This window comes from Heterodontus francisci, chromosome 39 (genome assembly GCF_036365525.1).
Source record: "Heterodontus francisci isolate sHetFra1 chromosome 39, sHetFra1.hap1, whole genome shotgun sequence".
Lineage (NCBI taxonomy): Eukaryota > Metazoa > Chordata > Chondrichthyes > Heterodontiformes > Heterodontidae > Heterodontus > Heterodontus francisci.
Genome location: NC_090409.1, coordinates 37,084,520 through 37,215,470, shown reverse-complemented (window position 1 = coordinate 37,215,470; position 130,951 = coordinate 37,084,520). Strand labels below are relative to the sequence as shown.

Sequence of the window (130,951 nt, the reverse complement as noted above, 5' to 3'; positions counted from 1 at the left end):
TCAGAGAGGGGAGAGAGAGGGGAGAGAGATGGAGGACACAGAGAGGAGAGAGAGAGGGGAGAGAGATGGACACCGAGAGGAGAGAGAGAGGGGAGAGAGATGGACACAGAGAGGATGAGAGAGCAGGGGAGAGAGATGGTCACAGAGAGGAGAGAGAGAGGGGAGAGAGATGGACACAGAGAGGAGAGAGAGAGGGAGAGAGAGATGGACACAGAGAGGAGAGAGAGGGAGAGAGAGATGGACACAGAGAGGAGAGAGAGAGGGAGAGAGAGAGAGATCGGACACAGAGAGGGAGAGAGAGAGGGAGAGAGATGGACACAGAGAGGAGAGAGGAGAGGGGAGAGAGATGGACACAGAGAGGGGAGAGAGAGGGGAGAGAGATGGACACAGAGAGGAGAGAGAGAGGGAGAGAGATGGACACAGAGAGGAGAGAGAGAGGGAGAGAGAGATGGACACAGAGAGGAGAGAGAGAGGGGAGAGAGATGGACACAGAGAGGGAGAGAGAGAGGAGAGAGAGATGGACACAGAGAGGAGAGAGAGAGGGAGAGAGATGGACACAGAGAGGAGAGAGAGGGGAGAGAGAGAGATGGACACAGAGAGGAGAGAGAGAGGGGAGAGAGATGGACACAGAGAGAGGAGAGAGAGGGGTGAGAGATGGACACAGAGAGGAGAGAGAGGGGAGAGAGATGGACACAGAGAGGAGAGAGAGAGAGGGAGAGAGATGGACACAGAGAGGAGAGAGAGAGGGAGAGAGATGGACACAGAGAGGAGAGAGAGAGAGGGGTGAGAGATGGACACAGAGAGGAGAGAGAGAGAGGGGAGAGAGATGGACACAGAGAGGAGAGAGAGAGGGGAGAGAGATGGACACAGAGAGGAGAGAGAGAGGGGAGAGAGATGGACACAGAGAGGAGAGAGAGAGGGGAGAGAGATGGACACAGAGAGGAGAGAGAGAGAGGGGAGAGAGATGGACACAGAGAGGAGAGAGAGGGGAGAGAGATGGACACAGAGAGGGAGAGAGAGGGGAGAGAGATGGACACAGAGAGGAGAGAGAGGGGAGAGAGATGGACACAGAGAGGAGAGAGAGGGGAGAGAGATGGACACAGAGAGGAGAGAGAGGGGAGAGAGAGATGGACACAGAGAGGAGAGAGAGGGGAGAGAGATGGACACAGAGAGGAGAGAGAGGGGAGAGAGATGGACACAGAGAGGAGAGAGAGGGGAGAGAGATGGACACAGAGAGAGAGAGAGGGGAGAGAGATGGACACAGAGAGGAGAGAGAGGGGAGAGAGATGGACACAGAGAGGAGAGAGAGAGGGAGAGAGATGGACACAGAGATGGAGAGAGAGGGGAGAGAGATGGACACAGAGAGGGGAGAGAGAGGGGAGAGAGATGGACACAGAGAGGAGAGAGAGGGGAGAGAGATGGACACAGAGAGGAGAGAGAGAGGGGAGAGAGATGGACACAGAGAGGAGAGAGAGAGGAGTGAGAGATGGACACAGAGAGGGGAGAGAGAGGGGAGAGAGATGGACACAGAGAGAGGAGAGAGAGGGGTGAGAGATGGACACAGAGAGGAGAGAGAGAGGGGAGAGAGATGGACACAGAGAGGAGAGAGAGAGGGGAGAGAGATGGACACAGAGAGGAGAGAGAGAGGGGAGAGAGATGGACACAGAGAGGAGAGAGAGAGGAGTGAGAGATGGACACAGAGAGGGAGAGAGAGGGGTGAGAGATGGACACAGAGAGGAGAGAGAGAGGGGTGAGAGATGGACACAGAGAGGAGAGAGAGAGGGGAGAGAGATGGACACAGAGAGGAGAGAGAGAGGGGTTAGAGATGGACACAGAGAGGAGAGAGAGAGGGGTTAGAGATGGACACAGAGAGGGGAGAGAGAGGGGTTAGAGATGGACACAGAGAGGAGAGAGAGAGGGGTTAGAGATGGACACAGAGAGAGGAGAGAGAGGGGTGAGAGATGGACACAGAGAGGAGAGAGAGAGGGGAGAGAGATGGACACAGAGAGGAGAGAGAGAGGGGTGAGAGATGGACACAGAGAGGAGAGAGAGAGGGGAGAGAGATGGACACAGAGAGGAGAGAGAGAGGGGAGAGAGATGGACACAGAGAGGAGAGAGAGAGGAGTGAGAGATGGACACAGAGAGGAGAGAGAGAGGGAGAGAGATGGACACAGAGAGGAGAGAGAGAGGGGAGAGAGATGGACACAGAGAGGAGAGAGAGAGGAGAGAGATGGACACAGAGAGGAGAGAGAGAGGGGAGAGAGATGGACACAGAGAGGAGAGAGAGAGGGGTGAGAGATGGACACAGAGAGGAGAGAGAGAGGGGTGAGAGATGGACACAGAGAGGGGAGAGAGAGGGGAGAGAGATGGACACAGAGAGGAGAGAGAGAGGGGAGAGAGATGGACACAGAGAGGAGAGAGAGAGGAGTGAGAGATGGACACAGAGAGGGGAGAGAGAGGGGAGAGAGATGGACACAGAGAGGAGAGAGAGAGGGGAGAGAGATGGACACAGAGAGGAGAGAGAGAGGGGTGAGAGATGGACACAGAGAGGAGAGAGAGAGGGGAGAGAGATGGACACAGAGAGGAGAGAGAGAGGGGTTAGAGATGGACACAGAGAGGAGAGAGAGAGGGGTTAGAGATGGACACAGAGAGAGGAGAGAGAGGGGTGAGAGATGGACACAGAGAGGAGAGAGAGAGGGGAGAGAGATGGACACAGAGAGGAGAGAGAGAGGGGTGAGAGATGGACACAGAGAGGAGAGAGAGAGGGGAGAGAGATGGACACAGAGAGGAGAGAGAGAGGGGAGAGAGATGGACACAGAGAGGAGAGAGAGAGGAGTGAGAGATGGACACAGAGAGGGGAGAGAGAGGGGAGAGAGATGGACACAGAGAGGAGAGAGAGAGGGGAGAGAGATGGACACAGAGAGGAGAGAGAGAGGAGTGAGAGATGGACACAGAGAGGGGAGAGAGGGGAGAGAGATGGACACAGAGAGGAGAGAGAGAGGGGAGAGAGATGGACACAGAGAGGAGAGAGAGAGGGGTTAGAGATGGACACAGAGAGAGGAGAGAGGGGAGAGAGATGGACACAGAGAGAGGAGAGAGAGGGGTGAGAGATGGACACAGAGAGGAGAGAGAGAGGAGTGAGAGATGGACACAGAGAGGGGAGAGAGGGGAGAGAGATGGACACAGAGAGGAGAGAGAGAGGGGAGAGAGATGGACACAGAGAGGAGAGAGAGAGGGGTTAGAGATGGACACAGAGAGAGGAGAGAGAGGGGTGAGAGATGGACACAGAGTGGAGAGAGAGAGGAGTGAGAGATGGACACAGAGAGGAGAGAGAGGAGTGAGAGATGGACACATAGAGGAGAGAGAGAGGGGTGAGAGGTGGACACAGAGAGGAGAGAGAGAGGGGAGAGAGATGGACACAGAGAGGGGAGAGAGGGGAGAGAGATGGACACAGAGAGGGGATAGGGATTGCCGCAGAGAAGGGGGGAGAGAGAGAAAGAGGAGAGAGAAAGTGATCAAGATCACTCCTGGCAGATGAACATTTATCCAGATTCTCTGCATCGCTCCATCAAGTGTATGAGCAGACATTGTTTAAGTGTGTTCTCAAAAACAATGCCTGGTGTCTCACCAAATCGGGATGAAGGTGATTTAAATCTCACCGTGTTTTGGTGGCATTAGATCGGCTCTAGACGTTTATCGACAGATTAATTGCCCCTGTGTCCAGGCACGAGCCAATAATTGTATCAAACCTCCTTGGTGAAACATGTTAATACCTGTCTCTGACTACAACACTGATGATATTTCAGAAGCTGTGGAACACCTGAGATTGGGGAAGGTCCTCGATACACACAGCCGTCCTCTTTCTAAATCCAAGCTGACTCTGCCAACTCGGTAATTACCGCGGCCGGGATCCTCAGGTTTACCCAGGGTTGAAGTACTGGTTCTGTAGTTGTGTTGCGTGCAAGGCGCAAACGGCAGTATAACTACAATCTGAGTAATGTTGGCTTTCTGAAGGAATACACACTTGAGACGTCGGTGCGAATGGAGATTAGATTTTAATTCCGCGATTCTGCGGTTTGGAAGCGACACTAAATATAAACGATACATGGAGGGAAAGTACAGATTGGACATGTTTAATAATTCAGTTACATTTTGATCACAACTCAGAGAGAGTCAGTTGCATATTGCACAGTTCAATCAATAAAGGAGAGCTCGGATTAGGAATCTATAAACATATAAAATCCGACAAACAGACCGAGATTGAAGCTTTTTTGAAATGTAGGGCTCCATTTAGAGTTGATTTTCTGAAGCTTTTTGTCAATATTGGAACATGTTCTTCAATCGATTGGCGAACTGTTTGTATAAATACCTGGAATTAAATATATTACATCAATCAGAGTTGTTTTAGATTCTCCAATTGTACAAGGCAAAAGGAAGCCTGGTCAAACTGCACAGTGGCTTAATCAGATCTCACACGGAGTATTCAGTTCCCCTCCAGTCACCGAGAGACAAGGAGATGTTGAACTGCAGTAGCCAACGCAGAGATGCCTCAAGAGACGAGGTCCTCAGTGTTGGGTTATGAGGAGGGACCGGTGCAAAAAGAGGAGGCTGAGAAAAGAGAGGGTCTTATGGAGGGGAGTAAGCTAGTGACTTGTATGGATGAGGAAGGTCCAACATTCCCCCCCCCAAAAAACGGGGTTAGATACAGAGTGAAGCTCCCTCTACACTGTCCACATCAAACACTCCCAGGACAGGTACAGCACGGGGGTTAGATACAGAGTGAAGCTCCCTCTACACTGTCCACATCAAACACTCCAAGGACAGGTACAGCATGGGGGTTAGATACAGAGTAAAGCTCCCTCGACACCGTCCCCATCAAACACTCCCAGGACAGGTACAGCACTGGGATTGGCTCGGCAATTTGGAGCATTTCCTGCCAGCAATCAGGGGGAGCAGCTGCACCTGTGCTGCAGCAACTGCAGAGTGGAGAGAGGAAACTGCAGCAACTGGGGAGAGAGACTGGAGAAAGGTGAATACAGAGTGGATGGAAACCATCAAGGAAGGCTGCAATTGTTCTGGAGAGGTGGGTGTCAGGGCACCTGAAAGACTCTAAGTTTGAACTGTTTGGGGGAGGGAGAAGAGGCCTGAAGACTCAGGGGTGGGGCAGCCAAATCCAGTAGAGGCCCCTGTATTTGTATTGGTGCTTGCACACAGGGAGCTCCCTCCCCACCCCAACTGCCTGCTCGGGACAGCTGGAGTTGCCCGGGTGAAGACTGTCTTGTTAAAATCAGAAGAGGAGAGTACCGGGTGGCTCCAGCCGTCCCGGGCGAAGAAGCCTCCCCCAACTGGAAGACAACAAACAGTTTTGGACTAATTGTTATAAAGGTGCTCCAACTGGCAGTTGGATCAAACATCCTTTTCAGCCTTTCTCTCCCTTCCTCCACTCAGTCGCCTCAGTCACCTATCCTCCCCTTTTCCTTTACCATCCTACCCCATCCTCCTCTACTCCCACTCCACTTTGTTTAAAGTTTGCTTTTTTGTAAATTGTGTAAATTTGTTTTGTTTCTTGGGGGTGGACGTAGCTCTTAGACCCCATGGCAAGCCCTCCTTCGCCGGTGGCGGGGCCTTCCCGTACATATGCTGCTGCGGCTGCTGCAGCTGCACCTGTTGCCCCGTCACCGTTTGCTTTATTAACATCGAAGCATGGGGTCAAGAGCTACGTCCACCCGAACGTGACTATAGATGCATGTGTGAAAGCAATGGCCGAGGTTGTCGGCCCTTCGGCCATTGTTGCAGCCTCTAAAATGTACGGGAAGGCAGTGTTATTCCTGAAGACCGAGCAGGCGGTGTCCCTGGCTCTGAGCAAGGGGCTCACCGTGGGCGGGACCTTTCTGCCAGTGGACCCCCTGGAGGCCACTGCGCAAAGGCTCATTTTATCCAATGTCCCACCCTTCATCCCTGGTGAGCTCCTCCTTCCCCACCTGCACCATCTGGGGGAGGTAAAGACGGGGCTCACCCCAGTCCCGCTCGGTCTTCGGGAGAACAGCCTCCGACACCTGTACTCCTTCCGCCGCCAGTTATTCATGCAGCTGGCGCGGGAGGAGGTGACAGAGGGCCACTTTAATGTAGAATTCCAGGGGACGGCCTACCGCGTCTTCTGGACCTTGGACGGGTTGCGGTGCCATGTCTGTAAGGGGGTGGGGCATGTTCGTAAGAACTGCCCCAACCTCCCGGCTGCCAACTCCAACTCGGCGGCCCAGGGTGGCGACGCTGCACCTCCTCCCACCCCCCCTACACCTCCACCAGATACCATTCAGTCGGTACCGGAGGCTGTGGTTTTCACGGCCTCTGGCAGGGAGTGGGGTGACCGTCCAAGTGGAAGGAAGGCGCGGAGGAGAAATAAACATCGAGAGGCACGTCCCCTGGACACCGTGACACTACCCGGGTCTGAGCTCAGCACAAAGCACGATCTCGGGAAGTCAACTTGCCCCAGGGCTGGGCTCAGGCCCAGGGTGAATAAAAAAAAGGAGAGTGTGGAGGTGGAGGCCTCTGATGATATGGAGGTCTCTGAGCCTCTGCGCCCTGGTGGGAAAAAGAGGAGAAGGCACCCCTCCACAGAGGTAATGAGGGGCCCTGAGGCGCAGGGCCCATCTGTTGGAGGGGAGATGTCTCCTGTCTCGGGTCCCCAGGTTTCCCCTACCGCCACCACCAAGGCTATAAAGTCCGGGCAGGAGTTCCCTATTCCTCAGGATGGAGGGGAGGGGAAGGCCCCGGTACATGAGGCCCCTCCTGAAGGAGTAAGTGGGGCCCTGCTTGTGGTGGGGGAGCCTGGGGACTCCGCCCATTCTGCCACTGCTACTGGGTCGGGTACTCTGAGTGAAGGGGAGGGTGAGGCCCCAGAGGGTCGGCCCTCCCAGCCGGAGTCTACCACCAATCTAGAGACACCCGACCCCGTTATAACCGAGAATGCTGCCCCATCTGCTGGGCCTGTGGGTGCTGGCGGAGCGGGAGATGGCCTCCTCTCTCTGCCTCCAGTCTCGGCTCCAGCTGGTTTTCCGGAGTCGGGAACTTCTATCTCCCCTGGACCACTCATTGGCCTGGGGACGGAGGTGGAGGGGGGGTCCTGATCCGCTGGCGCCCACAGGCTCCAGTTTCACAGTAGAACCCAGAGAGGACTCCTCCGCCATCGATCCTGGGGGTGGGATCGTGACGGAGGCAGGTCCAGCTGGCGCGGCCAGGACGTCCGCCCCACAGTGTGTGGTGGATGTGTCAGCCGCTGGCGGTGACGACCCGGAGGAGGATGGGGATTCAGTGGGGGGCACGGAGGATGATCTTGATTCCATCGCCAGTGAGGTGGTGGAGTCCCTCGTGCCTCCCACCGAATCTCCTCTCATCCCCACGGCGGAACTCCGGGATTTCCTCGCGGTTTGCAGGGGCTGCCGCAATAAAGTTCAGCTGGCCCTCGACCGCTGGTCGAATCTGGCGCTGATCATCCAGTCCGTCCGTGCTGCCCTGAAGATAACGGGCAAGCGCGCGGGCGTGAAACTGGTTGAGAGGCACCAGTTTAATGTGTTCCTCAATGGGTTGCTGGGGGAGTGGAAGGCCAGGTGCACTTCCACTCCCTCCTCACAGTGAGGTGTTGGTGACGGGTTTTAAGTACCTTTGACATGAAGATAACCATAGCCAGCCTCAACATCAACGGCAGCAGGGGGTCTCACCGCAGATTTCACAATCTCTCAGTCCTCAGGGAAGGGAGATACGCGGTGAGCTTTCTGCAGGAAACCCACACCGTTCCGGGAGACGAAGCCACCTGGCTCCTGGAGTGGCAGGGTGGGGTCTACATGAGTCACCTCACCCCTATTTCTAGTGGGGTGGCTATCTTGTTGGCCCCGACTTTTCAGCCGGAGATCTTGGGGGTCAAGGAGCTAGTGCCGGGCCGCTTGCTCCACCTCGCCGTTCGCCTGGGGAGCGTGCCGCTCCACTTTGTGAACGTGTACGCGCCCAGGCCCGGCGCGTTGCAAGCGCGCTTCTTTGAAGAAATGTCCGCTCTCTTGAACTCCATCGATAGCGGCGAGTGCATCATCCTCGGGGGGGATTTTAACTGCACCCTCGAGGTGGGAGATCGCTCCGGTCCCCATCGCGGCCAAGCGTCGGTGGAGAAGTTGAGGGGACTGATCAGCTCCCTTAACTTGGTGGACGTCTGGCGGAATCTCCATCCCGACTCCAGCACCTTCACGTGGAAGTCTGGAGGAGGAGGGTCGCGAATCGACCGCCTCTACATTTCGCAGGCGTACGTCTCCCGCGTCTCGGCGGCCTCCATGCGGCTGGTGCCGTGCTCGGACCACCGCCTGGTGTGGGTGGAGTTCACTCCGCTCCACATGCAGGCGGGGTCCGCGTACTGGCACTTTAACAACCGGCTGCTGGAGGACGAGCGATTTCGGGACTCGTTCTGTCGATTCTGGGCCGACTGGAGAAGGAAGCAGGGGGGCTTCCCCCCCTTGAGGCTATGGTGGGATGTGGGCAAGACTCACATCGCGTCTTCTGTCAGGAGTACGCGAAGGGGTTGACCAAGAGGCGGGAGGCCGAGATCGGGCGCCTAGAGAGGGAGGTGCTCGACTTGGAGTCCCGCCTCGGTCATGCCGTCGCGGACCCGGCCCTGTGGCAGGCGTACAAAGAGAAGAAGGGCGCGCTGAGGGACCTGCAGCTCATAGGGTCCCGAGGCGCGTACGTGAGGTCGCGGATCCAGATCCTGGAAGATTTGGACCGCGCCTCACCCTTCTTCTACTCGCTGGAAAAATGGCGGGGGGTCCGTAAGCAGCTCGTCGAGCTGCTGGCCGACGACGGATCCTCCATCACAGATCCGGAGGGAATGGGCCTCCTGGTCCGGACTTATTACAGTGCGTTGTTCTCTCCGGATCCGTCCAGCGAGGATGCGCGCAGAGTTTTGTGGAAGGACCTGCCGCAGGTCAGCCCGGAGGGCGCCGAAGGATTGGAGGCTCCGCTCACGTTGGCGGAGCTGACCGGCGCCCTCCACCAGCTCTCAAGGGGCAAATCCCCAGGGCTGGATGGGTTGACCGTGGAGTTCCTCAGGGCGTTCTGGGACGTCCTGGGGGACGATTACGCGCGGGTCCTGGGGGAAAGCCTGGCGACCGGGGAGATGCCCCTCTCGTGGCGCAGGGCAGTCATCGTCCTGCTGCCGAAGAAGGGCGATCTCCACCTGCTTAAAAACTGGCGTCCGGTCTCCCTCCTCAGCACGGATTATAAGATCTTTGCCCGGGCTATGTCTACCCGCCAGGGCTCCGTGCTGGCCCACATGATCCACCCCGACCAGTCCTACACGGTCCCGGGCCGGTCCATCCAAGACAACATCCACCTGGTCCGGGACCTGATCCATCTTTCCCAGAGGACTGGTCAGTCGGTCGCCTTTCTCTCCCTCGATCAGGAGAAGGCGTTCGACAGGGTGGATCACGAATACCTTTTCGGGACTCTGCACGCTTTCGGACTTGGGCCGCATTTCGTGGCCCGGGTCCGACTTTTATACGCCGCCGCAGAGTGTCTCGTCAAAGTTAACGGGTCCTTGACGGCGCCCCTTCGATTTGGGAGAGGAGTGCGTCAGGGATGCCCCATGTCCGGCCAATTGTATACCATCTGCGTGGAGCCCTTCCTGTGCCTGCTTCGCAGGAGGTTGACGGGATTGGCTCTGCGCGAGCCGGCCATGCGGGTCGTCCTCTCGGCTTACGCCGACGACGTGCTCCTCGCAATCACAGATCCCGTTGACTTGCGGAGGATGCGCGACTGCCAGCAGACCTTTTCTTCCGCGTCCTCCGCGAGGATCAATTGGGAGAAATGTTCCGGACTCCTGGTGGGTCAGTGGCGGATGGACTCCCTGCCGGAGGAGATGACACCTTTTGCGTGGAGCACCACGCACCTCCTCTATCTGGGAGTCCACCTTAGCCCCGCTGAGGAAGCCTGGCCGGCAAACTGGCAGGAGTTGGAGGCGAAAGTCACCGCTCGGCTGGGGCGCTGGACAGGACTGCTCCGAGTGCTTTCCTGCAGGGGCCGAGCGCTGGTCATAAACCAACTGGTGGCCACCATGCTGTGGTACCGGTTGGTCACTTTGGCCCCGCCCCCTGTATTTGCCACCAAGATCCAGAAGAAACTCGTCGATTTCTTCTGGGGCAAGAGGAAACACTGGGTCTCTGCCGCGGTCCTGAGTCTCCCGATTGAGGAGGGCGGTCAGTCGCTGGTGTGCGTCCGCACCCAGGCTGCGACTCTCCGCCTTCGGACCCTGCAGAGATACCTGTACGTCGAGCGTCCTCTCAGATGGTGTGCGCTGGCGGCGTATTTTTCTGCCGGTGTCACTGCCTTCAAGACGACACGCAGCTCCCGGTGGAGTCCGTTAGCCGCGCCTCTCTGAGGGAGTTGCCTGTCTTTTACCGGGATCTATTCCGAGTCTGGAACATGGTCGCCTCCAGTCAGGGCGCTCCCCCGCCAGCGGAGGAGAGCGCCTCGGCTGTCCGGGCGGCTGACTCCGGGGACGGTCCGGCGGGCGGAGGAGTAGCCGAAACCCCCGGGACGCCCCTCACTGCGGGTGGCGAGGGGGCTCGGGAGTGCGGAGCGATCCCGGCCGAGCTGACCCCCGCTCGGCCGGAACTGCTCATCGGACCCAGGCCCCGAAACCCTCCTCGGGAGCCGGTCCTGCACAACCCGAGCCGCCTCTCGGAAATGCCCTCCGTGCCATTCCAATCGGCGCGGAGGGGTTTCCTGTACGGGCTGCTCCTGCACACTCTCCACTTCCTCGCCCTCGTCAGCCGGCCGGACACGCCCTGGCGGTCCGCGTTGCCATCTGGCGGCGAGGGGAAACCCCGATGGAGGTCTCTCTACGCGGGAGTCTTCCCCCTTTACATCGGGGACTTGGGATGGAGGGTGCTGCACAGAGCAGTCCCGTGCAATAGACTTTTAAGTAGGTTCACGGACTCCCAGGCCACCTGTACTTTCTGCGGCCTGGACGAGTCCGTGTTCCACATTTATATGGAGTGTGCGAGGTTGCAGCCCCTATTTGAGTATCTGAAGGGGCTGCTCCTCAAATTCTGGCTGCACTTCAGTCCCACGCTCCTGATCTTTGGGCACCCGGAGCGGAGGGGCTTGGGCCGGGAGGAGGATCTCCTCGTCGGTCCGCTCCTGGGCCTGGCCAAGGTGGCAATTCACAGGTCCAGGTTGCGGGCCGTTGGGGGTTCTGTCCTCCCCGATTGCCTGCCCCTCTTCCACGGTTACGTTCGCGCCCGGGTGGCCCTGGAGAAGGAGCATGCGGTGTCCGCCGGTACGCTTGAGGCCTTCCGCGACCGGTGGGCACCGCAGGGACTGGAGTGCATCGTCGACGCCGAGAATGGCATTTTAATTTGAGTTTTTGTTTATTTCTGTTTTTAATAAAGTTATTTTAAAAATATAAGTGTGTATATAAAGGGGGCCTGAGGCATAAAGGCCCCCTCGACATAAAAAAAAAGAAAAAATAAAGAAAAAGAAAAAGAAAACGGGGGTTAGATACAGAGTAAAGCTCCCTCTACACTGTCCCCCATCAAACACTCCCAGGACAGGTACAGTACGGGGGTTAGATACAGAGTAAAGCTCCCTCTACACTGTCCCCCATCAAACACTCCCAGGACAGGTACAGTACGGGGTTAGATACAGAGTAAAGCTCCCTCTACACTGTCCCCCATCAGACACTCCCAGGACAGGTACAGTACGGGGTGGAGAGAGAGACGTGCATCCCCTTAATCTGGGACGATCATGAGTCCAGATTTCCGACGGCAAAGGTCAGGCTCTAAACCAACTCTTAACGTCGAATTGCAAACTCTTTCCAGCACGGAAACAGGCCATTTGGCCCATCTGCTCCGTGCTGGTGTTCCTGCCCCATACGAGCCTCCTCCCACCTCCCTCTCCATCTCACCCCATCACCATATCCCTCTATTCCTTTCTCCCTCGTGTTTATCCAGCTTCCCCTTAAATACATCGATACTATTCACCTCAACCACTCCCTGTGGGAGCGAGTTCCACATTCTCACCACTCTCTGGGGAAAGACGTTTCTCCGGAATTCCCCATTGGATTTCTTACTGACTAGTTCTGGGCCCCACACCTAAGGAAGGAGATATTTTCCTTGGAGGCAGTGCAGTGTAGATTTACCAGAATGATACCGGGACACCAAGGGTTAAGTCACGAGGAGAGATTCCACAAACTCGGGTCGTATTCCCTGGAATTTAGAAGGTTTCAGGGGTGATTTGATCGAAGATTTTGGGAGATGAAGGGGGAACTGACAGGGTCGATGGAGAGAAACTATTCCCGCTGGTCGGGGAGTCTCGGACGAGGGGGCCGAGTCTAAAAATTCGAGCCAGACCTTTTCAGGAGTGAAATTCGGAAACACTTCCACACGCAAAGGGCGGGAGAAGTTTGAGAAATTCTCTTCCACAAACGGGAATCGATGTCTGGATCAATTGTTAATTTTAAATCTGAGATTGATCGATTTTTGTTCACCGAAGGTATTAAGGGATATGGGGCAAAGGCGGGAAGATGGAGTTAGATCACAGATCAGGCATGATCTCATAGAATGACAGAACAGGCTGGAGGGGCTGAATGGCCTCCCCCCGTTCCGATGATCCTATGTTTTGTGACCATTAAAAACAGGACTGATTCCACTGATACAGCCAGTGCACAGAGAGAGCTTTGAGGGGAATAGCCAATAATCTCACATACTCAAGATTCCTTTGAATATTCGGGTCGTTCATTAATGATGTGAGGAATTTCTTGATCCTGGTGAGCACGTCCTGGCTTCCACTTCGCAGGATGTCCAGATTAAATTCAGCGGGAGGATTCACCTTCTGCTGATAGGCCGAAACATGTACTGGAGGAAGATATAAATTTAATTCAACTACAAACATCCACTTTCCTTCAGCAACAATCTGAACTGGAGTGCTCAGCAATATAATCCTCCCTCCCTCTCATTGTCCCTCACTCCACCATCTCTCAGTCTATCCTCTCTCACTCTATTTTCTCTCTCACTCCATCCTCTCTCACTCCACCATCGCTCAGTCTATTCTCTCTCACTCTCTCTATTTTTTCTCTCTCACTCCATCCTCTTTCTCACACCGTGCTCAATTTTCTCCCTTTATTCTCTCTCATTTCTCGATCCACCTCTATTCTCGGAGTTCCTTCACTCTCGATGCTCTGTTCAATCGAGGCTCAGCGTGACCGTGTGATGTTTAATGAATTGCTTGTCCAATACTCTCCCCAGGTCTCCCACAGAGCCAGTACTGAGGGAGTGCTGCACTGTCAAGAGGGTCAGTACTGAGGGAGTGCTGCACTGTCAAGAGGGTCAGTACTGAGGGAGTGCTGCACTGTCAAGAGGGTCAGTACTGAGGGAGTGCTGCACTGTCAAGAGGGTCAGTACTGAGGGAGTGCTGCACTGTCCGAGGGTCAGTACTGAGGGAGTGCTGCACTGTCAAGAGGGTCAGTACTGAGGGAGTGCTGCACTGTCCGAGGGTCAGTACTGAGGGAGTGCTGCACTGTCAAGAGGGTCAGTACTGAGGGAGTGCTGCACTGTCGGAGGGTCAGTACTGAGGGACTGTTGCAGTGTCGGAGGGTCAGTACTGAGGGAGTGTTGCAGTGTCGGAGGGTCAGTACTGAGGGAGTGCCGCACTGTCGGAGGGTCAGTCCTGAGGGAGTGCTGCACTGTCGGAGGATCAGTACTGAGGGAGTGCTGCACTGTCGGAGGGTCAGTACTAAGGGAGTGCTGCACTGTCGGAGGGTCAGTACTGAGGGAGTGCTGCACTGTCGGAGGGTCAGTACTGAGGGAGTGCTGCACTGTCCCAGGATCAGTACTGAGGGAGTGCTGCACTGTCGAAGGGTCAGTACTGAGGGAGTGCTGCACTGTCGGAGGGTCAGTACTGAGGGAGTGCTGCACTGTCGGAGGGTCAGTACTGAGGGAGTGCTGCACTGTCGGAGGGTCAGTACTGAGGGAATGCTGCACTGTAGGAGGTGCCGTCTTTCAGATGAAATTTTAAACCGAGGCCCCCGTCTGCCCTCTCAGGTGGGTGTAAAAGATCCCACGGCCACTATTTGGAAGAAGAGCAGGGGGGGAGTTCTCCCCGGTGTCCTGGGGACAATATTTATCCCTCAACCAACATCACTTAAAAAAAAAAAGATGATCTGGGTCATTATCACATTACTGTTTGTGGGATCTTGCTGTGTGCAAATTACCATCACCAAATCCCCCTCTATCAACATCCTGGGGGTTACCATTGACCAGAAACTGAACTGGAGTAGCCATATAAATACCGTGACTACAAGAGCAGGTCAGAGGTTAGGAATCCTGCGGTGAGTAACTCACCTCCTGACTCCCCAAAGCCTGTTCACCATCTACAAGGTACAAGTCAGGAGTGTGATGGAATACTCTCCACTTGCCTGGATGGGTGCAGCTCCAACAACACTCAAGAAGCTCGACACCATCCAGGACAAAGCAGCCCGCTTGATTGGCACCCCATCCATAAACATTCACTCCCTCCACCACTGACGCACAGTGGCAGCAGTGTGTACCATCTACAAGATGCACTGCAGCAACTCACCAAGACTCCTTAGACAGCACCTTCCAAACCCACGACCTCTACCACCTAGTGGGAATCTCTTCCCGTTCTTTCCAAACACTTACCCATGAGGGCAGCCAGGAATATGCTGAGGACGACCATTGTCACCACGGAGACCCGCATTTTCGTGAAGGAGATGTGCTTTCACCTGTAGGTGGGAAGGAACGCAGAAAAGCGTGATGTTCTCCCGTCTTTCCGCCCATGTGCAATTCTCTCCGGCTCTCTTATCCCGCCTTCCCTGGGAAAGTAAGCTGGGCTAAGTGTCCAGCTCTAGCTCTCTGCCTCAGAAGGCTGATGGTTCAAGTCCCACTCCAGACACTTGAGCCCACAACCTAGGCTGCAGTTACTGCAGGGGTGCTGCACTGTCAGAGGTGCGGCATCTGAGATAGCGTGACAGCAATCCGCACAGAGGAAGGCGGAGGGAATTGGAGCATTTGACGCCTCAACTTCTGGCACTACGACCCAAATCACAGAGAAGAAGGAGAGGTTTTCTTTTGTATTCCGTTAACCAAATGAATTGCATGCATTTATATAGCGCCTTTAACATCCTAAAATGTCCCAGGATGCTTCGCAGGAGCGTCTATCAAACAGAATTTGACACTGAGACACGCAAAGAGAGCAGGACTCTGGTGCAAGTTAGGACACGGGGGCAGCAGAGTTTTTCATAAGCTCGAGAAGATACGAGCCAAATCTCTTAAATAAGGAAACATATAAATGGTACATACAGAAATCTTCAGTCCTTAATCCCAAACAGAAAACACTTACCAAGACAGAGACAAACACTTCCAGTAATCCTGTCTTCACTGTGTCTCTGAAGCAGTTTTCCCTTTTTATTTAGGTTTCTGGTACCGCAGTGAATCACAGCCCACGCTATTAAAGGCTTTCTTTAATTGGAGAAATTACGCTGCAGGCAGAGTCTGGCTTAATGCCTTGTGGGTTTTTTCACACTACGCAGTGTCTGCGTGGCACCAGGGCAAGGCATCGTGTTTCAGTGCCTGAGGCTAAGCCGCCCAGTGTCACTGCTGTCTTGCAACATCTGGTGCAGGAGGCATCAAGGTTAAAAACTGCTGGATGGGGTGGAAGGGGGAAATAAGGAGCTACAAGCTTATCTTTGAGATCATGGGATCAGAGGAGATAGGAGCAGGAGTGGGCCATTCGGCCCATCGAGCCTGCTCCACCATTCATGGTTGATCATCTACCCCTACGCCATTTGCTCCCACTATCTCCATATCCCTCGACGTTGTTTGTGTTTATAAATCCTGCTCCATGGTTGGAGTTTTCACAGCGCTCTGGGGGGGGATAGCACAGTAGAACACGAAGATAGACTGGAAGCTCATGGGGGGGTTTACAGGGACAGTAACAGAGTGGGTACAAAATCGGCTGAGGGACAGAAAGCGGTGGTGGCAAACGGCTGTGCTTCATCCTCGTTCGGTCCCAGCTGGAGTACTGAGTTCAGTTCTGGGGGCTGCACTTTAGGAAATACGCGAAGGCATTGGAGAGAGTACGGGAAAGGTTCCAGGGATAAGGAATTTCAGTTATGAAGATAGATTGGAGAAGTTAGGACTGTTTTCCTTGGAGAAGAGAAGGCTGAGAGGTGATTTGATCGAGGTGTTCAAAATCATGAGAGGTCTGGACAGAGTAGATAAAGAGAAACTGTTCCCACTGGTGAAAGGATGGAGAACGAGAGGGCACAGATTTAAAGTATTTGGTAAGAGAAGCAGAAGTGACATGAGAAAAAACTTTTTCACGCAGCGAGTGGTTATGGTCTGGAATGCGCCGCCTGAGAACGTGGTGGAGGCAGGTTCAACTGAAGCATTCAGAAGGGAATTAGACAGTTATATGGAAAGGAAGAATGTGCAGGGTTACGGGGAGAAGGCAGGGGAATGGGACTGAGGGAGTTGCTCTTTTGGAGAGCCGGTGCAGACACGATGGGCTGAATGGCCTCCTTCTGCCCTGTAACAGCTCTGTGATTTAGAAGTATATAGAGCTGTTCCCCAGCGAACAGTGTCAGACCTGTTTGAAATGCATTAATAACCTACACTTTGGTTTACGTGGCATAATTTCAAAGTTTGCAGATGACACAAAACCCAGAAATGTAGTGAACAATGAGGGGAGTGAGGAGGGGAGTGGGGTGGGTGGTGGGGGGGGGTGACAGAATTCAGGACACAGACAGCCTGGTGAAATGGGCTGATAGATGGAAGATGCAGTTTAATGGAGAGACATGTGAATTGTTGCATTTTGGAGGCAATATAAATTAAATGGTGCAATTTTTAAACAGGGTGTGGATCAGAGAGACTGGTGGGTGTATGAAACGGCTGCTAAAAAGGCAGACATGATCCTTGGCTTTATAAATAGAGGCGTAGAGCATAAAAACAAGAAAGTTATGTTAACCCTTTATAAACCACCAGTTAGGTCACAGCAGGAGAATTGCACCCAACCCTGTTGCCACATAGTTTAAGAAGGACGTCGAGGTCTTGGAGAGGGTTCGGAGGGAGACTTACTGGAATGGTCCCAGGGATGAGGGACTTCAGTTAATGTGGAGAGACTGGGAGAAGCTGGGATTGTTCTCCTTAGAGCAGAGAAGGTTAAGGGGGAGATTTAATCGAGGCGTTCAAAATCATGAGGGGGTTTTGATGGAGTAAATGAGGAGAAACTGTTCCCAGTGGCAGGAGGGTCGGTAACCAGAGGGACACAGATTGAGGATAATCGGTAAAAGAACCAGAGGGGGGGAGATGAGGAGAATTTTTTTGACGCAGTGAGTTGTTGTGATCTGGAACGCGCTGCCTGAAAGGGCGGTGGAAGCAGATTCAATAGTAACTTTCAAAAGGGGAATTGGAGAAATACTGGAAGGGGAAAAATTTGCAGGGGGATGGGGAAACGAGCAGGGGGGGGGAGAGTGGGGACTAACTGGATCGATCTTTCAAAGAGCCAGCACAGGGACGATGGGCTGAATGGACACCTTCTGTTCTGTAAGGTTCTTTAATTCTATAACTGTGCCCCGACATCCAGTGGAGTTTTTTAGCCAGACTATTTACTCTGTCTCATGGAAAGTATCAAACAGGGTTGTCCAAACTTTTCTCGTGAGGGCCGACGTTACAATTTTTGTCATAGGGAACTGGGGAGACAATTTTGGAAAGATAAAGGCATTAAAAATTTATCTTACCGTTAATCAAAACGGCAACAAATGTGCATTTTTGTGAAGAAGCTTTAAATGAGAAGATTAATTTATTGACTTACTTTCTGGTCACTATGTTGGACACTGATTTAGTGAAATACCTGGCATTTTTTGCTTGCAGAAGTAGTCAATGTTTGCCTGCACATTGTTGTAGTGATGCAGAGTATTCCGGATAGATGCACATTTGTTAAGAGTGATCTCGCTCTCTCTCTCTCTCTCTCTCTCTCTGTTTTTCCCTGTGCTCCGCACTCTCTGTGTCGTTCCCCCCTCCCTGTGTTACCCTCGCACTCTGTGTCCCCCCTTTTTCTGTCCCCCCTCTTACGCTCTCGATCCCCCCTTTTCTCTCTCTCTTTGTCTCTCTCTCACTGTTTCCCCTGAGCACCCCCCCCCCATCTCTTTCTCTCTCTCTCTTTGTTTCTCTCTCTCTCTCTCGTCCCTCTCTCTCTGTCCCTCTGTCTCTATCTGTCTCTCTCTCTCTCTCTCTCCATCTCTTTCTCTCTGTCTCTCTCTGCCTCTCTCTCTGGCCCCTCTCTCTTTCTCTCTGTCTCTATTTGTCGCTCTCTCTCTCTGGCCCTACTCTCTCTGTTTTTGTTTCCCCCTTCTCTCTGTCTCTCTCTCTCTGCCTCTCTGCCTCTGTCTCTCTCTCTCTCTCTGTTTCTCGCTCTCTCTCTCTGCACCCCCAACTCTGTTTCTGTTCCCCATCCCTCTCTCCATCTCTCTCTCTCTGCCTCTGTTCCCCCTCTCTCTCCCCCTCTGACAGATGCAGGGAGTGGGAAAACTTAGCAAAGCAGCTTTGTGCTTGGTCAGTATTTTCATGAAAAAAAACGCACTGTCAGTTTCACAGCTGACAGGTGCTGGGAGTGGCAATAGCGGTTTCCCAACTTTGGATAGATTTAGAGATTTCACATGGCCTTTTATAAAAAATGTCGAACCTGCCAGAACACCCCCAAACAGTCCAAAGTTCAGAAACCGCTGATCCCACTCCCAGCTGTGAAACTGACAGTGCGATTTTTCAAACAGCCGGTCAGAAAGAAGAAGGCAATGGGAAATATCAATGAAATTCATCTGCGGGCTTGATGGAAACCTTCAGCGGGTCAGATCCTAGCCCACTGGCCAGATGTTGGACAGCCCTGATACAAAACAATTCATCATCCCTCAAACAGTGCAGCACTCCCTCAGTACTGACCCTCCGACAGTGCAGCACTCCCTCAGTACTGACCCTCCGACAGTGCAGCACTCCCTCAGTACTGACCCTCCGACAGTGCAGCACTCCCTCAGTAATGACACTCAGACAGTGCAGCACTCCCTCAGTACTGACCCTCGGACAGTGCAGCACTCCCTCAGTACTGACCCTCTGACAGTGCAGCACTCCCTCAGTAATGGCACTCAGACAGTGCAGCACTCCCTCAGTACTGACACTCCGACAGTGCAGCACTCCCTCAGTAATGACACTCAGACCGTGCAGCACTCACTCCGTAATAACACTCAGACAGTGCAGCACTCCCTCAGTACTGACCCTCCGACAGTGCAGCACTCCCTCAGTAATGACACTCAGACCGTGCAGCACCCACTCAGTAATGACACTCAGACAGTGCAGCACTCCCTCAGTAATGACACTCAGACAGTGCAGCACTCCCTCAGTACTGACCCTCTGACAGTGCAGCACTCCCTCAGTACTGACCCTCCGACAGTGCAGCACTCCCTCAGTAATGACACTCAGACCGTGCAGCACCCACTCAGTAATGACACTCAGACCGTGCAGCACCCACTCAGTAATGACACTCAGACCGTGCAGCACTCCCTCAGTACTGACCCTCCGACAGTGCAGCACTCCCTCAGTACTGACACTCCGACAGTGCAGCACTCCCTCAGTAATGACACTCAGACCGTGCAGCACTCACTCCGTAATAACACTCAGACAGTGCAGCACTCCCTCAGTACTGACCCTCCGACAGTGCAGCACTCCCTCAGTAATGACACTCAGACCGTGCAGCACCCACTCAGTAATGACACTCAGACAGTGCAGCACTCCCTCAGTAATGACACTCAGACAGTGCAGCACTCCCTCAGTACTGACCCTCTGACAGTGCAGCACTCCCTCAGTACTGACCCTCCGACAGTGCAGCACTCCCTCAGTAATGACACTCAGACCGTGCAGCACCCACTCAGTAATGACACTCAGACCGTGCAGCACCCACTCAGTAATGACACTCAGACCGTGCAGCACTCCCTCAGTACTGACCCTCCGACAGTGCAGCACTCCCTCAGTACTGACCCTCCGACAGTGCAGCACTCCCTCAGTACTGACCCTCGGACAGTGCAGCACTCCCTCAGTACTGACCCTCTGACAGTGCAGCACTCCCTCAGTAATGGCACTCAGACAGTGCAGCACTCCCTCAGTACTGACACTCCGACAGTGCAGCACTCCCTCAGTACTGACACTCCGACAGTGCAGCACTCCCTCAGTAATGACACTCAGACAGTGCAGCACTCCCTCAGTACTGACCCTCCGACAGTGCAGCACTCCCTCAGTAATGACACTCAGACCGTGCAGCACCCACTCAGTAATGACACTCAGACAGTGCAGCACTCCCTCAGTAATGACACTCAGACAGTGCAGCACTCCCTCAGTACTGACCCTCTGACAGTGCAGCACTCCCTCAGTACTGACCCTCCGACAGTGCAGCACTCCCTCAGTAATGACACTCAGACCGTGCAGCACCCACTCAGTAATGACACTCAGACCGTGCAGCACCCACTCAGCAATGACACTCAGACAGTGCAGCACTCCCTCAGTACTGACCCTCCGACAGTGCAGCACTCCCTCAGTACTGACCCTCCGACAGTGCAGCACTCCCTCAGTACTGACCCTCTGACAGTGCAGCACTCCCTCAGTACTGACCCTCCGACAGTGCAGCACTCCCTCAGTACTGACCCTCCGACAGTGCAGCACTCCCTCAGTACTGACCCTCTGACAGTGCAGCACTCCCTCAGTACTGACCCTCCGACAGTGCAGCACTCCCTCAGTACTGACCCTCTGACAGTGCAGCACTCCCTCAGTACTGACCCTCTGACAGTGCAGCACTCCCTCAGTACTGACCCTCCGACAGTGCAGCACTCCCTCAGTACTGACCCTCTGACAGTGCAGCACTCCCTCAGTACTCCACTGACACTGTCAGCCTGGATTCGGTTTTTCAGACTTTGGAGTCGGATTTTGAACCTGGGAAGTTTTTGACTCAGAGGGCTGTGTGCAATGCAATGAGCTGCAGCAGACACCAGTTGCCCTGAGGGGAACTGGAGGGTTATTTTAATTATTGGCGTGTGCTGTCAATGATCCATAATTTAAAACCGAGAGTGAATTTCAGGTAAGGGGTGGTGCAGCAGATCTTCACCGGAACCTAACCACGAGATAGTTATGATGTGAAATTGAGAGATAATGTAGGGAGGCTTGGCTCGTTGTCCCTCGAGTGTGGATGATTAAGGGTGTGATCTAATCGAGTGGGTTTGAAGATGATTAAAGGATTCAATCGGGTCGATAGAGAGAAACTATTTCCTCTGGTCGGGGGGAGAGTCCAGAACAAGGGGGCAGAAACTTAAAATCAGAGCCAGGCCGTTCAGGGGTGATGTCAGGAAGCATTTCTTCACACAAAGGGGAGTGGGAATCTGGAACTCTCTTCCCCAAAAAGCTGTCGAGGCTGGAGGGGGGGTTAATTGGAAATTTAACAACAGAGATGGGTAGACCTTTTTGTTGGGGAAGGGGATTAACGATCAAGGTGGGGAGGTGGAGTTAATATGCAGATCAGCCGTGGTCTGATCGAAGGGCAGAATGGGCTCGGGGGGGCCGAATGGCCTCATCCTGTTCCTTTCTGGAGGGATGAAATCACTGGTGTGCAGTGTGAGAGCCACCTGTGTCGGGGGATCCTTTGTTATCTCGGCTGATGGTGGTTAGAAAGTGAACATTTAATCTTTAATTTCGATGTGCGTTCGATTGATCCTTGGTCTGTTGACCCAATTCTGGGAATTGCAGATATCGAAGGACCCAGCACCTACTCCTGACAGTGGGACGCCCCCTGCTTTTGTCTCAGTCCTGTCCGAATATAAACACACCTGGACCAATGCATTCTCTTCCCACTCCCCTCTGTTCATCTCTTCAGGATTGCAACAACTTCCATTTATATAGCAACCTTAATGGATAGAACGTCCCAAGGTGCTGTAAAGGAAGGATTATGAATGAAATTTTGACCCCGAGCCACATCAGGAGATAGTACGGTCAGGCGACAAAGAGGTCAGTTTTTAAAGAGAGTCAGAAAGGAGGAGGGAGAAAGAGGCGGAGAGGTTTAGGGAGGGAATTCCAGAGTTTAGGGACCCAAGCAGCTGAAGGCACGGCCGCCAATGGTGGAGCGATGGGAATCGGGGGATGGGCAACAGGCTGGAATTGGAGGAGCGCAGAGATCTCAGACGGTTGTAGTGGCTGGAGGAGGTTACAGAGATCGGGAGGGTGTTAGGGGCTGGAGGAGGTTACAGAGATAAGGAGGGTTGTAGGGGCTGGAGGAGGTTACAGAGATAGGGAGGGTTGTCAGGGCTGGAGGAGGTTACAGAGATAGGGAGGGTTGTAGCGGCTGGAGGAGGTTACAGAGATAGGAAGGGTTGTAGGGTCTGGAGGAGGTTACAGAGATAGGGAGGGTTGTAGGGGCTGGAGAAGGTTACAGAGATAGGGAGGGTTGCAGTGGCTGAAGGAGGTTACAGAGATAGGGAGGGTTGAAGTGGCAGGAGGAGATTGCGCAGATAGGGAGAGTTGTAGGGGCGAGAGGAGGTTACAGAGATAGGGAGGGTTGAAAGGTCTGGAGGAGGTTTCAGCGATAGGGAGGGTTGTCGGGGCTGGAGGAGGTTTCAGCGATAGGGAGGGTTGTTGGGGCTGGAGGAGGTTACAGAGATAGGGAGGGTTGTAGGGGCTGGAGGAGGTTTCAGCGATAGGGAGGGTTGTCGGGGCTGCAGGAGGTTACAGAGATAGGGAGGGTTGTAGGGGCTGGAGGAGGTTACAGAGATAGGGAGGGTTGTAGGGGCTGGAGGAGATTACAGAGATAGGGAGGGTTGTCGGGGCTGGAGGAGGTTTCAGCGATAGGGAGGGTTGTTGGGGCTGGAGGAGGTTACAGAAATAGGGAGGGTTGTAGGGGCTGGAGGAGGTTTCAGCGATAGGGAGGGTTGTCGGGGCTGCAGGAGGTTACAGAGATAGGGAGGGTTGTAGGGGCTGGAGGAGGTTACAGAGATAGGGAGGGTTGTAGGGGCTGGAGGAGGTTACAGAGATAGGGAGGGTTGTCAGGGCTGGAGGAGGTTACACAGATAGGGAGGATTGCAGCAGCTGGAGGAGGTGACAGAGATAGGGAGGGTTGTAGGGTCTGGAGGAAGTTACAGAGATGGGGAGGGTTGTAGGGGCTGGAGGAGATTACACAGATAGGGAGGGTTGTAGTGGCTGGAGGAGGTTACAGAGATAGGGAGGGTTGTAGGGGTTGGAGGAGATTACACAGATAGGGAGAGTTGTAGGGGCGAGAGGAGGTTACAGAGATAGGGAGGGTTGTAAGGTCTGGAGGAGGTTACAGAGATAGGGAGGGTTTATAGTGGCAGGAGGAGGTTACAGAGATAGAGAGGGTTGTAGGGGCTGGAGGAGGTTACAGAGATAGGGAGGGTTGTAGTGGCTGGAGGAGGTTACAAAGATAGGGAGGGGTGTAGGGGCTGGAGGAGGTTACAGAGATAGGGAGGGTTGCAGTGGCTGGAGGAGGTTAAAGACATAGGGAGGGTTGTAGTGGCTGGAGGAGGTGGCAGAGACAGGAAGGGGTGTAGGGGCTGGAGGAGGTTACAGAGATAGGGCCAGTTGTCGGGGCAGGAGGAGGTTACAGAGATAGGGAGACTTGTAGGGGCTGGAGGAGGTTACAGAGATAGAGAGGGTTGTAGGGGCTGGAGGAGGTTACAGAGATAGGGAGGCTTGTAGTGGCTGGAGGAGGTTACAGAGATAGGGAGGGTTGTAGTGGCTGGAGGAAGTTACAGAGATAGGGAGGGTTGTAGGTGCTGGAGGAGGTTACAGAGATAGGGAGGGTTTGTAGTGTCTGGAGGAGGTTACAGAGATTGGGAGGGATGTAGGGGCTGGAGGAGGTTAGAGATAGGGAGGGTTGTAGGGGCTGGAGGAGGTTGCAGAGATAAGGACGGTTTAGGCGCTGGAGGAGGTTACAGAGATTGGGACGGATGTAGGGGCTGGAGGAGGTTTGAGATAGGGAGGGTTGTCCTGTCTGGAGGAGGTTACAGAAATAGGGAGGGTTTGTAGTGGCTGAAGGAGGTTACAGAGATAGGGAGGGTTGTAGGGGCGGGAGGAAGTTACAGAGATAGGGAGTGTTGTCGGGGCTGGAGGAGGTTACAGAGATAGGGAGGGTTGTAGGGGCGGGATGAAGTTACAGAGATCGGGAGGGTTGTCGGGGCTGGAGGAGGTTACAGAGATAGGGAGGGTTGTCGGGGCTGGAGGAGGTTACAGAGATAGGGAGGATTGTCGGGGCTGGAGAAGGTTACAGAGATAGGGAGGGTTGTAGGAGCTGGAGGAGGTTACAGAGACCGTGAGGGTTGTAGGGGATGGAGGAGGTTACAGAGATAGGGAGGGTTGTCGGGGCTGGAGGAGGTTACAGAGATAGGGAGGGTTGTCGGGGCTGGAGGAGGTTACAGAGATAGGGAGGGTTGTCGGGGCTGGAGGAGGTTACAGAGATAGGGAGGGTTGTAGTGGCTGGAGGAGGTTACAGAGATAGGGAGGGTTGTAGTGGCTGGAGGAGGTTACAGAGATAGGGAGGGTTGTAGTGGCTGGAGGAGGTTACAGAGATAGGGAGGGTTGTAGTGGCTGGAGGAGGTGGCAGAGACAGGAAGGGGTGTAGGGGCTGGAGGAGGTTACAGAGATAGGGAGGGTTGTATGGGCTGGAGGAGGTTACAGAGATAGGGAGGGTTGTAGGGGCGGGAGGAGGTTACAGAGGTAGGGAGGGTTGTAGGGGCGGGAGGAGGTTACAGAGATCGTGAGGGTTGTAGGGGCTGGAGGAGGTTACAGAGATAGGGAGGGTTGTAGGGGCAGGAGGAGGTTACAGAGATAGGGAGAGTTGTAGTGGCGGGAGGAGGTTAAAGACATAGGGAGGGTTGTCGGGGCTGGAGGAGGTTACAGAGATAGGGAGGGTTGTAGGGGCGGGAGGAGGTTACAGAGGTAGGGAGGGTTGTAGGGGCGGGAGGAGTTTACAGAGGTAGGGAGGGTTGTAGGGGCGGGAGGAGGTTACAGAGATAGGGAGGGTTGTAGGGGCGTGAGGAGGTTACAGAGATAGGGAGGGTTGTAGTGGCTGGAGGAGGTGGCAGAGACAGGAAGGGGTGTAGGGGCTGGAGGAGGTTACAGAGATAGGGAGGGTTGTATGGGCTGGAGGAGGTTACAGAGATAGGGAGAGTTGTAGTGGCGGGAGGAGGTTAAAGACATAGGGAGGGTTGTAGGGGCGGGAGGAGGTTACAGAGATAGGGAGGGTTGTAGGGGCGTGAGGAGGTTACAGAGATAGGGAGGGTTGTAGGGGCGGGAGGAGGTTACAGAGGTAGGGAGGGTTGTAGGGGCGGGAGGAGTTTACAGAGGTAGGGAGGGTTGTAGGGGCGGGAGGAGGTTACAGAGGTAGGGAGGGTTGTAGGGGCGGGAGGAGGTTACAGAGATAGGGAGGGTTGTAGGGGCAGGAGGAGGTTACAGAGATAGGGATGGTTGTCAGTTGGAGGTTGCTAACAGGACTTTCATCTCCACGTCAATCCGAGAGACAGTGATTTGAGCCAAACTTGCTTTATTTGAAGATTTGTTTAACGTGCTGCTGACACGTGCTCAGAACAGAGAGTTACACAGGTACCGCTGGGAATTAAAGCACTTTTCCACCACATGAGGCATCACAGTTCCACCCGTCTGTATTGGGTTAGGAGAGATTACATTCGGGAACACAATGCAGCCAATAAAGTTGCCTCTTGCTGTGCGGTGGGAGTGGACGAATCTCATTCGCTGCTTCAAGCTCTAAAGGCACTCCCACATAAACTTCCTTCCTCCTCCAATTTTAACAGATCTGTCATCCTATTCACTTTGAACAGTGTGAGCACGATGCAGCAGATCATGTGGTCGGCCGTTCCCGGTCTCGGCTTAATTTCACCGTGTAACATGAGATGTGTTGCCAGTCTTTGCGGGGTCAGAGGTCAGGGGGCGATGCTCAGGCTGGTCTGAAGACGGCACTGGTTCATTCCTGGAGCACCTCTTTGAGTACTTTCTCTGCTTTACTCCATATGTCCCTGTATTCATCAAAGAGAAGCAAAGTTGTGTTAGCGAAAACTCTTGGGTTTAAAGGGATCAAAGGATATGGGGAGAAAGCCAGAACAGTTTACTGAGCTGGATGATCAGCCATGATCATAAAGAATGGCGGAGCATGCTCGAAGGGCCGAATGGCCTACTCCTGCTGCTCGTTTCTACGTTAGCACATTGGTACAAGTCTCCTCTTGGGCTTATTTTCCAGCTGCCAGTCAGGGCACTACAAGTCCCGCCCAGAATGGCGATGATTGGATAATTTACCCATCAATCAGGCCTGGAAACTGTACCACTGTGATTGGGATTGCATTTACACACATAGTTTGGATTGTGTAACTTCCTCCGCTCGGTATTTTACTGGAGAAATCACCCTGCCTTGATTGAGGGACTTTGCTGTAGTTTCAGTCATGAGTTATTTTTGCTGTAGTTCATCGAAACTCTTTAGAAATAGACTCTGTAGACAGTGAGAGAGGGAGGGAAGGAAATAGACAGTATAAGAGACAGTGAGAGAGAGGGCAGAGTGAGAGAAAGAGAGAAAAAGATGGAGGGACAGTGAGAGGGAGACAGAGACAGTAGACAGTGAGTGACTCAGTCAATAGGGAGAGAGGGGAGAGTGAAAGGGGAGAGACAGAGACAGTGAGAGAGAGAGCGAGAGAGACTGTGAGGGAGAGGGAGAGACAGAGAGAGAGAGATAGTAAGAGAAGGAGGGGAGAGAGAGACAGTAGAGAGTAAGTGATCGAGAACGAGAATGAGAGGGAGTGAGAGAGGAGAGAGCGAGAGAGGGGGGAGAGAGAGAGAGACAGTGTGTGAGAGAGAGACAGAGAGAGACAAGGGAGAGAAAGACAGTAGAGAGAGAGGGTAAATCATTGAGAGAAAGAATGAGAGTGAGTGAGACATAGGAAAGCGAGAGAGAGAGAGACAGATAAGAGAGTGACAGAAAGAGAGAGAGGCAGACAGTAAGAGAGCGGGTGAGAGAGACAGTGAGGGGAGAGGGAAAGAGACAGTGGGAGAGTCAGTGAGAAAGTGAGAGAGAGAAAGAGAGAAAGAGATTGAGTGAGGGAGAGAGAGAGAGGATGAGAAAGAGAGACAGTAAAGGAGAGAGAAATGAAAGCAGGAGAGAGAGAGAGAGAGATACACAATGGAGAAGAGGACAGTGAGAGAGAGGATAAAGAGAGACCATACGGGAGAGAGAGAGAGAGACAGAGTGGTGGAGGGAGGCAGTGAGAAAGGGAGAGAGAGAGAGATGTTTGGAGAGTCAGAGGCAGTGGAAGAGAGGGAATGAGTGTGAGAAAGGGGTAGAGAGAGAGAGAGAGAGTAAGGAGCAATCTCGATTCTAAACTCTCAGTTTGAGTCTCTGTGACTGTGTCCCCCACACTCTCCCTCTCCTCTGCAGTCTTTCTGTCAAAGACACATTATAAAACAAGCCTCTCACTTGGCAACGTGTTTGAGTTTCTCTTTGTTGCTGTCATTCAGTAGTTCCAGGACAATGCCAATTGCCTGGTCTGCCAATCTCTTGCCGTTCTCTGTCAACTTCTCCAAGAAAATCAGCGTGGCATCACTCTCAGGCGGAGGCTGGTGATCTGATTCTTGCTGCTGGGAGACGGTTTCTATAGCAACACAAGTGCACATGGTCAATACTCAGTAATAGTCCAGGTTACAACACGATTCACATCCTCTACAGCTTCCTTACGCATTACTGGGTCCTGTAACGAGCCCAACACACGCCAGGAATTCCTACGGGAAGAGGAGACGACCATTCGGCCCCTCGAGCCTGTTCCTCCATTCAATCAGACCATGACTGACCTGCATCTCACCTTCATCTCCCCGCCTTGGTTGTGTAACCCTAACCCTTCCCCAATAAAAATCCATCAATCTCAGTTTGCAAGTTTCCACTTGACACCACCCCCGCCCCCCCACACTCCGGCCTCGACCGCTTTTCAGGGGAGAGAGTTCCAGATCCCCACTCCCCTTTGTGTGAAGAAGTGCTTCCTGACATCACCCCTGAACGGCCTGAATCCAGTTTTAAGGTTCTGCCCCCTTGTTCTGGACTCTTCCCACCCCCCCCCCCACCCCCCACCAGAGGAAATAGTTTCTATCGAACCTATTGAATCCTTTAATCACCTTAAGCCCCTCGATTAGATCAACCCCTTAATCATCTACACTCAAGGGACTACAGGCCCAGTCTGTGTAACCTGCCCTCGCCGTTTAACCCTTTCAGCCCCGGGCTCGGTCTGGCGAATCTGGGCTGCACCCCGCCTCCAAGGACAGTATATCCTTCCTGAGGTACAGGCCCCAGAACTGAACACGGGGACTCCAGAGGGAGTCTTACCAAAGTTCTGGACAACTTCATCTTTCGGCTGTTAAAAGAAGCAAGAGAGGAAATAGCAGAGGGTCTGACCATCATTTTCCAGTCCTCACTGGATACAGGTGTGGTGCCAGAAGACTGGAGAATTGCTTCACCTTGTACCTCTGTTTTAAAAGGGAGCGAAGGATAGACCGAATAATTACAGGCCAGTCAGTCTAACCTCAGTAGTGGACAAATTATTGGAATCTATTCTGAGAGACAGGATAAACAGTCACTTAGAAAGGCACAGGTTAATCAAGGATAGTCAGCATGGATTTGTTAAGGGAAGATCTTGTTTGACCAACTTGATCAAATTTTTTTGAAGAAGTAACAAGGAAGGTAAATGTGGGTAGTGTAGTTGATGTGATCTACATGGATTTTAGCAAGGCTTTTGACAAGGTCCCACATGGCAGACTAGTTGTAAACAGTATTCCTGCTGTGTGGTGAACATTAATAGTGAGCGGCCGTACATGGAGTTATGAATGAAGATTCAATGATTTTGTGTCTTGATCTGTCGTGGGTGATTTTTATTCCAAGTGGACACTAACCTGAGACGATAACCAGAGCGAGGAGAGAGATGGAAAGAGCAACGATTTGGAGTTTCATCGCTGCAGGTGTTCTTCCGCTATCGATCTGAACCTAAGAACACAAGAACATCAGAAACAGGAGCAGGAGGAGGCCATTCGGCCCATCGAGCCTGCTACCCCATTCAATAAGATCATGGCTGCTCTTCTACCTCAACTCCATTTTCCCGCCCTATCCCTCGATCTCCCTCAGCGCCCAAAAATCTCTCGATCTCGGTCTTGAATATACTCAATGACTGATCATCCACAGCTCTCTGGGGTAGAGAATTCCAGAGATTCACAACCCTCCGAGTGAAGACATTTCTCCTCATCTCAATCCCCAATGGCCGAGCCCTTACCCTGAGACTGGAACCGCACCCCCGCCCCCTAGTTCTAGACTCTCCAGTCCGGGGGGCTGGGGGGGGGAAACAGTCTCTCAGCTTCTAACCTGATCTGAAAAGCTAACAAAATGCAGGGACGTTCAACCTTGAGATGCTGCCCAACATGTTCCTTTGTGGCTACAAGAGCAGGTCAGAGGCTAGGAATCCTGCAGTGAGTAACTCACCTCCTGACTCCCCAAAGCCTGTCCACCATCTACAAGGCACAAGTCAGGAGTGTGATGGAATACTCTCCACTTGCCTGGATGGGTGCAGCTCCAACAACACTCAAGAAACTCAACACCATCCAGGACAAAGCAGCCCGCTTGATCAGCACCCCATCTACAAACATTCACTCCCTCCACCACCGACACACAGTGGCAGCAGTGTGTACCATCTACAAGATGCACTGCAGAAACCTGTCCAATAATGGTCTGATTCTGACCCCCTGCCTTTGAGCTTATGAAGCCCCCCAAGGTTGAGCAGCACATTTCCACCTGCAATGGACGCTGGCGATTGGCTGTCTGGTAAATGAGGTGGTGGTTGCGGGGGTGGGGGGGTGGGGAGGGGTGTTGTTCATGGCTCCCACTCCCCTTGCCAGATCTTCCGGAATGTTCTAAGGAAAAGGGGGAGCTGAGAAGCAAGGTGTCAGGAGGCTGTGTCTCCCTTGTGTGTCACACGGCTCAGTACAGGGAATCGGAGCATGACAAGGAATGAGGCGAAAGAGAGAAAGAGAAAGAAGTTAAGAATGAGAAAGAGGAAAGAGAGAAGTACAGACAGAATGAGACAAATGGAGAGAAAGAACAAAGAGAAAGAGAAACAAAGAGAGATAAGAGATGAAGAGAGAGAGAAAGAGAGCAAAAAGGAGAGAGGAAGAATGAAAGAGAGGAAGAGAGAGGGAGAGAGGAAGAAAGAGAGAGAGGAAGAGAGAGACAGCGAGAAAGAGAGAAAGAGATAGAGAGGGAGAAAGAGAGAGGGAGTGAGATAGAGAGAGAGAATCCTCGAGAGAAAGAGAGATAAAAGAGATAAAGGGACAGAGAGAGAGATAGAGCGATAGAAAAACGAGAAAGAGGGTGAAAGAGAGGGGATGAGATGGAGAGAGAAAACTAGAGAGAAAGAGCGAGAGAGATAAAGAAAGGGAGAGAGAGAAAGAAGGAGCGAGGAAGCGATAACGAGGCAGAGAGAAAGACGAAGAGTGAGAAAGAGAGAGGAAGAAAGAAAGAGAGAGAGGAAAAGAGACAGAGACGGAGAAAGAGAGAGAGAATGAGATGGAGAGAGAAAACTGGAGCGAAATAGAAAGGGAGAGAGAGAGAGAGACAGAGAGAGAGAGAGACAGAGAGAGAGAGAGTCAGAGAGAGAGATAGAGAGAGTCAGAGAGAGAGAGAGAGTCAGACAGAGAAAGAGAGAGTCAGACAGAGAGAGAGAGACAGAGAGAGAGAGACAGAGAGACAGACAGACAGAGAGAGGCAGACAGAGAAAGAGAGACAAAGAGAGACAGAGAAAGAGAGAGGGATAGAGAGAGAGAAAAGAGATAAAGAGGGAGAGAGTGAGACAGCGAGAAAGAGAGAGAGAAAGAGAGAGAGAAAGACAGAATGAAGTAGTCAGTAGAGAAGGGCGAGATTGCTAACAGAGAACCGGTGCTGCCTCCTAGTGGCTGTGAATAAATGAGTCCGATCAATACCGATTCCTGAATCTTGGACTGTTGGAACAATCCAGAACATTCTCTCTGGTGAAGTATCTCAGGAATGGAATGGTTTCAGAATCAGACAAGGTCACTCACCTGTGAGCTGCAGAAATGTGCTGGTGTTTTCAGTGAAGCAGAATAGAACGTTCAAACTTTCCAGTCTGCCTTTAAAAACAATCCGAGGGAGAATAATGACCTTGAATTGAATATAATTGTGTGAGAGGCACCGCCTTGCTCCTGACTGAGGGAATTAACTCGGCACTTACATTGCTCAAATAGAGTGTGTCACAACATGTTTCCAGAAGCAAACTTCATTCTGCACTGCGTTAATTGTAGCCCTCACTTAAGTCAGACTTTAGAGGCTCCAGCCACATAGGGGGAATCCCCCTCCCCAGGGAATAGATCCCACATGACAGATTGTGCCCTTTGGTCCTCCAACATCTCTATTAGGGTGAGTGGGGAGCACTCCTGGCTGTAAAGTCAAAAAGTCACAGGTTAAAGCCACCCTCCAAACACCAGAGACTCACATTCCACTCCAACACTCCTACTCCCAGTGCTGAGGGAGTGCTGCACTGTCGGAGGGTCAGTACTGAGGGAGTGCTGCACTGTCGGAGGGTCAGTACTGAGGGAGTGCTGCACTGCCTGAGGGTCAGTACTGAGGGAGTGCTGCACTGTCAGAGGGTCAGTACTGAGGGAGTGCTGCACTGTCAGAGGGGCAGTACTGAGGGAGTGCTGCACTGTCAGAGGGGCAGAACTGAGGGAGTGCTGCACTGTCTGAGGGTCAGTACTGAGGGAGTGCTGCACTGTCTGAGGGTCAGTACTGAGGAAGTGCTGCACTGTCGGAAGGTCAGTACTGAGGGAGTGCTGCACTGTCTGAGGGTCAGTACTGAGGAAGTGCTGCACTGTCGGAGGGTCAGTACTGAGGGAGTGCTGCACTGTCTGAGGGTCAGTACTGAGGAAGTGCTGCACTGTCGGAAGGTCAGTACTGAGGGAGTGCTGCACTGTCGGAGGGTCAGTACTGAGGGAGTGCTGTCTAAGGAGCCTTGGTGCATTGCTGCAGTGCATCTTGGACACTCAATGGCATTACCATCACTGAATCCCCCACTATCAACATCCTAGGGGTTACCATTGACCAGAAACTGAACTGGAGTAACCACATAAATACCGTGGCTACAAGAGCAGGTCAGAGGTTAGGAATCCTGCGGCGAGTAACTCACCTCCTGACTCCCCAAAGCCTGTCCACCATCTACAAGGCACAAGTCAGGAGTGTGATGGAATACTCTCCACTTGCCTGGATGGGTGCAGCTCCAACAACACTCAAGAAGCTCGACACCATCCAGGACAAAGCAGCCCGCTTGATTGACACCCCATCTACAAACATTCACTCCCTCCACCACCGACGCACAGTAGCAGCAGTGTGTACCTTGAATGTCAAGGGGAGATGGTTAGATTCTCTCTTGTTGGAGATGGTCATTGCCTGGCACTTGTGTGGCGCGAATGTTACTCGCCACTTATCAGCCCAAGCCTGGATATTGTCCAAGTCTTGCTGCATTTCTACATGGACTGCTTCAGTATCTGAGGAGTCGCGAATGGTGCTGAACATTGTGCAATCATCAGCGAACATCCCCACTTCTGACCTTATGATTGAAGGAAGGTCATTGATGAAGCAGCTGAAGATGGTTGGGCCGAGGACACTACCCTGAGGAACTCCTGCAGTGATGTCCTGGAGCTCAGATGATTGACCTCCAACACACACAACCATCTTCCTTTGCGCTAAGTATGACTCCAACCAGCGGAGGGTTTTCCCCCTGATTCCCATTGACCTCAGTTTTGCTCGGGCTCCTTGATGCCAGACTTGGTCAAATGCTGCCTTGATGTCAAGGGCAGTCACTCTCACCTCACCTCTTGAGTTCAGCTCTTTTGTCCATGTTTGAACCAAGGCTGTAATGAGGTCAGGAGTTGAGTGGCCCTGGCGGAACCCAAACTGAGCGTCACTGAGCAGGTTATTGCTGAGCAAGTGCTGCTTGAGGGCACTGTTGATGACACCTTCCATCACTTTACTGATGATTGAGAGTAGACTGATGGGGTGGTAATTGGCCGGGTTGGACTTGTCCTGCTTTTTCTGTACAGGACATACCTGAGCGATTTTCCACATTGCAGGGTAGAAGCCTGTGTTGTAGCTGTACTGGAACAGCTTGGCTCGGGGCGCGGCAAGTTCTGGAGCACAGGTCTTCAGTACTATTGCTGGAATATTGTCAGGGCCCAGAGCCTTTGCAGTATCCAGTGCCTTCAGTCAAAGAACAAAGAACAGTACAGCACAAGAACAGGCCATTCGGCCCTCCAAGCCTGTACCGATCTTGATGCCTGTCTAAACTAAAACCTTCTGCACTTCCGGGGACCATATCCCTCTATTCCCATCCTATTCAAGTCATTTCTTGATATCTCGTGGAGTGAATCGAATTGGCTGAAGTCTGGCATCTGTGATGCTGGGGACTTCAGGAGGAGGCCGAGATTGATCATCAACTTGGCACTTCTGGCTGAAGATTGTTGCAAATGCTTCAGCCTTATCTTTCGCACTGATGTGCTGGGCTCCCCCATCATTGAGGATGGGGATATTTGTGGAGCCACCTCCTCCAGTTAGTTGTTTAATTGTCCACCACCATTCACGGCTGGATGAGGCAGGACTGCAGAGCTTCGATCTGATCCGTTGGTTATGGGATCGCTTAGCTCTGTCTATCGCATGCTGCTTACGCAGTTTGGCATGCAAGTAGTCCTGGGTTGTAGCTTCACCAGGTTGACACCTCATTTTGAGGTATGCCTGGTGCTGCTCCTGGCACGCCCTCCTGCACTCTTCATTGAACCAGGGTTGGTCTCCTGGCTTGATGGTAATGGTAGAGTGGGGGATATGCCGGGCCATGAGGTTACAGATTGTGGTTGAGTACAATTCTGCTGCTGCTGATGGCCCACAGCGCCTCATGGATGCCCAGTTTTGCATTGCTAGATCTGTTAGAAATCTATCCCATTTCGCACGGTGATAGTGCCATACAACACGAAGGATGGTATCCTCAATGTGAAGGCGGGACTTCATCTCCACAAGAATTGTGTGGTGGTCACTCCTACCAATACAGTCATGGACAGATGCATCTGCAACAGGCAGAGGTAATGTATGTTTTTCCCTCGTGTTGGTTCCCCCACCACCTGCCGCAGACCCAGTCTGGCAGTTATGTCCTTTAGGACTCGGCCAGCTCGGTCAGTAGTGGTGCTACCGAGCCACTCTTGGTGATGGACATTGAAGTCCCCCACCTAGAGTACATTTTGTGCCCTTGCCACCCTCAGTGCTTCCTCCAAGTGGTGTTCAACATGGAGGAGTACTGACTCATCAGCTGAGGGAGGGCAGTAGGTGGTAATCAGTAGGAGGTTACATTGCCCATGTTTGACCTGATGCCCGGAAACCTCATGGGGTCTGGAGTCAATGTTGAGGACTCCCAGGGCAATCCCTCCCTACTGTATACCACTGTGCCACCACCTCCAGTGGGTCTGTCCTGCCGGTGGGACTGGACATACCCGGGGATGGTGATGGCAGTGTCTGGGACATTGTCTGTCAGGTATGATTCCGTGAGTCTGACTATGTCAGGCTGTTGCTTGACTAGTCTGTGGGACAGCTCTCCCAACTTTGGCACAAGCCCCCAGATGTTAGTAAGGAGGACTTTGCAGGGTCGACAGAGCTGGGTTTGTCGTTATCGTTTCCGGTGCCCTAGTCGATGCCGGGTGATCTGGCTCCTTAGGAATATAGGAGCAGGAGTAGGCCATTCAGCCCATCGAGCCTGTCCCGCCATTCAATATGATCATGGCTGTTCATCCACTTGGGCCCCAGCTGTTCTTCCCACACTATCCCCATATCCCTTTATGTCATTTGTATTTAGAAATCTGTCAATCTCTGCTTTAAACATACTCAATGACTGAGCTTCCATAGCCCTCTGGGGTAGAGAATTCCAAAGATTCACAACCCTCTGAGTAAAGACATTTCTCCTCATCTCGGTCCTAACTGGCTTCCCCCTTATTTTGAAATTGTGTCCCCTGGTTCTAGACTCCCCAATCAGGGGGAACATCCTGGTTGTATCTACCCTGTTTATCCCTTTCAGTATTTTGTAGGTTTCAATGAGATCCCCTCTCATTCTTCGAAACTCTAGAGAATACAGGCCCAGTTTCCCCAATCTCTCTTCATAGGACAGTCCCACCATCCCGGGAACAAGTCTGGTGAACCTTCATTGCAGTCCCTCCACGGCAATAATATCCTTCCTAAGGTAAGGGGATCAAAACTGCACACAGTACTCCAAGTGCGGTCTAACCAAGGTTCTATACAATTGAAGCAAGACTTCACTACTCCTGTACTCAAATCCTCTTGTGATAAAGACTAACATATCATTAGCCTTCCTAATTGCTTGCTGCACCTGCATGTTAGCTTTCAGTGTCTTATTGACAAGGACACCCAGGTCCCTTTGTACATCGACACTTTCTAATCTCTTACCATTTAAGAAATACTCTGCACATCTGTTCCTCCCACCAAAGTGGATAACCTCACATTTTTCCACATTATATTCCATCTGCCACGTTCTTGCCCACTCACTAATTCTGTCCAAATCCCCTTGAAGCCGCTTTGCATCTTCCTCATACTACACATTCCCACCTAGTTTTGTGTCATCCGCGAACTTGGAAATATTACATTTGGTCCCCACATCCAAATCATTGATATATATTGTGAACAGCTGGGGCCGAAGTACTGATCCCTGCGGTACCCCACTAGTCACAGCCTACCAATGCGAGAATGACCCGTTTATTCCGACTCTCTGCTTTCTTCCTGTTAACCAATCCTTAATCCATGCCAGTATATTACCTCCTATCCCATGTGCTTTAATTGTGCTAACCAACCTCCTGTGGGGGACTTTATCAAAAGCCTTTTGAAAATCCAAGTATACCATGTCCACCGACTCCCCTTTATCAATTCTCTTAGTAACATCCTCAAAAAACTCCAACAGGTTCATCAAACATGATTTCCCATTTATAAATCCACGTTGACTCTGCCCAATCTGATCATTATTATCCAAGTGTCCATTTATCACATCCTTCAGAACAGATTCTAGCATTTTCTCAATGACTGATGTAAGACTAACAGGTCTGTAATTCCCTGTTTTCTCTCTCCCTCCCTTCTTAAATAGTGGGGTGACATTTGCGACCTTCCAATCTGCAGGAATCGCTCCCGAATCTATAGAATTTGGGAAGATGATCACCAATGCATCCACTATCTCCATAGCTACCTCTTTCAACACTCTGGGATGTAGAACATCAGGTCCTGGGGACTTATCAACCTTCAGCTCCATTAATTTCTCCAATACAACCTTCTTACTAATACTAATTTCCTTCAATTCCTCATTCCCCCGAATCCCTTGGATCTCTAATTCTGGGAGATTTCTTGTATCTTCCTCAGTGAAGACAGACACAGAGTTATCATTTAGCTTCTCTGCCAGTTCTCTATTCCCCATTATAAATTCTCCTGACTCTGCCTGTAATGGACCCACATTTATCTTAACAAAACGTTTCCTTTTGACATACCTATAGAAGCTTTTACAGTCCATTTTTATGTTTTTTGCTAGTTTACATTCATATTCTATTCTCCCTTTCTTTATCAGTTTCTTGGTCCTCTTTTGCTGCATTCTAAAATCCTCCCAATCCTCAGGTTTACTACTATTTCTGGCAACTGATACAAGATTTTATTCCTCATTGACTTGGTATTGGTTAGGTACAGCTGAGTGTCTTGCGAGGCCATTTCAGAGGGCATAAAGAGTTCATCACATTGCTGTGGGTCTGGAGTCACATGTAGGCCAGACCAGGTAAGGACAGCAGATTTCCTTCCCTAAAGCACATTAGTGAACCGGATGTTTTATGACAACAATCGACAATGGTTTCATGACCATTATTAGACCAGCTTTTAATTCCAGAATTATTAATTGTCATGAATACATCCCATAAACAGGTTCCATGATTCATTGATGTGTCACTGAGAGCAGCAGAGCGTGATGTTGTGAGGTTCAGTTTCCTGTATGTTGACGAGGACAGTGTAGAGGGAGTTTACTCTGTATCGAACCCTGTTTTTTTTTCTTTTTTTAAAACCAGATAAATAAACAAAAAACTCAAATTAAAATGCCATTCTCGGCGTCGACGATGCACTCCAGTCCCTGCGGTGCCCACCGGTCGCGGAAGGCCTCAAGCGTACCGGCGGACACCGCATGCTCCTTCTCCAGGGACACCCGGGCGCGAACGTAACCGCGGGAAGAGGGGCAGGCAACCGGGGAGGACGGACCCCCCGACGGCCCGCAACCTGGACCTGTGAATTGCCACCTTGGCCAGGCCCAGGAGCAGACCGACGAGGAGATCCTCCTCCCGGCCCAAGCCCCTCCGCACCGGGTGCCCAAAGATCAGGAGCGTGGGACTGAAGTGCAGCCAGAATTTGAGGAGCAGCCCCTTCAGATACTCAAATAGGGGCTGCAACCTCGCACACTCCATATAAACGTGGAACACGGACTCGTCCAGGCCGCAGAAAGTACAGGAGGCCTGGGAGTCCGTGAACCTACTTAAAAGCCTAATGCACGGGATGCTCTGTGCAGCACCCTCCACCCTAGGTCCCCGATGTAAAGGGGGAAGTCTCCCGCGTAGAGAGACCTCCATCGGGGTTTCCCCTCGCCACCAGATGGCAACGCGGACCGCCAGGGCGTGTCCGGCCAGCTGATGAGGGCGAGGAAGTGGAGAGTGTGCAGGAGCAGCCCGTACAGGAAACCCCTCCGCGCCGATTGGAATGGCACGGAGGGCATTTCCGAGAGGCGGCTCGGGTTGTGCAGGACCGGCTCCCGAGGAGGATTTCGGGGCCTGGGTCCGATGAGCAGTTCCGGCCGAGCGGGAGTCAGCTCGGCCGGGATCGCTCCGCACTCCCGAGTCCCCTCGCCACCGGCAGTGAGGGGCGTCCCGGGCGTTTCGGCTACTCCTCCGCCCGCCGGACCATCCCCGGAGTCGGCCGCCCGGACAGCCGAGGCGCTCTTCTCCGCCGGCGGGGGAGCGTCCTGACTGGAGGCGACCATGTTCCAGAGTCGGAATAGATCCCAGTAAAAGACGGGCAACTCCCTCAGAGAGGTGCGGCTAACGGTCTCTGCCGGGAGCTGTGTGTCGTCTTGAAAGCAGTGACACTAGCAGAAAAAATACGTCGCCAGCGCACACCATCTGGGAGGACGCTCGACGTACAGGTATCTCTGCAGGGTCCGAAGGCGGAGAGACGCAGCCTGGGTGCGGACGCACACCAGCGACTGACCGCCCTCCTCAATCGGGAGACTCAGGACCGCGGCAGAGACCCAGTGTTTCCTCTTGCCCCAGAAGAAATCAACAAGTTTCTTCTGGATCTTGGTGGTGAATGCAGGGGACGGGGCCAGAGTGACCAACCGGTACCACAACATGGAGGCCACCAGTTGGTTTATGACCAGCGCTCGGCCCCTGTAGGAAAGCACTCGGAGCAGTCCTGTCCAACGCCCCAGCCGAGCGGTGACATTCGCCTCCAACTCCTGCCAGTTTGCCGGCCAGGCTTCCTCAGCGGGGCTAAGGTGGACTCCCAGATAGAGGAGGTGCGCGGTGCTCCACGCAAAAGGTGTCATCTCCTCCGGCAGGGAGTCCACCCGCCACTGACCAACCAGGAGCCCGGAACATTTCTCCCAATTGATCCTCGCGGAGGACGCAGCAGAAAAGGTCTGCTGGCAGTCGCGCATCCTCTGCAAGTCAACGGGATCTGTGACCGCGAGGAGCACGTCGTCGGCGTAAGCCAAGAGGACGACCCGCATGGCCGGCTCGTGCAGAGCCAATCCCGTCAACCTCCTGTGAAGCAGGCACAGGAAGGGCTCCACGCAGATGGTGTACAATTGGCCGGACATGGGGCATCCCTGACGCACTCCTCTCCCAAAGCGAAGGGGTGCTGTCAAGGACCCGCTAACCTTGACTAGACACTCTGCAGTGGCATATAAAAGTCGGACCCGGGCCACGAAATGCGGCCCAAGTCCGAAAGCGCGCAGAGTCCCGAAAAGGTATTCGTGATCCACCCTGTCCAACGCCTTCTCCTGATCGAGGGAGAGAAAGGCGACCGACTGACCAGTCCTCTGGGAAAGATGGATCAGGTCCTGGACCAGGTGGATGTTGTCCTGGATGGACCGGCCCGGGACCGTGTAGGACTGGTCGGGGTGGATCATGTGGGCCAGCACGGAGCCCAGGTGGGTAGACATAGCCCGGGCAAAGATCTTATAATCCGTGCTGAGGAGGGAGACCGGACACCAGTTTTTAAGCAGGCGGAGATCGCCCCTCTTCGGCAGCAGGACGATAACCACCCTGTGCCACGAGAGGGGCATCTCTTCGGTCGCCAGGCTTTCCCCCAGCACCCGCGCGTAATCGTCCCCCAGGACGTCCCAGAATGCCCTGAGGAACTCTACGGTCAACCCATCCAGCCCTGGGGATTTGCCCCTTGAGAGCTGGTGGAGGGCGCCAGTCAGCTCCGCCAACGTGAGCGGAGCCTCCAATCCTTCGGCGCCCTCCGGGCTGACCTGCGGCAGGTCCTCCCACAAAACTCTGCGCGCATCCTCGCTGGACGGATCCGGAGAGAACAACGCAATAAGTATGGACCAGGAGGCCCATTCCCTCCGGATCTGTGATGGAGAATCCGTCGTCGGCCAGCAGCTCGACGAGCTGCTTACGGACCACCCGCCATTTTTCCAGCGAGTGGAAGAAGGGTGAGCGCGGTCCAAATCTTCCAGGATCTGGATCCGCGACCTCACGTACGCACCTCGGGACCCTATGAGCTGCAGGTCCCTCAGCGCGCCCTTCTTCTCTTTGTACGCCTGCCACAGAGCCGGGTCCGCGACGGCATGACCGAGGCGGGACTCCATGTCGAGCACCTCCCTCTCAAGGCGCCCGATCTCGGTTTCCCGCCTTTTGGTCGACCCCTTCGCGTACTCCTGATAGAAGACGCGGATGTGAGTCTTGCCCACATCCCACCATAGCCTCAAGGAGGGGAAGCCCCCCTGCTTCCTTCTCCAGTCGGCCCAGAATCGACAGAACGAGTCCCGAAATCGCTCGTCCTCCAGCAGCCGGTTGTTAAAGTGCCAGTACGCGGACCCCGCCCGCGTGCGGAGCGGAGTGAACTCCGCCCACACCAGGCGGTGGTCCAAGCACGGCACCAGCCGCATGGAGGCCGCCGAGACGCGGGAGCCGTATGCCTGCGAAAAGTAGAGGCGGTCGATTCAGGACCCTCCTCCTCCAGACTTCCACGTGAAGGTGCTGGAGTCGGGATGGAGATTCCGCCAGACGTCCACCAAGTTAAGGGAGCTGATCAGTCCCCTCAACTTCTCCACCGACGCTTGGCCGCGCTGGGGACCGGAGCGATCCCCCACCTCGAGGGTGCAGTTAAAATCCCCCCCGAGGATGATGCACTCGCCGCTATCGATGGGGCTCAAGAGAGCGGACACTTCTTCAAAGAAGCACGCTTGCAACGCGCCGGGCCTGGGCGCGTACACGTTCACAAAGTGGAGCGGCACGCTACCCAGGCGAACGGCGAGGTGGAGCAAGCGGCCCGGCACTAGCTCCTTGACCCCCAAGATCTCCGGCTGAAAAGTCGGGGCCAACAAGATAGCCACCCCACTAGAAATAGGGGTGAGGTGACTCATGTAGACCCCACCCTGCCACTCCAGGAGCCAGGTGGCTTCGTCTCCCAGAACGGTGTGGGTTTCCTGCAGAAAGCTCACCGCGTATCTCCCTTCCCTGAGGACTGAGAGATTGTGAAATCTGCGGTGAGACCCCCTGCTGCCGTTGATGTTGAGGCTGGCTATGGTTATCTTCATGTCAAAGGTACTTAAAACCTGTCACCAACAGCTCACTGTGAGGAGGGAGTGGAAGTGCACCTGGCCCTCCACTCCCCCAGCAACCCATTGAGGAACACATTAAAACGGCGCCTCTCAACCAGTTTCACGTCCGCGCGCTTGCCCGCTTTCTTCAGGGCGGCACGGACGGACTGTATGATCAGCGCCAGATTCGACCAACGACCGAGGGCCAACTGAACTTTATTGCGGCAACCCCTGCAAACCGCGAGGAAATCCCGGAGTTCCGCTGTGGGGATGAGAGGAGACTCGGTCGGAGGCACGAGGGACTCCACCACCTCACTGGCGATGGTATCAAGGTCATCTTCCGTGCCCCGCACCGAATCCCCATCCTCCTCCGGGTCGTCACCGCCAGCGGCCGACACATCCACCACACACTGTGGGGCGGACGTCCCGGCCGCGCCAGCTGGTCCCGCCTCCGTCACGATCCCACCCCCAGGATCGATGGCGGAGGAGTCCTCTCTGGATTCGAAGATGGAACTGGAGCCTGTGGGTGCCAGCAGCCCAGGACCCCCCTCCACCTCCGTCCCCAGGCCAATGAGTGGTCCAGGGGAGATGGAAGTTCCAACTCTGGAAATCCAGCCGGAGCCGAGACCGGAGGTGGAGAGAGGAGGCCATCTCCCGCTCCGCCAGCACCCACAGGTCCAGCAGATGGGGCAGCATTTTCGGTTATAACTGGGTCGGGTGTCTCCTGGTTGGTGGTGGACTCCGGCTGGGAGGGCTGAACCTTTGGGGACTCGCCCTCCTCTCCACTCAGGGCACTTGACCCAGTGGCAGAATGGGAGGCTTCCCCAGAAGCGTCCCCAGACTCCCCCACCACAAGTAGGGCTTCACTTGCTCCCACAGGAGGGGCTGCATGTACAGGGACCTCCCCTTCCCCTCCATCCTGAGGTAGGGGGAACCCGAAACAGGAGACAGCTCCCCTCCAACAGATGGGCCCTGCACCCCAGGGCCCTGTGTGACCTCTGTGGAGGGGTGCCTTCTCCTCTTTTTCCCGCTAGGGCGCAGAGGCTCAGAGACTCCCTGTCATCAGAGGCCTCCACCTCCGCACCCTCCTTTTTTTTAGTTACTCTGGGCCTGAGCCCAGCCCTGGGACAGGTGGATTCCCTGGGAGCGGGCCTTGGGCTGAGCCCAGGCTCAGGTTGTGTCACGGAGTCCAGGGGACGAGCCTCTCGGTGTTTACTATTCCTCGCGCCTTCCTTCCACTCGGACGGGCACTCCCCTACCCGCCAGAGGCTGTGAAAACCACAGCATCCGGAACCGACTGAGCGGTGTCTGTTGGATGTGTGGGGGGAGTGGGAGGAGGTGCAGTGACGCCACCTTGGGCCGCTGAGGTGGAGCTGGCGGCCGGGAGGTTGGGGCAGCTCTTACGAACATGCCCCACCCCCTTGCAGACGTGGCACCGCGCCCCGTCCGAGGTCCAGAAGACGCGGTAGGCCGTCCCCTGGAACTCCACACTGAAGTGGCCCTCCAAGACCTCCTCCTGCGCCAGCTGCATGAATAGCTGGCGGCGGAAGGAGTAGACATGTCATAGGCTGTGCTGCTTGGGTCCACCGGCAGGAAAGTCCCACCCACAGTGAGCCCTTTATTCAGGGCCAGGGACACGGCCCGCTCGGTCTTCAGGAAGAACACAGCCTTCCCGTACATTTTTGAGGCTGCCACAATGGCCGAGGGGCCGACAACCTCGGCCATTGCCTTTACGCAGGCCTCTATAGACATATTGGGGTGGGGATAGCTCTTTACCCCATGGCTTGAAGTAATCAATTTAAAAGGTGACGGGGTCACACGGGCGGCCACAGAGGCTACAGCCGCATAGGTATGAGAAGGCCCCGCCACCGGTGATGATGGGCTTGCCATGGCTCAAGAGCCAAACCCACCCCCAAATTGCAGGTAAGCAAGCAAACAAACAAGCAAAGAAACCAACGAGGAGGTTTGGGGAGAGGCTGAGGGAAAACAGGAAATGGGAAAGACAGGCTGCAAGCGATGACTTTGCTTTTTTGTCTCCTTAAAAGGTGGTACTCTGAGCACTGTAACACTTCTGGTCTTCTGGTCTTCCGGTCTTCTGGTTGTGGGAGGGGTCTTCTCCTGGGTCAGCTGAAAGCTGCCCAGGCTGTAGTTCGATCCTTATGTCTCTGTAGCCAGGCAGCTTCAGCTGACTCAGGCTGCGCAATTAGGGTGGGGAGGGAGCTTCCTTGTGTATTCAGTGTTTGATGAGGACAGTGTAGAGGGAGCTTTACTCTGCATCTAACCCCGTTTTTTTTTTAAGGTGACCTTTATACCCCAGGCCCCTTTTATATATTTTTTATGTCGAGGGGGCCTTTATTCCTCAGGCCCCCTTTATATACACACTTATATTTTTAAAATAACTTTATTAAAACCAGATAAATAAACAAAAAACTCAAATTAAAATGCCATTCTCGGCGTCGACAATGCACTCCAGTCCCTGCGGTGCCCACCGGTCGCGGAAGGCCTCAAGCGTACCGGCGGACACCGCATGCTCCTTTTCCAGGGACACCCGGGCGCGAACGTAACCGCGGAAGAGGGGCAGGCAATCGGGGAGGACGGACCCCCCGACGGCCCGCAACCTGGACCTGTGAATTGCCACCTTGGCCAGGCCCAGGAGCAGACCGATGAGGAGATCCTCCTCCCGGCCCAAGCCCCTCCGCACTGGGTGCCCAAAGATCAGGAGCATGGGACTGAAGTGCAGCCAGAATTTGAGGAGCAGCCCCTTCAGATACTCAAATAGGGGCTGCAACCTCGCACACTCCATATAAATGTGGAACATGGACTCGTCCAGGCCGCAGAAAGTACTGGTGGCCTGGGAGTCCGTGAACCTACTTAAAAGCCTATTGCACGGGACTGCTCTGTGCCGCACCCTCCACCCCAGATCCCCGATGTAAAGGGGGAAGACTCCCGCGTAGAGAGACCTCCATCGGGGTTTCCCCTCGCCGCCAAATGGCAACGCGGACCACCAGGGCGTGTCTGGCCGGCTGACGAGGGCGAGGAAGTGGAGAGTGTGCAGGAGCAGCACGTACAGGAAACCCCTCCGCGCCGATTGGAATGGCACGGAGGGCATTTCCGAGAGGCGGCTCGGGTTGTGCAGGACCGGCTCCCGAGGAGGGTTTCGGGGCCTGGGTCCGATGAGCAGTTCCAGCCGAGCGGGAGTCAGCTCGGCCGGGATCGCTCCGCACTCCCGAGCCCCCTCGCCACCCGCAGTGAGGGGCGTCCCGGGCGTTTCGGCTACTCCTCCGCCCGCCGGACCGTCCCCGGAGTCGGCCGCCCGGACAACCGAGGTGCTCTCCTCCGCCGGCGGGGGAGTGCCCCGACTGGAGGCGACCATGTTCCAGACTCGGAATAGATCGAATAGATTAGGGCGGCACAGTGGCGCAGTGGTTAGCACCGCCGCCTCACAGCTCCAGCGACCCGGGTTCAATTCTGGGCACTGCCTGTGTGGAGTTTGCAAGTTCTCCCTGTGTCTGCTTGGGTTTCTCCGGGTGCTCCGGTTTCCTCCCACAAGCCAAAAGACTTGCAGGTTGGTAGGTAAATTGGCCATTATAAATTGCCCCTAGTATAGGTAGGTGGTAGGGAAATGTAGGGATAGGTGGGGATGTGGTAGGAATATGGGATTAGTGTAGGATTAGTATAAATGGGTGGTTGATGGTCGGCACAGACTCGGTGGGCCGAAGGGCCTGTTTCAGTGCTGTATCACTAAACTAAAGATCCCGGTAAAAGACAGGCAACTCCCTCAGAGAGGCGCGGCTAACGGACTCCACCGGGAGCTGCGTGTCGTCTTGAAGGCAGTGACACTGGCGGAAGAAATACGTCGCCAGCGCACACCATCTGGGAGGACGCTCGACGTACAGGTATCTCTGCAGGGTCCGAAGGCGGAGAGTCGCAGCCTGGGTGCGGACGCACACCAGCGACTGACCGCCCTCCTCGATCGGGAGACTCAGGACCGCGGCAGAGACCCAGTGTTTCCTCTTGCCCCAGAAGAAATCGACGAGTTTCTTCTGGATCTTGGTGGCAAATACAGGGGGCGGGGCCAAAGTGACCAACCGGTACCACAGCATGGAGGCCACCAGTTGGTTTATGACCAACGCTCGGCCCCTGTAGGAAAGCACTCGGAGCAGTCCTGTCTAGCGCCCCAGCCGAGCGGTGACTTTCGCCTCCAACTCCTGCCAGTTTGCCGGCCAGGCTTCCTCAGCGGGGCTAAGGTGGACTCCCAGATAGAGGAGGTGCGTGGTGCTCCACGCAAAAGGTGGCATCTAACCCTGTGCTGTACCTGTCCTGGGAGTGTTTGATGGGGACAGTGCAGAGGGAGCTTTACTCTGTATCTAACCCCATTTTTTTTTTTCTTTTTTTTTAGGTGGCCTTTATACCCCAGGCCCCTTTTATATAATCTATGTCGAGGGGGCCTTTATTCCTCAGGCCCCCTTTATATACATAATTTTAAAATAACTTTATTAAAACCAGATAAATAAACAAAACTCAAATTAAAATGCCATTCTCGGCGTCGACGATGCACTCCAGTCCCTGCGGTGCCCACCGGTCGCAGAAGGCCTCAAGCGTACCGGCGGACACCGCATGCTCCTTCTCCAGGGACACCCGGGTGCAGAAAGTACAGGCGGCCTCGTGCTGTACTTGCCCTGGGAGTGTTTGATGGGTATGTTTGTGTCCGCAGATAACAGTTAACATGAGTGGATTTGACATTACTGTTTGTTGACAGTAACACAATGAGTGAGCTGGTGATCGCTGGATGGCACAGGTTCTGCGAGAATCCATCGAAAGCAATGGTAGACAGAAAGGTTACTTGCTTAAAGAGCAACATTGTTCAAATTCAAACTCTAATTATATTTCCAATTTGATACCAAGTGTAAAACAGATGACTGGATTTCACGGTGAGACACAGGGAGAGAGCTGTGATTACAGAGTCTAGAACTAGTGGGGGTTGGGGGGGGGGGGGGGTGGGGTCCCAGTCTCAGGATCAGGGGTTGGCCATTCGGGACTGAGATGAGGAGAAATGTCTTCACTCAGAGGGTTGTGAATCTCTGGAATTCTCTACCCCAGAGAGCTGTGGATGATCAGTCGTTGAGATCGAGAGTTTTTTGGACACTGAGGGAGATCGAGGGATAGGACGAGAAAGTGGAGTTGAGGTGGAGGATCAGCCATGATCTTATTGAATGGGAGAGCAGGCTAGAGGGGCCGAATGGCCTCCTCCTGCTCCTATTTCTGATGGTCTTCGGATATCAAAAGAGAGAGTATGAGAGGAGATTTACTGGAATGTTCCCAGGGATGAGGGACTTCAGTTAATGTGGAGAGACTGGGAGAAGCTGGGATTGTTCTCCTTAGAGCAGAGAAGGTTAAGGGGGAGATTTAATCGAGGCGTTCAAAATCACGAGGGGGTTTTGATGGAGTAAATGAGGAGAAACTGTTCCCAGTGGCAGGAGGGTCGGTAACCAGAGGGACACAGATTGAGGATAATGGGTAAAAGAACCAGAGGGGGAGATGAGGAGAATTTTTTTGACGCAGTGAGTTGTTGTGATCTGGAACGCGCTGCCTGAAAGGGCGGTGGAAGCAGATTCAATAGTAACTTTCAAAAGGGGGAATTGGGGGAAATACTGGGAGGGGGAAAATTTGCAGGACGATGGGGGAAAGAGCAGGGCGGGGGGGAGAGTGGGGACTAATTGGATAGATCTTTCAAAGGGCCAGCACAGCGACGATGGGCTGAATGGGCTCCTCCTGTGAGGTCAGATCCGAAGGCACATAGGGAGTTGAGCGGTAATTAATTGGCAGGGTCAGGGCTCTGAAATCTACTGATCTCCACCTCCTTAAATCCCGGGACTCTGTTGCCGCGCACGAAGAAGGTTAACAACCTCAGCAGAGCAGCCGAGGTAAGCGACCGGCTCCCCTTTGATCCTCCCTCACTGCTTCATATCTCGTTGGCCGGACACAACCGAGAGGTCAGAGTTGAAAATGGGGTCAGCGAGCGGAGGTGCCCCAGGAGCCTCACATCCTGCCCTAAAAGCTCCCGGCACCAAGGGTCAGCATCGGACCACTTGAGACAGATGCCAAGCGGTCACGGTGACGTCCACTGTTGCCCTCAGTGCCGAAACCCGAGGGGGTCTCGACACAATCGAATGCTCGCTGGAGTCGAGGGTTGCTTCTGTTCCAGGACAGCCCAGGAGTCTCCAGGAACTGCAGATTAATCTTCAGCTCATTGGCGATTTTTAAAACTTTTCTTGAAACAATTTTGCTTATTAATTATACAAGTGTGGGAAGAGAAAGGCACTGGGGTTGAGGGTCAAGAATTAGCCAATCAGATAATGAATAGGCTATTCGCTCTCTGATTGGCTGTCAGTAGGCAAGGCCCAATGCGGATGGACATGTCGGGCGACCAATGGTGGAAGCGTGAGGGTGGGTCAGCTGGAGGTCATGTGATAAAACCTCCAGCAATACGACCAACCAGAATTGGCAGCACCTCCTGAAGAAGGTAGTTGCACTATGGCCGTCAGTGTGTGTCCTCCCCCGGACATACAGGCGAGTGTTGTGGATCAGTGCTTCAGACGGTCGAAGGTTCAAGACCCACTCCAGAGATTTCAGACCGTCATCTAGGTCGACAGTACTGAGGGAGCGCTGTACTGTCAGAGGGTCAGTACTGAGGGAGTGCTACACTGTCAGAGGGTCAGTACTGAGGGAGTGCTACACTGTCAGAGGGTCAGTACTGAGGGAGTGCTGCACTTTCGGAGGGTCAGTACTGAGGGAGTGCTGTACTGTCGGAGGGTCAGTACTGAGGGAGTGCTGCACCATCGGAGGGTCAGTACTGAGGGAGTGCTGTACTGTCGGAGGGTCAGTACTGAGGGAGTGCTGTACTGTCGGAGGGTCAGTACTGAGGGAGTGCTGCACTATCGGAGGGTCAGTACTGAGGGAGTGCTGCACTGTCAGAGGGTCAGTACTGAGGGAGTGCTGCACTGTCGGATGGTCAGTACTGAGGGAGTGCTGCACTGTCGGAGGGTCAGTACTGAGGGGGTGCTGCACTGTCAGAGAGTCAGTACCGAGGGAGTGCTGCACTGTCGGAGGTGCCGTCTTTCAGATGAGACATTAAACCGAGGCCCCCGTCTGCCCTCTCAGGTGGGTGTAAAAGATCGCACGGCCACTATTTGGAAGAAGAGCAGGGTGGGGGGGGGGGGGAGTTCTCCCCGGTGTCCTGGGGACAATATTTATCCCTCAAACAACATCAGTAAAAAAAAACAGATGATCTGGGTCATTATGACATTGTTGTTTGTGGGATCTTGCTGTGCCCACCCGGCTGCCGCGGTTCCTACATTACAACAATGGGCACACTTCAATAGAACTTCATTGGCTGTGAGGCGCTTTGGGACGGTCCGGGGGAGGTGAAGGGCGCTAGAGAAATGCACGTCCTGCTTTTTGTTGACTATTGGGAGCCAAAGCAAGTCTCAAACACAAGGTGTGAAAGGGCACTTATCAGGAATTACATTTGAGCTGAAGTTTGCCAAACTTTCCCCCACCCCCGGCAGGTACCTCGGGGGAGGGTGGGGGGAGGGGGGGGTGTGGTTTCCTTCTCCTTTGATATGTTGTGACTGATATTATCGAATTTCCCTTTGAGCACTGACACAGGAGGGACACTCCAGCTGAGAGGTGTGACTTTGAATCATTCAGAATGTACAATGTGTGAACGACAGAGAGCGCAGGAAACAAGCGGCATTTGAAATGATTTCTTTATTCAATTATTCATGTGAGCATAAAGGGTATAGAGATCCCGCATTCCAGTAAGGAACAGCAAAACAGCAAGCTTTCATTGATCGATAAATAGACGGCAGCCGCACCAGCTTATTCCATCCCCATTGATCAATTTGATCTGACACCGAAGGGTTTGGCATTGGAACCGTTCACTTCTTCCCGTTTCCTGTCCCATTCCCCCGTTAATTATACCGAGAAAAGGTTTCCTCCAATGGCAACCGATTATCAGAAAGATATCTCTCTCTGTAATGACACTGTCAATGTGCTCAAACTGAGATCATGTTTATAGTGTCTCTGGAAATGAGAGAGGAGGGAGAAATCGTCCCACCGTGTTTACGATGTTGTTAACACTCAGTGAGTGGGGGTAATCTTCCCACCGTGTTTACGATGTTGTTAACACTCAGCGAGTGGGGGAAATCTTCCCACCGTGTTTACGATGTTGTTAACACTCAGCGAGTGGGGGAAATCTTCCCACCGTGTTTACGATGTTGTTAACACTCAGTGAGTGGGGGTAATCTTCCCTCCCCTCAGCTGTCGGTTGAATACTGTTTGCCGAAAGCTTGTATCTGCATTTGTCTGAAAGTGTAATAAATCATAACCCAAATATTCATGTGCAGGGACCTGCGAGTGAGAGACTGGAAGAGTAGACCTTGGCAAGACCACACACTTATCCCTTGTTGACTCAGTGCAAGGCGGAGCATTGAGGAGCGTGTTTGAACAGGAAAGGCGGAGGGGGTTTCTACCCCTGCACACTGCCCTGTGCAAACCGGAATTGCCGAGGGTCTAGACTGCGGGACTCTGAGCAAGGTTGGGAGGGGGTGAGAGGGAAACAGAGGATTTCTGCTTAGCGCTGAAAGAGAGAAGAGAGGTTAAGGTTTATGAGCGGCAAACCTCCGCCGAGGTCGCTTCAGAAGCTGTTGGGTCTGGGCTCGTGCTGCCTGAGGGAATCAAACAGCTCGCTGAATCGTTGGGAGATCTCCTCAGCCCTGGTCTCAAACCACGAGCGGATCTCTTCCATCTTCTGGCTCAGGGTGGCCCGGAGGTCATCCGTGTTCTCCGAGATGTGGCTCTGAAGTGCCTCGGCCTTTGTCCTCATCTCGTTTGCCTGCTGGTTTAGCGTCTCCTGGATATTCCCAAGGTGTTCCTGCACCTTCTCGCCCACCGCCCGGGCGTAGGGCTCCATCATCTCCCGCAGGTCCTCAGCCCTGCGCTGGCTCTTGGCTGCCAGCAACTCTTTGTACTCCTGGAACTTGATTCTGATCTTCTCCTGGTCACGGTTCAGACGTTTGTGATACTTGCGTATGTAGAGGGCCAGGGTCTGCCGGATGTAGTCTACGTGCTGCTTCACCATCAGGTGGGTCTCCTCGTTATAAACCATCAGCATGGACTGGACTGCAGCCATGTCGCGGTTGAGGCGTTCCTGGAGCTGAGTGAGGTCAGAGTTGAAGGCCTCGGCGTAGGGCCCCAGTTTGGCACGCAGCTCGGAGGCAGAGATGTTGAGCTCGGTCATGCAGTCCGAGATGAGGTCCCTGCGGAGGAAAGGCGACAGTCTGAGCAACAATATGGCGCACACGTACAGGGTACCCTTTGACCTCGTGTGGGGCATCGCCGAGGCGCCTCGAGGGAGCATAAACTCAAGAATTGACCACAAAGCCGTAAAACAGGGCCTGAGCACGTGTTGGATCAAAAGGCGCTTTTGAGAAACGAGACTTGCATTTCTCAAGCGCCTTTCACCTCCCCAGCACGTTCCCGTACACTTCACAACCAATCAAGTACTTTTTGGAAATGTAGTCACTGTTGTAATGTAGGCGACGTGCACAGGAAGATCCCACAATCAGCAAAGTGATAACGACCCGGATCATCAGTTTTGTGAATGGGATGAAATCCTGGGCCAATAGCACGGCTTGGAGAGTAAGACAGCCAGATTTCATATGGCACCCTGAAGTGTGTTACTAATCTGCCTCAAACTCGAATGCCCTTCCCTCGAACGCTGTCATTCATCCTCTGCCTCTCACACTCAAGCTGGTGGGTTCATGTCCCGTCCAGAAACTACAACCCAGAGTCCTGGCCAATGCACCCTGTATCCGTACTGAGGGGGTGCCGCACTGTCGGAGGGTCAATGCTGAGGGAATGCTGCACTGTCGGAGGGTCAGTGCTGAGGGAGTGCCGCACTGTCGGAGGGTCAGTACTGAGGGAGTGCCGCACTGTCGGAGGGTCAATGCTGAGGGAATGCTGCACTGTCGGAGGGTCAGTGCTGAGGGAGTGCTGCACTGTCGGAGGGTCAGTACTGAGGGAGTGCCGCACTGTCGGAGGGTCAGTACTGAGGGAGTGCCGCACTGTCGGAGGGTCAGTGCTGAGGGAATGCTGCACTGTCGGAGGGTCAGTACTGAGGGAGTGCCGCACTGTCGGAGGGTCAGTGCTGAGGGAATGCTGCACTGTTGGAGGTCAGTACTGAGGGAGTGCCACACTGTCGGAGGGTCAGTACTGAGAGAGTGCTGCACTTTCGGAGGGTCAATGCTGAGGGAGTGCTGCACTGTCGGAGGGTCAATGCTGAGGGAATGCTGCACTGTTGGAGGGTCAGTGCTGAGGGAGTGCCGCACTGTCAGAGGGTCAGTACTGAGGGAGTGCTGCACTGTCGTAGGTGCGGTCTTTCAGATGAGACATTAATCCGAGGCCCACATCTGCCCTCTCAGGTGGGTGTAAAAGATCCCACGGCCACTATTTGGAAGAAGAGCTGGGGGGTGGGGGTGGGGGGGGGGGGGGAGCGGGAGTTCTCCCCGGTGTCCTGGGGACAATATTTATCCCTCAAACAACATCAGTTAAAAAAAAAGACAGAAGATCTGGGTCATTATCACATTGCTGTTTGTGGGATCTTGCTGTGCGCAGATTTCCGCTGCGTTTCCCACATTGCAGCAGTGAAAACACTTTAAAGTGAGTTCTTCATTGGCTGTGAAGCAGTCTGGGGCTCCTGAGGAGGTGAAAGGCGCGAGAGAAAAGCCAGCCTTTGTCCACGTGTCGGTCGTTACTGCATCTCTCACGATCGAGTGTTTCATTATTCAGTGTGAATTGTCGTGCAGTGCACACGCAGTCTACTCACCGCAATTGATCATCCAGCTCTACACTCTGAATTTTCTCCATCACACTCTCTGTTGACTGGGAGAGTTGGTGTATGAATGTCCAGAATTTTTCGATGGCCTCCTCCCATTTTGTCTGGGGTTCTTCCTGAAGGGGCACAGCCTGGGAACCTGAAGGAACGCAATTGGGCACAGGTTAAGCGAGTGGGTTGGTGATCGTCCGGGACTTTCAGCTGGGGATCCTTGGAGTAAGAAATCAGGAACGCTTTTGGACCTTCTGAATCTGATGACTGTTAGACATCCCAGTGATGAACGACCTCTTGCATTACAAAACTCAAGGAGAGTGAGGATGAAAAGAGACATGTTGCCAGTGGTGTTGTGAGTGCACATTAACACATTGCCACATCACAACCAACACCCCTGCAACCTGTCACTTCCCAGAACATAGACTGTCCACTGAGTATGGGATGTAAGAAAGACTCGGCAGTGTCCAGAGTCAGTGACAGGGACAGAGAGAGAAAAACAAACTGGGAAGAAACAACAAGCTGCATTTATATAGTGCCTTGGACGTAGTAAGAAAATGCCAACGCAACTAACAGGAGTGTAAATTTGACTAAGTTTGACCCCGAGCCACATCAGGTGATATTAGGGACCGGCGACCAAAAGCTCGGTTAAAGAGTTCGGTTTTTAAGGAGCGTCTTAAAGGAGGAGAGAGAGAGGCGGAGAGGTTTAGGGAGGGAATTCCAGAGCTTAGGGCCCCAGACAGCTGAAGGCACGGCCGCCAATGGTGGAGCGATGGGAATCGGGGGACGGGCAAGAGGCTGGAATTGGAGGAGCGCAGATACCTCGGAGGGTTGTAGGGGCTGGAGGAGGTTACAGAGATAGGGAGGGTTGTAGGGGCTGGAGGAGGTTACAGAGATAGGGAGGGTTGCAGGGCTGGCGGAGGTTTTAGAGATAGGGAGGGTTGTAGGGGCTGGAGGAGGTTACAGAGATAGGGAGGTTTGTGGGGCTGGAGGAGGTTACAGAGATAGGGAGGGGAGTAGGGGCTGAAGGAGGTTACAGAGATAGGGAGGATGGAGGGGCTGGAGGAGGTTACAGAGATAGGGAGGTTTGTGGGGGCTGGAGGAGGTTACAGAGATAGGGAGGTTTGTGATGCTGGTGCGGGGTTAGAGAGATAGGGAGTGTTGTAAGGGCTGGAGGAGGTTACAGTGATAGGGAGGGGTGTAGGGGCTGGAGGAGGTTACAGAGATAGGGAGGGTTGTAGGGGCTGTAGGAGGTTACAGAGTTAGCGAGGGTTGTAGTGGCTGGAGGAGGTTACAGAGTTAGGGAGCTTTGTGGGGCTTGATGAGGTTACAGAGATCGGGAGGGTTGAAGGGGCTGGAGGAGGTTACAGGGATAGGGAGGTTTGTGGGGCTGGAGGAGGTTACAGAGATAGGGAGGTTTGTAAGGGCTGGATGAGGTGACAGAGTTAGGGAGGTATGTGCGGTTTGAGGAGGTTACAGAGATAGGGAGGGGAGTAGGGGCTGAAGGAGGTTACAGAGATAGGGAAGGTTGTAGGGGCTGGAGGAGGTTACAGAGATAGGGAGGGTTGTAGGGGCTGGAGGATGTAACAGAGATAAGGAGATTTGTGGGGCTGGAGGAGGTTACAGAGATAGAGAGGGTTGTAGGGGCTGGAGGAGGGTACAGAGATAGGGAAGCTTGTAGGGGCTGGAGGAGGTTACAGAGATAGGGAGGGGAGTAGGGGCTGGAGGAGGTTACAGAGATAGGGAGGATGGAGGGGCTGCAGGAGGTTACAGAGATGGGGAGGGTTGTAGGGGCTGGAGGAGGTTACAGAGATGGGGAGGGTTGTAGGGGCTGGAGGAGGTTACAGAGTTAGGGAGGTTTGTGGGGCTGGAGGAGGTTACAGAGATAGGGAGGGGAGTAGGGGCTGAAGGAGGTTACAGAGATAGGGAGGATGGAGGGGCTGGAGGATGTTACAGAGATAGGGAGGTTTGTGGGGACTGGAGGAGGTTACAGAGATAGGGAGGTTTGTGGTGCTGGAGGGGGGTTAGAGAGATAGGGAGTGTTGTAAGGGCTGGAGGAGGTTGCAGTGATAGGGAGGGGTATAGGGGCTGGAGGAGGTGACAGAGATAGGGAGGGTTGTAGGGGCTGGAGGAGGTTACAGGGATAGGGAGGTTTGTGGGGCTGGAGGAGGTTACAGAGATAGGGAGGTTTGTAAGGGCTGGATGAGGTGACAGAGTTAGGGAGGTATGTGCGGTTGGAGGAGGTTACAGAGATAGGGAGGGGAGTAGGGGCTGAAGGAGGTTACAGAGATAGGGAAGGTTGTAGGGGCTGGAGGAGGTTACAGAGATAGGGAGGGTTGTAGGGGCTGGAGGAGGTAACAGAGATAAGGAGATTTGTGGGGCTGGAGGAGGTTACAGAGATAGAGAGGGTTGTAGGGGCTGGAGGAGGGTACAGAGATAGGGAAGCTTGTAGGGGCTGGAGGAGGTTACAGAGATAGGGAGGGGAGTAGGGGCTGGAGGAGGTTACAGAGATAGGGAGGATGGAGGGGCTGCAGGAGGTTACAGAGATGGGGAGGGTTGTAGGGGCTGGAGGAGGTTACAGAGATGGGGAGGGTTGTAGGGGCTGGAGGAGGTTACAGAGTTAGGGAGGTTTGTGGGGCTGGAGGAGGTTACAGAGATAGGGAGGGGAGTAGGGGCTGAAGGAGGTTACAGAGATAGGGAGGATGGAGGGGCTGGAGGAGGCTACAGAGATAGGGAGGTTTGTGGGGACTGGAGGAGGTTACAGAGATAGGGAGGTTTGTGGTGCTGGAGGGGGGTTAGAGAGATAGGGAGTGTTGTAAGGGCTGGAGGAGGTTGCAGTGATAGGGAGGGGTGTAGGGGCTGGAGGAGGTGACAGAGATAGGGAGGGTTGTAGGGGCTGTAGGAGGTTACAGAGTTAGCGAGGGTTGTAGTGGCTGGAGGAGGTTACAGAGTTAGGGAGCTTTGTGGGGCTTGAGGAGGTTACAGAGATCGGGAGGGTTGAAGGGGCTGGAGGATGTTACAGGGATAGGGAGGTTTGTGGGGCTGGAGGAGGTGACAGAGTTAGGGAGGTTTGTGCGGTTGGAGGAGGTTACAGAGATAGGGAGGGGAGTAGGGGCTGAAGGAGGTAACTGAGATAGGGAGGATGGAGGGGCTGGAGGAGGTTACAGAGATAGGGAGGTTTGTGGGGCTGGAGGGGGTTACAGAGATAGCGAGGGTTGTAGGGGCTGGAGGAGGTAACAGAGATAGGGAGGGTTGTAGGGGCTGGAGGAGGTTACAGAGATAGGGAGGTTTGTGGGGCTGGAGGAGGTTACAGAGATAGGGAGGTTTGTGGGGCTGGAGGAGGTTATAGAGATCGGGAGGTTTGAAGGGCTGGAGGAGGTTACAGAGATAGGGAGGTTTGTGGGGCTGGAGGAGGTTACAGAGATAGGGAGGTTTGTAAGGGCTGGAGGAGGTAACAGTGAAAGGGAGGGTTGTAGGGGCTGGAGGTGGTTGCAGAGATAGGGAGGGTTGTAGGGGCTGGAGGAGGTTACAGAGATAGGGAGGGTTGTAGGGGTTGGATGAGGTTACAGAGATAGGGAAAGTTGTCGGGGTAGGAGGAGGTTTTGAGATAGGGAGGGTTGTAGGGGCTGGAGGTGGTTGCAGAGATAGGGAGGGTTGTAGGGGCTGGAGGAGGTTACAGAGATCGGGAGGGTTGAAGGGGCTGGAGGAGGTTACAGATATAGGGAGGATTGTAGGGGTCGGAGGTGTTTACAGAGATAGGGAGGGTTGTAGGGGTTGGAGGAAGTTACAGAGATAGGGAGGGTTGCAGGGACTGGAGGAGGTTACTGAGATAGGGAGGGTTGTCGGGGCTCTTGGAGGTTACAGAGTTAGGGAGGATTGTAGGGGTTGGAGGAGGTTACAGAGATAGGGAGGGTTGTAAGTGCTGGAGGAGATTACAGAGATAGGGAGGGTTGTATGGTTTGGAGGAGGTTACAGATATAGGGAGGATTGTAGGGGTCGGAGGTGTTTACAGAGATAGGGAGGGTTGTAGGGGTTGGAGGAAGTTACAGAGATAGGGAGGGTTGCAGGGACTGGAGGAGGTTACTGAGATAGGGAGGGTTGTCGGGGCTCTTGGAGGTTACAGAGTTAGGGAGGATTGTAGGGGTTGGAGGAGGTTACAGAGATAGGGAGGGTTGAAGGGGCTGGAGGAGGTTACAGAGATAGGGAGGTTCGTGGGGCTGGAGAAGGTTATATAGATAGGGAGGTTTGTAAGGGCTGGAGGAGGTTACAGAGATAGGGAGGGTTGTAAGTGCTGGAGGAGATTACAGAGATAGGGAGGGTTGTAGGGTTTGGAGGAGGTTACAGATATAGGGAGGATTGTAGGGGTCGGAGGTGTTTACAGAGATAGGGAGGGTTGTAGGGGTTGGAGGAAGTTACAGAGATAGGGAGGGTTGTCGGGGCTGGAAGAGGTTACAGAGATAGGGAGGGTTGTAAGGGCTGGAGGAGGTTACAGAGATAGGGAGGGTTGTAGGGGCTGGAGGAGGTTACAGGGATAGGGAGGTTTGTGGGGCTGGAGGAGGTTACAGAGATAGGGAGGTTTGTAAGGGCTGGATGAGGTGACAGAGTTAGGGAGGTATGTGCGGTTGGAGGAGGTTACAGAGATAGGGAGGGGAGTAGGGGCTGAAGGAGGTTACAGAGATAGGGAAGGTTGTAGGGGCTGGAGGAGGTTACAGAGATAGGGAGGGTTGTAGGGGCTGGAGGAGGTAACAGAGATAAGGAGATTTGTGGGGCTGGAGGAGGTTACAGAGATAGAGAGGGTTGTAGGGGCTGGAGGAGGGTACAGAGATAGGGAAGCTTGTAGGGGCTGGAGGAGGTTACAGAGATAGGGAGGGGAGTAGGGGCTGGAGGAGGTTACAGAGATAGGGAGGATGGAGGGGCTGCAGGAGGTTACAGAGATGGGGAGGGTTGTAGGGGCTGGAGGAGGTTACAGAGTTAGGGAGGTTTGTGGGGCTGGAGGAGGTTACAGAGATAGGGAGGGGAGTAGGGGCTGAAGGAGGTTACAGAGATAGGGAGGATGGAGGGGCTGGAGGAGGCTACAGAGATAGGGAGGTTTGTGGGGACTGGAGGAGGTTACAGAGATAGGGAGGTTTGTGGTGCTGGAGGGGGGTTAGAGAGATAGGGAGTGTTGTAAGGGCTGGAGGAGGTTGCAGTGATAGGGAGGGGTGTAGGGGCTGGAGGAGGTGACAGAGATAGGGAGGGTTGTAGGGGCTGTAGGAGGTTACAGAGTTAGCGAGGGTTGTAGTGGCTGGAGGAGGTTACAGAGTTAGGGAGCTTTGTGGGGCTTGAGGAGGTTACAGAGATCGGGAGGGTTGAAGGGGCTGGAGGATGTTACAGGGATAGGGAGGTTTGTGGGGCTGGAGGAGGTGACAGAGTTAGGGAGGTTTGTGCGGTTGGAGGAGGTTACAGAGATAGGGAGGGGAGTAGGGGCTGAAGGAGGTAACTGAGATAGGGAGGATGGAGGGGCTGGAGGAGGTTACAGAGATAGGGAGGTTTGTGGGGCTGGAGGGGGTTACAGAGATAGCGAGGGTTGTAGGGACTGGAGGAGGTAACAGAGATAGGGAGGGTTGTAGGGGCTGGAGGAGGTTACAGAGATAGGGAGGTTTGTGGGGCTGGAGGAGGTTACAGAGATAGGGAGGTTTGTGGGGCTGGAGGAGGTTATAGAGATCGGGAGGTTTGAAGGGCTGGAGGAGGTTACAGAGATAGGGAGGTTTGTGGGGCTGGAGGAGGTTACAGAGATAGGGAGGTTTGTAAGGGCTGGAGGAGGTAACAGTGAAAGGGAGGGTTGTAGGGGCTGGAGGTGGTTGCAGAGATAGGGAGGGTTGTAGGGGCTGGAGGAGGTTACAGAGATAGGGAGGGTTGTAGGGGTTGGATGAGGTTACAGAGATAGGGAAAGTTGTAGGGGTAGGAGGAGGTTTTGAGATAGGGAGGGTTGTAGTGGCTGGGGGAGGTTACAGAGATCGGGAGGGTTGAAGGGGCTGGAGGAGGTTACAGAGATAGGGAGGTTCGTGGGGCTGGAGAAGGTTATATAGATAGGGAGGTTTGTAAGGGCTGGAGGAGGTTACAGAGATAGGGAGGGTTGTAAGTGCTGGAGGAGATTACAGAGATAGGGAGGGTTGTAGGGTTTGGAGGAGGTTACAGATATAGGGAGGATTGTAGGGGTCGGAGGTGTTTACAGAGATAGGGAGGGTTGTAGGGGTTGGAGGAAGTTACAGAGATAGGGAGGGTTGTAGGGACTGGAGGAGGTTACTGAGATAGGGAGGGTTGTCGGGGCTCTTGGAGGTTACAGAGTTAGGGAGGATTGTAGGGGTTGGAGGAGGTTACAGAGATAGGGAGGGTTGAAGGGGCTGGAGGAGGTTACAGAGATAGGGAGGTTCGTGGGGCTGGAGAAGGTTATATAGATAGGGACGTTTGTAAGGGCTGGAGGAGGTTACAGAGATAGGGAGGGTTGTAAGTGCTGGAGGAGATTACAGAGATAGGGAGGGTTGTAGGGTTTGGAGGAGGTTACAGATATAGGGAGGATTGTAGGGGTCGGATGTGTTTACAGAGATAGGGAGGGTTGTAGGGGTTGGAGGAAGTTACAGAGATAGGGAGGGTTGTCGGGGCTGGAAGAGGTTACAGAGATAGGGAGGGTTGTAAGGGCTGGAGGAGGTTACAGAGATAGGGAGGGTTGTAGGGGCTGGAGGAGGTTACAGAGTTAGGGAGGCTTGTAGGGACTGGAGGAGGTTACAGAGATAGGGAGGGTTGTAAGGGCTGGAGGAGGTTACAGAGATAGGGAGGGTTGTAAGGGCTGGAGGAGGTTACAGAGAGGGGGAGTGTTGCAGGGGCTGGAGGAGGTTACAGAGAGGGAGAGATGTTGGGGCTGGAGGAGGTTACAGAGATAGAGAGGGTTGTCGGGGCTGGAGGAGGTTACAGAGATAGGGAGGGGTGTAGGGGCTGCAGGAGTTTACAGAGATAGATAGGGTTGTAGGGGCTGGAGGAGGTTACAGAGATAGGGAGGGTTGTGGTTGGAGGAGGATACAGAGATAGGGAGGGTTGTAGGGGCTGGAGGAAGTTACAGAGATAGGGGAGGTTGTGGTGGCTGGAGGAGGTTACAGAGATAGGGAGGGTTGTAGGGGCTGGTTGTGGTTACAGAGATAGGGAGGATTGTAGGGGTTGGAGGAGGTTACAGAGATAGGGAGGGTTGTAAGGGCTGGAGGAGGTTACAGAGATAGGGAGGGTTGTAGGGGCTGGAGGAGGTTACAGAGATAGGGAGGGTTGCAGGGGTTGTAGGAGGTTACAGAGATAGGGAGGGTTGTGGTTGGAGGAGGTTACAGAGATAGGGAGGGTTGTAGGGGCTGGTTGTGGTTACAGAGATAGGGAGGATTGTAGGGGTTGGAGGAGGTTACAGAGATAGGGAGGGTTGTAAGGGCTGGAGGAGGTTACAGAGATAGGGAGGGTTGTAGGGGCTGGAGGAGGTTACAGAGATAGGGAGGGTTGCAGGGGTTGTAGGAGGTTACAGAGATAGGGAGGGTTGTGGTTGGAGGAGGTTACAGAGATAGGGAGGGTTGTAGGGGTTGGACGAGGTTACAGAGATAGGGAAGGTTGTGGTTGGAGGAGGTTACAGAGATAGGGAGGGTTGTGGTTGGAGGAGGTTACAGAGATAGGGAGGGTTGTGGTTGGAGGAGGTTACAGAGATAGGGAAGGTTGTAGGGGTTGGAGGAGGTTACAGAGATAGGGAAGGTTGTGGTTGGAGGAGGTTACAGAGATAGGGAGGGTTGTAGGGGTTGGAGGAGGTTACAGAGATAGGGAAGGTTGTGGTTGGAGGAGGTTACAGAGATAGGGAGGGTTGTAGGGGTTGGAGGAGGTTACAGAGATAGGGAAGGTTGTGGTTGGAGGAGGTTACAGAGATAGGGAGGGTTGTAGGGGTTGGAGGAGGTTACAGAGATAGGGAGGGTTGGAGGAGGTTACAGAGATAGGGAGGGTTCTGGTTGGAGGAGGTTACAGTGATAGGGAGGAGGGCGAGGTGGTTATGGAGGGATTTGAAAACTTGGGGGAAGGGCAGCAGAGTTTGTCCAACTGGTGAAATGATGAATTGTGAATGATGAGTTGTTTGAAGGAAGGGTGTGTCAGAGGGAGAGGATAGAAATGAGCTGATATTCACATTCCAATCTCACTGTGTACTGTTAGTCCATCAGTAATGTCCTCACAGGATCAACATCTCCTGGAGCTCTATTGTCAGGAGATGCCGAGAGATAAGGGGTAACCAAACAAATTCCACTGAAAAGATTTGGGAGAGAATCTCCACAGCTGGTCCTGTAAGCCGGTTGCTCACTGACAAAAACAATATCCCCTCCCCTCATTTCTCAACGTCATCCACCCGAGTGAAATTAGCGAATATCTTTCCGTTTCGAAACACTCAACTAGTTTTTCTGCTCAACACCTCACTGAATAAATCCATCGAGAAGGATAAATCGCAAATAAAATTAATATTCGACACAGATGTTCCTCCCCCCCTTCCATTTGTGTATCCCCCTCCCTACCTCTGTAACCTCCTCCAGCCCCTACCATCCTCCCTATCTCTGTAACCTCCTCCAGCCCCTACCACCCTCCCTATCTCTGTAACCTCCTCCGGCCCCTACAACCCTCCCTATCTCTGTAACCTCCTCCAGCCCCTACAACCCTCCCTATCTCTGTAACCTCCTCCAGCCCCTACCATCCTCCCTATCTCTGTAACCTCCTCCAGCCCCTACCACCCTCCCTATCTCTGTAACCTCCTCTAGCCCCTACAACCCTCCCTATCTCTGTAACCTCCTCCAGCCCCTACCATCCTCCCTATCTCTGTAACCTCCTCCAGCCCCTACCATCCTCCCTATCTCTGTAACCTCCTCCAGCCCCTACCACCCTCCCTATCTCTGTAACCTCCTCCAGCCCCTACAACCCTCCCTATCTCTGTAACCTCCTCCAGCCCCGACAACCCTCCCTATCTCTGCAACCTCTTCCAGCCCCTACAACCCTCCGAGATCTCTGCACTCCCTCCAATTCCGGCCTCTTGCCCATCCCCCGATTCCCATCGCTCCACCATTGGCGGCCGTGCCTTCAGCTGCCGGGGGCCCTAAGCTCTGGAATTCCCTCCCTAAACCTCTCCGCCTCTCTCTCTCTCCTCCTTTAAGACGCTCCTTAAAAACCGACCTCTTTGACCGAGCTTTTGGTCACCGGTCCCTAATATCACCTGATGCGGCTCGGGGTCCAATTTCACTCCTGTGAAGTGACTTGGGGTGTTTCTCTGTGTTTGAGGCACTATGTAAATGCAGGTTGTTGTTGGACTAACTGTGATACGGGTAGGAGGATGGGGTGAGGGTAGATTTTGTTCTCCGGGTTAGGGATCTGGGGGTGCCATCTGTGGGGAGCAAATCACCAGCCCTTTATTGAACCACCCAATTTACGCCCGGTTTAAACAGGCTGCACCGTGTACAGACTCCGGGAATTGATAGAGCTCAGCAGGAGGTCAGTCAGCTCTCACCCCACCTGGGGGAAACTGTCGCCATCCAAGTGAGGTCACTGCATTCACAAAGTTCGGACGCGCAATTGACCGAGGGGCACGGCTCGGGCTCCGAATGTCCCGCCACCTCCTCCGCAGACAATCTGCCATAACTCTGATCGTAAGTTCAGTAGGAGTCCCGCTTCCCCGCGGAGTAACAGCTACAGAGAGGACGGGAAGAGCAGAAAAATCCCAAGAGCACCACTCCCTCCCTCCCCCCCCTCAACCATTCCCTCTCCCCCTCCGCCCCCAACCACCGCCGATGCACAGCGATGGGAAATTGAAACAATTGTCCGGGAGACTCGAGGGGAAAAGGGCGTGATAAACACCGCAGGGCATAATGGAAACCTCGGCAGCGGGCATCGTAGGGGACGAGGGCAGATCCCGTCTGCTTGCCGTCTGTTAGCGACATCGCAAAGCAGCGTGAACACGAGTGTAGATGTTTGTGCCAGAGATGAGATCTGGCGGGGCCTGTGGGGGGATTGTGAGGGGGGACGATCCTGTCGTGTTTATGATGTTAACACGCATCGAACTGGGGGAGCTGCGCGGGGAGTGAGAATCTTCCTGTCCTGTTACTTGACTGCACTCGGGGATACCCTGCGACAAATCACTTAAAACCTAAGTCACCATGGGGGGGCCAGGGGGATTAAAATTCACAGTCACTTACCCACAATCAGAAAGAAAGCCAAAACAGTAACGAAAGTCTTCATGATTTCTCTATGTGGGAAACCTGTGGAAAGGAGAATGACAAATTAAAGCAATATCTGAAAGAACCACAACACAGACAGCATTTACCACTAAGTAACCATTAATTTACTCAAAGTACGTTTGTAAGAGATCTGTTACCCGCTCTCTCTCTCTCTCTCTCTGCCTCTCGCTGTGGGTTTCCTGGATTCACAGATCAAAGTGAAGTGGATCTGTCCAGACTAGTCCCCTTTTATAGCAGTGTGGTCGGAGCCAGTTTTACTCAGGGTTAGTGTAACAAGTTGTTGACAGCTTCTCCACCCACAGCACCAACCCCCAACCAAACACCCCCCACCCCACCCCTCCCGCCCCCGACTTCTGAATCTGCCTCTTGGCAGGCTATGTGGGATTCTGTTTTCTTTTAAACTTGTTATAATCTTCACCGAACCGATGGGTTACCGAATGTCAAAGACACACACACGCACACACACAGAGTACCAATTGTTCCCTCTGCTTTGTCCTGTTCAACTTTCTCCCACCATTGCGAACGCTTATGAACAGTGACTGACCTAACTGGACAGGTTTATTAATTCACTGCATTCTCTCTCTCTCTCTCTCTCTACTCTCTACTCTCTACTCTCACCCCTATGCCGCTTTACCCTCAACTCGAGTATTCTGTCCAATTCTGATCACAGTAGGAGAGATATGAGGGCAGTACAGAGAGAGTGCGGAAAAGATTCATGAGGGATGAGGGAGTTACGTGGATAGATTGGAGAAGCTGGGGCTGTTTTTCTTGGGGAAGAGAAGGTTGAGAGGGGGTTTGATAGAGGTGTTCGAAGCCGTGAGGGATCTAGACAGAGCAGATAGGGAGAAACCCCTTCCCATTGGTGAAAGGATAGGGAACAGGAGGGCCTGGAATATGCCCGAGAGAGTGCTGGAGGCAGTTTCAACCCAGGCTTTCAAAAGGATCATTCGTTACCTGAAGAGAAAAAAAAAATTGCAGGGCAATGGGGATAAGGCAGGGGAGTGGGGCAAGGTGTAATTGCTCTCGCAGCAAGCCAACAGGGGCACAATGGGCTGAATGGCCTCTTGCTGTATTGTAAGCATTCTCCGATTCTGGTTTCTTTCCCTTCTTGTCTGCCTCTGTTAGGCGGTTTCAACCCCGCCCCGCTCTGGAGCCCACACAATCCAGGCCGACCTTCCGCCCAGTGCTGAGGGAGTGCCGCAGGGTCGGAGATGCCGTCTCGCAGGAGGAGATGTTCAAAAACCGAAGCCGCTGTTTGAAGAAGAGCAGCGTGGGTGGGGACGCGGGGTGGGGTGGTGGCGGGGGGGGGGGGGGGGGATTTCTCCCACCCCTCTCTCAGGACTAACATTTATCTGTCAAAACAGCACCTAAAATTACCTGGCCCTTAGCACATTTGTGGGATCATGCTGTGCATAGGTCGGGCCTATTCCAGAAGGATAGGACTGCTTCCCCTCGAGTTGTCCTTTGTTGCAGCTCCCTGTTTCTCCGACCACATTCCCCCGAACTCAGCCAGCGCAGAGGGAGCATCACCCCAACGGCTGTCGATTGAGATGTCACTGAGGTCGGGCAAGTTGCTTTACAAATGCGCTTTCCTTCGTCACCCTCGTCCCCTCCAACCTCTAACCCTTCCGTCCTTTCTACTTTCCCCCCCCCCCACCACCTCCCTTCCTGCCGTTCCCTTTCCCTCTGATTTCCCTGCTTACCTCTCTTGTGTCTGAAGGAGTTTGAACTGCTGAGTTGAGTGACTGTCTTTATATATCTTACGTATGGTTGGAACGTACTCCCCTTTCATGCAGTTGTAATACAAGTGGAGCCAAATGCAATTCTTCCAACTCACAAGGCAAAAGTCCAAAGTCTCCCATAAAACAGGCTACAGGTCTTATCTCCGGTATCCTGGGACATCTTGGCTTCGATAAGATCCCCAAAGGAATTTCAATCCATTAGAATTGCGTATTTAAACAATTATCATCTCCTCTGGACCCTCTCGGGAGTTGGGACTGTCTCTATATACCTCAGGTGTATAAAGCAACTTGGCATTTTTAAGGGTTGACAATGTGATAAAGATCCAAAGGGGCCTCAGGATTGTCCCAAAGCTCCCATTGTCCAGTTCCTTAAAGGATGTTAACTGTCAGGCAGCCGGTGAGTGCAGGAGGGATCCAGGCTCAGTGCTCGATCAGTGCTGAGTTTGTCAGTCCCAGGGAAGGGTCTTTAATGTGCTCCGCCTCAGTCCCCTAAACAACAAGAAGGGAAAATCCCACGGGGGCTCAGCTCGGAAAGCTAACTCAGAGGAACCGGGCCCTGTGTGCGAGCAAGGGGCAAATCTTCCCGCTGTGTTTACGATGTCGCGACCGTGTAATGAGTGAGGAAAAAGCTCCCTTGGCGATGAAAGGGGGTGACAGATCTCGGCGAAGCGCCCCTCCCCCGCGTCGAAATGCTGGCGCGAACTCGCTGTCCAGTCTCACGCTGGAAGAATGAGCATGTTGCTACGGTAATGGAGAGCACCGGGCACTGCAACTGTGACCCTGCGTGAATCAGGGCCTGGGGAGAGATGGGGGGCAAGAAGTGACTGGGAAGAGTTCTCGAAAACACGGGCTATGGTTGGTACCTGGAGGTAGTGGTGTAGTGGTACTGTCCCTGAGTTAGTATTTCTGGGGATATGGGTTCAAATGCCAAAATAGCAGATGATGGCATTTAAATTCAATTAATAAATAAAAAAGGAAATTGAAAATTGCTCTCCCAGCATTGATCCTAGGAAGCTATTTTTAATTGTTACAAAATCCCACCTGGTTCATTAATATCCTTTAGGGAAGGAAATCTGCTGTCCTTACTGGTCTGGCCTACATGTGAGTCCAGACCCACACCACAGTGAAATGGCCGAGCAAGACACTCGGCTGTTAAGGGCAATTAAAGATGGGCTACAAATGCTGGGAGCTCAAACCATCAAAACCTGGGTGGCCAACCCATCGTGTCAGTTTCACACCCAGGGGGAACGGGTCACAAAGCCCCCTGCTCCCCGTCTCCCGTCGATTATCCCACGGCTAAGGCTGAGCAGTCTGGCCTGTCCCTTTAAGAGGCGATGGCAGTGTCTGTAAATAGAGCCAGACACAGACTTGACACTTCCTCCCGCAAGGACTGGCCATGTGTCAGTAATCAGAGCTCCCTGGGTACTGCCTGTGCGCAGTTTGCAAGTTCTCCCTGTGACTGCGTGGGTTTCCGCCGGGTGCTCCGGGTTCCTCCCACAGCCAAAGACTTGCAGGTTGATAGGTAAATTGGCCATTGTAAATTGCCCCTAGTGTAGGTAGGTGGGAGTAGAATGGTGGGGATGTGGTAGGGAATATGGGGTGAATGCAGGATTTGTATAAATGGGTGGTTGTTGGTCGGCAAAGACTCGGTGGGCCGAAGGGCCTGTTTCAGTGCTGTATCTCCAAATAAAAATGAAAAAAATAATAAAATGGGTGGATCTGAATCTGTGCACTTTCTCCCTCTGACTTGAAAGTCCAACACCCTGTAATGCTTCTGATAACAGTTTTACAGATCTATCCTGTTAAAGACTGTTGGACGTACACACCCAGGTCTCCTGCTTCTCCTCATTATTCCTTCTCAAGTATATTATAATGAACGCCACTTGTTAATACCTCCCTTGACCTTTGCTCTCTCTGCTAACTCCACATCCCAAGGATCTCTTTGCATTCCCTGCAAAAAAACCTTTTACTGTCCCTTTAACTGAACTTTGCACCAGCTGCAAATCCCACTTGGAGACACGAGCCCCTCTTGACTGCTTATCTCGAAAGTCTTTTTGTAAATTCTGACACTGAGAGGCTTCTACGATGAAGCCGGCTGTGAACTCTGTATTCTTGTCGAACCGTGACTCAGCGCCGATAAAGGAGTTTCGTGCGACAGTGAACGTGCAGGCTGTGCCCGTCAGGTCTGAGCCATTTACCCGTGACTGCAGTTATACTGTGCGGACTGACTTGGAAGGAAAGCCGTGCACTTCTCCAGCGCCTGTCACAACCACCAGTTGCCTCAAAGCACATCGCAGCTAATGAAGTATTTTTTCAGGTGTGCTCATTGTTGCAACGTAAGAATTGCAGCAGCCGATTTGCACACAGCAAGATCCCACAAACAGCAATGTGATAATGACCCAGATCATCTGGTTTTTTTTTAGTGATGTTGGTTGAGGGATAAATATTGTCCCCAGGACACCGGGGAGAACTCCCCCTCCCCCTCACCCCCCCCACCCCCCCCCGCTCTTCATCCAATTAGTGGCCGTGGGATCTTTTATACCCTCCTGAGAGGGCCGACGGGGGCCTCGGTTTAATGTCTCATCTGAAAGACGGCACCTCCGACAGTGCAGCACTCCCTCAGCCCTGACCCTCTGACAGTGCAGCACTCCCTCAGTATTGACCCTCTGACAGTGCAGCGCTCCCTCAGTATTGACCCTCCGACAGTGCGGCACTCCCTCAGTACTGACCCTCCGACAGTGCAGCACTCCCTCAGTACTGACCCTCTGACAGTGCAGCACTCCCTCAGTACTGACCCTCCGACAGTGCAGCACTCCCTCAGTACTGGCCCTCTGACAGTGCAGCACTCCCTCAGTACTGCCCCTCTCACAGTGCAGCACTCCCTCAGTACTGACCCCCCAACAGTGCGGCACTCCCTCAGTACTGACCCTCCGACAGTGCGACACTCCCTCAGTACTGACCTTCCGACAGTGCAGCACTCCCTCAGTACTGACCCTCCGACAGTGCAGCACTCCCTCAGTACTGACTCTGCAATTGTCGGCCTGAATTTTGGCCCAAGTGTAGGGGTGGGGTTCGAAAGGCCTGAAACTCAGACCTCGTCGACAGAATCTGCAGGATCAGATTTCTGATCATTTGTCTTGCTTTGGGCAGTGGGAAAGGTAGGATGCACACAACTCCACTTTCCCATCCTCTCCCTCGATTTCCCTCAGCGCCCAAAAAACTCCCGATCCCGGCCTTGAATATACTCAATGACTGAGTATTCACAGCTCCTGGAGTAGAGAATTCCAGAGATTCACAACCCTGTGAGTGAAGACATTTCTCCCTATCTCTGTCCCAAATGTCCGACCCCTTACACTGAGACTGGGACCCCCTCCTCTAGTTCCAGACTCCCCAGTCGGGGGAGGAAACAGTCTCTCAGCATCTACCCTGTCAAACCGTCTGAGAATTTGATATATTTCAATGAGATCCCCTCACATTGTTGTAAACTCAGTTGAGTTTAGTGCAGCTGATTCAGGCTATCATGTGATTTTCTCTCTCTGTCTCCCTCAGTCTGCATTTCCACAACTGTGGTTTCAGTCTGTCCCTCCTGAGTCAGGTTTGTTCTGAACAGCATCTGTGAGTCATTCAACATAACCCAGCCACATCTGAAAAATATGCAACACACACACATTAATAATCTTATCACTAGCCGGTTAATCGTTCAGAATCAGCAGTTTAATTTTAATCTCTGACTCTCGTACTTTGCCCCAGAACCCTCCCGTTGAACTTGATCTGCATAGAAACGGTTGGAAACCCAACTGATATCTGGGCCCTCAATGATTGCAAGAAGCATCAGGAACATGGGAACAGGAGGAGGCCCATTCAGCCCCTCTCTCGAGACTGTTACACAGGAACAGGAGGAGGCCCATTCAGCCCCTCTCTCGGGACTGTTACACAGGAACGGGGGGAGGCCCATTCAGCCCCTCTCTCGGGACTGTTACACAGGAACGGGTGGAGGCCCATTCAGCCCCTTTCGAGCCTGTTACACAGGAACAGGAGGAGGCCCATTCAGCCCCTCTCTCGGGACTGTTACACAGGAACGGGGGGAGGCCCATTCAGCCCCTTTCGAGCCTGTTACACAGGAACAGGAGGAGGCCCATTCAGCCCCTCTCTCGGGACTGTTACACAGGAACGGGGGGAGGCCCATTCAGCCCCTCTCTCGGGACTGTTACACAGGACAGGAGGAGGCCCATTCAGCCCCTTTCGAGCCTGTTACACAGGAACAGGAGGAGGCCCATTCAGCCCCTCGATCTTGTTAAACAGGAACAGGAGGAGGCCCATTCGGCCCCTCTCTCGAGCCTGTTACACAGGAACAGGAGGAGGCCCATTCGGCCCCTCTCTCGAGCCTGTTACACAGGAACAGGAGGAGGCCCATTCAGCCCCTTTCGAGCCTGTTACACAGGAATAGGAGGAGGCCCATTCAGCCCCTCGATCTTGTTAAACAGGAACAGGAGGAGGCCCATTCAGCCCCTCTCTCGAGCCTGTTACACAGGAACAGGAGGAGGGCCATTCAGACCCTCTCTCGAGCCTGTTACACAGGAACAGGAGGAGGCCCATTCAGACCCTCTCTCGATCCTGTTACACAGGAACAGGAGGAGGCCCATTCAGCCCCTCTCGAGCCTGTTACACAGGAACAGGAGGAGACCCATTCAGACCCTCTCTCGAGCCTGTTACACAGGAACAGGAGGAGGCCCATTCAGACCCTCTCTCGATCCTGTTACACAGGAACAGGAGGAGGCCCAGTTATTGACATATTGAAATCGGGTATTCCTGCTGTATAATCAGGAGCCTGGTTTAAACTCCACCGTTGCTCCACAGGCTTCCGAGAGGTCGGGAAACATGGCAGCGAATGGAGGTGGGAGCTGCCGGACTCACAAAGTAACAGCAGTCCCTGTGGCCTAGGAGAGTCAGGCCTGCTCCTGCCAGCCCCTGAAGGAAGCCTTCGGCCTACTCCTACAGATTGCGGCCCCTCCCTGACACCAGTCACCATTGCCGAGCATTCCTCTCCAGCCTGAACAGTCTTTCTTCTTTCAGCCCTGACGCCTGATCTCTCTCTCCCCTGCTGTGAGGGCCAACCTCCACACAGCCCTCCTCCAAAATCCCCAGCCATCCCGGTTACTGGAGACCATTGCCTACTACCATTAGTTTCCCCGCCTGGCAGCGGTTTGGAGCATTGTGTCCAATTCCAGTCACCACACACTATAGGAAGGATGTCAGGGTCTTGGAGTGGGTTCGGAGGGAGATTTACTGGAATGTTCCCAGGGATTAGGGACTTCAGTTAATGTGGAGAGACTGGAGAAGCTGGGATTGTTCTCCTTAAAGCAGAGAAGGTTAAGGGGGAGATTTAATCGAGGCGTTCAAAATCATGAGGGGGTTTTTGATGGAGTAAATGAGGAGAAACTGTTCCCAGTGGCAGGAGGGTCGGTAACCAGAGGGACACAGATTGAGGATAATCGGTAAAAGAACCAGAGGGGGAGATGAGGAGAATTTTTTTGACGCAGTGAGTAGTTGTGATCTGGAACCTGCTGCCTGAAAGGGCGGTGGAAGCAGATTCAATAGTAACTTTCAAAAGGGGAGAATTGGAGAAATACTGGGAGGGGGAAGATTAGCAGGTCGATGGGGGAAAGAGCAGTGGGGGGAGAGTGGGGACTAACTGGATAGATCTTTCAAAGAGCCAGCACAGGGACGATGGGCTGAATGGACTCCTCCTGTGACTTAGTGACATTTGATAGGTGAGCACCAGGCTGGGAAATTCCACATTCCCTTTTAACATTGACACATCACCTTCGTGCAGGAATATTGGAAAGATCCCATGGCGGAATTCAATCCAACACCAAGGAATGATACTTGCAGGAGGAATTGGAGGACAAGTATTAACTTACCCAGGAAAGAGTGTCAGGACTGCCGGATGGTAGAGGGGAAAGAATTGGGAACAGAACAGGCGAACTGCCAAGAGGAGGATTGTGATTGAGTGAGTTAGAATCAGTGATGCATTCCGTCCCAGTTCACCCCATTCCACAGAGGTACATACAGGATCCATTGGAATTCCAATGGATCAACCCCTTTCCCATTCACTCTCATTGTACACAATCCCAATGGATCAAACCCCTTCCCATTCACTCCCACTGTACACAATCCCAATGGATCAAACCCCTTCCTGTTCACTCCCACTGTACACAATCCCAATGGATCAAACCCCTTCCCATTCACTCCCACTGTACACAATCCCAATGGATCAAACCCCTTCCTGTTCACTCCCACTGTACACAATCCCAATGGATCAAACCCCTTCCTGTTCACTCCCACTGGACACAATTCCAATGGATCAAACCCCTTCCTGTTCACTCCCACTGGACACAATTCCAATGGATCAAACCCCTTCCTGTTCACTCGCACTGGACACAATCCCAATGGATCAAACCCCTTTCCCATTCACTCTCATTGTACACAATCCCAATGGATCAAACCCCTTCCTGTTCACTCCCACTGTACACAATCCCAATGGATCAAACCCCTTTCCCATTCACTCTCATTGTACACAATCCCAATGGATCAAACCCCTTCCCATTCACTCCCACTGTACACAATCCCAATGGATCAAACCCCTTCCTGTTCACTCCCACTGTACACAATCCCAATGGATCAAACCCCTTCTCGTTCACTCCCACTGTACACAATCCCAATGGATCAAACCCCTTCTCGTTCACTCCCATTGTACACAATCCCAATGGATCAAACCCCTTCCCATTCACTCCCATTGTACACAATCCAAATGGATCAAACCCCTTCCCATTCACTCCCATTGTACACAATCCCAATGAATCCAGCCCCTTCCCATTCAATCCCATTGTACACAATCCCAATGAATCCAACCCCTTCCTGTTCACTCCCACTGTACACAATCCCAATGGATCAAACCCCTTCTCGTTCACTTTCACTGTACACTATCCCAATGGATCAAACCCCTTCCCATTCACTTTCACTGTACACAATCCCAATGGATCAAACCCCTTCCCATTCACTCCCATTGTACACAATCCCAATGGATCAAACCCCTTCCCATTCACTCCCATTGTACACAATCCCAATGGATCAAACCCCTTCCCATTCACTCCCATTGTACACAATCCCAATGGATCAAACCTCTTCCCACTCACTCCCATTGTACACAATCCCAATGGATCAAACCCCTTCCCATTCACTCCCATTGTACACAATCCCAATGGATCAAACCTCTTCCCACTCACTCCCATTGTACACAATCCCAATGGATCAAACCCCTTCCCATTCACTCCCATTGTACACAATCCCAATGGATCAAACCGCTTCCCATTCACTCCCATTGTACACAATCCCAAAGGATCAAACCCCTTCCCATTCACTCCCATTGTACACAATCCCAATGGATCAAACCCCTTCCTGTTCACTCCCATTGTACACAATCCCAATGGATCAAACCCCTTCCCATTCACTCCCATTGTACACAATCCAAATGGATCAAACCCCTTCCCATTCACTCCCATTGTACACAATCCCAATGTATCAAACCCCTTCCCATTCACTCCCATTGTACACAATCCCAATGGATCAAACCCCTTCCCATTCACTCCCATTGTACACAATCCAAATGGATCAAACCCCTTCCCATTCACTCCCATTGTACACAATCCCAATGAATCCAGCCCCTTCCCATTCAATCCCATTGTACACAATCCCAATGAATCCAACCCCTTCCTGTTCACTCCCACTGTACACAATCCCAATGGATCAAACCCCTTCTCGTTCACTTTCACTGTACACTATCCCAATGGATCAAACCCCTTCCCATTCACTTTCACTGTACACAATCCCAATGGATCAAACCCCTTCCCATTCACTCCCATTGTACACAATCCCAATGGATCAAACCCCTTCCCATTCACTCCCATTGTACACAATCCCAATGGATCAAACCCCTTCCCATTCACTCCCATTGTACACAATCCCAATGGATCAAACCTCTTCCCACTCACTCCCATTGTACACAATCCCAATGGATCAAACCCCTTCCCATTCACTCCCATTGTACACAATCCCAATGGATCAAACCCCTTCCCGTTCACTCCCATTGTACACAATCCCAATGGATCAAACCCCTTCCCGTTCACTCCTATTGTACACAATCCAAATGGATCAAACCCCTTCCCGTTCACTCCCATTGTACACAATCCCAATGGATCAAACCCCTTCCCGTTCACTCCCATTGTACACAATCCCAATGGATCAAACCCCTTCCCGTTCACTCCCATTGTACACAATCCCAATGGATCAAACCCCTTCCCATTCACTCCCATTGTACACAATCCCAATGGATCAAACCCCTTCCCATTCACTCCCATTGTACACAATCCCAATGGATCAAACCCCTTCCCATTCACTCCCATTGTACACAATCCCAATGGATCAAACCCCTTCCCATTCACTCCCATTGTACACAATCCCAATGGATCAAACCTCTTCCCGTTCACTCCCATTGTACACAATCCCAATGAATCCAACCCCTTCTCGTTCACTTTCACTGTACACAATCCCAATGGATCAAACCCTTTCCCATTCACTCTCATTGTACACAATCCCAATGGATCAAACCCCTTCCCGTTCACTCCCATTGTACACAATCCCAATGAATCCAACCCCTTCTCGTTCACTTTCACTGTACACAATCCCAATGGATCAAACCCCTTCCCATTCACTCCCATTGTACACAATCCCAATGGATCAACCCCCTTCCCATTCACTCCCATTATACACAATCCCAATGGATCAAACCCCTTCCCATTCACTCCCATTGTACACAATCCCAATGAATCCAACCCCTTCTCGTTCACTTTCACTGTACACAATCCCAATGGATCAAACCCCTTCCCATTCACTCCCATTATACACAATCCCAATGGATCAAACCCCTTCCCATTCACTCCCATTATACACAATCCCAATGAATCAAACCCCTTCCCATTCACTCCCATTGTACACAATCCCAATGGATCAAACCCCTTCCCATTCACTCCCATTATACACAATCCCAATGGATCAAACCCCTTCCCATTCACTCCCATTATACACAATCCCAATGGATCAAACCCCTTCCCATTCACTCCCATTATACACAATCCCAATGGATCAAACCCTTTCCCATTCACTCCCATTATACACAATCCCAATGGATCAAACCCCTTCCCATTCACTCCCATTGCACACAATCCCAATGGATCAACCCCTTTCCCATTCACTCCCATTGTGCACAATCCCAATGGATCAAACCCCTTTCCCATTCACTCCCATTGTACACAATCCCAATGGGTTAAACACTCAATGAATCTCAATGGACTGACAAACAGGAGAACAGAGCAGTGGATGAGACTAACTTGAAGTTCAATCAATTTGGAACAGGCCAGTTTTTGTCAGATTGGGAATTTCAGGACTTAAGATGTGAAATAAATGGGAGGAAAGCCGTAGGAAATAGGGAATAATTTCCCTCTTGTTACAAAGGGCCACTGTAGTTTTCCCATTCCGGTGGAGCTCAGTACCTTGTAGCTTTCCCAGCTTTATCATCCTTACAGATGTTGATGGAATTTTCCAGTAGGTTTTGATTTTATTTCATTTTATTAATTTTATTTATTGCAGGAAGGCAATCAAACAACTGGAACAAATTTCAAGTGGGGTAAATATTTTTTATTTTTATTCATTCATGGGATGTGGGCGTCGTTGGCCAGGCCAGCATTTATCGCCCATCCCTAATTGCCCTTGAGAAATGCCTTCTTGAACCGCTGCAGTCCATGTGGGGTAGGTACACCCACAGTGCTGTTAGGAAGGGAGTTCCAGGATTTTGACCCAGCGACAGTGAAGGAACGGCGATATAGTTCCAAGTCAGGATGGTGTGTGACTTGCAGGGGAACTTGCTGGTGGTGGTGTTCCCATGTATCTGCTGCCCTTGTCCTTCTGGTTGATAGAGGTCGCAGGTTCGGAAGGTGGTCGCAATGTTGAGAACTTACAAAGAAAAAATCGAGGTGTTCCTGGTATTTGAATCGATTCACACTTCAGTATACTGAACGAATGCTGTGGCAATTTCTTACAGAAAAAGACAGAGCTCGATGAGAAGGAGAAGTTTAATGGGACAGTTGCTTGAGATTTCAATCATTTCATAGACTCAGAAGGAGGCCATTCAGCCCATCGTGTCGGTGCTAGCTCTCTGCAAGAGCAATTCACCCAGTCCCATGCTCCTCCCGCCCTGTCCCGGTCGCCCTGCAAATGTTTCTCTTCAGATATTTATCCAATTCTCTTTTGAAAGCCGTACCCCTATTAATAAAGCCCAGGATACTGTATGCTTTATTAACTGCTCTCTCAACCTGTCCTGCCACCTTCAATGATTTATGTACATATACACCCAGGTCCCTCTGTTCCTGCACCCCCTTTAGAATTGAACCCTTTATTCTATATTGTCCCTCTATGTTGTTCCCACCAAAATGTATCACTTTACACTTTTCAGCATGAAATTCCGTCCACCACATTCCACCAGTCTATCTGTGTCCCCTTTAAGTTTGTCACTATCCTCCCCACAGTTCACAATATTTCCAAGTGCTTTGTGCGGGACTGATATCCTTCATTGAATTTTTTCGGGTCGTTTTTCCCCTGGACCATTGGGAAGAGGCTGGTGGACATCGCAGAATTGAGGAGATGGCCCAGCAGAACAGGCAGCACTGAGGACTCGGAGCACCGTCCATTGGCACATAGGGAATTGCTGGATGGAGACAGTCCACGTTCCAGCTCACATTCCACCAACCCGCGAGTCAGATGATGCAATGAAGATGTTGACCAATCACAACGATCGATCGCTATTGATATCTATTGATCTCTTATCGACAGGAGGTCAGGCAGTCACCAGTGGTGGAGGTCATTGGGAAATCGGAGATCCAAACGCACCTGGAATCATTCAGTGATCCAGCACAGGAGGAGCCCATTCGGCCCATCGTCCCTGTGCCGGCTCTTTGAAAGATCTATCCAATCAGTCCCCACTCTCCCCGCCACTGCTCTATCCCCCATCGACCTGCAAATTTTTCCCCTTCCAGTATTTCTCCAATTTCCCCTTTTGAAAGTTACTATTGAATCTGCTTCCACCGCCCTTTCAGGCAGCGCGTTCCAGATCACAACAACTCACTGTGTAAAAACATTTCTCCTCATCTCCCCCCCTCTGGTTCTTTTACCGATTATCCTCAATCTGTGTCCCTCTGGTTACCGACCCTCCTGCCACTGGGAACAGTTTCTCCTCATTTACTCCATCAAAAACCCCTGGCTCCTTTCAAGGCACCGAGCACCTCATGTTTCAAATTATTCACACCGACGTCAATAATATGGGGCAGTGGAGGGGCGTTTAAGAGCTCAGAGATGCTTCATCCAATGCCCCCTCATCTCAGGCTAACAGAACAGTCCTGGGAAGGGTTATGGAGACTTGAGTTGCAGACAACAACCACCTGCATTTATGTAGCCACTACCCCGCAAGGAGCTCTGGGACATGGAAGGTGCTGGTGAAATGGGCCGTCTGTAAGTCTAGTGTCATGTGGGGTGGAATGTGAGCAGCTGGGCTGTCGCTTGGCCATTCTGCAACAACTTGCATTCATTTAGCACCCAAAAGGTTGCTTCACAGGAGCGTCGTCTCCCAACAACACCGAGCCACGTCAGGTGATATTAGGGACCGGCGACCAAAGGTTCGGTCAAAGAGGTCGGTTTATAAGGAGCGTCTTAGAGGAGGAGAGAGAGAGGCGGAGAGGTTTAGGGAGGGAATTCCAGAGCTTAGGACTCCAGGCAGCTGAAGGCACGGCCGCCAATGGTGGAGCGATGGGAATCGGGGGATGGGCAAGAGGGCGGAATTGGAGGAGCGCAGAGATCTCGGAGGGTGGTAGGGGCTGGAGGAGGTTACAGAGATAGGGTGGGTTGTAGGGGCTGGAGGAGGTTACAGAGATAGGAGGTTTGTAGGGGCTGGAGGAGGTTACAGAGATAGGGAGGGTTGTAGGGGCTGGAGGAGGTTACAGAGATAGGGAGGGCTGTAGGGGCTGGAGGAGGTTACAGAGATAGGGAGGGTTGTAGGGGCTGGAGGAGGTTACAGAAATAGGGAGGGTTGTAGGGGCTGGAGGAGGTTATAGAGATAGGGAGGGTTAGGGGGGCTGGAGGAGGTTACAGAGATAGGGAGGGTTGTCGGTTCTGGAGGAGGTTACAGAGATAGGGAGGGTTGTAGGGGCTGGAGGAGGTTATAGAGATAGGGAGGGTTAGGGGGGCTGGAGGAGGTTACAGAGATAGGGAGGGTTGTCGGTTCTGGAGGAGGTTACAGAGATAGGGAGGGTTGTCAGTTCTGGAGGAGGTTACAGAGATAGGGAGGGCCGAGGAGGCCATGGAAGGATTTGTAAAGAAGGATGAGAGTTTTAAAATGGAGGAGGGTGAAGTCGAGGTTTGGTGCGATGGGTTCAGATGGAGCACTCTGCAGTGGCGTTCGGCCCATCGAGAGTGACTATCAGGGGTTTATCCAAATGTTTATGAAAAGGTAGATTGTGCCTGAGTTGTGAGGATGCTTCGAGCCGGAGAGATGAAGAACGTTGAAGCACAGTGTGGTTGTTAACACTCCGGTCAACATTATTCACTGACACTCAGTGCATCAGAGTCCCACCTCTCCAGAGACACAAACCCAAAATCCAGGCCGACACTCTCAGTGCAGTTACTGAGGGAGTGCTGCACTGTCAGAGGGTCAGCACTGAGGGAGTGCTGCACTGTCGGAGTGTCAGTACTGAGGGAGTGTTGCACTCTCAGAGGGTCAGTACTGAGGGGGTGCTGCACTCTCAGAGGGTCAGTACTGAGGGAGTGTTGCACTGTCGGAGGGTCAGTACTGAGGGAGTGTTGCACTGTCAGAGGGTCAGTACTGAGGGAGCACTGCACTGTCGGAGGGTCAGTATGAGGGAGTGCTGCACTGTCAGAGGGTCAGTACTGAGGGAGTGCTGCACTCTCAGAGGGTCAGTACTGAGGGAGTGCTGCACTCTCAGAGGGTCAGTACTGAGGGAGTGTTGCACTGTCGGAGGGTCAGTACTGAGGGAGTGTTGCACTGTCGGAGGGTCAGTACTGAGGGAGTGTTGCACTGTCGGAGGGTCAGTACTGAGGGAGTGCTGCACTGTCAGAGGGTCAGTACTGAGGGAGTGCTGCACTGTCGGAGGGTCTGTACTGAGGGAGCACTGCACTGTCGGAGGGTCAGTATGAGGGAGTGCTGCACTGTCAGAGGGTCAGTAATGAGGGAGTGTTGCACTGTCAGAGGGTCAGTACTGAGGGAGTGCTGCACTGTCGGAGGGTCAGTACTGAGGGAGTGCTGCACTGTCGGAGGGTCAGTACTGAGGGAGTGCTGCACTGTCAGAGGGTCAGTACTGAGGGAGTGCTGCACTGTCGGAGGGTCAGTACTGAGGGTGTGCTGCACTGTCAGAGGGTCAGTACTGAGGGAGTGTTGCACTGTCAGAGGGTCAGTAATGAGGGAGTGCTGCACTGTCGGAGGGTCTGTACTGAGGGAGCACTGCACTGTCGGAGGGTCAGTATGAGGGAGTGCTGCACTGTCAGAGGGTCAGTAATGAGGGAGTGTTGCACTGTCGGAGGGTCAGTACTGAGGGAGTGCTGCACTGTCAGAGGGTCAGTAATGAGGGAGTGTTGCACTGTCGGAGGGTCAGTATGAGGGAGTGCTGCACTGTCAGAGGGTCAGTAATGAGGGAGTGCTGCACTGTCAGAGGGTCAGTAATGAGGGAGTGTTGCACTGTCGGAGGGTCAGTACTGAGGGAGTGCTGCACTGTCAGAGGGTCAGTAATGAGGGAGTGCTGCACTGTCAGAGGGTCAGTAATGAGGGAGTGTTGCACTGTTGGAGGGTCAGTACTGAGGGAGTGCTGCACTGTCGGAGGGTCAGTACTGAGGGAGTGCTGCACTGTCAGAGGGTCAGTACTGAGGGAGTGCTGCACTGTCGGAGGGTCAGTACTGAGGGTGTGCTGCACTGTCAGAGGGTCAGTACTGAGGGAGTGCTGCACTGTCAGAGGGTCAGTACTGAGGGTGTGCTGCACTGTCAGAGGGTCAGTATGAGGGAGTGCTGCACTGTCAGAGGGTCAGTACTGAGGGAGTGCTGCACTGTCGGAGGGTCAGTACTGAGGGAGTGCTGCACTGTCGGAGGAGCTGTCTTTTGGATGTTAACTGAAACCGAGGCCCTATCTTCCCTCTCAGGTGATCATTAAACATCTCTTGTTTCAGCGACTTGCACGGATTGGAAATGAACTTTCCCTGATTTTTCTCCCTGTAAAATGGCTCAGGCGTTTTCGTCTGGTTTCATCAGGGGACCACATGGTTTTGGGTGAGGTGAGGTATGGGCCTCAAATTGGATCGGCCCGTTTTATTGGACATGGGCATGGCGATTTACAACCTGCCGGTACCCAGGCCGATTGGGGTGGGCAACATGCAGATTTGGTGCACCCACCCCAATACGATAGTTGCACCATGTTCACCAAGGGAGGCCCATGTTGCTTCCTGCTTCTACGTGATGTCTGTAGCCTCTGCGCACAGTTGGAGGGCCTGGCAGCATTGTTTGCAAACCACGTGGTGCAGCTCGCCTGCTCTTCTTAAAGGCAGGCTGTCCCTTCTTAACGGGAACTTGCAATGTGAACATGATTGTTGCAGTTTAGATTGTTGCAACATCAAGAGCAAGGCAGATTGAGTATTCCGGAGTGACTAACGTGGAACGGGAGGCATTAGTAGTGAAGGTGAGCAGGAGGAGTGACGCCATGGTTCCCTGGGCGAGGAGAGGTGGGTGCCCGGGAGACCCTCAAGGAGCACCCTCAGAAGGGAGTGAGAGCAGATGGCCTGCAAGGTCAACATCCATCGTCTGGATTCGAGGGTCTGGCAGCGGTGCTGGAAGAGGTTCAATGACCTCACAAGGGCCGTCAAGGTCAGTGAATGAATTTTCACACAATATCCCCTACCCACCATTCTGCCCTCTCTCTTGCAGAACGAGGTGATGCGCGATCGAAGGGAGGAGAGCAGAACTGGCAAGAGACAAGGACGCCTGCACCTCCTGAGCCCCACGGAGGAGATGGCTCTGGGGGGCCTGCTGTGACAGAGGCTGTAGCACCTGGCGTCGAGGAGTCTGTCCCCAAATTGGCACGGGACGTGGCGCAGAACTCGTTTTCCAGCCACACCACCCGCACCCCCCCCCCCCCACCCCCCCATCCGCAGCCTCTGCTGTATTCCCCCCGCCGTGCAGCAGACCCGGAGGCCCTTTAAATAAGGGCTAGTGCAGGGCCCATCTTGCAGCTGTGCAATTGTTGTTTGCGAGGTGAATGACGGAGGGGCCCTGCCCGCACATTGCCCAAAATGTGTGAACCCTGCGTCGCGCCAGCCGGCCGGGCCGCCTGACTTCAGGATATCGACCAATCAGGGCACTCGGGCGCACGCTGGGGACGCCCTCCCCTCCCAGAATGCCGCTGCAGGCCGCGCAGGAAGCAGCCAATGGCGCGGCACGCAACAGGAAAGGCGGGGGTTGGGGTTAGGCTGGCGGGTAATCATCCCCGATTCACGGCCTACATATCGTAAGGCACAAAGTAAACCGATTGTGCGCGGGATGGGCGAGTTAGATTTGAGGGCCTTATTCCCATCTCTCAGTGTCTGCTTGTAGGCCCCGGCCCAGTTAAGACAACACAAACGAGGGATTGGAGTGACGCGCGTTGGAGTTTTCAAGCCTTGACACAGCCTCCGGTCTTCAGTCGCCTGGGAAGATGATTAGAATCTAAAAGTAGAAAGAACGATGGCTAACTGTCATGCGAGAACAGACACAAAATTTATTCAGAATTTATACAGAGGGTCACATTTAACTCAAGTGCATGGGAAGTATTTTCAACTTGACAAGTGGGGAGACCCACTTAAAGATCAGACAGTTAAGGGAAACGGAATTTCGGAACATTAATTAATTGGAAGACAGGGATCTAGATGTTCTCCTCAGTCCTTTCCCAGATGGTATTCAACTTTTCCCGCAATTGCTGGTCGTAATCTTTCATCTTGTTGTTCAGGTCCTCAGCGTAGGGGACGATGTTTTCCTGGAGTTCCTGGGCCTGTTGGACGATCTTGACCCGAAGTTCCTCAATGAAGGGGATCAGGCCCTGACGGAACTGCTCGATGCCCTGGTTTACCTTCATTTGGATCTCTTCAGAGTAGGGAGCCATCTTCTCCTTGAAGGTCTCCATGCTGAGTTGGATCATCTCCTGCAGCTCCTCCGCGCCGGTGGCCAGGTCCTGGCGGATGGTCTCCGAGTTCAGGTCGACCTGCTCCTTGAGGGTCTGCCGCAGGTTCTGGATGCTGAGGTTGATCTGCTCATTCAGCTGCTCGGCGTAAGGAGACAGCTTGCGGTTGGCCTCCTCGATGTTCTGGATAATCTGCTGCTGCATCATCTCGGCGTTGCTGCTCAACTTTTCCACCAGATCCTGGGCCAATGGACTCATCCTCCTGCTGACCTCGATAGCGTAGAGATTGGCTTCATTCATGCTCTCTCTGATCTTCTCACTTGATAAAAGGGAAGCAGATATTGCATGAATTCACCAAATAACACATGAATTCACCAATTCTGACAATGATTCTGACCCTCTGACAGTGCAGCACTCCCCCTGTACTGACCCTCTGACAGTGCAGCACTCCCTCAGTACTGACCCTCCGACAGTGCAGCACTCCCTCAGTACTGACCCTCCGACAGTGCAGCACTCCCTCAGTACTGACCCTCCGACAGTGCAGCACTCCCTCAGTACTGACCCTCCGACAGTGCGGCGCTCCCACAGTACTGACCCTCCGACAGTGCGGCGCTCCCACAGTACTGACCCTCCGACAGTGCAACACTCCCTCAGTACTGACCCTCCGACAGTGCAGCACTCCCTCAGTACTGACCCTGTGACAGTCCAGCACTCCCTCAGTACTGACCCTGTGACAGTCCAGCACTCCCTCAGTACTGACCCTGTGACAGTCCAGCACTCCCTCAGTACTGACCCTCCGACAGTGCAGCACTCCCTCAGTATTGACCCTCCGACAGTCCAGCACTCCCTCAGTACTGACCCTCCGACAGTGCAGCGCTCCCTCAGTACTGACCCTCCGACAGTGCGGCACTCCCTCAGTCCCAGCACTGGAGTGTTGGTGTAGATTTTTACGCGCTGGTCACTGGAGTGGGGTTTGAACTGACGAATGTCTGACTCAGAGGCCGGCTTGTTACCCAATGAGCCACCACATAGGTCAGATAGCAACATTACATATGGTTGGAGTTTTGAGCCAAGTGGTTGAAATATATAGACAGGAAAAATGCTCCACAATCGCAGGAACATTGCACAGACTGGACTTTGTCTTCCCTCGAGTGTAGATGATTAAGTGGGTGATCTAATCGAGGGGTTTAAGATGATTAAAGGATTCGATCGGGTCGATAGAGAGAAACTATTCCCTCTGGTCGGGGAGGGGGGAGTCCAGAACAAGGGGGCAGAACCTTAAAATTGGAGCCAGGCTGTTCAGGGGTGATGTCAGGAAGCATTTCTTCACACAAAGGGGAGTGGGAATCTGGAACTCTCTCCCCCAGAAAGCTGTCGAGGCTGGAGGGGGGTTAATTGGAAATTTCCAAACTGAGATGGATAGATTTTTTGTCGGGGAAGGGGATTAAGGGTTACAGGACCAAGGCGGGGAGATGGAGTTAAGATACAGATCAGCCACAATCTAAATGAATGGCAGGATATGTTTGAGGGGCTGAATGGCCTCATCCTAGTCCTACACTCAGAGAGGGTGCTTATCGTCCATATTTCATTCCCCAAATGTCACACTTCTATAATTTCTCAAGGTTAAATTCCGTCTCCCGTTGTCCTGCACACTCTCATATCTTGTCGGGTTATTGGGTAATTTCGGAGTCCCCTCCTTCACTGTCACCGTGCCCTCGAGTTTGGAATCAGTTACAAACTTGACTGTTTTCCTTTGAGTTTCTGAACCCAGGTCATGGTTGCGAATTAGAAACGGTCGTGGTGCCAGTGTTGCGTTTCAAAGGACCCCATTACGTACCCAGAGACCCCACTCCCCCACTATCATAACCCAACTCTTCAAATGATTACTCATTAACCCCTACCCTTTAACCCATTTCTTATTTTATCGCAAGTGAGGGTTTTGAGAGATGGTCTTCGATGGGAGAGTTAGGGGACCAGAGGGATGGTCTTAGATGGGAGAGTTAGGAGACTAGAGGGATGGTCTTTGATGGGAGAGTTAGGGGACTGGAGGGATGGTCTTCAATGGGAGAGTTAGGGGACTAGAGGGATGGTCTTCGATGGGAGAGTTAGGGGACTAGAGGGATGGTCTTCGATGGGAGAGTTAGGGGATAGAGGGATGGTCTTCGATGGGAGAGTTAGGGGACTAGAGGGATGGTCTTCGATGGGAGAGTTAGGGGACTCGAGGGATGGTCTTCGATAGGAGAGTTAGGAGACTAGAGGGATGGTCTTTGATGGGAGAGTTAGGGGACTGGAGGGATGGTCTTCAATGGGAGAGTTAGGGGATAGAGGGATGGTCTTCGATAGGAGAGTTAGGGGACTAGAGGGATGGTCTTCGATGGGAGAGTTGGGGGACTCGAGGGATGGTCTTCGATGGGAGAGTTAGGGGACTAGAGGGATGGTCTTCGATGGGAGAGTTAGGGGACCAGAGGGATGGTCTTCGATGGGAGAGTTAGGGGACTAGAGGGATGGTCTTCGATGGGAGAGTTAGGGGACGAGAGGGATGGTCTTCGATGGGAGAGTTAGGGGACCAGAGGGATGGTCTTTGATGGGAGAGTTAGGGGACTAGAGGGATGGTCTTCGATGGGAGAGTTAGGGGACTGGAGGGATGGTCTTCGATGGGAGAGTTAGGGGATAGAGGCATGGTCATCGATGGGAGAGTTAACGGACTGGAGGGATGGTCTTCGATGGGAGAGTTAGGAGACTAGAGGGATGGTCTTCGATGGGAGAGTTAGGAGACTAGAGGGATGGTCTTCGATGGGAGAGTTAGGGGACTAGAGGGATGGTCTTCGATGGGAGAGTTAACGGACTGGAGGGATGGTCTTCGATGGGAGAGTTAGGAGACTAGAGGGATGGTCTTTGATGGGCTGAATATTCTTTTCAGATTTCAGTATTTCCACACTACTGTGTGATGGGAATCTGCACCTACTTGATCTCTGACCCCAGCTCGGACTGCTTGATAGCGTCAAGTTTTTCCTGTGCAATGTCCGTTGCTTGACTGACATAATCCCAAAAGGCAGCTTTTGCTTCCTCAAACCTCGTGCGGTGTTCCTGTTGCCATGGAAACAAGAAGGCCTGGGAGCCTGTGAAGAAAGAAAGGTCGCTGGGTCAGGCGATGGCGATTCTCTTTCTGAATGACACGGTGACAGGAACATCAAACACCTTGCATTTATATAGCAACTTTATTGCAGTTAAAGATCCCAATATCTTCACAGGAGCATATATCAGTCACAATCTGACCCCGAGCCACATCAGGAGATATTAGGGACCGGCAACCATAAGCTCGGTCAAAGAGGTCGGTTTTTAAGGAGTGTCTTAAAGTAGGAGAGAGAGAGAGAGAGGCGGAGAGGTTTAGGGAGGGAATTCCAGAGCTTAGGGCCCCAGGCAGCTGAAGGCACGGCCACCAATGGTGGAGCAATGGGAATTGGGGGATGGGCAAGAGGGCGGAATTGGAGGAGGACAGAGATCTCGGAGGGTTGTAGGGGCTGGAGGAGGTTACAGAGATAGGGAGGGTTGTAGAGGCTGGAGGAGGTTAGAGAGAGAGGGAAGGTTGTAGGGGCTGGAGGAGGTTACAAAGATAGGGAGGGGTGTAGGGTCTGGAGGAGGTTACAGAGATAGGGAAGGTTGTAGGGTCTGGAGGAGGTTACAGAGATAGGGAGGGTTGTAGGGTCTGGAGGAGGTTACAGAGATAGGGAAGGTTGTAGGGGCTGGAGGAGGTTACAGAGATTGGGAGGGTTGTAGAGGCTGGAGGAGGTTACAGAGATAGGGAGGGTTGTAGAGGCTGGAGGAGGTTAGAGAGAGAGGGAGGGTTGTCGGGGCTGGAGGAGGTTACAAAGATAGGGAGGGGAGTAGGGTCTGGAGGAGGTTACAGAGATAGGGAGGGTTGTAGGGTCTGGAGGACGTTACAGAGATAGGGAAGGTTGTAGGGGCTGGAGGAGGTTACAGAGATAGGGAGGGGTGTAGGGTCTGGAGGAGGTTACAGAGATAGGGAAGGTTGTAGGGGCTGGAGGAGGTTACAGAGATAGGGAGGGTTGTAGGGGCTGGAGGAGATTACAGAGATAGGGAGAGTTGTAGGGGCTGGAGGAGGTTACAGAGATAGGGAGGGTTGTAGGGGCTGGATGAGGTTACAGAGATATGGAGAGTTGTAGGGGCTGGATGAGGTTACAGAGATAGGGAGGGGTGTAGGGGCTGAAGGAGGTTACAGAGATAGGGAGGGTTGTAGGGGCTGGAGGAGGTTACAGAGTTAGGGAGGGTTGTAGAGGCTAGAGGAGGTTACAGAGATAGGGAGGGTTGTCCGGGCTGGAGGAGGTTACAGAGATAGGGAGGGTTGTAGGGGCTGGATGAGGTTACAGGGATAGGGAGGGTTGTAGGGGCTGGAGGAGGTTACAGGGATAGGGAGGGTTGTAGGGGCTGGATGAGGTTACAGAGATAGGGAGGGTTGTAGGGGCTGGAGGAGGTTACAGGGATAGGGAGGGGTGTCGGGGCTGGAGGAGGTTACAGAGATAGGGAGGGTTGTAGGGGCTGGAGGAGGTTACAGAGATAGGGAGGGTTGTAGGGGCTGGAGGAGGTTACAGAGATAGGGAGGGGTGTCGGGGCTGAAGGAGGTTACAGAGATAGGGAGGGTTGTAGGGGCTGGAGGAGGTTACAGAGATAGGGAGGGTTGTCGGGGCTGAAGGAGGTTACAGAGATAGGGACGGGTGTAGGGGCTGGAGGAGGTTACAGAGATAGGGAGGGTTGTCGGGGCTGGAGGAGGTTACAGAGATAGGGAGAGTTGTCGGGGCTGGAGGAGGTTACAGAGATAGGGAGGGGTGTAGGGGCTGGAGGAGGTTACAGAGATAGGGAGGGTTGTCGGGGCTGAAGGAGGTTACAGAGATAGGGAGGGTTGTAGGGGCTGGAGGAGGTTACAGAGATAGGGAGAGTTGTCGGGGCTGGAGGAGGTTACAGAGATAGGGAGGGGTGTAGGGGCTGGAGGAGGTTACAGAGATAGGGAGGGGTGTAGGGGCTGGAGGAGGTTACAGAGATAGGGAGGGTTGTCGGGGCTGAAGGAGGTTACAGAGATAGGGAGGGTTGTAGGGGCTGGAGGAGGTTACAGAGATAGGGAGAGTTGTCGGGGCTGGAGGAGGTTACAGAGATAGGGAGGGTTGTCGGGGCTGAAGGAGGTTACAGAGATAGGGAGGATTGTAGAGTCTGGATAAACTGTAATCTAACAAACTACAGAGGTTAAATACATTCCAGAGACGTATTTACACAGCATTTGATCACATCTGAAAGTGTTCGACCAACGAGGAATTACTTTGTCATGTTGTGGGTAGGTAGACAGCCATCCTGTGCACAGGAAGATCCCACAAACAGCAATGACCAGCTAATCTGTGTGTGATGGTATTGATTCAGGGAATAATATTGACCAGGGTATGGTATACCAGCCGAAACGTGGGAACAGATAAGTTACGTTGCTTCAGAAAAGCAGAGTCAGTTTTATCTGATTTAGTCTGATTGGAGGTGTGAGAGTGACATTGTTTTCCCAGCGAATGAGTAAACCTGGTCTCTATTGGACCATTCAAATCTCCTCCTGTGTCAGGTGATTGGCACTTAAACACTTGCATTTCTCTAGCAACTTCGACATCCTCAGGATGTGCCAAGGGGCTTCACAGCCAATGAAGTACTTTCAAAGCGTGGTGACTGTTGTCACGTAGGAAATGCTGCAGCCAATTTGGGCACAGCAAGATCCCACAAACAGCAACGTGTTAATGACCCAAGATCACCTGTTTTCAGTGAGGGATAAATACTGGCCCCGGGAAACCGGGGAAAACTCCCCCACCCACCACCGCAAACCACCACCCCCCCCCCCACCTCGCCCTTCCAAATAGCGGCCGTGGGATCTATTACACCCAGCTGAGAGGGCAGATGGGGGTATGACATCTGATCGAAAAGCTGCACCTCCGGCACTGCAGCACTCCCTCAGCACTGGGCCCACGTGTCTCAGGCTGGGTTCAGTCTCTGGATGGGGGCTGGAGCCCAGTTTTCTAACTGTGATTGGCCATGGGTATAGCCAAATTCACTCCAATGGTTCTGGGATTTAAAGGGTTAATATTTAACATTGAGCGCGCCCTCCCCCCCCCATCAACCCCTCACCCTCACCTTCACCACTACCCCGTTCCATTCCCCCACCCATGCTCCAATGTCAACAGGGTGATCGTTCCTCCATAGCCAAGCCATGGAAGTTCAAAGTTCAGAGTTCAATGACAGGCCCGTTGAGCGGCCGTAGAGTACAAAGGTCGACCGCGTTTTCCTAAAGAGAGACCCAATGATACTGACCAGTGAAGGCCATCAACGCAAGGAGGACGCCGAAAAATTTCATGATGGCGGGAGTTTCAGGTCCAGTTGCAGGACTGAAAAAAAAATACAAAAAACATTGAAGAGACGTTAACATTTTCAGCTGATGTGCACGACCTCAACACGGGAATCACTACTCAAAGAAATAGGCCAAACACCGAGGCCAGATTAACCTCTTTTTCTTTAGAGAGAAGCAACAAATTTGCATTTATGCATCGCTTCCCACAGTCTCGGGGCATCGCAAGGCACTTTATAGCCACCGTCATGAAGCAGACACAGCTGCCAATTTTCACACAGCAAGATCCCACAAACAGCAATGTGATAATGACCCAGATCATCTGTTTTTTTTCTAGTGATGTTGGATGAGGGATAAATATTGTCCCCGGGACACCGGGGAGAACTCCCCCCCACCCCCCCCACCTGCTCTTCCAAATAGTGGCCGTGGGATCTTTTACACCCACCTGAGAGGGCAGATGAGGGTGGGCCTAACGTTTAACGCACCTCTGACAGTGCAGCACTCCCTCAGTGTTTCAGACTGAATTACACGCTCAAGTACCTCGAGTGGGACTTGAGCCCATCGCCGTGTTGCTCGGAGGTGTGCGTTACTGACTGTTAACCCGAGCAGGGGGCGGGTTCCTGAGGCGGATAACTATCCCTCAACCAACATCAGCAAAAGCAGACGATCTGAGTCAGTAACTCATCGCCCCTTGTGGGATCTTGCTGTGCGCACATGCGCCGCCGCAGTTCCCACATTACCAGAGTGACTGCACTTCAGAAAGTACTTGACTGGAGATGGTGAAAGGCACGAGAGAAGTGCACGTCTTCCTTTCTCGGACTATTTAGAAACTACTCCAACCAATTTGCCCGTTTAATATTCCCCACCCACCCCCCCCCCCAAGACTCCAAATAAGGTTCCATTGCCATCGACAACCCTTGTATAAACGATCACTGGTAATCTGCCTGCTGCAGGAGGTAAGGACAGTACTGGCTGTTTAGTCAGACTATTATACAGAGCAAAGACTTGTTGCATCATTTACGACTGTCCGCACGTAACTTTGATAATAAATCAAACCAAAATACAATCTAAATGGTTAACCTTCGAATCACAAGGTACTCTTCATCGAAACACTTACCTCTCTGGTTTAGTTGGAAGGAGAAAGCAGAGCAGATAGTTTTCGGGAACCTATATATAGGCATTCTAGTGGGCGATAAGGATACAATTTTACTCCTTCAGCATCCTAAAGTCCAACATCTTATCTCGCCTCTGACCTCACTCTCCAGCAATGTTTATGACCCCCCATCTCTGCCTGCACCCACCCCCCCCTCTCTGAAGCCTTGCTGTAACTCAGAGGCGGAGCGATTTGAGGAGCGATGGGTTTCAGTAACGATAGTTTAATTAAATGAACCGCGCCTTAAGTTAAGCATGCACTTGTGACACTGGCAGGCAACGTTACAATGTTTAAGAGAGGTTTTGGGGTAGCTTTGTGGTCGGAATAAAGTAATACGTGTGCAGTCTTAGCAATCTGCTATTTCAATTGGTGTTAACTTGTGGAAGGGTTGGCGCACAAACCATCCGACAAGGTGGCGTCTGTGTTGTTTTTGTATTTTCACCCACTTTGCTCGGAGAGAATGGGAACCTCTGTGACGAGAACCGTCTTTGCATCAGCCGATAGACTGGGGGGCTAGCTCCCATACAGCAGGAGGGTCTTACATCACTACATCACAATGAGTTGTCTCAAACCCCCCCCCGCCCTGCATACCCACCAGACAGGAGTTACCCAACAAACATAAACCTCCTGGACTCTCTAGATCAGGGTTCAAACCCAGGACCTCCTGCCTCAGAGGCAGGAATGCTAAATACCGGGCCAAAGGCGACTCCTCAACAACTACAGCAAAGGAACTCACGCAAGTATCAGTGAACGTCCAGACACGAACACGTACCAACAAGGGAGTGGGCATGTCATTGGACACCGATCACCTTGATCAATGCACATCCAACGTACGAAGGCCAATCTCAACTGGCACTGACGCCCAGGTAAAGATTGGCAAACACAGCAGAGAGTGTGGTTCCAATGTGGGATCTTGCTGTTCTGTACGGCTCAATCCCACTCCCTACGATCTATTAGAACGCTCTTAGACATCTGGTGATGTTTCTGATGGAAGATCAGAGGAGCCACCGTTTAATAATGACTAAATAATGCACAGTGTATTATTCTGCTGCTAATGTGCAGTGCAGCATATCAATGTGTATCCAGTCATGGCTACAAGGTACAATTAGGGTCAGTTAGAGGAGATTGTTCCGCAGTAGATCAACATTCATAGATATATAGATACACCTTAAGGCCCCAAACTTTGCCATGGCTTTCAATGCAGTTCAGTCCCTATATAACAAAAAAACAGGATTGACCCATTATAGAAAAGACGGAGCAGCCAAAACTTCAACTAACCTGTTGATCTATCAGAAAATGTCCTCTGACTGACCTGTTGATCAGCCTCAGAGCAATTAGCCTCTGACTGGCCTTTTGATCTGCCTCAGAGCAATTAACCTCTAACTGACCTGTTGGTCTGCCTCAGAGCAATTAGGCTCTAACTGACCTTTTGATCGGCCTCAGAACAATTAGCCTCTAACAGACCTTTTGATCTGCCTCAGAGCAATGAGCCTCTAACTGACCTTTTGATCTGCCTCAGAGCAATGAGCCTCTAACTGACCTGATGATCTACCTCAGAGCAATTAGCCTCTGACTGACCTTTTGATCTGCCTCAGAGCAATTAGGCTCTAACTGACCTTTTGATCTGCCTCAGAACAATTAGCCTCTAACAGACCTTTTGATCTGCCTCAGAGCAATTAGCCTCTAACTGACCTGTTGATCTGCCTCAGAGCAATTAGCCTCTAACTGACCTTTTGATCTGCCTCAGAGCAATTAGCCTCTAACTGACCTGTTGATCTGCCTCAGAGCAATTAGCCTCTAACTGACCTTTTGATCTGCCTCAGAACAATTAGCCTCTAACTGACCTGATGTTATCCAGGATGAGGGCATTGTGATTAGGAAGGGACACTTGGCAAGTTCCGGTGAAGTGGCAATTCCATTGGACCTGAGGAGGGTAATGGGTAACCTGATAAATGTCTTGAAGATCATAAAAGGTTCTGGTGGGGTAAATGCAGAGAAATTGTGTCAGTTGCTCGACAGAAAACACATCGAAGAGAATTGCACAAATAAATGAAGAGGAATTAGGAAAATGTCTTCATATATACTCTCTGTGCCCAGCTGTTACTGAAAGAGGACGGTGATAGATTTAAAGAAGGAGTGGATATTTACTTAAAGAGTGAGCAGGACAGGGGATTAAACTAGGTGGTTCATGAGGAGAAAATACAGGCACAGACTTGATGGGCTGAATGGCCTATTTCGGTGCTCGGACATTCGCATCTTTCATTTCTCTAGCGCCTTTAATGGAGCAGAACACTCAAGGTGCTTCCGGGGGTGTAAATCAGATGAAATCTGACCCTGAGCCACATCAGGAGATATTAGGGACTGGCGACCAAAAGCTCGGTCAAAGAGGTCAGTTTTTTAAGGAGCGTCTTAAAGGAGGAGAGAGAGAGAGGCGGAGAGGTTTAGGGAGGGAATTCCAGAGCTTAGGGCCCCAGGCAGCTGAAGGCACGGCCGCCAATGGTGGAGCGATGGGAATCGGGGGATGGGCGAGAGGGCGGAATTGGAGGAGCGCAGAGATCTTAGAGGGTTGTAGGGGCTGGAGGAGGTTACAGAGATAGGGAGGGTTGTAGGGGCTGGAGGAGGTTACAGAGATAGGGAGGGTTGTAGTGGCTGGAGGAGGTGATAGAGATAGGGAGAGTTGTAGTGGCTGGAGGAGGTGATAGAGATAGGGAGGGTTGTAGTGGCTGGAGGAGGTGATAGAGATAGGGAGGGTTGTAGTGGCTGGAGGAGGTTATAGAGATAGGGAGAGTTGTAGTGGCTGGAGGAGGTGATAGAGATAGGGAGGGTTGTAGTGGCTGGAGGAGATTACAGAGATAGGGAGGGTTGTAGTGGCTGGAGGAGGTGATAGAGATAGGGAGAGTTGTAGTGGCTGGAGGAGGTGATAGAGATAGGGAGGGTTGTAGTGGCTGGAGGAGGTGATAGAGATAGGGAGGGTTGTAGTGGCTTGAGGAGGTTATAGAGATAGGGAGGGTTGTAGTGGCTGGAGGAGGTTATAGAGATAGGGAGGGTTGTAGTGGCTGGAGGAGGTGATAGAGATAGGGAGGGTTGTAGTGGCTGGAGGAGGTTATAGAGATAGGAAGGGTTGTAGGGGCTGGAGGAGGTTACAGAGATAGGGAGGGTTGTAGGGACTGGAGGAGGTTACAGAGATAGGGAGGGTTGCAGGGGCTGGAGGAGATTACAGAGATAGGGAGGGTTGTAGTGGCTGGAGGAGGTTACAGAGATAGGGAGGGTTGTAGGGGCTGGAGGAGGTGACAGAGATAGGGAGGGTTGTAGGGGCTGGAGGAGTTTACAGAGATAGGGAGGATTGTAGGGGCTGGAGGAGGTTACAGAGATAGGGAGGGTTGTAGGGGCTGGAGGAGGTTATAGAGATAGGGAGGGTTATAGGGGCTGGAGGAGGTTACAGAGATAGGGAGTGGGCTGCAGGAGGTTACAGAGATAGGGAGTGGGCTGCAGGAGGCTACAGAGATAGGGAGTGGGCTGGAGGAGGTTACAGAGATAGGGAGTGGGCTGGAGGAGGTTACAGAGATAGGGAGGGTTGTAGGGGCTGGAGGAGGTTACAGAGATAGGGAGTGGGCTGGAGGAGGTTACAGAGGTAGGGAGGGTTGTAGGGGCTGGAGGAGGTTACAGAGATAGGGAGGGTTGTAGGGGCTGGAGGAGGTTACAGAGATAGGGAGGGTTGTAGGGGCTGGAGGAGGTTACAGAGACAGGGAGTGGGCTGGAGGAGGTTACTGAGACAGGGAGTGGGCTGGTGGAGGTTACAGAGACAGGGAGTGGGCTGGAGGAGGTTACAGAGATAGGGAGTGGGCTGGAGGGGGTTACTGAGACAGGGAGTGGGCTGGAGGAGGTTACTGAGACAGGGAGTGGGCTGGAGGAGGTTACAGAGACAGGGAGTGGGCTGGAGGAGGTTACTGAGACAGGGAGTGGGCTGGTGGAGGTTACAGAGACAGGGAGTGGGCTGGAGGAGGTTACTGAGACAGGGAGTGGGCTGGTGGAGGTTACAGAGACAGGGAGTGGGCTGGAGGAGGTTACTGAGACAGGGAGTGGGCTGGTGGAGGTTACAGAGACAGGGAGTGGGCTGGAGGAGGTTACTGAGACAGGGAATGGGCTGGTGGAGGTTACAGAGATAGGGAGTGGGCTGGAGGAGGTTACTGAGACAGGGAGTGGGCTGGTGGAGGTTACAGAGACAGGGAGTGGGCTGGTGGAGGTTACAGAGACAGGGAGTGGGCTGGAGAAGGTTACAGAGACAGGGAGTAGGCTGGAGGAGGTTACAGAGACAGGGAGTGGGCTGGAGGAGGTTACAGAGGCAGGGAGTGGGCTGGAGGAGGTTACAGAGATAGGGAGTGGGCTGGAGGAGGTTACAGAGATAGGGAGTGGGCTGGAGGAGGTTACAGAGACAGGGAGTGGGCTGGAGGAGGTTACAGAGATAGGGAGTGGGCTGGTGGAGGTTACAGAGACAGGGAGTGGGCTGGTGGAGGTTACAGAGACAGGAAGTGGGCTGGAGGAGGTTACAGAGACAGGGAGTGGGCTGGAGGAGGTTACAGAGATAGGGAGTGGGCTGGAGGAGGTTACAGAGATAGGGAGTGGGCTGGAGGAGGTTACAGAGATAGGGAGTGGGCTGGAGGAGGTTACAGAGACAGGGAGTGGGCTGGAGGAGGTTACAGAGACAGGGAGTGGGCTGGAGGAGGTTACAGAGACAGGGAGTGGGCTGGAGGAGGTTGCAGAGATAGGGAGTGGGCTGGAGGAGGTTACAGAGACAGGGAGTGGGCTGGAGGAGGTTACTGAGATAGGGAGTGGGCTGGAGGAGGTTACAGAGATAGGGAGTGGGCTGGAGGAGGTTACAGAGATAGGGAGTGGGCTGGAGGAGGTTACAGAGACAGGGAGTGGGCTGGAGGAGGTTACAGAGACAGGGAGTGGGCTGGAGGAGGTTACAGAGACAGGGAGTGGGCTGGAGGAGGTTACAGAGACAGGGAGTGGGCTGGAGGAGGTTACAGAGACAGGGAGTGGGCTGGAGGAGGTTACAGAGATAGGGAGTGGGCTGGAGGAGGTTACAGAGACAGGGAGTGGGCTGGAGGAGGTTACAGAGACAGGGAGTGGGCTGGAGGAGGTTACAGAGATAGGGAGTGGGCTGGAGGAGGTTACAGAGATAGGGAGTGGGCTGGAGGAGGTTACAGAGACAGGGAGTGGGCTGGAGGAGGTTACAGAGACAGGGAGTGGGCTGGAGGAGGTTACAGAGACAGGGAGTGGGCTGGAGGAGGTTACAGAGACAGGGGGTGGGCTGGAGGAGGTTACAGAGACAGGGAGTGGGCTGGAGGAGGTTACAGAGACAGGGAGTGGGCTGGAGGAGGTTACAGAGACAGGGAGTGGGCTGGAGGAGGTTACAGAGACAGGGAGTGGGCTGGAGGAGGTTACAGAGACAGGGAGTGGGCTGGAGGAGGTTACAGAGACAGGGAGTGGGCTGGAGGAGGTTACAGAGATAGGGAGTGGGCTGGAGGAGGTTACAGAGATAGGGAGTGGGCTGGAGGAGGTTACAGAGATAGGGAGTGGGCTGGAGGAGGTTACAGAGATAGGGAGTGGGCTGGAGGAGGTTACAGAGATAGGGAGTGGGCTGGAGGAGGTTACAGAGACAGGGAGTGGGCTGGAGGAGCTTTGGAGGGATTTGAAAAGAAGAATGAGGATATTAATATTGAGATGATTCCGGACTGGAATTGAGCAGGATGGGTCAGCGGCAGAACTGAGGACAAAGCCAAGTTCAAGGAGATAAGTTTGAGGCTGGTTTGAAGACGATCGGGCACTAAGATACATACTGCAACACACCTTTAATCCAGGCCTCATGAAATGGGGGTCCCTACACCGGATGGGATCGTCACGTCAGTTTTTTTTTGCTTGAATAAGTATTTTTACAATCGAGTGACCTGTTTGGACCAGCTCATAAACCATTAAGAGTTAAATGTAAATGCATCATTGTGTGCCCCAAGCTTGTATTCCCTCGAGTGTAGATGATTAAGGGGGTGATCTAATCGAGGGGTTTAAGATGATTAAAGGATTGGATCGGGTCGATAGAGAGAAATGATTTCCTCTGGTCGGGGGGGAGATTCCAGAACAAGGGGGAAGAACCTTAAAATCGGAGCCAGGCCGTTCAGGGGTGATGTCAGGAAGCATTTCTTCACACAAAGGGGAGTGGGAATCTGGAATTCTCTCCCCCAGAAAGCTGTCGAGGCTGGAGGTGGGGGGGGGGGGGGGGATCAATTGGAAATTTCAAAACGGAGATGGATAGATTTTCGTTGGATGAGGGGATTAAGGGTTACAGAACCAAGGCGGGGAGATGGAGTTAAGATACAGAACAGCCACGATCTAAATGATTGGCGGGACGGGCTCGAGGGGCTGAATGGCCTGTTCCTGATCACCGAACTGCAGGATGTCACGTGGAGGCCAGACCAGCTGGTGTCTGTACGTTTGTAGGATAATTTCCCATTACCCTCTTGCTTGTAATCCCACCTGGTCATTGGCCAGATTTACTGGTGCCATTTTCACAGCTTTGCCAGGCGGCATTTGAACTCAGGACCATGAGTTATAAGTTCAGTAACGTAACCACCTCACTGCTGTACTCCTGATACGCTCGTAGGCTGTTGGAGTGATCGAGACGACCTTTGGACAGACACCACGAACATGGCAAGCTCTTCCACGAACTTTAACACTCAAACGTTGCAGAGTCCAAAGGTTCTGGCCAACAAATGTCTTGACAACATCATCGAGTGAAAGAATGAGGCAGATAAACGAAACCCAAACCACATTGGCAGTCACACAGGCAAGGTCCACTAACAGTTCCACTTGATATAATTGTATCACTTTGAATCTACAGCACAGAAACTGGCCATTCGGCCCATCTACTCCGTGCTGGTGTTTCTGCTCCACACCAGCCTCCTCCCACCCCTTCTCCCTCTCACCCTATCGCCATATCCTTCCATTCCTTTCTCCCTCATGTGTTTATCCAGCTTCCCCTTAAATACTTGGATACTATTCACCTCGACCACTCCCTGTGGGAGCGAGTTCCACATTCTCACCACTCTCCTGGGGAAAGAGGTTTCTCCGGAATTCCCAATTGGATTTATTAGTGACTGTCTTATATTGATGGCCCCTAGTTCTGGTCTCCGCCCCCCCCCACCCCAGCAAGTGGAAACATTTTCTCTATGCCTACCCAATCGAAACCCCTTTTATCATTTGAAAGACCTCAATCAGGTCACCCCTCAGCCTTTCCAGACAGACTGTGTTTGGACCAATCCCTTCCCCCGCAGCCTGGAAAATCTGTCTTGTGAATGAACCTTTCACTGGTCACCGAGAGATTGGAGTCCATAATCGGAGAGCAGTAAAAACAACCAGCTCAGTCTCCACACTCACCACCCACCCCCCCCCCCCCCCCCACCACCCCCCCTCCTCCCTCCGCATCCTCTCCCTGTTCAGGAAGGGTAAAAAAAAACAAGATTACACCTTTATCAGCAAGCGGAGCCTATTAACCCTTTAAATACTGGACGTAGCTGGCTCAAAACTCTTCCAGGATCGATGCCTGGCAGTGCCCGACCTGAAGCAGCATGAACCCGGGTAACAATGCCACCGTTCGCCCATTATTCCTGGCCAAATCCTGCTGATGTGGTAGGTTTCAATGGAGGCCCCAGGCTTCGAGGCCTTGTGTTAATCCCTTGAAAGGTGCCAAACCAATGCAATTTCACTCGCAAACCCGGATTGGCTGCAGGGTTAACATCTGTCACCCTGTCATACCAGCAAGGTAAACAAAGACCTGCATTTCTCTAGCGCCTTCCACATCCTCCGGGCAACTCAGTGCGTTTCATAGCCAATGAAGTATTTGTTTGAAGTGCGCTCACTATTGTAAACGAGACAGCCAATTTGCGCACAGCAAGATCCCACAAACAGCAATGTTGATAATGACCCAGATCATCTGTTTTTTTTTTATTGATGTTGTTTGAGGGATAAATATTGTCCCCAGGACACCGGGGAGAACTCCCCCCCACCCTCCCTGCTCTTCTTCCAAATAGTGGCCGTGGGATCTTTTACACCCAGCTGAGAGGGCAGACGGGGGCTTCGGTTTAATGTCTCATTGAAAGACGGAACCTCCAACAGTGCAGCACTCCCTCAGTACTGACTCTCCGACAGTGCAGCACTCCCTCAGTACTGACCCTCCGACAGTGCAGCACTCCCTCAGTACTGACCCTCCGACAGTGCAGCACTCCCTCAGTACTGACCCTCCGACAGTGCAGCACTCCCTCAGTACTGACCCTCCTACAGTGCAGCACTCCCTCAGTACTGACCCTCCAACAGTGCAGCACTCCCTCAGTACTGACCCTCCGACAGTGCAGCACTCCCTCAGTACTGACCCTCTGACAGTGCAGCACTCCCTCAGTACTGACCCTCCGACAGTGCAGCACTCCCTCAGTACTGACCCTCTGACAGTGCAGCACTCTCTCAGTACTGACCCTCTGACAGTGCAGCACTCCCTCAGTACTGCTATATGCTTGGTATTATGTGTCACCTCAAACTAGGTTCATTCTTTCATCGTGCTGGGGAGTTGAGGCGAGAAGTCTCGCCCCAGCATTTGTTCGCACCTCTGCTCACTCTGTGGTTTCCCCCGGTCACTGAGTGTTAACAACATCGTAAACACGGGTGGAGGAAGATTTCCCCACTCGCTGCGTGTTAACTACATCCTTTTGCTCTGCCCCTCCCTCCACTCCCTATCTCTGTAACCTCCTCCAGCTCCTACAACCCTCCCTATCTCTGTAACCTCCTCCAGCTCCTACAACCCTCCCTATCTCTGTAACCTCCTCCAGCCTCTACAACCCTCCCTATCTCTAACCTCCTCCAGCCCCTACAACCCTCCCTATCTCTGTAACCTCCTCCAGCCCCACAAACCTCCCTATCTCTGTAACCTCCTCCAGCCCCTACAACCCTCCCTATCTCTAACCTCCTCCAGCCCCTCCAACCCTCCCTATCTCTGTAACGTCCTCCAGCCCCTACAACCCTCCCTATCTCTGTAACCTCCTCCAACCCCTACAACCCTCCCTATCTCTGTAACCTCCTCCAGCCCCTACAACCCTCCCTATCTCTGTAACCTCCTCCAGCCCCTACAACCCTTCCTATCTCTGTAACTGCCTCCAGCCCCTACAACCCTCCCTATCTCTGTAACCTCCTCCAGCCCCTACAACCCTCCCTATCTCTGTAACCTCCTCCAACCCCTCCAACCCTCCCTATCTCTGTAACCTCCTCCAGCCCCTACAACCCTCCCTATCTCTAACCTCCTCCAGCCCCTACAACCCTCCCTATCTCTGTAACCTCCTCCAGCCCCACAAACCTCCCTATCTCTGTAACCTCCTTCAGCCCTTACAACCCTCCCTATCTCTGTAACCTCCTCCAACCCCTCCAACCCTCCCTATCTCTGTCATCTCCTCCAGCCCCTACAACCCTCCCTATCTCTGTCATCTCCTCCAGCCCCTACAACCTCCGAGATCTCTGCCCTCCTCCCATCCGATTCCCATCGCTCCACCATTGGCGGCCGTGCCTTCAGCTGCCTGAGCCCCAGGCCCAGTCCGATTTGATTGGCCTCACTGTGTGGAAGAGGAAGGTGAGAACAGACAGAGCTGAGCACAGATAAAAAGCCAGACAGTCCCATGAGCAGACGTATTGTGTGGCAATGAATCAGACAGGGGTTTCCTGAGTCACTGCGATGGGGGTCGGAATCTCCCAGCTCAGTGTCTATTAGAGAGGCTCCTGTGACAGACAGGATAACTGTCAGAATAACTCTCCACGTTTACAACTGTATACATTTACTTCATAGGTAACCATCTCACACTCACGCACACTCACACTCACACTCACTCACACACACTCACACTCACTCACACACACTCACACACACTCACACTCACACACTCACTCACTCACACTCACACTCGCACACACTCACACTCACACTCACTCACACTCACACACTCACACTCACACACACACTCACTCTCACACACTCACATTCACTCACACACACTCACACACTCACACACACACTCACACTCACACACTCACTTTCACACTCACATTCACTCACACACACTCACACACTCACTCACTCACACTCGCATACACTCACACTCACACACACACTCACACACTCACACTCACTCACACACACTCACACTCACTCACACACACTCACACTCACACACACTCACACACTCACTCACTCACTCACTCACACTCACACTCGCACACACTCACACTCACACACTCACACTCACTCTCACACTCACATTCACTCACACACACACTCACACACACTCACACTCACACACTCACTCTCACACTCACATTCACTCACACACTCGCTCACTCACACTCGCATACACTCACACTCACACTCACACTCACTCTCACACTCACATTCACTCACACACTCTCACACACTCGCTCACTCACACTCGCATACACTCACACTCACACACACTCACTCACACACACTCACACTCACTCACACACACACACTCACTCACACTCACGCACACTCACAATCATGCACACTCACACACGTTCACTCACATACTCACACACACTCATACACACACACTCGCACTCACTCACACATGCACACTCACACGCACACACACACACGCTCATACACACACTCACACACACTCATACACACACACACTCACATTCACACACTCACAAACACTGACCCACACGCTCACACTCATACACTCACACTCATACACACTCACACTCACACTCATACATACACAGACTCATACACTCAAACTTACACACATACACAGTCACACACTTTCATCTGTTCCCATGATGCTACCTTCCACACCAGTACTTCTGAAATGTCTTCATTTTACCTCAGTGGAGGATCCCCTCCACTGTGGTGAACAGGACCCTTGACCGTGTCCATCCCATTTCCCACATTACTACCTTCACCCCTTCCCCTCCCCCTCCCCCTTGTCCTCACCTTCTATCCCACCAGCCTCCACATTACACACATCATCCTCCAGCATTTCACCCACATCCAGTTCAGTCCAACACCAGCCAGATATCCTGCTCCCCTCTCACTCCAGCCCACATGCTGACACCCTGGTCCACTCCTCAGTCACCCTCAACACCCTCTCCACTTCCCCGGCACCTTCCTGTGCAAGCACAGGAGATGTAACATCTGAATTAAAAGCAAAATACTGTAACATCTGTGCTTTTCCCTCCCTCCTTCGCACGGTGCAAGGCCCCAAACACTCCTTCCAGGTGAAAGAGTGATTTACTAGTACTTCCAATTTAGTCACTGTATTCTGTAACTGGGAGAGAGCCTGTGATTTCAGGGTATTTACCCAGTGTGATATCAGGGTATTTACCCAGTGTGATATCAGGATATTTACTCAGTGTGACTTCAGGGTATTTACCCAGTGTGATATCAGGGTATTTACCCAGTGTGATATCAGGATATTTACTCAGTGTGACTTCAGGGTATTTACCCAGTGTGATATCAGGGTATTTACCCAGTGTGATTTCAGGATATTTACTCAGTGTGACTTCAGGGTATTTACCCAGTGTGATATCAGGGTATTTACTCAGTGTGATGTCAGGATATTTACCCAGTGTGATTTCAGGGTATTTACCCAGTGTGACTTCAGGGTATTTACTCAGTGTGATTTCAGGATATTTACCCAGTGTGATTTCAGGATATTTACCCAGTGTGATATCAGGGTATTTACTCAGTGTGATTTCAGGATATTTACCCAGTGTGATTTCAGGGTATTTACCCAGTGTGATATCAGGGTATTTACTCAGTGTGATTTCAGGATATTTACCCAGTGTGATTTCAGGGTATTTACCCAGTGTGATATCAGGGTATTTACTCAGTGTGATATCAGGATATTTACCCAGTGTGATATCAGGGTATTTACTCAGTGTGATTTCAGGATATTTACCCAGTGTGATTTCAGGGTATTTACTCAGTGTGATTTCAGGGTATTTACCCAGTGTGATATCAGGATATTTACCCAGTGTGATATCAGGATATTTACTCAGTGTGATTTCAGGGTATTTACCCAGTGTGATTTCAGGGTATTTACTCAGTGTGATTTCAGGGTATTTACCCAGTGTGATTTCAGGATATTTACCCAGTGTGATATCAGGATATTTACCAGTGTGATTTCAGGATATTTACTCAGTGTGATTTCAGGGTATTTACCCAGTGTGATTTCAGGGTATTTACTCAGTGTGATTTCAGAGTATTTACCCAGTGTGATTTCAGGATATTTACCCAGTGTGATATCAGGATATTTACCAGTGTGATTTCAGGATATTTACCCAGTGTGATATCAGGATATTTACCAGTGTGATTTCTGGGTATTTACCCAGTGTGATATCAGGATATTTACCAGTGTGATTTCAGGGTATTTACTCAGTGTGATTTCAGGATATTTACCCAGTGTGATTTCAGGGTATTTACTCAGTGTGATTTCAGGGTATTTACCCAGTGTGATTTCAGGATATTTACCCAGTGTGATATCAGGATATTTACCAGTGTGATTTCAGGGTATTTACTCAGTGTGATATCAGGATATTTACCCAGTGTGATATCAGGATATTTACCCAGTGTGATTTCAGGGTATTTACTCAGTGTGATTTCAGGATATTTACCCAGTGTGATTTCAGGGTATTTACTCAGTGTGATTTCAGGATATTTACCCAGTGTGATTTCAGGGTGTTTACTCAGTGTGATATCAGGGTATTTACTCAGTGTGATTTCAGGGTATTTACCCAGTGTGATATCAGGGTATTTACCCTGTGTGATTTCAGGGTATTTACCCAGTGTGATATCAGGATATTTACCCTGTGTGATTTCAGGGTATTTACCCAGTGTCCTATCAGGGTATTTACCCAGTGTGATATCATGGTAATTATCCTGTGTGACTTCATGCTATTTACTTAGTATGATATCACTGTAATAATGCAGTGTCATATCAGGGTATTTACCCAGTGTGATATCAGGGTATTTACCCAGTGTGATATCAGGATATTTACCCAGTGTGATATCATGGTAATTATCCTGTGTGATATCATGGTATTTACCCAGTGTCATATCAGGGTATTTACCCAGTGTGATATCAGGGTATTTACCCAGTGTGATATCAGGATATTTACCCAGTGTGATATCATGGTAATTATCCTGTGTCCTCAGTACCTTGCTCTACGGCAGCGAGGCCTGGACAACGTATGCCAGCCAAGAGCGACGTCTCAATTCATTCCATCTTCGCTGCCTTCGGAGAATACTTGGCATCAGGTGGCAGGACTATATCTCCAACACAGAAGTCCTTGAAGCGGCCAACACCCCCAGCTTATACACACTACTGAGTCAGCGGCGCTTGAGATGGCTTGGCCATGTGAGCCGCATGGAAGATGGCAGGATCCCCAAAGACACATTGTACAGCGAGCTCGCCACTGGTATCAGACCCACCGGCCGTCCATGTCTCCGTTATAAAGACGTCTGCAAACGCGACATGAAATCGTGTGACATTGATCACAAGTCGTGGGAGTCAGTTGCCAGCATTCGCCAGAGCTGGCGGACAGCCATAAAGACAGGGCTAAATTGTGGCGAGTCGAAGAGACTTAGCAGTTGGCAGGAAAAAAGACAGAGGCGCAAGGGGAGAGCCAACTGTGCAACAGCCCCAACAAACAAATTTCTCTGCAGCACCTGTGGAAGAGCCTGTCACTCCAGAATTGGCCTTTATAGCCACTCCAGGCGCTGCTTCACAAACCACTGACCACCTCCAGGCGCGTATCCATTGTCTCTCGAGATAAGGAGGCCCAAAAGAAAAAAAAGAATCCTGTGTGATATCAGGGTATTTACCCAGTGTCATATCAGGGTATTTACCCAGTGTGATATCATGGTAATTATCCTGTGTGATATCAGGGTATTTACCCAGTGTCATATCAGGGTATTTACCCTGTGTGACTTCATACTATTTACCCAGTGTGATATCACTGTAATTATGCAGCGTGATATCAGGATATTTACTCAGTGTGATATCAGGGTATTTACTCAGTGTTATATTGGGGTGTTTACCCAGTGTGATTTCATGCTGTTTACCCAGTGTGATATCACAGTAATTATGCAGTGTGACACTGGGTAAATACCCTGATATCACACTGCATAATTACTGTGATACCATGGTAATTATGCAGTGTCATATCAGGGTATTTACCCAGTGTAATATCACAGTATTTACCCAGTGTGATATCACAGTAATTATGCAGTGTGATATCAGGGTATTTACCCATTGTCATATCAGGGCATTTACCCACTGTGACATAGGGGTATTTAGCCAGTGCATGATATCAGGGTATTTACCCAGTATGATATCGGGGATGTTTGCCCAGTGTGATATCAGGTGTTTGCCCAATGTTATATTGGGATATTTACCCAGTGTTTATTTTATTTATTTATTTTATTTAGAGATGCAGCACTGAAACAGGCCCTTCGGCCCACCGTGTCTGTGCTGACCATCAACCACCCATTTATACTAATACTGCACTAATCCCATATTCCGACCACATTACCAATATTCCCCTACCACCTACCTACACTAGGGGCAATTTATAATGGCCAATTTACCTATCAACCTGCAAGTCTTTGGGTGTGGGAGGAAACCGGAGCACCCGGCAGAAAACCCACGCGGTGACGGGGAGAACTTGCAAACTCTGCAAAGGCAGTACCCAGAATTGAACCCAGGTCGCTGGAGCTGTGAGGCTGCGTGCTAACCACTGCGCAACTGTGCCGCCCTACACAGTGTTATATTGGGGTAGTTACCCAGTGTTATATTGTGGTATTTGCCCAGTGTAATATTGGGGTATTTACCCAGTGTTATATCAGGGTATTTACCCAGTGTTATATTGGGGTATTTGCCCAGTGTAATATCAGGGTATTTACCCAGTGTTATATCAGAGTATTTACCCAGTGTGATATTGGGGTATTTACCCAGTGTCATATCAGGGTATTTACCCAGTGTTATATCAGAGTATTTACCCAGTGTGATATTGGGGTATTTACCCAGTGTCATATCAGGGTATTTACCCAGTGTTATATCAGAGTATTTACCCAGTGTAATATTGGGGTATTTACCCAGTGTTATATCAGGGTATTTACCTCGTGTTATATTGGGGTATTTGCCCAGTGTAATATCAGGGTATTTACCCAGTGTTATATCAGAGTATTTACCCAGTGTGATATTGGGGTATTTACCCAGTGTCATATCAGGGTATTTACCCAGTTTGATATCAGGGTATTTACCCAGTGTGATATCAAGGTGTTTGCCCAATGTTATATCAGGGTATTTGCCCAGTGTGATATCAGGGTATTTACCTAGTGTGATATCGGGGTGATTACCCAGTGTTATATTGGGGTGTTTACTCAGTGTGAGATCGGGGTATTTGCCCAGTGTGATATCAGAGCATTTGCACAGTGTGGTATTGGAGTATTTACCCAGTGTTATATTGGGGTATTTACCCAGTGTTATATTGTGGTATTTGCCCAGTGTAATATTGGGGTATTTACCCAGTGTTATATTGGGGTATTTACCCAGTGTGATATCAGGGTATTTGCCCAGTGTAATATTGGGGTATTTACCCAGTGTTATATTGGGGTATTTACCCAGTGTTATATTGGAGTATTTACCCAGTGTGATATCGGGGTATTTACACAGTGTGATATCGGGGTATTTACAGAGTGTGATATCGGGGTATTTACCCAGTGTTATATTGGGGTATTTACCCAGTGCTATATTGTGGTATTTACCCAGTGTAATATTGGAATATTTACCCAGTGTTATATTGGGGTATTTACCCAGTGTTATATTGTGGTATTTGCCCAGTGTAATATTGGGGTATTTGCCCAGTGTTATATTGGGGTATTTACCCAGTGTTATATTGGGGTATTTACCCAGTGTTATATTGTGGTATTTTCCCAGTCTAATATTGGGGTATTTGCCCAGTGTTATATTGGGGTATTTACCCAGTGTTATATTGGGGTATTTACCCAGTGCTATATTGTGGTATTTGCCCAGTGTAATATTGGGATATTTCACTAGTGTTATATTGGTGCAGTTACCTAGTGTTAGATTGGGGTATTTGCCCAGTGTAATATTGGGGTATTTACCCAGTGTTATATTGTGGTAATTGCCCAGTGTAATATTGGGGTATTTACCCAGTGTTATATTGGGGTATTTACCCAGTGTGATATCAGGGTATTTGCCCAGTGTAATATTGGGGTATTTACCCAGTGTTATATTGGGGTATTTACCCAGTGTTATATTGGAGTATTTACCCAGTGTGATATCGGGGTATTTACACAGTGTGATATCGGGGTATTTACAGAGTGTGATATCGGGGTATTTACCCAGTGTTATATTGGGGTATTTACCCAGTGCTATATTGTGGTATTTACCCAGTGTAATATTGGAATATTTACCCAGTGTTATATTGGGGTATTTACCCAGTGTTATATTGTGGTATTTGCCCAGTGTAATATTGGGGTATTTGCCCAGTGTTATATTGGGGTATTTACCCAGTGTTATATTGGGGTATTTACCCAGTGTTATATTGTGGTATTTTCCCAGTCTAATATTGGGGTATTTGCCCAGTGTTATATTGGGGTATTTACCCAGTGTTATATTGGGGTATTTACCCAGTGCTATATTGTGGTATTTGCCCAGTGTAATATTGGGATATTTCACTAGTGTTATATTGGTGCAGTTACCTAGTGTTAGATTGGGGTATTTGCCCAGTGTAATATTGGGGTATTTACCCAGTGTTATATTGTGGTATTTGCTCAGTGTAATATTGGTGTATTTACCCAGTGTTATATTGGGGTAGTTACCCAGTGTTATATTGGGGTATTTGCCCAGTGTAATATTGGGGTATCTGCCCAGTGTAATATTGGGGTATTTACCCAGTGTTATATTGGGGTATTTACCAGTGTGATATCGGGGTATTTACCCAGTGTTATATTGGGGTATTTACCCAGTGTGATATCGGGGTATTTACACAGTGTAATATTGGGGTATTTACCCAGTGTTATATTGTGGTATTTACCCAGTGTGATATCGGGGTATTTACACAGTGTTGTAATGGGGTATTTACACAGTGTGATATCAGGGTATTTACCCAGTGTGATATCGGGGTATTTACACAGTGTTGTAATGGGGTATTTACACAGTGTGATATTGGGGTATTTACACAGTGTTGTAATGGGGTATTTACACAGTGTGACATCGGGGTATTTACACAGTGTAATATTGGGGTATTTACCCAGTGTTATATTGTGGTATTTACCCAGTGTGATATCGGGGTATTTACACAGTGTTGTAATGGGGTATTTACACAGTGTGATATCAGGGTATTTACCCAGTGTGATATCGGGGTATTTACACAGTGTTGTAATGGGGTATTTACACAGTGTGATATTGGGGTATTTACAGTGTGATATCGGGGTATTTACACAGTGTGATATCAGGGTATTTACCCAGTGTGATATCAGGGTATTTACTCAGTGTTATATTGGAGTATTTACACAGTGTGATATCTGGGTATTTACACAGTGTGATATCAGGGTATTTACCCAGTGTTATATTGGGGTATTTACACAGTGTGATATCTGGGTATTTACACAGTGTGATATCAGGGTATTTACTCAGTGTTATATTGGGGTATTTATCTCATGTTATATCGGGGTATTTACACAGTGTGATATCAGGGTATTTACCCAGTGTTATATCAGGGTATTTACCCAGTGTTATATCGGGGTATTTAAACAGTGTGATATCAGGGTATTTACTCAGTGTTATATTGGGGTATTTACCTCGTGTTATATTGGGGTATTTACCCAGTGTTATATTGGGGTATTTACCCAGTGTTATATCAGGGTATTTACCCAGTGTTATATCGGGGTATTTACACAATGTGATATCAGGGTATTTACCCAGTGTTATATCAGGGTATTTACCCAGTGTTATATCGGGGTATTTACACAGTGTGATATCAGGGTATTTACCCAGTGTTATATCGGGGTATTTACACAGTGTTATATTGCAGTATTTACCCAGTGTTATATCCGGGTATTTACCCAGTGTTATATCAGGGTATTTACACAGTGTGATATCAGGGTATTTGTTCTTTGGGCCTCCTTATCTCGAGAGACATTGGATACGCGCCTGGAGGTGGTCAGTGGTTTGTGAAGCAGCGCTTGGAGTGGCTATAAAGGCCAATTCTGGAGTGACAGGCTCTTCCACAGGTGCTGCAGAGAAATTTGTTTGTTGGGGCTGTTGCACAGTTGGCTCTCCCCTTGCGCCTCTGTCTTTTTTCCTGCCAACTACTAAGTCTCTTCGACTCGCCACAATTTAGCCCTGTCTTTATGGCTGCCCGCCAGCTCTGGCGAATGCTGGCAACTGACTCCCACGACTTGTGATCAATGTCACACGATTTCATGTCGCGTTTGCAGACGTCTTTATAACGGAGACATGGACGGCCGGTGGGTCTGATACCAGTGGCGAGCTCGCTGTACAATGTGTCTTTGGGGATCCTGCCATCTTCCATGCGGCTCACATGGCCAAGCCATCTCAAGCGCCGCTGACTCAGTAGTGTGTATAAGCTGGGGATGTTGGCCGCTTCAAGGACTTCTGTGTTGGAGATATAGTCCTGCCACCTGATGCCAAGTATTCTCCGAAGGCAGCGAAGATGGAATGAATTGAGACGTCGCTCTTGGCTGGCATACGTTGTCCAGGCCTCGCTGCCGTAGAGCAAGGTACTGAGGACACAGGCCTGATACACTCGGACTTTTGTGTTCCGTGTCAGTGCGCCATTTTCCCACACTCTCTTGGCCAGTCTGAACATAGCAGTGGAAGCCTTACCCATGCGCTTGTTGATTTCTGCATCTAGAGACAGGTTACTGGTGATAGTTGAGCCTCGGTAGGTGAACTCTTGAACCACTTCCAGAGCGTGGTCGCCAATATTGATGGATGGAGCATTTCTGACATCCTGCCCCATGATGTTCGTTTTCTTGAGGCTGATGGTTAGGCCAAATTCATTGCAGGCAGACGCAAACCTGTCGATGAAACTCTGCAGGCATTCTTCAGTGTGAGATGTTAAAGCAGCATCGTCAGCAAAGAGGAGTTCTCTGATGAGGACTTTCCGTACTTTGGACTTCGCTCTTAGACGGGCAAGGTTGAACAACCTGCCCCCTGATCTTGTGTGGAGGAAAATTCCTTCTTCAGAGGATTTGAATGCATGTGAAAGCAGCAGGGAGAAGAAAATCCCAAAAAGTGTGGGTGCGAGAACACAGCCCTGTTTCACACCACTCAGGATAGGAAAGGGCTATATTGGGGTATTTACCTCGTGTTATATTGGGGTATTTACCCAGTGTTATATTGGGGTATTTACCCAGTGTTATATCAGGGTATTTACCCAGTGTTATATCGGGGTATTTACACAGTGTGATATCAGGGTATTTACCCAGTGTTATATCAGGGTATTTATACAGTGTGATATCAGGTTATTTACCCAGTGTTATATCAGGGTATTTACCCAGTGTGATATCAGGGTATTTACCCAGTGTTATATCAGGGTATTTACCCAGTGTGATATCAGGGTATTTACCCAGTGTTATATCAGGGTATTTATACAGTGTGATATCAGGATATTTACCCAGTGTTATATCAGGGTATTTACCCAGTGTGATATCAGGGTATTTACCCAGTGTTATATCAGGGTATTTATACAGTGTGATATCAGGGTATTTACCCAGTGTTATATCAGGGTATTTATACAGTGTGATATCAGGTTATTTACCCAGTGTTATATCGGGGTATTTAGCCAGTGTGATATCAGGGTATTTACCCAGTGTTATATCAGGGTATTTATACAGTGTGATATCAGGTTATTTACCCAGTGTTATATCAGGGTATTTACCCAGTGTGATATCAGGGTATTTACCCAGTGTTATATCGGGGTATTTACCCAGTGTTATATCGGGGTATTTACACAGTGTGATATCAGGGTATTTACCCAGTGTTATATCAGGGTATTTATACAGTGTGATATCAGGTTATTTACCCAGTGTTATATCAGGGTATTTACCCAGTGTGATATCAGGGTATTTACCCAGTGTTATATCAGGGTATTTACCCAGTGTGATATCAGGGTATTTACCCAGTGTTATATCAGGGTATTTATACAGTGTGATATCAGGGTATTTACCCAGTGTTATATCAGGGTATTTATACAGTGTGATATCAGGTTATTTACCCAGTGTTATATCGGGGTATTTACCCAGTGTTATATCGGGGTATTTACACAGTGTGATATCAGGGTATTTACTCAGTGTTATATTGGGGTATTTACCCAGTGTTATATCGGGGTATTTACACAGTGTGATATCAGGGTATTTACTCAGTGTTATATCGGGGTATTTACCCAGTGTTATATCGGGGTATTTACACAGTGTGATATCAGGGTATTTACTCAGTGTTATATTGGGGTATTTACCTCGTGTTATATTGGGGTATTTACCCAGTGTTTATCAGGGTATTTACTCAGTGTTATATCGGGGTATTTACTCAGTGTTATATCGGGGTATTTACCCAGTGTTATATCGGGGTATTTACACAGTGTTATATCGGGGTATTTACACAGTGTGATATCAGGGTATTTACCCAGTGTTATATCGGGGTATTTACCCAGTGTTATATCGGGGTATTTACACAGTGTGATATCAGGGTATTTACTCAGTGTTATATTGGGGTATTTACCTCGTGTTATATTGGGGTATTTACCCAGTGTTTATCAGGGTATTTACTCAGTGTTATATCGGGGTATTTACTCAGTGTTATATCGGGGTATTTACCCAGTGTTATATCGGGGTATTTACACAGTGTTATATCGGGGTATTTACACAGTGTGATATCAGGGTATTTACTCAGTGTTATATTGGGGTATTTACCCAGTGTTATATCGGGGTATTTACACAGTGTGATATCAGGGTATTTACTCAGTGTTATATTGGGGTATTTACCTCGTGTTATATTGGGGTATTTACCCAGTGTTTATCAGGGTATTTACTCAGTGTTATATCGGGGTATTTACTCAGTGTTATATTGGGGTATTTACCCAGTGTTATATTGGGGTATTTAGCCAGTGTTATCTCAGGGTATTTACTCAGTGTTATATTGGGGTATTTAACTCGTGTTATATTGGGGTATTTACCCAGTGTTATATTGGGGTATTTACCCAGTGTTATATCAGGGTATTTACCCAGTGTTATATCGGGGTATTTACACAGTGTGATATCAGGGTATTTACCCAGTGTTATATTGGGGTATTTACCTCGTGTTATATTGGGATATTTACCCAGTGTTATATCGGGGTATTTACCCAGTGTTATATCAGGGTATTTACCCAGTGTTATATCGGGGTATTTACCCAGTGTTATATTGGGGTATTTACCTCGTGTTATATTGGGGTATTTACCCAGTGTTTATCAGGGTATTTACACAGTGTGATATCAGGGTATTTACCCAGTGTTATATTGGGGAATTTACCCAGTGTTATATCGGGGTATTTACACAGTGTGATATCAGGGTATTTACCCAGTGTTATATCGGGGTATTTACACAGTGTGATATCAGGGTATTTACCCAGTGTTATATTGGGGTATTTACCCAGTGTTATATTGGGGTATTTACCCAGTGTTATATCGGGGTATTTACACAGTGTGATATCAGGGTATTTACCCAGTGTTATATTGGGGTATTTACCTCGTGTTATATTGGGTTATTTACCCAGTGTTATATTGGGGTATTTACCCAGTGTTATATCAGGGTATTTACCCAGTGTTATATCGGGGTATTTACACAGTGTGATATCAGGGTATTTACCCAGTGTTATATTGGGGTATTTACCCAGTGTTATATCAGGGTATTTACCCAGTGTTATATCGGGGTATTTACACAGTGTGATATCAGGGTATTTACCCAGTGTTATATTGGGGTATTTACCTCGTGTTATATTGGGTTATTTACCCAGTGTTATATCAGGGTATTTACCCAGTGTTATATTGGGGTATTTACCCAGTGTTATATCGGGGTATTTACACAGTGTGATATCAGGGTATTTACCCAGTGTTATATTGGGGTATTTACCTCGTGTTATATTGGGTTATTTACCCAGTGTTATATTGGGGTATTTACCCAGTGTTATATCAGGGTATTTACCCAGTGTTATATCGGGGTATTTACCCAGTGAGATTTCTGGAATGCTGCCTGCAGAAATGACATAAACAGGATGTTAAAAGATTGTTTTTGCTGCGCTGATACAAGTTGTGAAACCACAGGAGATTGTTGACAATATCTTCCAGCATTGTCGACTTATCACAGCGATCAATCATCTGGGCACACTGGCCGGGACATGCTGGGACTTACATAGCATGTTGGGGGTTTTGTTGACAGGGCCGTGCTTGCAGTTATTTTGCCAGGGGCGTTACTGGAGCTGGTTATCCAGTGTCTGTAACTTGGCAGAACAGCGTTAAAGAGTTAACCGGTTCTGTTGTGAACTAGTTGTTCTTCACAATAACTAGTTGGTGCTGACCGACCAAACAGAGGCAGCATGAAGTGGGTCAAAGGGCTGTTCGACACAGTAAGGTTTCATTGGCACAATTCTCAATCCTTGGTTAATGACCTGAAATAATCCTCAGGCTGCGTGTTTTGGGAACATTATTTTGCGGTCACCTGGAGCTGAATCATTGCCTTCGGAATGATCGCACAGAGCAGGCATTCCCCTTTTCCGAAGGAAAAACAACAAGCTAAACAAAAACACACACAGCTCAGCATTAACCCCTACGGTTCCACCACAATCAAACTCCACAAAACTCTCGCGGGCAGTGTGAGTACTGGAGAATGTTGAAGACTGTTTAGTGGAATTCTGACCGCAACAATAACCTGCGTTTTTATAGCGCCCTTAACTTAATTAAACTGCCCAAACACTTAACAGGAGCGGTTATCAAACAAAATGTGATCCCAATCCGCATCAGGAGATATTAGGGACCGGCGATCAAAAGCTCGGTCAAAGAGGGCGGTGTTTAAGGAGTGTCTTAAAGGGGGAGAGAGAGAGATGGAGAGATTTAGGGAGGGAATTCCAGAGCTTAGGGCCCCCAGGCAGCTGAAGGCACGGCCGCTAATGGTGGAGCGATGGGAATCGGGGGATGGGGAAGAGGGAGGAATTGGAGGAGCACAGAGATCTCGGAGGGTTGCAGGGTCTGGAGGAGGTTACAGAGATAGGGAGGGTTGTAGGGGCTGGAGAAGGTTACAGAGATAGGAGGGTTGTAGGGGCTGGAGGAGGTTACAGAGATAGGAGGGTTGTAGGGGTTGGAGGAGGTTACAGAGATAGGGAGGGCTGTAGGGGCTGGAGGAGGTTACAGAGATGGGGGGGTTGTCGGGGTTGGAGGAGGTTACAGAGATAGGGAGGGCTGTAGAGGCTGGAGGAGGTTACAGAGATAGGAGGGTTGTAGGGGCTGGAGGAGGTTACAGAGATAGGAGGGTTGTCGGGGTTGGAGGAGGTTACAGAGATAGGGAGGGCTGTAGGGGCTGGAGGAGGTTACAGAGATAGGAGGGTTGTAGGGGTTGGAGGAGGTTACAGAGATAGGGAGGGCTGTAGGGGCTGGAGGAGGTCTCAGAGATAGGGAGAGTTGTAGGGGCTGGAGGAGGTTACAGAGATAGGGAGGGTTGTAGGGGTTGGAGGAGGTTACAGAGATAGGGAGGGTTGTAGGGGCTGGAGAAGGTTACAGAGATAGGAGGGTTGTAGGGGCTGGAGGAGGTTACAGAGAAAGGAGGGTTGTAGGGGTTGGAGGAGGTTACAGAGATAGGGAGGGTTGTAGGGGCTGGAGGAGGTCTCAGAGATAGGGAGGGTTGTAGGGTGTGGAGGAGGTTACAGAGATAGGGAGGGTTGTAGGGACTGGAGGAGGTTACAGAGATAGGGAGAGTTGTAGGGGCTGGAGGAGGCCACAGAGATAGGGAGGGTTGTAGGGGCTGGAGGATGTTACAGAGATGGGGGTGGGGGGGGGGTTGTAGTGACTGGAGGAGATTACAGAGATAGGGAGGGTAGTAGGGGCTGGAGGAGGTTATAGAGATAGGGAGGATTGTAGGGGCTGGAGGAGATTACCGAGATAGGGAGGGATGTAGGGACTGGAGGAGGTTACAGAGATAGGGAGGGTAGTAGGGGCTGGAGGAGGTTATCGAGATAGGGAGGATTGTAGGGACTGGAGGAGGTTACAGAGATAGGGAGGGTTGTAGGGACTGGAGGAGGTTACAGAGATAGGGAGGGCTGTAGGGACTGGAGGAGGTTACAGAGATAGGGAGGGTTGTAGGGGTTGGAGGAGGTTACAGAGATAGGGAGGAGTACGAGGGCCATGGAGGAGGTTACAGAGATAGGGAGGAGTACGAGGGCCATGGAGGAGGTTACAGAGATAGGGAGGAGTACGAGGGCCATGGAGGGATTTGAAAACAAGGATGAGAATTTCAAAATCAAGACACTACTTGGCTGGGAGCCAGTGTAGTTCAGGGAGTGACAGGGGATGATAAGGAAACGGGACTCGGTGTGAGTTAGGACACGGGGGGGGGGCAGTGTTTTCGATGACGGAGTTTACGGAGGGTAGAATATGGAAGAGCATTGGAATAATCAAGTCTAGAGGGAACAAAGTCATGGATGAGGGTTTCAGCAGCGGATGAGCTGAGACAGGGGCGGAGTCGGGCGATGTTTCGGAAGTGGAAATAGGCGCTTTTAAGGGATGGCTCGGATATGAGGTCGGAAGCTCATCTCAGGGTCAAATGTGACAACAAGCTTGTCAACAGACTGGTTTAATCTCAGACTGTTGCCAGGGAGAGGGATGGCGTCAGTAGCGAGGTGACGCCAATTGGAGGAAAGGTCCGGGCGAGTGAGGAGATCGAGGGATGCGGTGAGAATGTGAGCTGGCTTGGAATACGAGACACAAGACCACATAGATGGGCCAAATGGCCATTTGTGCTCACAATGTCCCGAACTTAGTCTCCAGCTCGGTACGCTATTGGTGAAAATTCTTGGAGGTAGCACTGGCTGGCACTGGCTGGCACTGGCTGGCACAGTGGGTAGGACACTGACCACTGGCCCCATGGCTCAGCTGCAGTAATGGGCACTGTCCCTGCTGCCGGCTGTCTGTCAGGCTCCAGTGTGAGATGAGTTTGACAGTCACAACCCACTTGGCAAACTCACCCGGGGGAGGGTGCAGGGGGTCTCAAAGCATTCTGCCCACTTTGGGACATCCTGTGGTCGGGAAAGGCACCATTTGAATGCAACCTGCTCTTTCCTTTCTCAGTCAGGTCGTGGGTTCAGCATCATCTCCAGACGTTTGAGCACATAGTCCAGGCTGACAGTGGCAGTGTCACCACTGAGGGAGTGCTGCAGTGTCATAGGGTCAGTACTGAGGGAGTGCTGCACTGTCGGAGGTTCAGTACAGAGGGAGTGCTGCACTGTCAGAGGGTCAGTACTGAGGGAGTGCTGCACTGTCGGAGGGTCTGTACAGAGGGAGTGCTGCACTGTCAGAGGGTCAGTACTGAGGGAGTGCTGCAGTGTCATAGGGTCAGTACTGAGGGAGTGCTGCAGTGTCATAGGGTCAGTACTGAGGGAGTGCTGCACTGTCGGAGGTTCAGTACAGAGGGAGTGCTGCACTGTCAGAGGGTCAGTACTGAGGGAGTGCTGCACTGTCGGAGGGTCTGTACAGAGGGAGCGCTGCACTGTCGGATGGTCATTACTGAGGGAGTGCTGCACTGTCGGAGGGTCTGTACAGAGGGAGTGCTGCACTGTCAGAGGGTCTGTACTGAGGGAGTGCTGCACTGTCAGAGGTGCCACTGTTCAAATCAGACATTAGGCCGAGGCCCCCGTCTGCCCTCTCAGGTTGATGTGAAACATGCCACGGTCACTAACGCAACGCGGAGTGGTGAGCGGGCGGGCGGTGGGCCGCTGCGGGAGGGGGAATTCTCTGCAGTTTCCCAGTCCCCCCATTTATGCTTCGACCAGCAGACGATCTGTGTCATTTGCACACACTTGAGATCTTGCTGTGCTTAAATTGTCTGCAGTGACACCGGCAGCTCAGCCGTGACCACGTTTCAACAGAGTGCTCGGTCGGCGGTAAAACTCTTTGGGCCGTCCTGAGGCGGCAAAAGGTGCTATACAAATTCAGGTTGTTACTTTTTGGATGTTTGTCCCCAGGGCTGGGAGGCAGAGCTCAGCAGGTGATGTGCAGTCTGCAAGCAGCAGCGAGAGATGTGTAATAGTCAGCAGTGCGGAGCTGCCGAGACAGGCTCTGACAGAGCTGACTGCCTTGGGCCAGCATTTCAGAACAACAACTGCACACACGCACGGAAAGGCATCCCGCGGGAAGAGGGTGGGATGACAAAGGGACAGGTGATCGGCAGCAGCCACTACGAGCTCTGCTTCCACCACGTGTGGAGTAACTGTGTTCAGTCCCCAGGCATCGGAGGGGTTGCAGTGCAGATTGGCCAGAATGGTCCCCCGGGGCGAAAGGGTTAACTTGTAACGGTCGCTTGCACGCACGAGGCTTGTAGCTCAGCGGTTAGCGTGTTCACCTCTCAGCCAGAGGGCCGACCAACATGTGTCACACGCGTGTCTGATCTGTGTGCACGTGCATGTGATGTGTGAGCGCTCTCAGTGCCAGTACTGAGGGAGTGCTGCACTGTCAGAGGGTCAGTATTGAGGGAGTGCTGCACTGTCGGAGGGTCAGTACTGAGGGAGTGCTGTACTGTCGGAGGGTCAGTACTGAGGGAGTGCTGCACTGTCGGAGGGTCAGTACTGAGGGAGTGCTGCACTGTCGGAGGGTCAGTACTGAGGGAGTGCTGCACTGTCGGAGGGTCAGTACTGAGGGAGTGCTGTACTGTCGGAGGGTCAGTACTGAGGGAGTGCTGCACTGTCGGAGGGGCAGTACTGAGGGTGTGCTGCACTGTCAGAGGGTCAGTACTGAGGGAGTGCTGCACTGTCAGAGGGTCAGTACTGAGGGAGTGCTGCACTGTCGGAGGGTCAATACTGAGGGAGTGCTGCACTGTCGGAGGGTCAGTACTGAGGGAGTGCTGCACTGTCGGAGGGTCAGTACTGAGGGAGTGCTGTACTGTCGGAGGGTCAATTCTGAGGGAGTGCTGCACTGTCGGAGGGTCAGTACTGAGGGAGTGCTGCACTGTCGGAGGGTCAGTACTGAGGGAGTGCTGCAGTGTCGGAGGGTCAGTACTGAGGGAGTGCTGCACTGTCGGAGGGTCAGTACTGAGGGAGTGCTGCAGTGTCGGAGGGTCAGTACTGAGGGAGTGCTGCACAGTCGGAGGGTCAGTACAGAGGGAGTGCTGCACTGTCGGAGGGTCAGTACTGAGGGAGTGCTGCACTGTCAGAGGGTCAGTGCTGAGGGAGTGCTGCACTGTCAGAGCTTCAGTACTGAGGGAGTGCTGTACTGTCAGAGCGTCAGTACTGCGGGAGTGCTGCACTGTCAGAGCGTCAGTACTGAGGGAGTGCTGCACTGTCGGAGGGTCAGTATTGAGGGAGTGCTGCACTGTCGGAGGGTCAGTACTGAAGGAGTGTCGCACTGTCGGAGGGTCAGTATTGAGGGTGTGCCGCTCTGTTGGAGGGTCAGTAGTGAGGGAGTGCTGCACTGTCAGAGGGTCAGTATTGAGGGATTGCTGCACTGTCGGAGGTTCAGTACTGAGGGAGTGCTGCACTGTCGGAGGGTCAGTACTGAGGGAGTGCTGCGCTGTCGGAGGGTCAGTACTGAGGGAGTGCTGCGCTGTCGGAGGGTCAGTACTGAAGGAGTGCTGCACTGTCAGAGGGTCAGTACTGAAGGAGTGCCGCACTGTCAGAGGGTCAGTACTGAAGGAGTGCTGCACTGTCGGAGGGTCAGTACTGAGGGACTGCCACACTGTTGGAGGGGCAGTACTGAGGGTGTGCTGCACTGTCGGAGGGTCAGTACTGAGGGAGTGCTGCACTGTCGGAGGGTCAGTACTGAGGGAGTGCTGCACTGTCGGAGGGTCAGTACTGAGGGACTGCCACACTGTTGGAGGGGCAGTACTGAGGGTGTGCTGCACTTTCTGAGGGTCAGTACTGAGGGAGTGCTGCACTGTCGGAGGGTCAGTACTGAGGGAGTGCTGCACTGTCGGAGGGTCAGTACTGAGGGACTGCCACACTGTTGGAGGGGCAGTACTGAGGGTGTGCTGCACTTTCTGAGGGTCAGTACTGAGGGAGTGCTGCACTGTCGGAGGGGCAGTACTGAGGGAGTGCTGCACTGTCGGAGGGTCAGTTTTGAGGGACTGCCGCACTGTTGGAGGTGCCGTCTTTCAGATGAGACATTAAACCGAGGCCCCCGTCTGCCCTCTCAGGTGGGTGTAAAAGATCCCAGGGCCTCTATTTGGAAGAAGAGCAGGGGGGGAGTTCTCCCCGGTGTCCTGGGGACAATATTTATCCCTCATCCCACATCACTAAAAAAAAACGTGATCTGGGTCATTATCACATTGCTGTTTGTGGGATCTTGCTGTGTGCAAATTGGCTGCCGCGCTTCCGACATTACAACGGTGAGCACACTTCAACAGTACTACATCGGGCGTCATCAAATTTGGGACGGCCCTGAGCTGGTGAAAGATGCCATTGAAATGCAGATTGTTATTTGTTGTAGGTTACTGCGTGGGCAGTGATGCTGATGGAGAGATCATTGCAGGAGGTTGTTCAGTAGAGAGTAGTGTCCTCACCGAACAGGCCCGACATCACCTGATTCAGGAAGAGGCCCCTGAACCATCGAGCGGGAAGTGGATGCAGACTAACATCTTGTTCAAATCACCAGCTTGTTCTTCGAACAGCTGTGCCTCTTCCTCTTTCACGTTTCCTTTCTGTTGCTCCTATTATTAGGAAAGCCGGTCGGCTGTCTCTCGGTCAGTGCGTCCGACTGTGGCTCAAATCGCCTTGGGCAGGCAAGGGCGGTGGGGGACGGGGGGGGGGTGGGTGGTGGGGGGAGGTCAGATATTTTGGGTGGGCGACAGGGGAATGAGGTTAAACTGCACCCCTCGCCCCTCACACCCCAGAGGAGAAATGTCAAAGCCATCGCAAGCCCATAAGTACTCAATACAACAAAGAGGGTCGCAAAGAGGCTATTCGGCTCTTCAACCCCTCTGTTACCATTCTATGACTGGTTTTGATCTTGCCCCATTCCCCCCAGCTTGCCTGCGTTGCCCTCGATACCCTTCCCCAAAAAAATTCGACCCATTTCTGTCCTCAATTGACCCCCAGATTTTGCGGGGAGAGAGTTTGAGATTCCCGCTCCCCTCTGTGTGAGCCGCCTGTCTCCAGTGTTCGGGTTCTGCCCCCTTGTTCCCACCACTCTCCCCCCCACCCCCACAAAAGGCTTTAGCCATGTCCCGGGATTACTGGTGCCAAGCAGCGTAACTCCGCACTTTACCCCGTCGCCTTATGCCCCAATGATCGTTGACGCTTGGCCCCACGAGCAGTTGCAGCACCGAAAGTCAACTCCTGCGTGGACCCTGCTGCTGGCAAAGAACTGGATCAAAGATCGAAACCCAGATGATTCACCTCTGCACAGACACATGGAGAGGGTGCATGGGGAGGACGATTCACAGTCGATGCCAGGAATCAGAGGCTTTAGTTAGGCCACTACAGAAGCTTGGAGTCTCATCCGACTCCATGACTAAGCACATACTTTGCCCTGCAGAGGGTACAATAAAGGTTCACTACATTAGTCTCTGAGATGAGAGGGTTGTTCAGAGGCTGAGTAAACTGGATCTATTATTAGGAACATAGAAACATAGGAGCAGGTGTAGGCCATTCAGCCCATCGAGCCCATTCAATGTGATCATGGCTGATCATCCACTTCAATGTCTTTTTCCCCACACTCTCCTCATATCCCTTTATGTCATTTGTATTTAGAAATCTGTCAATCACTGCTTTAAACATACTCAATGACTGAGCTTCCACAGCCCTCTGGGGTAGAGAATTCCAAAGATTCACAACCCTCTGACTAAAGGAATTTCTCCTCATCTCTGTCCTAAGTGGCTTCCCCCTTATTTTGAAATTGTGTCCCCTGGTTCTAGACTCCCCGACCAGGGGAAAACATCTTAGCTGTATCTACCCTGTCTATCCCTTTCAGTATTTTGTAGGTTTCAATGAGATCACCTCTCATTCTTCGAAACTCTAGAGAATACAGGCCCAGTTTCCCCAATCTCTCTTCATAGGACAGTCCCGCCATCCCAGGAACAAGTCTGGTGAACCTTCGTTGCACTCCCTCTATGGCAATAATATCCTTCCTAAGGTAAGGGGATCAAAAACATTCTGTGGAGTTTAGAAGAATGAGAGGTGATCAGATTGGAAAATATCGGTTTCTGAAGGGGGCTTGACAGGGTAGACACTGAGAAGTCCTTTCCACTGGCTGGGAAATGTAGAACACGGGGTAAAGTCTCAGGATAAAGGGTTAATTATGTAGGACTCAGAGGGTTGTGAATCTTTGGAATTCTCTATCCCAGAGAGCTGTGGATACTCAGTCATTGAGTATATTCAAGACTGAGATGGAGAGATTTTTGGGCGCCGAGGGAGATCGAGGGATAGGGCGGGAGAGTAGAGTTGTGGTAGATCAGCCATGAACACATTGAATGGGAGAGCAGGTTCGAGGGGCCGAACAGCCTCCACCTGACAAAGAAGGTTTTGAGGTCAAGGAGGAAAAACTCTTTCTGCAGATTAAGTGACTGGAAGGAAAACATTTCACTCCTTCGCTGAATAAACAAAGGGAGAGACTGGGAGAATTCTTCATACAAAGGGTTTTTTTGGGGACGTGTATTGACCCAACAAGAAACGGTGAGGGAAGCAGATTCCAGAGTAGCTTCTGAAGGGGAAGTGAAATTATTTTAGTAAAAGATATTTTAACAGGGTCTGGAGAATATGGAGATGACCTCCAGAGCCAACATAGGCACAACGGGATGAATGGGCTCCTATTGCACAGAAAGATTCCATTAATCTAAAGTACAGCAGATTTCAACCAACCTGACAACCTTTTTTTCAATTTTTATATAAGGTGGCCTTTACACCCCCAGGCCCTTTTTATATATTTTATGTCAAGGGGGCCTTTATGCCTCAGGCCCCCTTTGTATACATTTTATAAAAATAACTTTTAAAAAAAGATAAGTAAAACAAACTCAAATTAAAATGCCATTCTCGGCGTCGACGATGCACTCCAGTCCCTGCGGTGCCCACCGGTCGCGGAAGGCCTCAAGCGTACCGGCGGACACCGCATGCTCCTTCTCCAGGGACACCCGGGCGCGAACGTAACCGCGGAAGAGGGGCAGGCAATCGGGGAGGACTGAACCCCCAACGGCCCGCAACCTGGACCTGTGAATTGCCACCTTGGCCAGGCCCAGGAGCAGACCGACGAGGAGATCCTCCTCCCGGCCCAAGCCCCTCCGCACCGGGTGCCCAAAAATCAGGAGTGTGGGACTGAAGTGCAGCCAGAATTTGAGGAGCAGCCCCTTCAGATACTCAAAGAGGGGCTGCAACCTCGCACACTCCGTATATACGTGAAACACGGACTCGTCCAGGCCGCAGAAAGTACAGGCGGCCTGGGAGTCCGTGAACCTACTTAAAAGTCTATTGCACGGGACTGCTCTGTGCAGCACCCTCCACCCCAGGTCCCCGATGTAAAGGGGGAAGACTCCCGCGTAGAGTGACCTCCATCGGGGTTTCCCCTCGCCGCCAGATGGCAACGCGGACCGCCAGGGCGTGTCCGGCCGGCTGACGTGGGCGAGGAAGTGGAGAGTGTGCAGGAGCAGCCCGTACAGGAAACCCCTCCGCACCGATTGGAATGGCACGGAGGGCATTTCCGATGGCGGCTCGGGTTGTGCGGGAGCGTCTCCCGAGAAGGGTTTCGGGGCCCAGATCCGATGAGCAGTTCCAGCCGAGTGGGGGAGGATCTAACCCCGTTTTTTTTTTTTCTTTTTTTTTTTCGTACTGTACCTGTCCTGGGAGTGTTTGATAGGGACAGTGTAGAGGGAGCTTCACTCTGTATCTAACCCCGTTTTTTTTTTTTTTGTTTTCTTTTTTTCTTTTTTTTTTAGGAGCCAACCCCCGTTTTTTTTTATAAGGTGGCCTTTATACCCCAGGCCCCTTTTATATATTTTATGTCGAGGGGGCCTTTATTCCTCAGGCCCCCTTTATACATTTTTTATGTCGAGGGGGCCTTTATTCCTCAGGCCCCCTTTATATACACACTTATATTTTTAAAATAACTTTATTAAAACCAGATAAATAAACAAAAAAAACTCAAATTAAAATGCCATTCTCGGCGTCGATGATGCACTCCAGTCCCTGCGGTGCCCACCGGTCGCGGAAGGCCTCAAGCGTACCGGCGGACACCGCATGCTCCTTTTCCAGGGACACCCGGGCGCGAACGTAACCGCGGAAGAGGGGCAGGCAATCGGGGAGGACGGACCCCCCGACGGCCCGCAACCTGGAGCTGTGAATTGCCACCTTGGCCAGGCCCAGGAGCAGACCGACGAGGAGATCCTCCTCCCGGCCCGAGCCCCTCCGCACCGGGTGCCCAAAGATCAGGAGCGTGGGACTGAAGTGCAGCCAGAATTTGAGGAGCAGCCCCTTCAGATACTCAAATAGGGGCTGCAACCTCGCACACTCCATATAAATGTGGAACACGGACTCGTCCAGGCCGCAGAAAGTACCGCCCAGTTCCGAAGAAGGGTCACTGACCCGAAACGTTAACTCTGCTTCTCTTTCCACAGATGCTGCCAGACCTGCTGAGTGAATCCAGCATTTCTTGTTTTTGTTTCAGATTTCCAGCATCCACAGTATTTTGCTTTTATTTTAGTGTTTAATTCACTGCCACTTCTCTTCCAGGAATGCCTACCTTGAAGAAGTTCTGCTCTTCTCTCCGACGGGATTTTCGTTTGTCTCTTTTACCTTGTTCACCTTCATTGCTTTCTATTTCCCTCCTGGTGTTTGATAAGGTATCTACCAAAACTCGTTTTCACAGCCACATCTCCTTCCTCAGTGACTGTCTCCGGCTCCGACTGATTCCACGTGGATTCCAACTGCAGTTTCACCCATCATGCTTTGAAACCACCCAGGATCACAGGTATCTCCGAGAAATACAACGTTCCTCGGACTGCTACTCTCGCCGCATCCTGAAATCCACACTCAGTGCTATGCGCCGCCATATGCACACACTGGACCTCTCTCTCCAGCAGCACCGTCTCACCTTATCTCAAATCTGTTCTGCTCCGCAGTTTCATCTCATCTTACGTCTCATCCGACGCATTAACAAAAAACTTTTTTTCTTCCTTTCAGGTGTTAAGGAACGCAAGCTCCAGCAGCTGATGGGGACTAATGCCCCTCCAGATCCTCCTTCCGCTTCACTTCCCTCTGACCCCACCCCTTCTGATCTGCCCCCTTGCCGTGTATTCACTATACCCTCTGACCTCCCCCTCTCTGATGCTGAGCGTTCTGTACTCAGCAAAGGACTCAGTTTTATCCCCTTACGCCCCCACCTCAATGAATTTCGCGCTCGGCATGACGTTGAGCTCTTCTTCCGTCGCCTCCGCCTCCGGGCTCACTTCTTTGACCAGGAGTGCTCCCCCCGACCAGCAGACCCATTCACCCGCCTCCAGCATTCTCCCTCTACCTGGACCCCTCCCCCTGGCCTCTTACCCGCTCTTGATCTCTTCATTGAAAACTGTCGGCGAGACATTGGTCGTCTCAATTTCTCTGCCCCCCTCACTCACTCTAACCTGTCCCCCTCTGAACTTGAGGCACTCCGTTCTCTCAGGTCTAACCCCGACATGGTCATCAAACCTGCAGACAAGGGTGGTGCTGTTGTTGTATGGCGTACCGACCTCTACCTTGCAGAAGCTCAACGCCAACTCACAGACACCTCTTCCTACCTCCCTCTGGACCATGACCCCACCACCGAACATCAAGCCACCGTCCAAAGGACTGTCACTGACCTCATCTCCTCTGGAGATCTTCCCTCTACAGCTTCCAACCTCATAGTCCCGCAACCCCGGACAGCCCGCTTCTATCTCCTTCCCAAAATCCACAAACGGGACTGTCCCGGCAGACCCATTGTGTCAGCCTGCTCCTGCCCAACTGAACTTATTTCTTCCTATCTAGACTCTATCTTTTCTCCGCTGGTGCAGTCTCTTCCCACCTACATCCGTGACTCTTCTGACGCCCTACGTCATTTTGACAATTTCCAGTTTCCTGGTCCCAGCAGTTCCGAAGAAGGGTCACTGACCCGAAACGTTAACTCTGCTTCTCTTTCCACAGATGCTGCCAGACCTGCTGAGTGAATCCAGCATTTCTTGTTTTTGTTGCCGCAGAAAGTACAGCTGGCCTGGGAGTCCGTGAACCTACTTAAAAGTCTATTGCATGGGACTGCTCTGTGCAGCACCCTCCACCCCAGGTCCCCGATGTAAAGGGGGAAGACTCCCGCGTAGAGAGACCTCCATCGGGGTTTCCCCTCGCCGCCAGATGGCAACGCGGACCGCCAGGGCGTGTCCGGCCGGCTGACGAGGGCGAGGAAGTGGAGAGTGTGCAGGAGCAGCCCGTACAGGAAACCCCTCCGCGCCGATTGGAATGGCACGGAGGGCATTTCCGAGAGGCGGCTCGGGTTGTGCGGGACCGGCTCCCGAGGAGGGTTTCGGGGCCTGGGTCCGATGAGCAGTTCCGGCCGAGCGGGGATCAGCTCGGCCGGGATCGCTCCGCACTCCCGAGCCCCCTCGCCACCCGCAGTGAGGGGCGTCCCGGGGGTTTCGGCTACTCCTCCGCCCGCCGGACCGTCGCCGGAGTCAGCCGCCCGGACAGCCGAGGCGCTCTCCTCCGCCGGCGGGGGAGCGCCCTGACTGGAGGCGACCATGTTCCAGACTCGGAAAAGATCCCGGTAAAAGACAGGCAACTCCCTCAGAGAGGCGCGGCTAACGGACTCCACCGGGAGCTGCGTGTCGTCTTGAAGGCAGTGACACTGGCGGAAAAAATACGTCGCCAGCGCACACCATCTGGGAGGACGCTCGACGTACAGGTATCTCTGCAGGGTCCGAAGGCGGAGAGTCGCAGCCTGGGTGCGGACGCACACCAGCGACTGACCGCCCTCCTCTATCGGGAGACTCAGGACCGCGGCAGAGACCCAGTGTTTCCTCTTGCCCCAGAAGAAATCGACGAGTTTCTTCTGGATCTTGGTGGCAAATACAGGGGGCGGGGCCAAAGTGACCAACCGGTACCACAGCATGGAGGCCACCAGTTGGTTTATGACCAACGCTCGGCCCCTGTAGGAAAGCACTCGGAGCAGTCCTGTCCAGCGCCCCAGCCGAGCGGTGACTTTCGCCTCCAACTCCTGCCAGTTTGCCGGCCAGGCTTCCTCAGCGGGGCTAAGGTGGACTCCCAGATAGAGGAGGTGCGTGGTGCTCCACGCAAAAGGTGTCATCTCCTCCGGCAGGGAGTCCACCCGCCACTGACCAACCAGGAGTCCGGAACATTTCTCCCAATTGATCCTCGCGGAGGACGCGGCAGAAAAGGTCTGCTGGCAGTCGCACATCCCCCGCAAGTCAACGGGATCTGTGATTGCGAGGAGCACGTCGTCGGCGTAAGCCGAGAGGACGACCCGCATGGCCGGCTCGCGCAGAGCCAATCCCGTCAACCTCCTGCGAAGCAGGCACAGGAAGGGCTCCACGCAGATGGTATACAATTGGCCGGACATGGGGCAACCCTGACGCACTCCTCTCCCAAATCGAAGGGGCGCCGTCAAGGACCCGTTAACTTTGACTAGACACTCTGCGGCGGCGTATAAAAGTCGGACCCGGGCCACGAAATGCGGCCCGAGTCCGAAAGCGCGCAGAGTCCCGAAAAGGTAATCGTGATCCACCCTGTCGAACGCCTTCTCCTGATCGAGGGAGAGAAAGGCGACCGACTGACCAGTCCTCTGGGAAAGATGGATCAGGTCCCGGACCAGGTGGATGTTGTCCTGGATGGACCGGCCCGGGACCGTGTAGGACTGGTCGGGGTGGATCATGTGGGCCAGCACGGAGCCCAGGCGGGTAGACATAGCCCGGGCAAAGATCTTATAATCCGTGCTGAGGAGGGAGACCGGACGCCAGTTTTTAAGCAGGCGGAGATCGCCCCTCTTCGGCAGCAGGACGATGACCGCCCTGCGCCACGAGAGGGGCATCTCCCCGGTCGCCAGGCTTTCCCCCAGGACCCGCGCGTAATCGTCCCCCAGGACGTCCCAGAACGCCCTCAGGAACTCCACGGTCAACCCATCCAGCCCTGGGGATTTGCCCCTCGAGAGCTGGTGGAGGGCGCCAGTCAGCTCCGCCAACGTGAGCGGAGCCTCCAATCCTTCGGTGCCCTCCGGGCTGACCTGCGGCAGGTCCTCCCACAAAACTCTGCGCGCATCCTCGCTGGACGGATCCGGAGAGAACAACGCACTGTAATACGTCCGGACCAGGAGGCCCATTCCCTCCGGATCCGTGATGGAGGATCCGTCGTCGGCCAGCAGCTCGACGAGCTGCTTACGGACCCCCCGCCATTTTTCCAGCGAGTAGAAGAAGGGTGAGGCGCGGTCCAAATCTTCCAGGATCTGGATCCGCGACCTCACGTACGCGCCTCGGGACCCTATGAGCTGCAGGTTCCTCAGCGCGCCCTTCTTCTCTTTGTACGCCTGCCACAGGGCCGGGTCCGCGACGGCATGACCGAGGCGGGATTCCAAGTCGAGCACCTCCCTCTCAAGGCGCCCGATCTCGGCTTCCCGCCTCTTGGTCGACCCCTTCGCGTACTCCTGACAGAAGACGCGGATGTGAGTCTTGCCCACATCCCACCATAGCCTCAAGGAGGGGAAGCCCCCCTGCTTCCTTCTCCAGTCGGCCCAGAATCGACAGAACGAGTCCCGAAATCGCACGTCCTCCAGCAGCCGGTTGTTAAAGTGCCAGTACGCGGACCCCGCCCGCGTGCGGAGCGGAGTGAACTCCGCCCACACCAGGCGGTGGTCCGAGCACGGCACCAGCCGCATGGAGGCCGCCGAAACGCGGGAGACGTACGCCTGCGAAATGTAGAGGCGGTCGATTCGCGACCCCCCTCCTCCAGACCTCCACGTGAAGGCGCTGGAGTCGGGATGGAGATTCCGCCAGACGTCCACCAAGTTAAGGGAGCTGATCAGTCCCCTCAACTTCTCCACCGACGCTTGGCCGCACTGGGGACCGGAGCGATCCCCCACCTCGAGGGTGCAGTTAAAATCCCCCCCGAGGATGATGCACTCGCCGCTATCGATGGAGCTCAAGAGAGCGGACACTTCTTCAAAGAAGCGCGCTTGCAAAGCGCCGGGCCTGGGCGCGTACACGTTCACAAAGTGGAGCGGCACGCTACCCAGGCGAACGGCGAGGTGGAGCAAGCGGCCCGGCACTAGCTCCTTGACCCCCAAGATCTCCGGCTGAAAAGTCGGGGCCAACAAGATAGCCACCCCACTAGAAATAGGGGTGAGGTGACTCATGTAGACCCCACCCTGCCACTCCAGGAGCCAGGTGGCTTCGTCTCCCGGAACGGTGTGGGTTTCCTGCAGAAAGCTCACCGCGTATCTCCCTTCCCTAAGGACTGAGAGATTGTGAAATCTGCGGTGAGCCCCTCTGCTGCCGTTGATGTTGAGGCTGGCTATGGTTATCTTCATGTCAAAGGTACTTAAAACCCGTCACCAACACCTCACTGTGAGGAGGGAGTGGAAGTGCACCTGGCCCTCCACTCCCCCAGCAACCCATTGAGGAACACATTAAAACGGCGCCTCTCAACCAGTTTCACGTCCGCGCGCTTGCCCGCTATCTTAAGGGCGGCACGGACGGACTGGATGATCAGCGCCAGATTCGACCAACGGTCGAGGGCCAGCTGAACTTTATTGCGGCAACCTCTGCAAGCCGCGAGGAAATCCCGGAGTTCCGCCGTGGGGATGAGAGGAGATTCGGTGGGAGGCACGAGGGACTCCACCACCTCACTGGCGATGGAATCAAGATCATCCTCCGTGCCCCGCACCGAATCCCCATCCTCCTCCGGGTCGTCACCGCCAGCGGCCGACACATCCACCACACACTGTGGGGTGGAGGTCCCGGCCGCGCCAGCTGGTCCCGCCTCCGTCACGATCCCACCCCCAGGATCGATGGCGGAGGAGTCCTCTCTGGGTTCTATTGTGAAACTGGAGCCTGTAGGCACCAGCGGTTCAGGACCCCCCTCCACCTCCATCCCCAGGCCAATGAGTGGTCCAGGGGAGACAGAAGTTCCGGACTCCGGGAAACCAGCCGGAGCCGAGACTGGAGGCGGCGAGAGGAGGCCATCTCCCACTCCGCCAGCACCCACAGGCCCAGCAGATGGGGCAGCATTCTCAGTTATAACTGGGTCGGGTGTCTCCTGGTTGGTGGTGGACTCCGGCTGGGAGGCCCGACCCTCTGGGGCCTCGCCCTCCCCTTCATTCAGGGCACCCGACCCAGTAGCAGTGGCGGAATGGGCGGTTTCCCCAGGCTCCCCCACCACAAGCAGGGCCCCACTTACTCCTTTAGGAGGGGCCTCATGTACCGGGGCCATCCCCTCCCCTCCATCCTGAGGAATAGAGTGCTCCTGCCCGCACTTTGCAGCCTTGGTGGTGGCGGTAGGTGGAACCTGAGGACCAGAAACAGGAGGCAGCTCCCCTCCAACAGATGGGCCCTGCACCTCAGGGCCCTGTGTTATTTCTGTGGAGGGGTGCCTTCTCCTCTTTTTCGCACTTGGGCGCGGAGACTCAGAGACCTCCATGTCATCAGAGGCCTCCGCCTCCGCACCCTTTTTTCCTTCTTTAGTCACCCTGGGCCTGAGCCCAGCCCTGGGACAGGTGGATTCCATGGGAATGGGCTTTGGGCTGAGCTCAGGCTCGGGTTGAGTCAAAGTGTCCAGGGGACGCGCCTCACGATGTTTCTTTTTTCCCCGCGTCTTCCTTCCGCTCGGACGGACGCTCCCCTCCCCGCCAGAGGCTGTGAAAACCACAGCCTCCGGAACCGACTGAGCGGTGTCTGTTGGATCTGCGGGGGGAGTGGGAGGAGGTGCTGTGGAACCACTCTGGGCCGCCGAGGTGGAGCTGGCGGCCGGGAGGTTGAGGCAGTTCTTACGAACATGCCCCACCCCCTTGCAGACGTGGCACCGCGCCCCATCCGAGGTCCAGAAGACGCGGTAGGCCGTCCCCTGGAACTCCACATAAAATTGGCCCTCCGTGTCCTCCTCCCGCGCCAGCTGCATAAATAACTGGCGGCGGAAGGAGTCGACATGTTGGAGGCTGTGCTCCCGAAGACCAAGCCGGACTGGGGTGATCCCCGACCTCACCTCCCCCAGATGGTGCAGGTGGGGGAGGAGGAGCTCACTGGGAATGAAGGGTGGGACGTTGGACAACATTATCCGATGCGCAGTGGCCCCCAGAGGGTCCACTGGCAGGAAGATCCCCCCCACAGTGAGCCCTTTACTCAGGGCCAGGGACACCGCCCGCTCGGTCTTCAAAAAGAACACAGCCTTCCCATACATCTTTGAGGCCGCAACAATGGCCGAGGGGCCGACAACCACGGCCATTGCCTTAACGCAGGCCTCAATAGACATGTTGGGGTGGGGATAGCTCTTCACCCCATGGCTGCATGTCAATAATTTAAAGGGTGACGGGGCCACGTGGGCAGCCACAGAAGCTGCAGCTGCGTAGGTAGTAGAGGGCCCCGCCACCGGTGATGAAGGGCTTGCCATGGGTCCAAGAGCTAAACCCACCCCAAATTGTGGACTTGCACACTAAATAACAGATTCACAGAAAAATTTGAAAAGACAAACAAACAAACAACAGTTTAGTGGAGAGGCTGAGGTAAGAGAGGAGAGGTAAAGACAGGCTGGAAGGGATGACTTGCTTTCTGGAGGTGGTGCTCGCAGTACACTTAAAACAAACAGTCTTTGAAGTTGGTCTTCCGGTCTTCTGGTTGGGGGGGGAGTCGTCTTCACCTGGGTCAGCTGAAGCTGCCCAGGCACTATCTATCCCCTTCTGTCTGTTTAGCTGGGCAGCTTCAGCTGACCCAGGCTTGGTAATTGGGGTGGGGAGGGAGCTTCCTTGTGTGCTTTTGCAGCAGCACAGACTCCTGTTGAATTGGCAGCCCCACCCTTTGTTGTTCCAGCCACTTGTTCCTCCCCCAACAGTCTAAAGTAAATTACTGGTGTTCAGCACCCACCTCCAGACAAAGCCTTGTTTCCACAAAATGTCCCTTTCTTCTTTAATGGAGACTGTTGTTGGAGTTTTCCTCTGCTTGTTGGTAGCTCCTCTCTCCACCTCTGCAACCTCCAACTGCCACCAGCACTCTCAGCTGCACCTCGTTGAGGCTCTCAACACTCAGGCTCCCAAATCAGAGAGCAGCCAATCCCAGTGCTGTACCTGTCCTGGGAGTGTTTGATGGGGACTGTGTAGAGGGAGATTTACTCTGTATCTAACCTATGCTGTACCTGTCCTGGGAGTGATTGACGTGGGATACTGGGTGATGGAACTGGGAAAAGCCTGAGAAGAGTTTGAAATGAATTTACCAGAAAAGAAGAAACAGGAGTAGCTCGTTCGGCTCCTCAAGTCTGCTCCGCCATTTGATAAGATCATGGCTGACCTGATCGTAGCCTTATCTTCACTTTCCTACCTGTCCCCCATAACCCTAGACTCCCTTGTCGATCAAAACTCTGTCTAACTCAGCCTTGAATATATTCCATGACCCAGCCCCCACCACACTCTGGGGAAAAGTCCACAGAATAACGACACTGAGAAAGAAATTCTCATCTCAGTCTTAAATGGCTGACCCCTAATTTTTGAACTGTTCCCTTGATCTAGACTCCCCCATAAAGGGTAACATCCCCTCAGGATCTTATATGTTTCAATAAGATCACCTCTCACTCTTCTAAACTCCAATGAGCACAGACTCAACCAGTCCTCAGAAGATAACTGTCTCATCTCAGGAATTAGTTGAGTGAATCTTCTCAGAACTGCCTCCGATGCAATTATACACTTTCTTAAGTAGGGAGACCAAAACTGTACAGTCCTCCAGATGCGGTCTAACCAAGTCCCTGTACATCTGTAGCAATACTTCCCTACTTTTATACTCACTTCCCCTTGCAATAAATACCAATATTCCATTTGCTTCCTTAATCACTTACTGTATCTGCACATTAACTTTCTGTGATTTATGTACCAGGACACCTCCTTACTGTCGAGTTCAGCCGTCTCTCTCCAGAATCCTGCTCATTTATTCTTCCTGCCCAAGTGGATAAGTTCACATTTCCCCACATTATCGTCCAGCTGCCAAATTTTTGCCAGTCATTTAACCTACCGAAATCCCTTTGTCAGCAATAATCTCTCCTGTCACCAAGCCAAACACAGGCCCCTTGAAGGCAATGCTGATTTCAGGAAATGATGCGACACAGAAAGACCGTAGTGAGGCTTTGTCCGTGTCGTTTATTAACACAGTACAACGCAAAACATCATTTGCAAAAACAGTTTGTGTTTTAAGTTATCAAACATGATTTACACGGTGTCCTTTCACTTACAGTATCAAACACTCTGTACATCGCTTCCCCAGAGTACAAGTCTCACAGCCTCACATCCGAGGGGCTACGATTCAGTCAAGAACCCAATGAGCAACTTAGGCCAACCAGTTGTTAGATTAAAATAAAACAAAGTAAACAGGACGCGAGGGGGAAAAACGAGCTCTCGCGACCGATGGACACAAGCTCAAAGTCTCCGGAAACTCAGCCTGATTGGTGTAGAATGTTTCATACACCCTCCGAGCATAACGGCCCCGGACTCTTCCCAACCTCACAACAAAGAGGCGGTCAGTTCCAGCACCCCACAGCTGCGGGCATTCATCAGAACTCCGTGCACACGTTCTCTCTCGTCGGCGGCTGTCAGTATGGGATCTTGCTGTTCTTCCCTCACTCAGCTTTGCTACTGCAATGCTGGAACGGCAGGGGTTGCCTTTGTTAGTCGTTGTTGACTGGGAAGGGGCGGGAAATCGAGGTTTCAGATGCAAGGATGGGGGTGAAGGGTGCAAAACTTAAAAGTTGCAACTTCATTTAATTCCTGTAATGGCAAATCCCACCCTCCCGCTGTCACCCTTTGCTTCCCCTCTGAAGATATCGTCCGGCAGAGTCCAAACCCCCCCACCCCCCATTGGAGGCCAGAGGATTGTAAAGGGAAGAGAGGGAGGGAGGGGGAAAAAAGGAGAGTCCATTTTGCTTTGTGTACAAATTCCAATACAGCAAAGATTTGGGGTGTGATTAAAGGATTCGATAGGGTCGATAGAGAGAAACTATTTCCTATGGTCGGGGGGAGAGTCCAGAACAAGGGGGCAGAACCTTAAAATCAGAGCCAGGCCGTTCAGGGGTGATGTCAGGAAGCATTTCTTCACACAAAGGGGAGTGGGAATCTGGAACTCTCTTCCCCAAAAAGCTGTCGAGGCTGGAGGGGGATCAATTAGAAATTTCAAAACTGAGATTGATTGATTGCTGTTGGGGAATGGGATTAAGGGTTACAGAACCAAGGTGGGGAAATGGTGTTAAGAAAGCAAACAAGTCCCTCGATATGCAACACTGTGGGAATACCAGAACATGGACTGCAGTGGTTCAAGAAGACAGCTCACCACCACCTCCCCCGAGGCATTTCGGGATGGCCTGGCCAGCGACGCCCACATCCCACGAATGAATAATTAATAAAAGCGCGATCTGAGTATAAAACATATTTAAGAACCGCCTAGGATAAATCGGAAAAGATCCTATGCGCACTTTAGAAGGAATGAGTTTTAAAATAAAATAAATTGATCTGGAAAATACAGGAGTAGGATCTGAGGGGTGGGAGGAGGAGATTCCAGTGCTGCTAAAGCCACTGCCTCTCACTCTTCACAAACATGGGAGTACTGAATGTAATAGTCACAGTCTGCGTCTCCCCTCTAC

At 52.1% G+C, this 130,951-nt stretch overlaps 2 protein-coding genes across 6 annotated transcripts; both read right to left on the bottom strand.

Moving 5' to 3' along the window:
• Positions 1-48,783: 48,783 nt before the first annotated feature.
• LOC137352733 (apolipoprotein Eb-like) lies at positions 48,784-63,958 on the bottom strand. 4 transcript variants are annotated; one of them, XM_068018487.1, is made up of 4 exons: positions 63,889-63,958; positions 62,144-62,206; positions 51,921-52,068; positions 48,784-50,352 (listed from the first exon to the last, which is right to left on the bottom strand). In XM_068018487.1, the coding sequence occupies exons 2-4, from the start codon at positions 62,184-62,186 to the stop codon at positions 49,731-49,733; spliced, it is 813 nt and encodes a 270-aa protein (XP_067874588.1). In that variant the 5' UTR covers positions 62,187-62,206; positions 63,889-63,958; the 3' UTR covers positions 48,784-49,730. The 4 variants fall into 4 exon arrangements, with proteins under 4 accessions (XP_067874588.1, XP_067874589.1, XP_067874590.1 ...); XM_068018488.1 differs by lacking the exon at positions 63,889-63,958 and adding an exon at positions 62,646-62,749; XM_068018489.1 differs by lacking the exon at positions 63,889-63,958 and adding an exon at positions 62,659-62,743.
• A 15,934-nt stretch (positions 63,959-79,892) lies between these two features.
• LOC137352937 (apolipoprotein A-IV-like) lies at positions 79,893-129,286 on the bottom strand. Of its 2 annotated transcripts, none has more exons than XM_068018792.1 (4): positions 129,212-129,286; positions 86,595-86,668; positions 83,209-83,362; positions 79,893-80,562 (listed from the first exon to the last, which is right to left on the bottom strand). In XM_068018792.1, the coding sequence occupies exons 2-4, from the start codon at positions 86,635-86,637 to the stop codon at positions 79,989-79,991; spliced, it is 771 nt and encodes a 256-aa protein (XP_067874893.1). In that variant the 5' UTR covers positions 86,638-86,668; positions 129,212-129,286; the 3' UTR covers positions 79,893-79,988. The 2 variants fall into 2 exon arrangements, with proteins under 2 accessions (XP_067874893.1, XP_067874892.1); XM_068018791.1 differs by having other exon boundaries at positions 129,161-129,250.
• Between the last annotated feature and the right edge of the window lie 1,665 nt (positions 129,287-130,951).

Coding starts and splice junctions, on each gene's coding strand:
- LOC137352733 (XM_068018487.1), bottom strand. CDS start 62,186: ATGAAGACTTTCGTTACTGTTTTGGCTTTCTTTCTGATTGTGG. Junction 52,069..62,143: donor GGCTTTCTTTCTGATTGTGG/GTAAGTGACTGT, acceptor GCGTTCCTTCAG/GTTCCCAGGCTGTGCCCCTT. Junction 50,353..51,920: donor GAGCTGGATGATCAATTGCG/GTGAGTAGACTG, acceptor TTTCCTCCGCAG/GGACCTCATCTCGGACTGCA.
- LOC137352937 (XM_068018792.1), bottom strand. CDS start 86,637: ATGAAATTTTTCGGCGTCCTCCTTGCGTTGATGGCCTTCACTG. Junction 83,363..86,594: donor TGCGTTGATGGCCTTCACTG/GTCAGTATCATT, acceptor CTTTCTTCACAG/GCTCCCAGGCCTTCTTGTTT. Junction 80,563..83,208: donor GAGCTGGGGTCAGAGATCAA/GTAGGTGCAGAT, acceptor CCTTTTATCAAG/TGAGAAGATCAGAGAGAGCA.